The sequence below is a fragment of the Oncorhynchus masou genome, chromosome 5 (genome assembly GCF_036934945.1).
Source record: "Oncorhynchus masou masou isolate Uvic2021 chromosome 5, UVic_Omas_1.1, whole genome shotgun sequence".
Classification (NCBI taxonomy): Eukaryota; Metazoa; Chordata; class Actinopteri; order Salmoniformes; family Salmonidae; genus Oncorhynchus; species Oncorhynchus masou.
The window spans coordinates 80,234,698-80,378,876 of record NC_088216.1 but is presented as its reverse complement, the minus strand read 5'-3'; the positions used below and the strand labels follow the sequence as shown (position 1 = coordinate 80,378,876).

General features: G+C 44.0%; 5 protein-coding genes across 9 annotated transcripts; 2 read left to right on the top strand and 3 right to left on the bottom strand.

Annotated features, from left to right (window-relative positions):
* Window positions 1-3,809: 3,809 nt before the first annotated feature.
* LOC135540345 (diphosphoinositol polyphosphate phosphohydrolase 1-like) lies at window positions 3,810-18,346 on the top strand. Its single transcript, XM_064966941.1, has 5 exons — window positions 3,810-4,100; window positions 5,483-5,593; window positions 13,903-13,947; window positions 14,052-14,136; window positions 14,257-18,346. Exons 1-5 carry the CDS (start codon window positions 4,002-4,004, stop codon window positions 14,451-14,453), a joined length of 537 nt encoding a protein of 178 aa, XP_064823013.1. The 5' UTR covers window positions 3,810-4,001; the 3' UTR covers window positions 14,454-18,346.
* Window positions 18,347-18,591: 245 nt separating this feature from the next.
* Window positions 18,592-21,879, bottom strand: LOC135540346 (small ribosomal subunit protein eS10-like). The gene is made up of 6 exons (XM_064966942.1): window positions 21,806-21,879; window positions 20,947-21,096; window positions 20,396-20,570; window positions 19,847-19,933; window positions 19,230-19,285; window positions 18,592-18,678 (listed from the first exon to the last, which is right to left on the bottom strand). Exons 2-6 carry the CDS (start codon window positions 21,094-21,096, stop codon window positions 18,631-18,633), a joined length of 516 nt encoding a protein of 171 aa, XP_064823014.1. The 5' UTR covers window positions 21,806-21,879; the 3' UTR covers window positions 18,592-18,630.
* Window positions 21,880-24,977: 3,098 nt separating this feature from the next.
* LOC135540344 (protein kinase C and casein kinase substrate in neurons protein 1-like) lies at window positions 24,978-84,452 on the top strand. 5 transcript variants are annotated; one of them, XM_064966936.1, is made up of 11 exons: window positions 24,978-25,085; window positions 28,152-28,239; window positions 64,058-64,187; window positions 67,015-67,171; window positions 67,913-68,148; window positions 68,318-68,473; window positions 73,439-73,614; window positions 73,716-73,836; window positions 74,033-74,379; window positions 79,672-79,874; window positions 83,873-84,452. In XM_064966936.1, the coding sequence occupies exons 3-11, from the start codon at window positions 64,128-64,130 to the stop codon at window positions 84,010-84,012; spliced, it is 1,596 nt and encodes a 531-aa protein (XP_064823008.1). In that variant the 5' UTR covers window positions 24,978-25,085; window positions 28,152-28,239; window positions 64,058-64,127; the 3' UTR covers window positions 84,013-84,452. The 5 variants fall into 5 exon arrangements, with proteins under 5 accessions (XP_064823008.1, XP_064823012.1, XP_064823011.1 ...); XM_064966940.1 differs by lacking the exons at window positions 24,978-25,085; window positions 28,152-28,239; window positions 83,873-84,452 and adding exons at window positions 55,287-55,547; window positions 80,225-80,284; window positions 80,688-80,776; XM_064966939.1 differs by lacking the exons at window positions 24,978-25,085; window positions 28,152-28,239; window positions 83,873-84,452 and adding exons at window positions 55,287-55,547; window positions 80,688-83,525.
* A 7,557-nt stretch (window positions 84,453-92,009) lies between these two features.
* On the bottom strand, window positions 92,010-117,627 carry LOC135540343 (SAM pointed domain-containing Ets transcription factor-like). The gene is made up of 6 exons (XM_064966934.1): window positions 117,207-117,627; window positions 102,708-103,167; window positions 98,956-99,153; window positions 97,284-97,331; window positions 96,947-97,081; window positions 92,010-96,749 (listed from the first exon to the last, which is right to left on the bottom strand). Exons 2-6 carry the CDS (start codon window positions 103,153-103,155, stop codon window positions 96,571-96,573), a joined length of 1,008 nt encoding a protein of 335 aa, XP_064823006.1. The 5' UTR covers window positions 103,156-103,167; window positions 117,207-117,627; the 3' UTR covers window positions 92,010-96,570.
* A 16,950-nt stretch (window positions 117,628-134,577) lies between these two features.
* Window positions 134,578-142,844, bottom strand: LOC135540342 (protein ILRUN-like). The gene is made up of 5 exons (XM_064966933.1): window positions 142,549-142,844; window positions 141,712-141,866; window positions 141,361-141,558; window positions 139,332-139,639; window positions 134,578-136,368 (listed from the first exon to the last, which is right to left on the bottom strand). The coding sequence occupies exons 1-5, from the start codon at window positions 142,704-142,706 to the stop codon at window positions 136,333-136,335; spliced, it is 855 nt and encodes a 284-aa protein (XP_064823005.1). The 5' UTR covers window positions 142,707-142,844; the 3' UTR covers window positions 134,578-136,332.
* Between the last annotated feature and the right edge of the window lie 1,335 nt (window positions 142,845-144,179).

Below are 144,179 nucleotides of genomic sequence, written 5' to 3'. Positions count from 1 at the left end.
CACTTCAATTTGCATACTGCCCCAACAGATCCACAGATGATGCAATCTCTATTGCACTCAACACTGCCCTTTCCCACCTGGACAACAGGAACACCTATGTGAGAATGCTATTCATTGACTACAGCTCAGCATTCAACACCATAGTGGCCTCAAAGCTCATCACTAAGCTAAGGACCCTGGGACTAAACACCTCCCTCTGAAACTGGATCCTAGACTTCCTGACGAGCCGCCCCCAGGTGGTAAGGGTAGGTAACAACACATCCTCCACACTGAATCTTAACATGGGGGCCCCTCAGGGGTGCGTGCTCTGTCCCCACCTGTACTCCCGGTTCACTCATGACTGCATGGCCAGGCATGACTCTAACACCATCACCAAGTTTTCCGATGATACAACAGCCTGATCACCGACAATGATGAGAGAGCCTGCAGGGAGGAGGTCAGAGACCTGGCCATGTGGTGCCAGGACAACAACCTACCCTTCAACATGATCAAGACAAAGGAGATGATTGTGGACTGCAGGAAAAGGAGGACCGAGCATGCCACCATTCTCATCAACAGGGCTGTAGTGGAACAGGTTGAGAGTTCAAGTTCCTTGGTGTCCACATCACAAACAAACTAACATGGTCCAAACACACTAAGACAGTTGTGAAGATTGCACAACAAAGCCTATTCCCCCTCAGGAGACTGAAAAGATTTGGCATGGGTCCTCAGATCCTCAAAAGGTTCTACAGCTGCACCACCGAGAGCATCCTGACTGGTTGCGTCATTGCCTGGTATGGCAACTGCTCAGCCTCCGACTACAAGGCACTATAGAGTGTAATGTGAACGGCCCAGTACATCACTGGGGCATCCAGGACCTATATACCAGGTGGTGTCAGAGGAAGGCCCTAAAAATTGTCAATGACTTCAGCCACCCTAGTCAAAGATTGTTCTCTCATAGATTGTTCTCTCTGCTACCGCACAGCAAGCAGTACCAGAGCACCAAGTCTAGGTCCAAAAGGCTTCATAACAGCTTCTACCACCAAGCCATAAGACTCCTGAATAGCTAATCTAAGGGCTACCCAGACCCCTCTTTTACGCTGCTGCTACTCTCTGTTTAAAATCTATGCATATTCACTTTAACTCTACCTACATGTACATATTACCTCAATTACCTCGACTAACCGGTCCCCCCGCACATTGTAACGGTACCCCTTGTATATAGCCTCACTTGTTATTTTTCTGCTGCTATTTAATTATTTGTTACTTTTATTTTATTTACTTATCGATTTTTTACCTAACACTTCTTTTTATTTGTTTTCTATAAAACTTCTTCAAGCATTGTTGGTTAATGGCTTGTAAGTAAGCATTTCACTGTAACGTCTACACCTGTTGCATTCGGCGCATGTGACAAATAACATTTGATTTAATTTGATTTGGAATAACAACTTGATTACCCTAAAAAGTTTTTTTTTCTCAGTGAAATGCTTTAAGTTATTTGTTTCATTTGCATTTTCATTATCCATTTCATAGTAATTTTATTGACAGCCAGAGCAGTATGTGACCAAGAACACAATGAAATGTATTAACTAGATGTAATAAAAAGGGATTTAAATGTTTAGCATTGTCTTGCTTTCTGAGAGAGACACGGTGAAATATCAAACCGTTCAAACACACACCTGATGTATTTTCTGTTCCTTGAATGCGGAGAGGCTCAGAACAGGAGATTAAGAAACGTTTTGCAAGGGGAGCAAATCCACCAAATAGCACACTTTAAAATGAAATTCAAGAAATTATGAAAGCCTAATTTTCCATTGCAGATTAGCCTAATTTTCCATTGTAGATTAGAACAATTCAATGTTCAAGCTGGCTAAACGTGGGTAAACGTGGTTATAGGAACAAAAGTTGAGTCCCAGTTCAACGGCTCAGACATGTGGCAGGGTCGACAGACAATCACGGATTATAAAAGGAATACCAGCCACGTCGTAGACACCGACGTCTTGCTTCCAGACAGGCTGAACACCTTCTTCGTTTGCTTTGAGGATAATGCAGTGCCACCGATACGGCTTGCTATCAAGGACTGTGGGTTCTCCTTCTCCATTGCTGACGGAAGTAGACATTTTAGTGTGTTAAAGGTCTTACTCACATTTGCTATGGAGAGGGTGATCACACAGTCGTCCAGAACTGCTGGTGCTCTCATGCATGTTGCAGCATTAATTTCCTTGAAGCGAGCATAGAAGTAATAGTGCAAAAAAGGTATTAGGTGAACAATAAGTAAGCAAAGAAATAAAAAAACAAACAGTAAAAGACAGTGAAAAACAGTAGCAAGGCTATACACAGTAGCGAGCCTATAAAAGTAGTGAGGCTACATACAGACACTGGTTAGTCAGGCTGATTGAGGGAGTATGTACATGTAGATATGGTTAAAGTGACTATGCATATATGAACAGAGTATCAGTAGCGTAAACAGGGGTTGCACGCGTCTCTTTGTGTGGAGTAAGTAAAACGGATTGAATGGTTGCACATTTAACATGCTGGTGGAGATGAAGTAAAACGGATTGAGTTTCACTGCATTAAAGTCCCCGCCCACTAGGAGCTCCACCTCTTAATTAGTGTTTTCATGTTTGCTTATGGCCATATACTATGCCGTATAGAGCTCATTGAGTGTGGTCTTAGTGCCAGCATCGTTCTGCGTTGGTATATAGACAGCTATAAAAAAAATAGAGATGTTAAGTCTCTTATTAAATAGTGTGCTTATCATGAGATACTCTACCTCAGGCGAGCAAAACCTTAAGACTTCCTTAGATTTCGTGAACCAGCTGTTATTTACAAATATACATAGGCCGTCACCCCTTGTCTTAGCAGAGGCCGCTGTTCTATCCTGCTGAAAAAGCTTAAAACCCGCCAGCTGTATGTTAATCATGTCATTGTTCAGCCACGACTCGGTGAAACACAAGATATTACAGTTTTTTATGTCCTGTTGGTATGTTATACATGCTCGTAGTTGGTCTATTTTATAACCGATTGATTGTACATTGTCTAATAGGACCAATGGTAAAGGTAGATTACCCTCTCGGTGACAGATCCATACAAGGCACTAGGACCGTCGTCCACGATATCTCCGTCTTTTCCTCCTGCAAATGACGGGGATGAGGGCCCTGTAGGGCATCTGAAGTAAATATGTCCCGTCCGACTCGTTGAAGATAATAATAATAATTCCTCCAGTACGGGGTGAATAATCGCTGCCCTGATATCAAGAAGCTCTTTTTGGTCATAAGGTTCTCTCTGCTACTTGATCCTGGACTTCCTGACAGTCTGCACCCTGGTGGTGATGGTAGGCAACAACACATCCGCCTCGATGACCCTCAACAGGAGGGCCACTCAGTGGTGCATGCTTAGTCCGCTCCTGTACGCCTTGTTCACCCATGACCAATGGTGTATAGCACTTAAGTAAAAAAATACTTGGAGGTATCTGTACTTTACTTACTTTTACTTCACTACATTCTTAAAGAAAATCATGTACTTTTTACTCCATACATTTTCTCTGACACCCAAAAGTACTAATTACATTTTGAATGCTTAGCAGGACAGCAAGATGGCCCAATTCACACACTTATCAAGAGAACATCCCTGACGTGTCGACTACCTCTGATCTGACGGACTCACTAAACACAAATGCTTTGTTTGTAAATTATGTCTGCAATTGCGTCCTCCGCGAAACCAGCGTCATTTTCGTAAATTCTCTACTTAGTTTCGTTTTTTCGTAATTCGATGCCGTATTCCTCAAAATAAGATACGTAATATCCTGAAGCCAATTTCGTTCAAAAGTGCCATGTTACGTTGATTACGCAGTTATCCTCATAATGGCGACCGTGCTGGAGAAGCGCCTATGCTTGTGAAAATGAAGCGAATAAGTTATTTATTTTAATATAACGCCGGGGTTACCCATAGGAGGACGTTGCATCGAAGACAGCGGCTTTCCCAGTGTTTGAATTACAGTTTTGGTCCATTGGTAGCCCGAAATGATGAAGTTAAAGTCAAATCAAACCCGGACATACGATGGGGATGGCTACAAAAAGCGGGCCGCCTGTCTGTGCTTTAGGAGTGAAAGTGAAGAGGAGGTGAGGACGAGGATGCAGGGCTATGGGTGGGCCGCAGTTAAGGAAAACCAAAATAGCTATAAGCTAGCTAGTGTTTGTCATTTGCTAATTAGGAAGGCAACTTAGCTAATTGTTAGCTGCTGGTTTTGGTGTGTTGGTTTGTTTTGTTGAATCAGCGTACAGGTCGACCACCCAGGGATATCTAGCTAGATAACGTTTTGATAGCTAGCCAAATGTTGAGCTAACTAACTAGCCAGCTAACTTGGTTGCTGGTAACTACAACGAAAGGGCTGTTTATTATATCTAGCTAGTTAACTCGTTGCGGCTAACCAAACAGTACAAATATTACTAGCTAGTTGCTTGCCACATTGTTGGTTACCTAGCCAGCTAGGCTAACTAACGCGTAGCCAATTAACATTAGCTGCTAGAGTAACATGATAACCAGTGCGCTAGTCAGCACTGTATCTTCTTGATATCTAGCTAACATATTGTTAATGCTAGCTAACGTTAGCTAGTATATTTCTGGTTATAATGATCACATTAAACACGATGACAAATCAATGTTTAGTAACATTTAATGGCTCAACACTAATGTCGATTCGTCATTAAAATGAATTTAGCTAGCGCCAACTACTAGTTATTTAGCAACATTTGCTAGATGGATAGCTACCGTTAAAATAAATAGCTAGCTATGGGCCTTCCTTTGCATGGATGGGACGAGCAACAGGTAACTTGACTGGAACTACCACGACCTAACCGTGCTTGTGATCAAACTAGCTACCTACCCAGTTATTCCTTCAATCTAGCTAACAAATCACTTGAATAAGTCTACAAGTTGTTTTACCTGGAGGTCAGCTAATAACACATTGCATCACTCATATGGCCCATATTCTGGGTGCCAACCTGGCTAAAGACAAGTCAGTGTCACCAAACCATCTGTCATTACTGTCTGTGGTAATCAATGATTTATATAGCTCTACACACGCCATTGGTAGTAATGTGTTTTGCTTGTTTATGCGAGGGAGCTATGCCTAAATTATGCATGCATAATAACCAAATGCATTAGGCCAGGGGTGTCGCGCTCATTCCATGGAGGGCCTAGTGTCTGCAGTTTTTTTTTCCTAATTCAATTAAGACTTAAACAACCAGGTGAGGGGAGTTCCTTAGTAATTTGTGCCCTTAATGCATCAATCAAGTACAAGGGAGGAGCAAAAACTTGCATACACTTGGCCCTCTGTGGAATTACTTTTGACACGTGCATGTCAGGTGTAATTTGAATATGACTGACGTCTTCATCAACACAGTAGAGAAGTTATCTCAACAACACGCTCTACTGTGTTTACATTGAAACTTGAAGCTCTGGATTTGATCGATGGTGCTCAATGCTTATCCTCTTGCTGCAGGTACTGTTGGTGAGTAGTAGTCGGCATCCAGACAAGTGGATCGTCCCTGGTGGAGGGATGGAGCCAGAAGAGGAGCCCAATGTAGCTGCAGCACGAGAAGTCTGTGAAGAGGTTAGCTTTTTTTCCCTCTCATTTCATTGACTGTAATCCTTCAAACTATATTCCCACCCTGTATCCCCACATTTGAGGGAACCTGTAGGTGTCTTCCATAATTGTTATGGATATTAGAGATGTTGCTCTCTTTGTTTTAGGTGCGGCTTTTGGGGTAGACAAAATCAATGTTTTTTTTTTCTGCAAACCACACCCCTTGATTATAAATGGCAACAAGTTGTTGAGATTTGATATAGCTTGTTGAAAGATCGCTCTACGTTTTGAGTTTCAACACATGTTAATCCATGTTGGTCAAAACACATCCACTTTGGGCGGTGCAGTTGGTCTTGATCATACTCTGTTTATGTGTGCTGAGAAAATAAAGGCTACATCTGCAGTAGCTAAGCAGACAGGAATGTTGGTGCCAAAGGGAGTTTGGCGACTAGTATTTTTTAAATATTTTTTACCTCCCGCTTCGGGCTAAATGTGTCAATGTGTAGTTCATACATGCATAATCACGAAATTCCTAGTTCTGAAAGCACCTGTTTACTGGAAGCTGTTCAGTGCCATTTTCCCCCCCATGGACCTACCCCCTAGCAATTCAAGTTCTTGCCAATAAGCTTCAGCTCCTCGCCATTTGAATGACAGCTAGCAAGATGCTCACACAGCAGAGAGAGAGAGCAATAACATGGTGCACTTATCTGCACATATGTGACGTAGTGGGCAACCTTTGGGGACCACTTTTGGCTCCTAGCGCTACTTTCAGAACTACTGGCTAAAATGTATAGAAAGGTACCAAAGAATCTCTTTAAAGGGATACTTCTGGGAGTCCCTTAATCTACCCCCCCCCCCCCCCAGAGTCAATGACATGTTTTATGTCTGTCCAGTATGAAGGAAGTTAGGAGGTAGTTGTGAGCCAATGCTAACTAGTGTTAGCACAATGGCTGGAAGTCTATGGGTATGTGCTAACATTTGCGTGTGTTGACATGTAATGCAGAATGTAGCCTATTCTGTATTTCAATGTTGATGCCTAGTCACTGTAATTGAACCATGACGATTGAATATTTACATTTGAGCCCAAGGGACTTTTCTTCACCGGGGGGATAAAGAGGGTTTCTCTGTTGCCAACTAAGAATTAGGTTTTAGAAAATAATCAGCAGATTCATTCTATAGGGAGGTATTCCATGTCATGATGTTTTAGTGGCGATATGAAGAAAAATCCATATTGCGATAAAACATTTTTAGATAATGATAAATAAGTGAGAAATTATGCAAAATTATTTTGGGGGAGGTGCTAGAGCTGGGCAATATGGACAAAGTCATATTGCTATAAATGTAACTATTTTGCTCAATTACAATAAATAAAACATTTTAATGGACATTTACTTTACATTAGCAGCAGGGCTCTAGACACAAATACCAGTGCCAAGTAAGATTACTGAGATGGTAGCCTATGATTTAAAAAAGTAATTAGTAATATTTCATCTAAAATATGCATTCCCTGTATTATTGTTATTTTCATGTGCAACCTGGCAAAATAGTATCCAGAATGATCCAATTTTATTTTTGACTCTTCAAATAATTTTCCGACATCTTTGTGCAGGCTGGCTATATTATTCACCACCTGATGAAGTGGGAAAACTATGAATTTGTTGTTCTATAGCCATGTAGGTTAATTAATTAATCTCAGTAAATGTAGGCTAATGTGCTGCAAAAACTTTCCAGCGCTAGGCCTAGGCTACTTGATGTAGCATCTCAGAAAGTTGTCCAACAGCCAGACTGGGACAGGGTGTTTGATTTCACCACCTGATAGACAGTCTTTAGTGGGTCATTTGATAGAGAATATAGAGCAGACTGAGCGCTGTACTCCAATCTAATTTTATTTGTCACATGCGCCGAATACATGCAGTGAAATGCTTACTTACAAGACCTTAACGAACAATGCAGTTCAAGAAATCGAGTTAATAAAATATTTACTAATTAAACTAAAGTTTACTTTTTTTAAGTAAAAAAGTAACACAATAAAATATATACAGGGGTACCGGTACCAAGTCAATGTGCGGTGGTACTGGTTAGTAGGAATAAAGTGACTATACATAGATAATAAACAGCGAGTATCAGCAAGGGGGGGGGGGTGCAATGTAAATTGTCCGGGTGGCCATTTGATTAACAGTCTTATGGTTCACAGCAGTCATCCCTCGCAGGATGCTGATATCTTCTCCTACCCTGGCTGCTCACTGTTCAGTAAGTTAGGCATAAGTCTAGCAGCTGAGCTGACATCTCTGGCTTGGCTTGCCCATAGATTTTTCCATCGGGCACAGTTTTGTGTGTAGACATCACATCAGTAGCACAGTCTCTTAAGGTGTTGACTAGGGCTGGGATTTGCCAGGGACCTCAAAATACAATATCACAATACCTGCAGTGCCTTCAGCAAGTATTCACACACCTTGTCTTTTTCCAAATGTTGTTGTTACCCTTGAATGGATTAAATTGCATAATACCCTATAATGTCAAAGTGGAATAATGTATTTAAAAACATTTTTTGACTGATTTAATTAAATGAAAAGCTGAAATGTCTTCAAACCCTTTGTTATGGCAAGCCTAAATAAGGTAAGGAATATAAATGTGCTTAATAAATCACATACTTGCCCTCTGTGTGCGATAATAGTGTTTAATGTGTTTTTTTAAACGACTACCTCATCTCTGTACCCAAGAAATACAATTATCTGTAAGGACCCTCAGCCAAGCAGTGAATTTTAAACACAGATTCAACCACAAAGACTGGTGAGGTTTTCCAATGCCTCGCTAAGAAAGGCACCTATTGGTAGATGGGTTAAAACAAAAGCAGACATGGAATATCTCTGAGTATGATGAAGTTATTAATTAATTACACTTTGGATGGTATATCAATACACCCAGTCACTACAAAGATGCAGTCGTCCTTTCTAATTCAGTTGCCGTAGAGCAGGTATTTCCAAACTGGGGTACGTAAAAAATTAAATATCTTTCCAGACTCACATTAAACATCTCCAATCCAAAATTAATTCTGGAATTGGCTTCCTATTTTGCAAAAAAGCATCCTTCACTCATGCTGCCAAACATACCCTCATAAAACTGACTATCCTACCGATCCTTGACTTTGGCGATGTCATTTACAAAATAGCCTGCATCCAATTTGCTATCATAGTACCATCTGTTTTGTCACCAAAGCCCCATATACTACCCACCACTGCGACCTGTATGCTCTTGTTGGCTGGCCCTCGTTTGATATTCAAATCAAATTTTATTTGTCACGTACGCTGAATACAACAGTGAAATGCTTTACTTTCAGGCTCTAATCAATATTGGAATGGAGCCAAATCTACTGGCTCCAGGTCATTGATAAGTCTTTGCTAGCTAAAGCCCCGCCTTATCTCAGCTCACTGGTCACCATAGCAGCACCCACCCCACCTGTAGCACGCGCTCCAGCAGGTATATTTTCCTGGTCACCCCCAAAGCCAATTCCTCCTTCAGCTGCCATTCCTTCCAGTTCTCTGCTGCCAATGACTGGAACAAACTGCAAAAATCACTGAAGCTGGAGACTCATATCTCCCTCACTAGCTTTAAGCACCAGCTGTCAGAGCAGCTCACATATCATTGAACCTGTGCAGAACCCATCCAACTACCTCATCCCCATACTGTTATTCATTATAATTATTTTGCTCCTTTGCACCCCAGTATCTCTACTTGTACACTCATCTTCTGCAAATCTTTCACTCCAGTGTTTAATTTCTATATTGGAATTATTTTGCCACTATTGCCTATTTATGGCCTTACCTCCCTTTATCCTACCTCATTTGCACACACTGTATATAGACTTTTTCTATTGTATTATTGACTATGTTTTCCATGTGTAACTCTGTTGTCGTTTGTGTCGCACTGCTTTGCTTTATCTTGGCCAGGTTGCACTTGTAAATGAGAACTTGTTCTCAACTAGCCCAACTGTGAAATAAAAAATTAAATAAAGTTTAAAAATTCAAACAGTCCGTTTATATTTTCCAACGGAGCTATACATTTGGGTGAGGTTTTTTTCTCACCTGAGTAGCCTTCTTTCACTTCTCAAATACAATTAAACCATCTGGTGTAGAGCGAAATAACAACACAATGTCAAATACAAGTAGTCTTGTCAAATAATTAACATCCAATCACATTAACCGTTACTCTCTAGCGAGAATTCCACTAATGGTCTGTATGTAGCTGCTGCTCATTCCATTTGCTCGAAAATTGATAAATGGTTAAAAAAAAGTGAGGCCCACGTCCATAGACACATACCAGCTCTACTGGTAGTACTGCTACTACCAGCAGTACTGTACCTGTCGATGACACAAGAACTACATTGATTTGGGGTTCACTTGTATTGGGATTGTAGTGCCTTTCCTCAGCCACAGTGTGTCATATGTGCAAAAGTACTGTCTCACAACTTGATGAAACCTTGACTCTTGCGTAGACATTTACAAACAGAATATGCCAATTTGGAAAATAAGCCACAGGAGTTTTTTGAGCGAGAATTAAGACGACTTTAGAGTAGTAAGACATGTATAAAAGCAATAGGTGCCATTAATAAGAAGGGGCTAGAAGCGTCTTATAATGGTGAGCTACCGAGTGGCTAGGACAGGGACGTCCCATACTACCGTGGGGGTTGTAATTCTTCCTGCTGCCACAGATATGGCTGGGGGAAATGGCCAAAAGAACAATAGACAATGCCATCATCAAACAGCACTGTTTCACGACGCATCAGTGTGAAATTAACTATGTGAGAGTGGATTCTCGGTCCTCACTAGCATGAAAACTAAATACAGGCACAGACCGTGTGGAAAGGGATTAAAGACTGAGACTCTCTCCAATAGAGTTGTGTATCCTTTCAAGCACACTATTCTCATTAACCTGTGGTGAGTTATTCACAATTTTTGATGAACAAGTAAGGTTTTATATGTAATATGGCTAAGAGAAATGATTGATCATTGTATTATTTGTGCCCTTTTCCTATAAGAGCTCTGTGTCACTTCCCAAGAGCCAGATTATGACAAGCTCGCACTCATTCTTATGTTTAAATGTATAGTGTGTGGCAGGCTGACAATGATTGCAAAAAACAACATTTGAGAGTGCGCTGACCCTGGTGCTAGAGGGGGTACGCAGCTGGTGTTTGAAGGGGTACGGGACTATAAAAAGTTTGTGAACCACTGCTGTAGATCAATCCATCTCTTATTCTTACATTTACATTTACATTTAAGTCATTTAGCAGACGCTCTTATCCAGAGCGACTTACAAATTGGTGAATTCACCTTCTGACATCCAGTGGAACAGCCACTTTACAATAGTTCTTATCCATATTTATTTTCAACTGCATTGTTGGTTAGAGGCTCGTAAGTAAGCATTTCACTGTTGTATTCGGTGCACGTGACCTAATAAAATTTGATAACACAATAATTACTATGGCTAGGCTAATTATACAATTAACAGATTAAAACGGGCTCAAGTCAAATAGGCTACGCTTTTATAGTTGTCATAGCATGTGGGGACCATGCTAGAATCAAATCCACAGCCCTACTGTCGCCAACAGCACCTTGCTCAGTCAATCCCACAGTCATAGCAACCACTGCCCATAAACACAAGTGAATAAAAAAAAAATACAGATTTCCATATCAAGATATTGTTTTTGTGCTAATTTGCTGTGCCTGCACCAGAACTCCAGTATATGTCATAGCTTGTTCTCGATCTTCTTTTTAAATACGGAGCCAATTTGTTTTCCGAACTTTTATTCCCATGGCTGATCAAAACTAATTTTCTCATGGCTCTCTCTTGTGCCTCTGCAGCAGACATATGGTGACAAGTACATGTAAAATGCGAACAATTATATTATAAATATTTTTTCTAGAGTTTGACCTAAACAAGTAACTAAAAAATGCTATTCACAGTTTCCTGCACGTACAAATATAATATTAGCCAGCAAGGCTCTTGATCCAGGACGGGATGCTCTGTTGTTACCAAACGAATGCTTGATTTTTGAAAGAAGCTAGATAGCGAACTAACGTTAGCTACTAAATTGGCAAACCAAAGGCACAACTGCAGAGCATTTAGCACATTTTAGACAGTTCATTTAATAGTTATAAGATATCTAGCTGGCAAACATTTTAGTTGTGAATTCCATACTATAATTAGATTGCTTGGCGCATGCTGCCCAACAGTGAGTGACTCAAGGCTCCGGGCTCTTGTCGTAGTGTGCCTGTAAACAAACACCATGTGACACGTGACTATTAAAAGCTTCATGATAATGTGACCGCTGAAATTAAGAACGCAATGTTCTTCATCACCTAACGTATTGAGCTAGTTGACTGCGGGTATTTACTTTAAGTAGCTATGAACATTGACATGTATTACAAATTTTAAAGAAAGAGTTAACGGTATTGATAAAAGCATCCCGTGACTTTTTACAAATACCCCCTGTATAGGTTATACCTCCCAATCTATAGGCAAGTGCCTTCCAAAAGTACTCAGTTTGTATGATCAAACTGAGTCAACCCATCGCCAGTGCTGCTGCTGGTTTAAACCTCTTAGTGCACTCCGTTGTAATAGGTCATAACCCTCATTCTAATTCTGATGGCTATTGGACAAACCACCCAGCTTCTTATGCTGGTTGGTGTGGAGTCCGGCCAGGACTGAAAGACATAAGAGCAGGTCAAGGGTTATGGATCGTAGTAGTGATTTTGGGAGGGGGCGGGTCGATGCAGTTACATATCGGATATAATTTGAAGATAATGTCGAACAAATTGCCTCCCTCTTCTTTCTTTTTTTTAAAGATGGAAAAACAATATAATATATTGGGCTCCCGAGTGGCGCAGCAGTCTAAGGCACTGCATCTCAGTGCTAGAGGCGTCATTACAGACACCCTGGTTCGAATCCAGGCTGTATCACAATCGGCCGTGATTGGGCGGCGCACAATTGGCCCAGTGTCGCCCGGGTTTGGCCGGTGTAAATAAGAATTTGTTCTTAACTGACTAGTTAAATAAAGGTTACATTTATAGATTTTTTTTTTTTAAGTCTTTGTTATCCCGCACTTATTTCCATGACTGATCAAAACTGTTTTCTCATGGCTCTTTTGTCTCTCTGCAGCAGACAAATGGTGAGCAATACGTTTAGAGCGTCGAATCGCAATAAAATCACTATCGAATCATAATACTTTTAGAATCGCAATACATATCGTATGATCTCCAAAGTATCGTAATAATATCGTGTCGGGAGGTCCCTGGCAATTCCCAGCCCTACATAGTCAAACTACAGTGTCCACATCCACTCGTCCTCAACTGACCTGACCCAGCAGAGTCCAAATAGACTGGAATGCAGCTCTAATGCTCATGTTCTTCACTGACGTTCTCATTATGATGCGGAGGGTGGCCATTTTTGATTAGAGGAGGTGGTTGAGAGGAACTGAAGTCTAATCTTAATAATTAGGCCTAGGCTATCCAAACCCTGCCTATCCTCCAGTCAGCCCCAGTGGTGTTCTTCCCCATTTTATCTGGTTGAAGGCAAGAAGAGTGTGTGATTGATACTGGGGTATACTGCCTATGGGGTCCAGGTTTTATTAATAGGCTGAAACTGGAACCCGAAGAAGATGCATACTGCTGGCATCCTCTAGTATAGAAACCTGGCCCAGTACCCCTCAGTCTCCGGGAGTCGTACAAAACGCCTTCAAAACACTGTGTCATATCTCCCTCGCTAACTTTAAGCATCAGCCGTCAGAGCAGCTTGCACCTGTACATAGCCCATCTGTAAATAGCCCACCCAAGTACCTCATCCCCATATTGTTGTTTATTTATTTTGCTCCTTTGCACCCCAGGATTTCTACTTGCACGTTCATTTTCTGCTCATCTATCACTCCAGTGTTTAATTGTTGAATTGTAATTATTTCGCCACTACCTTCCTAATCTTACTTCATTTGCACACTGTGTATATACGCTTTTCTATTGTTATTGACTGTACGTTTGTTTATTCCATGTGTTACTGTGTTCTTTGTTGCACTGCTTTGCTTTATCTTGGCCAGGTCGCAGTTGTAAATTAGAATTTGTTCTCAACTGGCCTACCTGGTTAAAAATAAAAATGTAAAGGTGGGAATTTTGGTGCGTTGAGGTACTGGTGTTGCCATTTTTGATGTATGTATTAGGATAATTGTGTGTAGCCTGTGCCACAATATGTCCTGAAGATGCAGTGACACAGGCCCTTAAGATTGAAAGAATTATGTATTAGTTCCTTAGATGTGTGTTGATTCACTTCCTTGTTTTTGTTTTGTTCAACAGGCAGGTGTGAAGGGGACTTTAGGTCGCCTAGTTGGAATTTTTGAGGTGAGTTTATGACCTTCCTCGGCATGCTTAAGGTGATTTGGGAGTGGAGAGAAATATTGACTTTGTTCTGAATTTTTAAAAGATCTACATTAACTATCTTACAGAACCGAGAGAGGAAGCACAGAACCTACGTCTATATTCTTATCGTAACGGAGGTCCTGCAAGATTGGGAGGACTCTGTCAACATTGGTGAGTGGCTTTGATTTAAATCTGATTATACTAGATTGTTTGAATTCTGGTTATAGTTGTCTCATGTTTGTCTTACCATTTAAGTTAAGCACAAGGTGTCTGTTCATGTTCCTTTAACAGGGAGAAAAAGGGATTGGTTTAAAATAGACGATGCCATACAAGTGTTGCAGTGTCACAAGCCTGTGCAGGCCACCTACTTCGAGCCTCTCAAGGAAGGTTGCATGACCAGCAACGGGACGCCCCTGGTGGCCACGATAGGCGGAGAACTCTCGCCCACCTACAACATCAACCAGAGCTCTGTGTCGGGTATCAGATAACTAAAACACAACGCTGACACAATCCCCAGGAGCTCTCGTCACCACTCTCTCTCTTCTATTATTTTTTTTATCTCAAATACCAACATGGGTTGCCTTGCCAACTCTTTTGTGCCAGAGTTGTGGCGCAGACTTGACAGGTGTTGGCTGAAGATTCTGAAACACTTTGTAAATGTAATTTTTGACCCTTTTTTGTTGTTATTATTGTATTGAAAATTGCATGAAGCATCCCTCACTCCCACATTCTACTACCTTAACGCGCCCTTAGCGTGGTGTTTATTGAATGCAAGAACTACTTTTTACTGTTGTGGTGTAAAAGTGTATACTTAGTGCTTAAGCTCAAGGCTTTCAATGGTATTTTATGTATTTTGGTTATTTTCTGTGAATGAATGTGGCGAAGAGTGTTTTCCCTCTTAAGTATAGGAAATTCGAGCCCGACCGTTTTGTTTTTTTGGGGTCCGATTCAAATCACTTTTGGGGGGGGGGCAAAATGTGCTGATATACAGTTTTACAGCCGGGAAGTGAGTCTCGTTTTTTCACACTGAATTCTCATAAATTACCATCCCAAGAGAGCAGTTGTCCAATAACTATGCTTCAAATGTTTTCATACATTGTGATAATGACCCAACATGACATTGGCGGCAAGTGTTCAGATCAGAATGACATTCCCATTTTTCATCTTATTTATTGAATATCGGTGGAACTTCTTATTGTGGTAAAAGGCCAATATCTGCCGACAATATCGGTGAACCGATATATCGGTCGGGCTCAATAGAAAAATGTTCTCTGTCATCTGAATGGACAGATTGTGGGATGTTACTTGTTTTGCATGAGCACTGGTATGTTTTGTCTTACACATTGGGGTGACCTGACACTGATTGTGCAGCAGGGTAGTCTTCTGTGGTAACCGAGGTCTTTGAATTATCTTCATTTAGCTAGATTGTGGTTATTGGTGTTAATATTTTGCAGGTTTCATCAGACTAGGCCCTTTTCCACATGGATTTATGACCCGATTGTCAAGTGTACATTTTCCCTTAGTCTGGAAGCTAGCCAGCCATTTCAATATTACATTTTGGGCAAAAAATATATACTATAGAAAGGTCTACTCAACTAAAGATGTAGAACAAAGTATCCTATAGAGAATGTATTTCTTCAGTGTCTATATCTATTTTAATGTTCCCCTAGTCTGTTGATAGTGGTTCACTAGACACTGAAACAGTTGGCAGATCCCCTACCGACCGAAATGTATCCGTTTTTATCATTTGGAATTGCATGTGAACGACTGTAGTCTTCATTTATTTTCCAGAGGGTGAAAGGACTACTGACTGCAGTGCCATCCATGGACTGACTTACCTTCACCCAACACAACTCTTAATCACATTTTCAGATTCTCCCGACTCACCTCAGTTTATAGCAGATGTTTACATTGTTCATAGCATTTATTTATCACACCAGACAGCTAGATGGGTATTTTAGATTACTTTTCAGTAAGGTATTTTTTAGTATAGAATCTGCATCCCCGAACAAACACATACCTACCTACTTGACATTCAAAGTCATGGAATCTAAAATGCTGTCTTGGCAAGATGCAGAACAAACGAGCCTTGTACAGTTGGATACCTTGTTTTTAACATGTAAAAATGCTTTTGGAAAAGTTTTTTGCTCTCTTTAAAATGTCTGGCAAAAGTCTCTCAAGCCAACCTGCAATACTTGCCTTGGATGTGGCATGGAGCAGCTGGCTTAATACTGTGAAACTGGAGGCGCTGTAGATAGCATGTAAGCTGTTGTATTGTTTATTTCTGTATAGAACAAAGGTGAGTGTACAAATGACAAAAAACAGTTTCTCTGATGCATTTGTGAGTGCTATATGTTGCTCAAAACATGGCTGTAGAGTTGACTTGATCCCCAAACAGGCGGTGATGTTGGTTTTGGAGGTTTTGTTGACGAGTTGCTTTGATACACAAGGGCTGGGGTTGAAAATAACACAAATGATATAAGCAGCTGAGATGCCGCCTCAGATGTTCTATGAAGACCATGTGCAACTGAGACCGAGGTAATAAAGTGAAGTTAATCACAGTTGAACGGTTAACATACAAAGGACTCAATCACATCCGCTTTAGCCGACATCTTCATAGCGGTTCTTTTGGTGGTGTGGAACTGCATTAGAGCTGTCAAATCCACTGGCAGCTCCTGGCATTTTACCTAAAGCGGACACTGCCATTGGCTGCAGAGTCACATTAAGAGAAACCCCATGTAGCCTTGTTTACAAGTTGGAACACTGGAATGTGAGAATTTACACCTCCATTAGGCTGATAGAAATCCTTATTTTGTTTTCTGATTTTCAATTTGAGCATTATTTCTAAATAGTGTAGGTTCTTGTTCTAAGCTTCTAACGGAAGTTGGACGGGTGTGGCATTGTGACTGATTTGACGGCTCCAACGCAGTTGCACCTATGCAGGTGTCGGCTATTGCCGGGTAACTCTTAATCTAATTGAATTTAGGCCAAAATGTAGATTCTCCGCTGAGCACTGTTCCAAACCACTAGTCTACCATACAGCACTGCGCGGTTACGACATTATCCTAGTCTCTGACAACCAACGCTTACATGCCACTACATCTCCCCCGTCATCTCTTTTGCCCCATAATTGTTTCAGTAGCTCATCATTCGCACTCCAAACGGAGCGTTATCTATATTCTCCCCAATTGCCAATGGATGTAAAATGTCTTTAGGGGTGTAACTAAATTGAGTGGATGACATATCAATAGGAATGCTACAGGAATCCCTCTCACAAAGGCCTGGGACTTTGAACCCATATGTATTGCTTTTTAAACGAGCTGCATCGAACTATGTGGGGGGGAGAAAATCTTAGAACTGTCTAGTGAAGACCGGATCCTTTCCAATATCACCTGTCAAACACACAGAGCAGAATACATTTAGGCCTGTATTTCAATTATGTGGTCAGCCTCAAAGTCCATTTTCTTTCAATGATCTAACAATTAGCTTAGAGCTGGAAAATGTGACTGAAAGGGGTTCTACTAAAAATCGGTACGAGGGCAGGCAAGCGCTGTAAAAAATAATGGATATTCGTGTAACAGCCAATGAATGACTACTTGTTCTTTAACCGTTGTCAATTTTAATGTGTTCCGGACAAGATGTGTTGTAGATGCATACTAGTTAAAGCAGGACGTCTTATAGCTAGAGGCTCTCCGACACACTTTAGTCAAGTGTGTTTTTCCCTTTCCATATCACAATTAACTTATTTTAATGCAATGAATGGTCAATGAAAGTCGAAGTGGACAGGGATTTATACATGCATTTCTCTTCCTAAGGGATGACATTACACGGCACTGCTGTCAAAGCATGAAAAGCACAGTGGAAGCCTGGAGGATGAATGAAAGGCTCAAAAGCAACCTCTGCCCCAATAGGCCATGGTCCTTCACACGATATTGGAAATCACATGACCACTGGGAAACGATTAACACCAGCTAGTGGCCAGGCAGTATTCTGCAACAACCCACGTGAAAATGTTTTGCCTCAATGTTCAGTTGAGAATTATGCAGTGTTCATGACATAGCATTTCATTGGGATAGTGGTTAACAGCTTGATCCTTTTTCAATTGGACCGTCCAGCAATTTGGGTGATACTCCCGCTATGTACAAATTGATTAGGCAAAAATTGTAATCCAATGTGATTCAGTGTAAAAAGCTATTTGGACTGCCTAATATGTTTCCATTTCCCTCAACATGACCTCAGCCGTTTAGTTTCCCTACATATTTGTAGTAATGGTGTACTTCTCTGCAATTTGATTTCTCGTCATTTGGGACTGTGGAATAAATCAGTGGACTGAAGATTGTAATATAAAAATGTGCCAACAAATAAAAACACCAGTATTTCAGATCTGGATTCAATTTGCCTTTATGAACCTTCATGTCTAGCTGCTTATTCTGCTTTTAATACTTGTTGATTAACAGCTGACTGAAAGACTGCACTTTGAATAACCTTAGCTAGTATAATTACTGTAGTGTGTGTGAATTAAGGGTCCTCCTTCCACACAAACCGTGTAAATGTATATCGTGGAAAAATACTACATGAATCCAGAATGCCAGCATCTAAAGCACCGACAAAGAAAAAGGACAGAGCTGCGTTTTGTGTGTTTATTGTAAAGAAATGGATAGAAATCTACTCCTGAGGAGGCTGCTGTCCTCTGCCACGTCCAAATCCACCCCTCTGAAAGCAAGAGAGAAGGGTAAGCTTCCACATCACAGGACAACAGTTGGTAAGGAAAACAAATCATACTGTCATGTTTCTAATTCATGTCCCGAATTTGTCTACCCGAAGAACTTTACTCAATGTGTTAGACCAGTGCTTCTGGCTACACAAGGTATGCAGTTTTTCAAACCAGCCGATCAATTACAATTGCTCATGGTAATGTCATAGTTGAGTCTCAATTTAAATGCCAACAAAACAAGAACATTTCCTATTCTAGTAACAGATGTATAAAACCTTTCAACGGTCGGCTATCCAATAAACTTAATCGTTTTTTGATAATTTGATATTTAGACTTGTCAGTGTAACCAGCATACTGAGTGGCTCCATAGGAACAGATGAGAACACCTGGGGTGTAATCATTAGTCCAAACAGTTAAGAGTTTCTACTAGACAAAATCAGGTAGGCCCTGTTTTGTTTGCTTCCATTTAGGAAACGTTTTGGAACAGAATCGGCGTAATGAATACGCCCTTGCTTGGGACTACAATACCATAAGGCAATACAGTACTTACGAATTGGAACTCTGTAGCTGAACCAGCACCTGCCTCTGCTTTCTTGTCTCCACCAGCTGAAAAGAAAGAAACAGCTTGTAGGCCAAACATTCTTTCTCCAATAATGTTTTAAGTTATGGGTCATTTTCAATAAAACGTCACAAGTTCGATTTGGCTGCTGGGGGGCAAGGAGACTTCATATCCACTAAAACTATAGACAACTACATGCGGTTTAAGGGATTGTTAAATAAATGTTAACTTTTTGATTTGAATATCACCTATTGAAGATAGTCAGGACTAAACATTTCTGATTATTCCATGCAAAACACTTGTGCACAGTTCGCTCTATCAGAGTTACGCATCAAGTAAATGCATGCTTTTCATGATCAGTAAATGTGAATGACCATGTCATTTCTGATAGGTTGTACGCCAAACATTTTCATCCATTCAACATCAACCTTCACACTAGTTACACAAACGCTGAGACAAGTCATTACTGGTCACAAATGTGATCACCTACTGGAAACCAAGGCAGGGTTACCATCAGTGTATTTTAAGCTACAGAGCACACTAGTCAGCAGATGAGTTGGCTGAAAGCTAACTTTTGGATGAGCAGGATCCTGTAACACTATACATACGTGGTGCAGCAGATCTCCTGTAATTGTCTCGGTCACCCCCATCACGGTTGAAGCGGGCAGGTCTCTCTCCCCGCTCTCCCTCCATACCTGGAAAAGAAACGACAACGCTCAGCTGAGTGGAAGGTTAAAGACGCTCAAAAACACAGGAAGGATCATCACGCCGAGGTCCAATCAGCACCTTGGGCTTTAAAGCACTAAATTCAATAGTCCCCACTGTCCGGTCCTTGAGGACCAGTGTATGCAGACCTGTTCAAGCCCACCTCTAACCCACATGATTTAACTAAATCGGCCAAAAATTTAAAAATACCACGATTAGTTAATCAGTTGTTAGTACTGAGCTGGTACTAAAGCCAGCACACTGCAAACCCCAGGATTGGAACGCTCCAGCCCAGGTTATTGAAGTAGGGGCCTTACTAGGAACAGTAACACCAGATTCACATTACTGTGCTGGCCTGGAAACTTTCTTTTCAGCACAGTTCCAGCAACTACAATGGAGGTGTAGTACACAGCTTAGCAGTGTGAAAATGGTAGGCATACAAGTGGACGTACCCTTGGGCCTGGGCCTTGCGGTCTCAGGACGCATCTGGCGGCGCAGAGTGGCAGGAACAATCTCAGGTGGAAGGTGCAGGAAGTCTCTCAGGTATTGGATACCTTCATTGGTGAGGTACCAGTAAAAATGGCGCCAGGCAAATTGCTCCTTAACATACCCAAGTGACTTCAAGGACTGAAAGACAAACATGCAAAACATGCATTTTCTAGCCAGAGATACAATAAAGTCACAAATCTCAGACAAGGCATGCTAGGAAACGTCTTTATGTAGACCAACTGAGTACAAGTCTGCAAATCCACATCACCCCTTCACTGTCACCCTTTTAGTCCACTCACAAAATTCTCATTCAGGTCTACACATCAACAAATCTGACTTCAGATACAACACAGTCCTTAACTGGTTTCCAAACACACTTGGGATGTTGCCTAATAGTGCAACCAGACACACAGCTTATACCTGTGGACATCATGCTACTTGACACAAGAACCGCACCCCAGTCTCAAAGGATAAAGCAATGATAACTCAAAGTAGAAGCAATAGTTTCTCTCACCAGCATTGCTTTCATCACATGAAGATTGGGCACGTTCTTGTCAGCAAGCTCGGGGTGCTTAGGCAGATGCACATCTTTCTTTGCCACCATGACACCCTCTTTGAAGAGGAGCTCATAGATCGCAATACGGTTCTTCTTGGGCATCAGCATCTGTTCACACAAACGACAATGAGACAAGCGTTCGCGTGCAAGCAATATAACAGGGATGTCCATTCGCTTACAAGGTGGTCACGGTTTGACCAAGATTGGGAGCCCTATGTCGTTTCCTCCAGTCGGTAGCTAACCAGCTTCGTCGGGCAACTATGGTATGGGCTCATTTCCCAGATGCGGTGGGTAACAGAGACCTTTAATTAATTAATTAATATATATTTTTCAACCAGGCTTATACAGAGTCGAATGATAACGCCACACTTAAACGTGTATCTGTTGCATCCGGCAAAGTGGTAACTAGCTTGGGGGCGTCAGAAAAGTTAGCCTAATGGTCGAGCGGTGGGCGAGTAACCGAAAGGTTGGTGGATCGAATCCCCGAGCCGAAAATGTAAACATCTGTCGTCCTGAACGAGGCAGTTAACCCGATAAGCAGTCATTGTTGATAAGGATTTGTTCTTAACCGACTTGCCTAGTTTAAAAAAAATAAAAGAAGCTATCTAGCGTTGACCAAAATGCAGTCATGCCCGGGTAGTTTCCTCGACTAGCTTGTGTATATCAGCCTACCTCTTGAGTAATACAATTATTTTTGGGGAAATGTGTGGATGTTTATAACAACGAGATACACATCTATGTAAACTGAGCGTAACAGCTTCATGCAATGTAAGATGTTGGAGATTTATTACGATATTTTTTTCCAGAATTTACTTACCTTACAACTTGCTAGGGGACCGGAGCCGGAAAGAAAGACAGAACTTGTTCAGGAGCGTTTATGCGCAGGCGTTGGATCTAGCAGCTTTAACGCCATCTACTGAGCTGGCGGGAAAACTGTAGTAAAATAAATTGAATTACCAGTATTGTTAAATTATTATCATTCTCATTTTTGCTATTTACTATTATTACCATATAGGTAAAATAGCCATGCACCTTTGTTAATAACATAGTCTAATTAATGAACACATCTCTGCAGCATTTACATTTACATTTAAGTCATTTAGCAGACGCTCTTATCCAGAGCGACTTACAAATTGGTGAATTCACCTTCTGACATCCAGTGGAACAGCCACTTTACAATAGTGCATCTAAATCATTTAAGGGGGGGGTGAGAAGGATTACTTTATCCTATCCTAGGTATTCCTTGAAGAGGTGGGGTTTCAGGTGTCTCCGGAAGGTGGTGATTGACTCCGCTGTCCTGGCATCGTGAGGGAGTTTGTTCCACCATTGGGGGGCCAGAGCAGCGAACAGTTTTGACTGGGCTGAGCGGGAACTGTACTTCCTCAGTGGTAGGGAGGCGAGCAGGCCAGAGGTGGATGAACGCAGTGCCCTTGTTTGGGTGTAGGGCCTGATCAGAGCCTGGAGGTACTGCGGTGCCGTTCCCCTCACAGCTCCGTAGGCAAGCACCATGGTCTTGTAGCGGATGCGAGCTTCAACTGGAAGCCAGTGGAGAGAGCGGAGGAGCGGGGTGACGTGAGAGAACTTGGGAAGGTTGAACACCAGACGGGCTGCGGCGCTCTGGATGAGTTGTAGGGGTTTAATGGCACAGGCAGGGAGCCCAGCCAACAGCGAGTTGCAGTAATCCAGACGGGAGATGACAAGTGCCTGGATTAGGACCTGCGCCGCTTCCTGTGTGAGGCAGGGTCGTACTCTGCGGATGTTGTAGAGCATGAACCTACAGGAACGGGCCACCGCCTTGATGTTAGTTGAGAACGACAGGGTGTTGTCCAGGATCACGCCAAGGTTCTTAGCGCTCTGGGAGGAGGACACAATGGAGTTGTCAACCGTGATGGCGAGATCATGGAACGGGCATTCCTTCCCCGGGAGGAAGAGCAGCTCCGTCTTGCCGAGGTTCAGCTTGAGGTGGTGATCCGTCATCCACACTGATATGTCTGCCAGACATGCAGAGATGCGATTCGCCACCTGGTCATCAGAAGGGGAAAGGAGAAGATTAATTGTGTGTCGTCTGCATAGCAATGATAGGAGAGACCATGTGAGGTTATGACAGAGCCAAGTGACTTGGTGTATTGCGAGAATAGGAGAGGGCCTAGAACAGAGCCCTGGGGGACACCAGTGGTGAGAGCGCGTGGCGAGGAGACAGATTCTCGCCACGCCACCTGGTAGGAGCGACCTGTCAGGTAGGACGCAATCCAAGCGTGGGCCGCGCCGGAGATGCCCAACTCGGAGAGGGTGGAGAGGAGGATCTGATGGTTCACAGTATCGAAGGCAGCCGATAGGTCTAGAAGGATGAGAGCAGAGGAGAGAGAGTTAGCTTTAGCAGTGCGGAGCACCTCCGTGATACAGAGAAGAGCAGTCTCAGTTGAATGACTAGTCTTGAAACCTGACTGATTTGGATCAAGAAGGTCATTCTGAGTGAGATAGCGGGAGAGCTGGCCAAGGACGGCACGTTCAAGACTTTTGGAGAGAAAAGAAAGAAGGGATACTGGTCTGTAGTTGTTGACATCGGAGGGATCGAGTGTAGGTTTTTTCAGAAGGGGTGCAACTCTCGCTCTCTTGAAGACGGAAGGGACGTAGCCAGCGGTCAGGGATGAGTTGATGAGCGAGGTGAGGTAAGGGAGAAGGTCTCCGGAAATGGTCTGGAGAAGAGAGGAGCGGATAGGGTCAAGCGGGCAGGTTGTTGGGCGGCCGGCCGTCACAAGAAGCGAGATTTCATCTGGAGAGAGAGGGGAGAAAGAGGTCAGAGCACAGGGTAGGGCAGTGTGAGCAGAACCAGCGGTGTCGTTTGACTATTGGCACACTGACTTGCAGCACACTGTCTGAGTTTACACCACTTCAATCTGAACCTGTTCCAATCATCCTCGCAAGGTTTTTTCATTTTTTTCTTCATTTAACCTTTATTTAACTAGGCAAGTTACGAACCAATTCTTATTTACAATGACGGCCTACCCAAAGGCAAAGGGCCTCCTGTGGGGACATTGGTGGGATTAAAAATGTAAAATAAATGAAATACAAATATAGGACAAAACACACATCATGACGAGACACCACAACACTTCAAAAAGAAAGACATAAGACAACAACATAGCACGGGAGCAACACATGACAACACAGCATGGTAGCAACACAACATGGCAGCAGTTCAACATGGTAGCAGCACAAAACAGAGTAAAAACATTATTGGGCACAGACAACAGCACAAAGGGCATGAAGGTAGAGACAACAATACATCACGCAAAGCAGACACAACTGTCAGTAAGAGTGTACATAGTTGAGTCTTTGAATGAAGAGATTGAGATAAAACTGTCCAGTTTGAGTGTTTGTTGCCGCAGCTCATTCCAGTTGCTAGCTGCAGCGAACTGAAAAGAGGAGAGACCAAGGGATGTGTGCACTTTGGGGACCTTTAACAGAATGTGACTGGCAGAACGGGTGCTGTACGTGGAGGATGAGGGATGCAGTAGATATCTCAGATAGGGGGGAACACATCCAGAGCCGGCTCCAGGCATAAGCAGTCGCTTAGGGCCCCAGTCCGCTAGGGTATTTATAAAAAAGTTGGGGTGTCAAGAAGGTATACGTTCGAAACTTCATTGTGTATCAGCTATTTTTCTGTTATGTCAGTCAATGACGGTCACTCAATTAGCCATGTCAGCGAACAATTTTTCAGATTGGTAAATTAGGCTAGCCAGCTTTCTAAACTTGTAGTAATCATGTCCGAAAACCAACCTTGGCCCCCATTGATTTTGTTAGTCAATCTCACTCAGATATAATTAACATGGCATAAGTCATGGAGAAATGTGTAAAATTCAGGGGAGGGGGGCGCAAACCAAATCTTGCTTAGGGCCCCAAAAGGCTAGAGCCGGCCCTGGGACCATCCCCCATCTGTCGCCTCTTTGCCCCCCGCACTTTAAGTGCAACACACAAGGCAAGCCTTTGCTGTCAGTTGACTGAGCAAGGTCTATCGACAATTCTAGCTATTATAACGGAAGCATTTGTATATTTAGGCCAACAGGGGAGTCGGACACATCGCATTACGTTCTCTGGTATGTCATGCATTTATATGCGCATTCGCAATTTGTAGTTTGATTGAGTAGAAACTAGAAAGAGCAAGAAGAATAGGCTAAAAACAGTATCGTTTGACTGGTAGGCTACGCAACCCATTTCATACTGCTGCTACCCGCGGCAGCGATACTTTTCCAACCTGCAGTTTTTATTTATTTTTTATTCTTTAGTAACCAAAATTGTACAACATATAGCTGTTATAGCCTTTTGACTGTCAAATAGCGCCATTATACCGCACCTATAGCATGCTTCGCATAATAACTATGTATATGATTAATTTGTTTTCATTCATTTTGAATGAGGATAATAGGATGGTTTGGGGTTGAACGTCCCCTGCCTGTAATTCTCACAGAAACCACTTTATTTCGCGCAACAACAAAAACAATCGACACTTTCCCTGGCTACCACTTCTCTTGCGCAACTAAACATGTAAGCTGTCGCATCTCAACTGTTTAAGTCACTCCAACAAAACAATGTTCAGGTACGTTGCTCGAATATTTTGTAATTTAGAAAAATATTTAAGCCTATATTTAATCAAATATAGTTAGATCTATAACTTTTTTATATATATACCAGTAAGGGAGCCTAAAGAAAAATAATCCATTTGGCTAGAGTGATTGCCATCAGTTTTTATAAAATAATAATATTTAAAGTTAGTATGTTTGGGGCAAAATGCCCCCAGGACAATCCAATACAAGTCAATAGTACCCATATTAGCATTTTCAAATCATGTCCAAGTCATCTACAGTATCTATAACTAACTTCAGTGAACAAGTCATCTGTAAGTAACTTCATTGACCTTTATTGAAATCAATTTTGAGATACTTTAGGATGATTTCGATAGGAAGCGTGAAAATTAATAGGGACCTTACATCATTGGGCTTTGATATTTAATTTATTTAATTACAGTAAGATACCCATACTTGAGCTTTTAAGAGTCAATTACCAAAAAAAGGGAAAAAATGAAACATATAGATTTTAACACACTAAACTTCAGGGATAATTTTGTCCCGATGGTGAGGCAAAACACCCCCTTTCTAAATTTTCGATTTTTATTAAATAACAAAAAAACTATTAATTCTGCCCACTTATTTCTCTTCAAAATGTGTTTGCCTAAGGATAGCCAGTTTGCAGATATTTAATATTTTTACTAAACTATTTTGTTCTCAGAAAATAGAAATGTTCCTTAAGCGGGCATTTTCCCCCAACATACCCGAAACAACCTCTCAGATAAATGATCTATACATCTAGTACAATATTAATATCAATTCCATCCACCATCCAGGCTTTTAAACATAATCTATTAGAGGAGCATGTCTTTCCTTGAGTAAGCTTGAGAGATATGGGATAATCACCAATAGGAGCAGAATTGGTTGAACCAACTAAGCTAGTGGGCCCTAGCAGTGGTTCAGATAAAGACCTCTCTTCAGGTCCTGACTCCTGATGGTTCTAGACTGTATTTAAACAGGCAGCCCAGTTCTGATCTTTTTCCACCAAATGGTCTTTTTACCAATCAGATCAGCTATTTTACCAATAATTGTGCAAAATATCATAATTGGGCTGCATGTGTGAACGCAGAATGTCCTAATGTGAGTCAGGTCTGCTCAGGTTCTGTGATGGAGGGTCAGCTGAGAGGATGCTGTAACCAGTACAGTGGGACATGGTATCTGGTTACAAAAGCTAAAGGATTGCTTCTACTGCATAATAACATCAAATATATTGTATATGTTTGATGCAGCCTCTCAGACAGCTGAGTGTTTGTGGTCACGGACAAATTTAATTTGGGGGACTTGCCCCAAATAAACAATTTTGTGGAGTTTCTCAGTGAAGTTGTCTGACCTCCATCTGCAGAGAGAGAGAGAGAGAGAGAGAGCTGTTCAACAGGTCACTGTCCAGGGTCCTGAACTCTCAGCTCACCACCACTATCACCATGCTGAATGACACTGGCCTGACTGAACCTCAGAGCACGTTGTCTGTCCTGGCGAAGCCCCATTTCAAGCCAAAATCGTTCATTGAAGAAAAGCACTAGGGAGTATAGGCCTAGCAATGTGCAGGTCCATTTTGTTTCAGCCGAACTCACACCTGGAACATTTATTTGGATCTCCACAAAGGTTGGCCTTGGCGATACTCCATGCCAACGTTTACCTCCAGATCAAGAAATGTGTCTTCAGCACTGAGGGTTGTTGTTTGGCCAGCAGAAAAACTCATTCTCATTCTCTCGCCATGCTCTGTGTTTGCGTTCGGAGCATAAATGAGCTGCATGAAAGCCATCTGCTGTTTGAGATGAATAAACCAACACATTTATCTATGTTTTTATCAAAGTCTGTAATGCCTGCCGCAATGGGTCCACATAAGGCTTTTACTCTGAAGTGAAGGGCACGATGAAACTAGAAGAGCAGAGGGTCATACAGAGTAGTGTGTGTGTGTGTGTGTGTGTGTGTGTGTGTGTATTTGCCTACATGCATGCATGCTTCAGTGTGTTTGCATGTGTGTCTGTGCGTGTGCATGCGTCTATGTGTTCGCGTCACGTATGTGTCTGTGCCCCTGTCTGTGTGCCCCTGTCTGTGTTAGTGTGTAATTGGATTAATTCATGTGATGAATATGAATGGGGCCCAGGACACACGTCTGATTTATACACCCCAATTCAGCTGACTCCGCTGAAGGAGGAATGACAGATGTGGCACCATTTCTAATGTAATTAATTAGCCCAGATCATAAGTTGTTTTTCTTCTGCAAATGAATGTGAATCTGCCACTGTAGGACTGTAGGCTATTCCCCATGGATACATCCATTCACTGTTTGCCTCAGTAATTTGTACATACAAGCCTCCTTGTCACATCTGCTCTCCACAACCTTAACCCTACACTAAATGACACTGCATTTCATTTAGCCAAATCACTGGTTTTACCCATTCCCAGCTTGTGTAGCCTGAAGATGCGTTATTTGGAATAGTAAGGTAGTAGTAGTAGCAGTCTGTCATTTTATCTTATTATGAAATCCATAATCCTACTCCTGATGTAATAACTGTCTCTCTCTTGTCTCCTTAGGTGTGCTTCTTTAGGGGTGGGGATTTTAAGGAACACAATCCAAACCTGCATGGGGATATATGGAAACCTGATTGGCCCAGTTGAGAAGGTAAGGGTTTTCACTGATTTCTGATTAGGCTCACATTTCAACATACAAGCAGAAACTCCCTGTTTTCTACTGGTTGAGTGTGCTCCCTATATATACAATGAGGCAAAAAAGTATTTAGTCAGCCACCAATTGTGCAAGTTCTCCCACTTAAAAATATGAGAGAGGCCTGTAATTTTGGCCCCCCAATGGTGGAACAAACTCCCTCACGACGCCAGGACAGCGGAGTCAATCACCACCTTCCGGAGACACCTGAAACCCCACCTCTTCAAGGAATACCTAGGATAGGATAAGTAATCCTTCTCACCACCCCCCCCCCTTAATGATTTAGATGCACTATTGTAAAGTGGCTGTTCCACTGGATGTCAGAAGGTGAATTCACCAATTTGTAAGTCGCTCTGGATAAGAGCGTCTGCTAAATGACTTAAATGTTAAATGTTCATCATAGGTCCACTTCAACTATGACAGACAAAATGAGAAAAAAAATCCAGAAAATCACATTGTAGGATTTTTAATGAATTTATTTGCAAATTATGGTGGAAAATAAGTATTTGGTCAATAACAAAAGTTTATCTCATTACTTTGTTATATACCCTTTGTTGGCAATGACAGAGGTCAAACGTTTTCTGTAAGTCTTCACAAGGTTTTTACACACTGTTGCTGGTATTTTGGCCCATTCCTCCATGCAGATCTCCTCTAGAGCAGTGATGTTTTGGGGCTGTTGCTGGGCAACACAGACCTTCAACTCCCTCCAAATATTTTCTATGGGGTTGAGATCTGGAGACTGGCTAGGCCACTCCAGGACCTTGAAATGCTTCTTACGAAGCCACTCCTTCGTTGCCCGGGCGGTGTGTTTGGGATCATTGTCATGCTGAAAGACCCAGCCATGTTTCATCTTCAATGCCCTTGCTGATGGTAGGCTTTGTGGTTCTGGGATTTTTGCTCACTGTGATCATTTTGACCCCACGGGTTAAGATCTTGCGTGGAGCCCCAGATCAAGGGAGATTATCAGTGGTCTTGTATGTCTTACATTTCCTAATAATTGCTCCCACAGTTGATTTCTTTAAACCAAGATGCTTACCTATTGCAGATTCAGTCTTCCCGGCCTGGTGCAGGTCTACAATTTTGTTTCTGGTGTCCTTTGACAGCTCTTTGGTCTTGTCCATAGTGGAGTTTGGAGTGTGACTGTTTGAGGTTGTGGACAGGTGTCTTTTATACTGATAACAAGTTCAAACAGGTGCCATTAATACAGGTAACGAGTGGAGGCCAGAGGAGCTTCTTAAAGAAGAAGTTACAGGTCTGTGAGAGCCAGAAATCTTGCTTGTTTGTAGGTTACCAAAGACTTATTTTCCACCATAATTTGCAAATAAATTAATTAAAAATCCTACAATGTGATTTTCTGGATTTTTTTTCTCATTTTGTCTGTCATAGTTGAAGTGTACCTATGATGAAAATGACAGGCCTCTCTCATATTTTTTAAGTGGGAGAACTTGCACAATTGGTGGCTGACTAAATACTTTTTTGCCCCACTGTAGATGCAGACTTTGTACCTTTAAAATATCATTCACTGATCTAACACAATTGGATAGGAGCAAAGGAAGGGAATGAGCGTATCATATCATTAGTATCTGGTTGAGAGTTGGCGAGGGTGGCAGGGAAGGGGCTCTCCACAGGCCCAGACCAGGCAGGCCCAGGCATCCAGCCCAACCACCATGCTGGGCAGTAATTGAGCAGTTTGCCTGGAGAGCCTATGAGAGACGAGCAGATGGTGAATTCCTCTACAGCGTATGACTTGGCAGAAATGGATACTGTATGTGTCCCAACTTCAGCTTTAAATGGCTTGATTGGTTGGAAACAAATTTGGAAATCCTCTGTTTTGTTCTTAATTTTGCTTGATGGATTAAGGCAATCAATTCTTCCATTATGAGTCTCAGTCATGAGTCATCACCTTTCCGACAGTGAACACACATGCATCTCATACATGTAGCCACTGCTTCCATACAGAATAGCTTGCTAGGAGAAGGACTTGGCTCTGTCTATCCATCCACCAGTACTGTCTGTGACCTAGTCTGTGTCCCAAATGGAATGCTATTCCCTATATAGTGCACTACTTTTGACATGAGCCCTAGATATAGGGTGAATTTTGGGATTCAGACGTAATGGAAACCCGTGTGGGTGTTGACTGCAGGTTTTAACTGTTCATTTATAGTCCAGATTTACAGTGTCCACTCAATGGGGAGCTGTAGAGCTATGGGAGAGGGCAGCAAGGGCCGGTGGAGGGAGGAAATGGCTTTATGTTGTCAAAGCGTTGGGTGCAGAACTTGTTTGATTGTTCTAAGGCACCATTTAATCCTCTGACCCCATGTTAGCACGTCTAGCTGGCAAACATACCCTATAGTCCAGGGGTTGGCAACAGGTGGCCCGCGGTCCAAAACCGGCCCACCAGTGATATTCTTTGGCCCCCAAAGTTTTTAGTATAACTTTTTAATTTTTTTTTATAAATAAAAAACAAAAATCACCAGGAAATCAGCTAAAAATGAGTTTAATTTAGGAAATCTGTTCTCAATTATTCCCATGAATACAAACACGGACATGTGTAATCGTCTCAATGTAATCATTTGTATGACACAATGTTTAATGCTTTTTGGGCTTATTTGTGGTCAATTTGTAATGTACAAATTATCATTAATATGTTTGGGCCACCGACCATCCGCTCAGACAATAATCGGCCGTGACTGAATCTAGTTGATGATCCCTGCTCCAGTGTCACTGTGAGGGTTTGACAATTTTACAAGGTCCATTCTCAGTGTTAATGTGCTCTAATCTCTGTCTTAATTATGCTTTGACTCTAGCATCTCGGATATTGTAGATGGTCTTTGCTTACCTGCATCCTTGAATAGTTTTTCCTCTCACTACGAGGACACGAGAGCTCATTCATGAAAACACCATCAGAGAACCTCTCTGTTGTGTAGCTAATCACAGCAGTGAGCAGCTGCAGTGTGTATTTGAGTGTCTCATTTCGCCTACTTGGCATTGTAAGTTCAGAAACGATTGGTACCTCTCTGCAGAGCTCTCTTTAGCGTTCCTGAGTGTTATTGTGGCCCTCCGGTGGCTGAGCCCTGGGCTTGAGTGAATGTCCTGCCCCGGTTATAAACTACCGGGCTAGGGAAGCATTATTGATCAAAAGCTAACTGGAATGGAGACTTTTAGGAGGACGGGAATCCTCTGTGGTCTCTCTAGGCTATTGATTGGATGTGTAGCCTAACCTTGCAGAGTCTGTATAATTGGTTTCACCAAGGTGTATATAGCTAAACGCTTGGCATTTAGATGTTAGCTATTTTGGAGAACAATGCTATTAGTGCAGTCATATGTTGTCAGTAGCCTATGCCTCATTTTATATAAATACATTAAGTGTTCTTGTGGTCAATTAAGACTGTTAGGACTGTTTAGAACAAAAAATATCCATTGTGGCGTTACTATGTCCACCATGGTGTTATTATATCCACTATGGAGTTATTATATCCACCATGGTGTTATTATATCCACCATGGTGTTATTATATCCACCATGGTGTTATTATATCCACCATGATGATATTATGTCCACCATGACGTTATTATATCCACCATGGAGTTATTATATCCACCATGGTGTTATTATATCCACCATGGAGTTATTATATCCACCATGATTATATTATATCCACCATGGAGTTATTATATCCACCATGATGATATTATATCCACTATGATGATATTATGTCCACCATGATGATATTATATCCACCATGGCGTTATTATATCCACCATGGAGTTATTATATCTACCATGGTGTTATTATATCCACCATGGCGTTATTATATCCACCATGACGTTATTATCGGGGTGGCAGGGTAGCCTTGTGGTTAGAGCGTTGGACTAGTAACCGGAAGGTTGCAAGTTCTAATCCCCGAGCTGACAGTGTACAAATCTGTCATTCTGCCCCTGAACAGGCAGTTAACCCACTGTTCCTAGGCCGTCATTGAAAATAAAAATTTGTTCTTAACTGACTTGCCTAGTTAAATAAAGGTAAAATAAAAAATTATATCCACCATGGCGTTATTATGTCCACCATGGCGTTATTATATCCACTATGGCGTTATTATATCCACTATGGTGTTATCATATCCACCAAGGCGTTATTATATCCACCAAGGAGTTATTATGTCCACTATGGCGTTATTATATCCACCAAGGAGTTATTATATCCACCAAGGAGTTATTATATCCACTATGGTGTTATTATATCCACCAAGGCGTTATTATATCTACCATGGCGTTATTATATCTACCATGGCGTTATTATATCCACCATGACGTTATTATATCCACCAAGGCATTATTATATCTACCATGGCGTTATTATATCCACCATGACGTTATTATATCCACCAAGGCGTTATTATATCCACCATGACGTTATTATATCCACCAAGGCGTTATTATATCCACCATGACGTTATTATATCTACCGTGGAGTTATTATATCTACCATGGAGTTATTATGTCCACCAAGGCGTTATTATATCCACCATGACGTTATTATATCTACCATGGAGTTATTATATCCACCATGACGTTATTATATCTACCATGGCTTATTATATCCACCATGGCGTTATTATATCTACCATGGCTTATTATATCCACCATGGCGTTATTATATCCACTATGGGTACAGTTCCTGCAGGGGGTCATCAGAGGGAAACAGAAGCCATTAACAGAGAATTATTTTACTCCAGGCACCTCACCATGGTCAGGAATTTGGCCACGGATACATGCGAGCTGATGGGGAGGCATGTATAGAGAATAAAGACAAAAGAAAGACACTAAAAGCCTCAGGCTCCTCAATCTCTACACACACACACACCAGGATTCTGACCTAAATAATGTTTTTTACCTATTTCCTTCCTTCCTGCCCCTTATCTCCCTCCTCTCTCTCCTGCCCCCTCTCTCTCCTGGCCCCCTCTCTCTCCTGCCCACTCTCTCTACTGCCCCCTCTCTCTCCTGGCCCCCTCTCTTGTCTTAATCTCTCTCTTGCCTCCCTCTCCCCTGCCTCCCTGTCTCTCCTGGCCATCTCTCTCTCCTGGCTCCCTCTCTCTCCTGCCTCCCTGTCTCTCCTGGCCCCCTCTCTCCCCTGCTTCCCTCTCAATCCTGGCCCCTCTCTCCCCTGCCTCCCTCTCTCTCCTGGCCCCCTCTCTCCCCTGCCTCCCCCTCTCTCCCCTGCCTCTCCCTCTCTCCTGGCCCCCTCGCTCCCCTGCCTCCCCCTCTCTCCTGGCCCCTTCTCTCCCATGCCTCCCCCTCTCTCCTGGCCCCCTCTCTCCCCTGTCCCCCCTCTCCTGGCCCCCTCTCTCTACTAGCCCCCTCTCTCCCCTGCTCCTTCTCTCTCCTGGCCCCCTCTCTCTACTGGCCCCCTCTCTCCCCTGCCTCCCTCTCTCTCCTGGCCCCCTCTCTCTCCTGGCCCCTCTCTCTCCCCTGCCTCCCTCTCTCTCCTGGCCCCCTCTCTCCCCTGGCCCCCTCTCTCCCCGCCTCCCTCTCTCTCCTGGCCCCCTCTCTCCCCTGCCCCCTCTCACCCCGACTCCCTGTCTCTCCTGGCCCCCTCTCTCCCCTGCCTCCCTCTCTCTCCTGGCCCCCTCTCTCTCCTGGCCCCCTCTCTCTCCTGGCCCCCTCTCTCCCCTGCCTCCCTCTCTCTCCTTCCCCCCTCTCTCCCCTGCCTCCCTCTCTCTCCTGGCCCCTCTCTCTTGTCTTCATCTCTCTCCTGGCCCCCTTTCTCTCCTGGCCCCCTCTCTCTCCCGGCCCCCTCCTTCCCCTGCCTCTCTCTCTCCTGGCCCCCTCTCTCTCCCGGCCCCCTCTCTCCCCTGCCTCCCTCTCTCTCCTGGTCCCCTCTCTCCCCTGCCTCCCTCTCTCCCCTGTCTCCCTCTCTCTGCTGGCCCCCTCTCTCTTGTCTTCATCTCTCTCCTGGCCCCCTCTCTCTCCTGGCCCACCCTCTCCCCTGCCTCCCTCTCTCTTCTGGCCCCTTCTCTCTTGCCTCCCTCTGCCCTACTTCTTTTTATCTCGTAGCACCATATCTCCTTCCCTCCTCTCTCTCTGACCTTCCTTACTTTCCTGCCTCACTCTTTCTCTCTTTCCCCTCTCTCCCCTTGCCTCTGTCTTTTTCTCCTAACCATCTTCTCTCCTGTCCTTTTTCTCTCCATGACAACTGTTCTCCTTGAGACTTCCTACAAATGAGACAGGAAGGGAGTGCCCTCACTAGCAGCTGGCTAATTATTGATGGCCTTACCAGTATTTAGGAGCATGTGGCAAAGTTCAGTCTGCGTGTGTGCGTGTGTGCATGTGTGCGTGTGCGCGTGTGCGCGTGTGTGTGCGTGTGTGTGTGGCGGTAGCGGTGGTGGTGGTGGTTAGTAAACAGTGTGTGCTATCTCCTTCAGGTGCATAGCTATTCTAGTTGCCTGTAGCCTCGAGCACTGTCCGTCTCGAGTCTGTCTCAAGGGTGGACACAGATTGCTCCCGAGTGACCAGGCGCATTACTGTTGTTATGTTATTCTAAAAGTAACACAGCTAAAGCTATTTAGTCATTGTTAGCCACTGCTAGCAGCCTTTACCTTCTGCACAGATACCAGCCATTTTTTTAGCCTGGATAATACTCTCCAACCTACCAGTACCAGATCAGAAATATTCACAGACTTGTACAACATAGGCGACATGACACCATTAGGCTGTTAGCAAAATCAAGGTTCTTTAGAGGACTTCTATACTTAAGCAATAAGGCCCGAGGGGGTGTGGTAAATGGCCAATAATACCATGGCTAAGGGCTGTTCTTTGGCACGACGCAAAGCCCTTAGGATACAGCTCTTAACCGTGGTATATTGGCCATATACAGCAAACCCCCGAGGTGCTTATTGCTATTATAAACTGGTTACCAACGTAATTAAGAGCAGTAAAAATACATATTTTGTCATACCCATGGTATATGGGCTGATATACCACGGCTGTCAGCCAATCAGCATTCTGGGATGGAACCACCCACTTTATGATTTGCTGATAATGTGAACAATGTTGTTTAGTTTTTCTCTAACCTGATTAGCTAGCTGCTCCTCCACTGCAGTGGAGCGGCAGGTAGCCTAGTGCTACGCTATATCCAAGATGCAGTGCAGATGTGTTTTGTTCGTCCTCTCGTGTACTTTTGTATTTTTCGTCTTTTTTGTATATATATATATATATATATATATATATATATATCGGGATATATATATATATATATATCAATTTTATTTTCAATCTCTTTTCCATTTTAATTCAATTATACCTTCCAGTAACCTGCCATAACCAATGTGATACGGAACTGCTATTATTCTTTTTTTTTAGACCTTATAGCAAGAACCACCTAGCCATCAGAAGCGAACCAGCTAATTAAACAGCTAAAGGTATTTAGTCATTGTTAGCCACTGCTAGCAGCCTTTACCTTCTGCACAGATACCAGCCCTTTCTTTAGCCTGGATAATACTCTCCAGCCTACCAGTATCGGACTGTCTCTCCACTACAACGCCGGATTACTGCCATAATCAGGAGTGGCTATAGTGGCTGCCCCGAAGCTAGCACCAGTTAGCCGTGAGCCAGGCACATCTCTCGGCTAGCAAACTAAATTACTACAGCTACAATAACTCTTTCGCCATTTGGCTTGGATCCTTTGTCAACACGGCGCCCCGCCGCACCATCATGACTGGTCTGCCGACGAATACTCCATCTGCTGTGCCTTCAACCGGCCTCCGTCTGACGTCGGAGCAGACGCCTCTACTAGCACCGGGCTACTAACTTTAAACGCTGTGTCGCCTGCGTGCTAGCGTAGTAGCGACTACTCCGCGGCTTCCCTGTTCCATCGATTGCTGCCCCCTGGACTCTATGATCACTTGGCTACATAGCTGATGCCTGCTGGACTGTCCATTAATCACGGTAGTCCATTCTGTTTATTTTTTGTCTATCTGTCGGCCCCAGCCATGAACTCAGGCTCTGTGTGTATTTAACCAACGCTCTCTGCCCAGTCATAGCCATTTTAAAAGGTTGTTGTTGTTTTAGCTGATTAGCTGTTGTTGTCTCACCCGTTGTTGTCTTAGCAAGCTCTCCCAATCAAATCAAAATCAAATCAAATTTATTTATATAGCCCTTCTTACATCAGCTTATATATCAAAGTGCTGTACAGAAACCCAGCCTAAAACTCCAAACAGCAAGCAATGCAGGTATAGAAGCAGGCTAGGAAAAACTCCCTAGAAAGGCCAAAACCTAGGAAGAAACCTAGAGAAACACCAGGCTATGAGGGATGTCCAGTCCTCTTCTGGCTGTGCCGGGTGGGGATTATAACAGAACATGGCCAAGATGTTCAAATGTTCATAAATAACCAGCAGGGTCAAATAATAATAATCACAGTGGTTGTCGAGGGTGCAACAAGCACCTCAGGAATAAATGTCAGTTGGCTTTTCATAGCCGATCACGGAGAGTATCTCTACCGCTCCTGCTGTCTCTAGAGAGTTGAAAACAGCAGGTCTGGGACAGGTAGCACATCCGGTGAACAGGACAGGTTTCCATAGCCGCAGGCAGAACAGTTGAAACTGGAGCAGCAGCACGGCCAGGTGGACTGAGGCATGGTCCTAGGGCTCAGGTCCTCCTCCGAGAGAAACAAAGAAAAAAAGAGAGAAAGAGAGAATTAGAGAGAGCATACTTAAATTCACACAGGACACTGGATAAGACAGGAGAAATACTCCAGATATAACAGACTGACCCTAGCCCCCCGACACATAAACTACTGCAGCATAAATACTGGAGGCTGAGACAGGAGGGGTCAGGAGACACTGTGGCCCACGTCAGCGACTCAACCCACTCAAGTGACGCACCCCCCCTAGGGACAGCATGGAAGAGTACCAGTAAGCCAGTGACTCAGCCCCTGTAGTAGGGTTTGAAGCAGAGAATCCCAGTGGAGAGAGGGGAAGCGGCCAGGCAGAGACAGCAAGGGTGGTTCATTTCTCCAGAGCCTTTCCGTTCACTTTCACACTCCTGGGCCAGACTACACTCAATCATATGACCCACTGAAGACTTGAGTCTTCAAGACATGAGTCTTCAGTAAAGACTTAAATATTGAGACCGAGTCTGCGTGGGTAGGCAGACCATTCCATAAAAATTGAGCTCTATAGGAGAAAGCCCTGCCTCCAGCTGTTTGCTTAGAAATTGTAGGGACATTTAGGAGGCCTGCGTCTTGTTACCGTAGTGTACGTGTAGGTATGTACGCCAGGACCAAATCGGAAAGATAGGTAGGAGCAACCCCATGTAATGCTTTGTAGGTTTGCAGTAAAACCTTGAAATTAGCCCTTGCCTTAACAGAAAGTCAGTGTAGGGAGGCTAGCACTGGAGTAATATGATCACATTTTGGGGTTCTAGCAGCCGTATATAGCACAAACGGAAGTTTACAGTGCCTTGCGAAAGTATTCATTTACATTACATTTAAGTCATTTAGCAGACGCTCTTATCCAGAGCGACTTACAAATTGGTGAATTCACCTTCTGACATCCAGTGGAACAGCCACTTTACAATAGTGCATCTAAATCATTTAAGGGGGGGTGAGAAGGATTACTTTATCCCTATCCAAGGTATTCCTTGAAGAGGTGGGGTTTCAGGTGTCTCCGGAAGGTGGTGATTGACTCCGCTGTCCTGGCGTCGTGAGGGAGTTTGTTCCACCATTGGGGGGCCAGAGCAGCGAACAGTTTTGACTGGGCTGAGCGGGAACTGACTTCCTCAGTGGTAGGGAGGCGAGCAGGCCAGAGGTGGATGAACGCAGTGCCCTTGTTTGGGTGTAGGGCCTGATCAGAGCCTGGAGGTACTGCGGTCCGTTCCCCTCACAGCTCCGTAGGCAAGCACCATGGTCTTGTAGCGGATGCGAGCTTCAACTGGAAGCCAGTGGAGAGAGCGGAGGAGCGGGGTGACGTGAGAGAACTTGGGAAGGTTGAACACCAGACGGGCTGCGGCGTTCTGGATGAGTTGTAGGGGTTTAATTGCACAGGCAGGGAGGCCAGCCAACAGCGAGTTGCAGTAATCCAGACGGGAGATGACAAGTGCCTGGATTAGGACCTGCGCCGCTTCCTGTGTGAGGCAGGGTCGTACTCTGTGGATGTTGTAGAGCATGAACCTACAGGAACGGGCCACCGCCTTGATGTTGGTTGAGAACGACAGGGTGTTGTCCAGGATCACGCCAAGGTTCTTAGCGCTCTGGGAGGAGGACACAATGGAGTTGTCAACCGTGATGGCGAGATCATGGAACGGGCAGTCCTTCCCCAGGAGGAAGAGCAGCTCCGTCTTGCCGAGGTTCAGCTTGAGGTGGTGATCCGTCATCCACACTGATATGTCTGCCAGACATGCAGAGATGCGTGTCGCCACCTGGTCATCAGAAGGGGGAAAGGAGAAGATTAATTGTGTGTCGTCTGTGGGCAATGATAGGAGAGACCATGTGAGGTTATGACAGAGCCAAGTGACTTGGTGAGCGAGAATAGGAGAGGGCCTAGAACAGAGCCCTGGGGGACACCAGTGGTGAGAGCGCGTGGTGAGGAGACAGATTCTCGCCACGCCACCTGTAGGAGCGACCTGTCAGGTAGGATGCAATCCAAGCGTGGGCCGCGCCGGAGATGCCCAACTCGGAGAGGGTGGAGAGGAGGATCTGATGGTTCACAGTATCGAAGGCAGCCGATAGGTCTAGAAGGATGAGAGCAGAGGAGAGAGTTAGCTTTAGCAGTGCGGAGCGTCTCTCCGTGGATACAGAGAAGAGCAGTCTCAGTTGAATGACTAGTCTTGAAACCTGACTGATTTGGATCAAGAAGGTCATTCTGAGAGAGATAGCGGGAGAGCTGGCCAAGGACGGCACGTTCAAGAGTTTTGGAGAGAAAAGAAAGAAGGGATACTGGTCTGTAGTTGTTGACATTGGAGGGATCGAGTGTAGGTTTTTCAGAAGGGGTGCAACTCCGCTCTCTTGAAGACGGAAGGGACGTAGCCAGCGGTCAGGGATGAGTTGATGAGCGAGGTGAGGTAAGGGAGAAGGTCTCCGGAAATGGTCTGGAGAAGAGAGGAGGGGATAGGGTCAAGCGGGCAGGTTGTTGGGCGGCCGGCCGTCACAAGAAGCGAGATTTCATCTGGAGAGAGGGGAGAAAGAGGTCAGAGCACAGGGTAGGGCAGTGTGAGCAGAACCAGCGGTGTCGTTTGACTTAGCAAACGAGGATCGGATGTCGTCGACCTTCTTTTCAAAATGGTTGACGAAGTCATCTGCAGAGAGGGAGGAGGGGGGGAGGGGGAGGAGGATTCAGGAGGGAGGAGAAGGTGGCAAAGAGCTTCCTAGGGTTAGAGGCAGATGCTTGGAATTTAGAACGGTAGAAAGTGGCTTTAGCAGCAGAGACAGAGGAGGAAAATGTAGAGAGGAGGGAGTGAAAGGATGCCAGGTCCGCAGGGGGGCGAGTTTTCCTCCATTTCCGCTCGGCTGCCCGGAGCACTGTTCTGTGAGCTCGCAATGAGTCGTCGAGCCACGGAGCGGGGAGGGGAGGACCGAGCCGGCCTGGAGGATAGGGGACATAGAGAGTCAAAGGATGCAGAAAGGGAAGAGAGGAGGGTTGAGGAGGCAGAATCAGGAGATAGGTTGGAGAAGGTATGAGCAGAGGGAAGAGATGATAGGATGGAAGAGGAGAGAGTAGCGAGGGGAGAGAGAGCGAAGGTTGGGACGGCGCGATACCATCCAAGTAGGGGCAGTGTGGGAAGTGTTGGATGAGAGCGAGAGGGAAAAGGATACAAGGTAGTGGTCGGAGACTTGGAGGGAGTTGCAATGAGGTTAGTGGAAGAACAGCATCTTGTAAAGATGAGGTCGAGCGTATTGCTGCCTTGTGAGTAGGGGGAAGGTGAGAGGGTGAGGTCAAAAGAGGAGAGGGTGGAAAGAAGGAGGCAGAGAGGAATGAGTCAAAGGTAGACGTGGGGAGGTTAAAGTCGCCCAGGACTGTGAGAGGTGAGCCGTCCTCAGGAAAGGGCTTATCAAGGCATCAAGCTCATTGATGAACTCTCCGAGGGAACCTGGAGGGCGATAAATGATAAGGATGTTAAGCTTGAAAGGGCTGGTAACTGTGACAGCATGGAATTCAAAGGAGGCGATAGACAGATGGGTAAGGGGAGAAAGAGAGAATGACCACTTGGGAGAGATGAGGATCCCGGTGCCACCACCCCGCTGACCAGAAGCTCTCGGGGTGTGCGAGAACACGTGGGCGGACGAAGAGAGAGCAGTAGGAGTAGCAGTGTTATCTGTGGTGATCCATGTTTCCGTCAGTGCCAAGAAGTCGAGGACTGGAGGGAGGCATAGGCTGAGATGAACTCTGCCTTGTTGAGATCGGCAGTTCCAGAGGCTACCGGAGACCTGGAACTCCACGTGGGTCGTGCTCGCTGGGACTACCAGATTAGGGTGGCCGCGGCCACGCGTGTGGAAGCGTTTGAATGGTCTGTGCAGAGAGGAGAGAACAGGGATAGATAGACACATAGTTGACAGGATACAGAAGAGGCTACGCTAATGCAAAGGAGATTGGAATGACAAGTGGACTACACGTCTCGAATGTTCAGAAAGTCAAGCTTACGTAGCAAGAATCTTATTGACTAAAATGATTGAAATGATACAGTACTGCTGGAGTAGGCTAGCTGGCAGTGGCTGCGTTGTTGACACTACACTAATCAAGTCGTTCCGTCGAGTGTAATAGTTTCTACAGTGCTGCTATTCGGGGGCTAGCTGGCTAGCTAGCAGTGTTGATTACGTTACGTTACGTTAAAAGAACGACAATAGCTGGCTAGCTAACCTAGAAAATCGCTCTAGACTACACAATTGTCTTAGATACAAAGACGGCTATGTAGTTAGCTAGCTACGATCAAACAAATCAAACCGTTGTACTGTAATGAAGTGAAATGAAAAATGTGATACTACCTGTGGAGCGAAGCGGAATGTTGACCGGGTTGTTGAAGTTTAATTCGGTAGACGTTGGCTAGCTGTTGGCTAGCTAGCTAGCAGTATCTCCTACGTTAAGGACGACAAATAGCTGGCTAGCTAACCTCGGTAAATTAAGATAATCACTCTAAGTCTACACACTCTAAACTACACAATTATCTTGGATACGAAGACAGCAAAGACAACTATGTAGCTAGCTAACACTACACTAATCGAGTCGTTCAGTTGAGTGTAATAGTTTCTACAGTGCTAGTAGGCGGTAGACGTTAGCTAGCTGCTGGGCAGATAGCAGTGTAGACTACGTTAGGACGACGAAATACGATAATTACGCAATTATCTTTGATACAAAGACGGCTATGTAGCTAGCTAAGAAGAAATTGCTAAGATTAGACTAATCAAACCGTTGTACTATAATGAAATGTAATGGAAATGTAATGAAAAGTTATACTACCTGCGGACCGAAGTGTAGATGCGACCGCTCGCTCCAACCCGGAACCGGCCCCCTTGAACTTTGCGACCATTTGCCACATTTCAGGCTTCAAACATAAAGATATAAAACTGTATTTTTTTTGTGAAGAATCAACAACAAGTGGGACACAATCATGAAGTGGAACGACATTTATTGGATATTTCAAACTTTTTTAACAAATCAAAAACTGAAAAATTGGGCGTTAAAAATTATTCAGCCCCCTTAAGTTAATACTTTGTAGCGCCACCTTTTGCTGTGATTACAGCTGTAAGTTGCTTGGGGTATGTCTCTATCAGTTTTGCACATCGAGAGACTGAATTTTTTTCCCATTCCTCCTTGCAAAACAGCTCGAGCTCAGTGAGGTTGGATGGAGAGCATTTGAACAGCAGTTTTCAGTTCTTTCCACAGATTCTCGATTGGACCGAAATTTACAGTTGATTTGTCAGAGGACAAACCATTCACGGAGACAAACGGATATCTTTCCGGCAGATAAGATCTAAACCAGGCCAGAACTTGTCCGTGTAGACCAATTTGAGATTCCAATCTCTCCAAAGGAATGTGGTGATCAATGGTATCAAAAGCAGCACTAAGGTCTAGGAGCACGAGGACAGATGCAGAGCCTCGGTCTGACGCCATTAAAAGGTCATTTACCACCTTCACAAGTGCAGTCTCAGTGCTATGATGGGGTCTAAAACCAGACTGACGCATTTCGTATACATTGTTTGTCTTCAGAAAGGCAGTGAGTTGCTGAGCAACAGCTTTTTCTAAAGAAATTTAGAGAGGAAGATTCGATATAGGTCGATAGTTTTTTATATTTCCTGGGTCAAGGTTTGGCTTTTTCAAGAGAGGCTTTATTACTGCCACTTTTAGTGAGTTTGCTACACACCCAGTGGATACACAGCCGTTTATTATGTTCAACATAGGAGGGCCAAGCACAGGAAGCAGCTCTTTCAGTAGTTTAGTTGGAATAGGGTCCAGTATGCATCTTGAAGGTTTAGATGCCATGATTATTTTCATCATTGTGTCAAGAGATATAGTACTAAAACACTTGACTGTCTCCCTTCATCCTAGGTCCTGGCAGAGTTGTGCAGACTCAGGACAACTGAGCTTTGGAGGAATACGCAGATTTAAAGAGGAGTCCGTAATTTGCTTACTAATGATCATGATCTTTTCCTCAAGACGTTCATTAATTTATCACTGCTGAAGTGAAAGCTCTCTTGGGGAATGCTGCTTTTTAGTTAGCTTTGCGGCATTATCAAAAATAAATTTTGGATTGTTCTTTTTTTCCTCAATTAAGTTTGAAAAATAGGATGATCGAGCAGCAGTGAGGGCTCTTCGATACTGCACTGTACTGTCTTTCCAAGCAAGTCGGAAGACTTCCAGTTTGGTGTGGCACCATTTCCGTTCCAATTTTCTGGAAACTTGCTTCAGAGGTCGGGTATTTTCTGTATACCGGGGAGCTAGTTTCTTATGACAAATGTTTGGATTTTTAAGTCGGACCAAAATGCGGCGTGTAGATTACGATCCATGTTTAATAAACAAACGTGAACACGAATCAATACAAAAACAACAAACAAACAAACAAACAAACAAACAAACAAACAAACAAACAAACAAACAAACAAAACGAAAACCGAACCAGCCTATACTGGTGTAAATAAACACAGAACAGGGACATAAGGACATCAGGACAATCACCCACGAAACACTCAAAGAATATGGCTGCCTAAATATGGTTCCCAATCAGAGACAACGATAAACACCTGCCTCTGATTGAGAACCACTTCAGACAGCCATAGACTTAACTAGAACACCCCACTAAGCTCCAATCCCAATACAAACACACCACATACAAAAACCCATGCCACACCCTGGCCTGACCAAATAAATGAAGACAAACACAAAATACTTCGACCAGGGCGTGACAGCATCTAGGGTATTGCGCAAGGTGAAATTGAGTTCCTCAGTTAGGTGGTTAACTGATTTTTGTCCTCTGATGTCCTTGGGTAGGCAGAGGGAGTCTGGAAGGGCATCAAGGAATCTTTATGATTGTCTGAGAATTTATAGCACGGCTTTTGATGCTCCTTGTTTGGGGTCTGAGCAGATTATTTGTTACGTTTGCAAACGTAATAAAATGGTGGTCCGATAGTCCAGGGTTATGAGGAAAAACATTAATATCCACAACATTTATTCCACAGGACAAAACTAGATCCAGAGTATGACTGTGGCAGTGAGTAAGTCCAGAGACATGTTGGACAAAACCCACTGAGTCAATGATGGCTCCGAAAGCCCTTTGGAGTGGGTCTGTGGACTTTTCCACGTGAATATTAAAGTCACCAAAAATCTGAATATTATCTGCTATGACTACAAGGTCTGATAGGAATTCAGGGAACTCAGTGAGGAACGCTGTTTATGGCCCAGGAGGCCTGTAAACAGTAGCTATAAAAAAGTGATTGGGTAGGCTGCATAGATATCATGACTAGAAGCTCAAAAGACGACAATGTCGTTGTTTGTTTGTTGTAAATTGACATTTGCTATTGTAAATGTTAGCAACACTTCCGCCTTTGCGGGATACACGGGGGATATGGTCACTAGTATAACCAGGAGGTGAGGCCTCATTTAACACAGTAAATTCATCAGGCTTAAGCCATGTTTCAGTCAGGCCAATCACATCAAGATTATGATCAGTGATTAGTTCATTGACTATAACTGCCTTTGATGTGAGGGATCTAACATTAAGTAGGCCTATTTTGAAATGTGAGGATCTCACTATCTCTTTCAATAATGTCAGGAATGGAGGTCTTTATTCTAGTGAGATTGCTAAAGCGAACACCGCCATGTTTAGTTTTGCCCAACCTAGGTCGAGGCACAGACTCAATGGGGATAGCTGAGCTGATTACACTTGACTGTGCTAGTGGAAGACTCCACTAAGCTGGCAGGCTGGCTAACAGCCTTCTGCCTGGCCTGCACCCTATTTCATTGTGGAGCTATGGGTGATAGAGCCCTGTCTATGTTCGTAGATAAGATGAGAGCACGCCTCCAGCTAGGATGGAGTCCATCACTCCTCAACAGGCCAGGCTTGGTCCTGTTTGTGGGTGAGTCCCAGAAGCCAGAGACAATTACTCGATGCCGACACATCTTCCTAGCTGATTTACACCCTGAAGCTATGTTGCGCTTGGTGACCTCTGACTGTTTCATCCTAACATCGTTGGTGCCGACGTGGACAACAATATCTCTATACTCTCTACACTCGCCAGTTTTTGCTTTAGCCAGCACCATCTTCAGATTAGCCTTAACGTCGGTAGCCCTGCCCTCTGGTAAACAGTGTATGATCGCTGGATGATTCGTTTTAAGTCCAATACTGCGAGTAATGGAGTCGCCAATGACTAGGGTCTTCAATTTGTCAGAGCTAATGGTGGGAGCCTTCGGCAAAGTAAGGTAGCAAAGTAAGGTTGGCAATGAAGTAAGGTTGGCAACAAAACGCACAGCAGCACGTGAACAAGTCTGCAAGTTGTGACCGGAAATGACAAGGATGCACCTGAACTCTATAGTCTTCTCAACACCTGTGATTACTTTATGCCTTGCTGTATGTCTTTCTCAAATGCCAATATGCCTTGTATACTGCTGTTTAGGTTAGTTATCATTGCTTTAGTTTACAATGGAGCCCCTAGTTCCACTCATCATACCTCTGATACCTCCTTTGTCCCACCTCCCACACATGCGGTGACCTCACCCATTATAACCAGCATGTCCAGAGATACAACCTCTCTTATCATCACTCAGTGCCTGGGCTTACCCCCACTGTACCCGCACCCCACCATACCCCTGTCTGCACATTATGCCCTGAATCTATTCTACCATGCCCAGAAATCTTCTCCTTTTATTTTTTGTCCCCAACACTCTAGGCGACCAGTTTTGATAGCCTTTAGCCGTACCCTCATCCTACTCATCCTCTGTTCCTCGGGTGATGTGGAGGTAAACCGAGGCCCTGCATGTCCCCAGGCACCCTCATTTGTTGACTTCTATGATCAAAAAAGCCTTCGTTTCATGTATGTCAACATCAGAAGCCTCCTCCCTAAGTTTGTTTTACTCACTCACTCCACCAACCCTGATGAGCTTGCTGTGTCTAAATCCTGGATTAGAAAGGCCACCAAAAATTCTGAGATTTCCATACCCAACTACAACATTTTCCGTCAAGATAGAACTGCCAAAGGGGGAGTTGCAATCTACTGCAGAGATAGCCTGTAAAGTTCTGTCATACTTTCCAGGTCTATACCCAAACAGTTCGAAATTCTAATTTTAAAAATTAATCTCTCCAGAAATAAGTCTCTCACTGTTGCCGCCTGCTATCGACCCCCCTCCACTCAAAGTTGTGCCCTGGACACCATTTGTGAATTGATCGCCCCCCATCTAGCATCAGAGTTCATTCTGTTAGGTGACCTAAACTGGGATATGCTTAACACCCCGGCAGTCCTACAATCTAAGCTAGATGCCCTCAATCTTACACAAATCATCAAGGAGCCCACCAAACCCTAAAACCGTAAACATGGGCACCCTCATAGACATTATCCTGACCAACTTGCCTTCCAAATACACCTCCGCTGTTTTCAATCAGGATCTCAGCGATCACTGCCTCATTGCCTGTATCCGCTATGGGTCCGCGATTAAACGACCACCCCTCATCACTGTCAAACGCTCCCTAAAACACTTCTGCGAGCAGGCCTTTCTAATCGCCCTGGCCCGGGTATCTGATGTAGAAGTTTGTAATCAATGTTCATAAATTTCACTTATCCTTATAGGTCTGCAAACCAGAGTTTGTAATGTTCTGGTTTTAAATGAAACAGACAGAATTCCCAGCTCACAATTGGTCAAATCCAAGTTTATTTGCGAGAGCTCTCCTGTGCATATACAAAGACGTTCCTTTTATAACATTATCTTAACATACGCACATACATACACACTAACATTAGGAGAGCTATCTACTACTCTAAAATTCTCACCACAGATGATCACTACCCAGCTGACAGTTCCAGTCCCCCCCAGATAAGGGAAACCTGGAGGGGCTCTCGCTGTCCTATCTTATCTCCCCAGAGTTATAGCTGGGTCGGTTCAAACATAGGTTAAGGCTCCTCTTTGTTTTCTTTCGGCACACACATACATTCCTCTCTTCCCCCCTCCAACCTAGTTGGACCTGTGTTTATTATTTTTAATTACTCCTTGTCCATGCTACATAACCTCTAATCCCTAATGGTTACATTTCTGGGTAGAATTATTTAAGCATATATCTTAAACCTTTATAAAATCTTTAAACAGTATCCTGGAAGGATATTGACCTCATCCCGTCAGTCGAGGATGACTGGTCATTCTTTAAAAGTAATTTCCTCACCATCTTTGATAAGCATGCCCCATTCAAAAAAAATGCAGAATGAAGAACAGATATAGCCCTTGGTTCACTCAAAACCTGACTGCCCTTGAACAGCACAAAAACATAATGTGGTGGACTGCAATAGCATCGAACAGTCCACGCGATATGCAACTGTTCAGGGAACTCAGGAACCAATACATGCAGTCAGTCAGGAAAGCAAAGGCTAGCTTTTTCAAGCAGAAATTTGCATCCTGTAGCTCTAATTCCAAAAGGTTTTGGGACACTGTAAAGTCCATGGAGGACAAAAGCACCTCCTCCCAGCTTCCCACTGCACTGAGGCTAGGTAAAACGGGCACCACTGATAAATCCATGATAATCGAAAATTTCAATATACATTTCTCAACGGCTGGCCATGCCTTCCTCCTGGCTACTCCAACCTCGGGCCAACAGCTGTGCAATCTGTGCAATCTGGTTTCCGAGCCGGTCACGGGTGCACCTCAGCCACGCTCAAGGTACTAAACGATATCATATCCGCCATCGATACAAGATAGTACTGTGCAGCCGTCTTCATCGACCTGGCCAAGGCTTTCGACTCTGTCAATGACCATATTCTTATCGGCAGACTCAATAGCCTTGGTTCTTCTTATGACTGCCTCGCCTGGTTCACCAACTACTTTGCAGACAGAGTTCAGAGTGTCAAATCGGAGGGTATGTTGTCCGGACCTCTGGCAGTCTCTATGGGGGTAGCACAGGGTTCAATTCTCGAGCCGACTCTTTTCTCTGTATGTATCAATGATGACACTCTTGCTGCAGGCGATTCCCCGATCCACCTCTACGCAGACGACACCATTCTGTATACTTCTGGCACTTCCTTGGACAATGTGCTAACTAACCTCCAAACGAGCTTCAATGCCATACAACACTCCTTCCGTGGTCTCCAACTGCTCTTAAACGCTAGTAAAAACCAAATGCATGCTTTTCAACCGTTCGCTGCCCGCACCCGCCCGCCCGACTAGCATCACCACCTTGGACGGTTCCGACCTAGAATATGTGGACAACTATAAATACCTAGGTGTCTGGGTAGACTGTAAACTCTATTTCCAGACTCATATTAAACATCTCCAATCCAAAGTTAAATCTAGAATTGGCTTTCTATTTCGCAACAAAGCCTCCTTCACTCACGCCGCCAAACTTGCCCTAGTAAAACTGACTATCCTACTGATCCTCGACTTTGGCGATGTCATCTACAAAATAGCTTCCAATACTCTACTCAGCAAACTGGATTCAGTCTATCACAGTGACATCCGTTTTGTTACCAAATCACCTTATACCACCCACCACTGCGACCTGTATGCTCTAGTCGGCTGGCCCTTGCTACACATTCGTCGCCAGACCCACTGGCTCCAGAACATCTATAAGTCTATGCTAAGTAAAGCTCCGCCTTATCTCAGTTCACTGGTCACGATAACAACACCCACCCGTAGCACATGTTCCAGCACGTATATCTCACTGATCATCCCCAAAGCCAACACCTCATTTGGCCGCCTTTCCTTCCAGTTCTCTGCTGCCAGTAACTGGAACGAATTGCAAATATCACTGAAGTTGGAGACTTTTATTTCCCTAACCAACTTTAAACATCAGCTTTCTGAGCAACTAACCGATCGCAGCAGCTGTCCATCTGTAAATAGCCCACCCAATCTATCTATCTCATCCCCATACTGTTTTTATTTTATTTACTTTTCTGCTCTTTTGCACACCAGTATCTCTAATCGCACATCATCATCTGCTCATTTATCACTCCAGTGTTAATCTGCTAAATTGTAACTATTCGCTCCTATGGCCTATTTATTGCCTACCTCCTCATGCCTTTTGCACACACTGTATATAGACTTTATTTTTTTCCTACTGTGTCATTGACTTGTTTATTGTTGTATTGGCTTGTTTATTGTTTACCCCATGTGTACCTCTCTGTTGTTGGCTGTGTGATACTGCTTTGCTTTATCTTGGCCAGGTCGCAGTTGTAAATGAGAACTTGTTCTCAACTAGCCGACCTGGTTAAATAAAGATTAAATAAAAAATGTAATAACAAAAAGAGCGTTGGGCCAGTAACCAAAAGGTTTCTAGATCGAATCCCTGAGCTGACGAGGTAAAAATATGTCGTTCTGCCCCTGAACAAGGCAGTTAACTTGCTGTTCCTAGGCCATCATTGTAAAAAAACAGGTCATTAAGGCCCTTGGATAACAAGTTGAGTGACCAATCCACCTGACTAAAAATGTTGTTGTTTTTTTCTCCAGAAAAGGTTACATTTATTTAACTTCAGCTGTTAAATTTAACTTCAGCTGTACAAAACGTCCTGAATGTGTGGGTGGTAGAGGGTATTGTTCTCAGATACCCTGGATACACACGTTTTGTTAAGCAAATAGATGTCATAATTTATGTAAATTTGATGTCACCACAATAGGGAAGTGTGTTTGGGTTTACTGCACTTTGTCATGCTCTAGGCTTTTCTCTCATGTTATTATTGTCTCATTGAGCCCCTCTGATCTTTTATGACACCGGGGGCTGGTCTCTGTCTCTGTCTCTGTCTCTGTCTCTGTCTCTGTCTCTTTCTCTGTCTCTGTCTCTGTCTCTGTCTCTCTCTCTCTCTCTCTCTCTCTCTCTCTCTCTCTCTCTTTCTCTCTCTCTCAATTCAATTCAAGGGCTTTATTGGCATGGGAAACATGTGTTAACATTGCCAAAGCAAGTAAGGTAGATAATATATAAAGTGAAATAAACAATAAAAATTAACAGTAGACATCACACATACAGAAGTTTCAAAACAATAAAGACATTACAAATGTCATATTATATATATATATATATATATATACAGTGTTTTAACAATGTACAAATGGTAAAGGACACAAGATAAAATAAATAAGCATAGATATGGGTTGTATGTACAATGGTGTGTGTTCTTCACTGGTTGCCCTTTTCTCGTGGCAATAGGTCACAAATCTTGCTGCTCTGATGGCACACTTTGGAATTTCACCCAGTAGATATGAGAGTTTTTCAAAATTGGATTTGTTTTCAAATTCTTTGTGGATCTGTGTAATCTGAGGGAAGTATGTCTCTCTAATATGGTCATACATTGGGCAGGAGGTTAGGAAGTGCAGCTCAGTTTCCACCTCATTTTGTGGGCAGTGAGCACATAGCCTGTCTTCTCTTGAGAGCCATGTCTGCCTACGGCGGCCTTTCTCAATAGCAAGGCTATGCTCGCTGAGTCTGTACATAGTCAAAGCTTTCCTTAATTTTGGGTCAGTCACAGTGGTCAGGTATTCTGCCGCTGTGTACTCTCTGCGTAGGGCCAAATAGCATTCTAGTTTGCTCTGTTTTTTTGTTAATTCTTTCCATTGTGTCAAGTAATTATCTTTTTGTTTTCTCATGATTTGGTTGGGTCTAATTGTGCTGCTGTCCTGGGGCTCTGTAGGGTGTGTTTGTATTTGTGAACAGAGCCCCAGGACCAGCTTGCTTAGGGGACTCTTCTCCAGGTTCATCTCTCTGTAGGTGATGGCTTTGTTGTGGAAGGTTTGGGAATCGCTTCCTTTTAGGTGGTTATAGAATTTAACAGCTCTTTTCTGGATTTTGATAATTAGTGGGTATCGGCCTAATTCTGCTCTGCATGCATTATTTGGTGTTCTACGTTGTACACAGAGGATATTTTTGCAGAATTCTGCGTGCAGAGTCTCAATTTGGTGTTTGTCCCATTTTGTGAAGTCTTGGTTGGTGAGCGGACCCCAGACCTCACAACCATAAAGGGCAATGGGCTCTATGACTGATTCAAGTATTTTTAGCCAAATCCTAATTGGTATGTTGAAATTTATGTTCCTTTTGATGGCATAGAATGCCCTTCTTGCCTTGTCTCTCAGATCGTTCACAGTTTTGTGGAAGTTACCTGTGGCGCTGATGTTTAGGCCAAGGTATGTATAGTTTTTTGTGTGCTCTAGGGATACAGTGTCTAGATGGAATTTGTATTTGTGGTCCTGGTGACTGGACCTTTTTTGGAACACCATTATTTTGGTTTTACTGAGATTTACTGTCAGGGCCCAGGTCTGACAGAATCTGTGCATAAGATCTAGGTGCTGCTGTAGGCCCTCCTTGGTTGGTGACAGAAGTACCAGATCATCAGCAAACAGCAGACATTTGACTTCGGATTCTAGTAGGGTGAGGCCGAGTGCTGCAGACTTTTCTAGTGCCCGCGTCAATTCGTTGATATATATGTTGAAGAGGGTGGGGTTTAAGCTGCATCCCTGTCTAAACCCACAACCCTGTGTGAAGAAATGTGTGTGTTTTTTGCCAATTTTAACCGCACACTTGTTGTTTGTGTACATGGATTTTATGATGTCGTATGTTTTACCCCCAACACCACTTTCCATCAGTTTGTATAGCAGACCCTCATGCCAAATTGAGTCGAAGGCTTTTTTGAAATCAACAAAGCATGAGAAGACTTTGCCTTTGTTTTGGTTTGTTTGGTTGTCAATTAGGGTGTGCATGGTGAATATGTGGTCTGTTGTACGGTAATTTGGTAAAAAGCCAATTTGACATTTGCTCAGTACATTGTTTTCATTGAGGAAGTGTACAAGTCTGCTGTTAATGATAATGCAGAGGATTTTCCCAAGGTTACAGTTGACGCATATTCCACGGTAGTTATTGGGGTCAAATTTGTCTCCATTTTTGTGGATTGGGGTGATCAGTCTTTGGTTCCAAATATTGGGGAAGATGCCAGAGCTAAGGATGATGTTAAAGAGTTTTAGTATAGCCAATTGGAATTTGTTGTCTGTATATTTGATAATTTCATTGAGGATACCATCAACACCACAGGCCTTTTTGGGTTGGAGGGTTTTTATTTTGTCCTGTAACTCATTCAATGTCATTGGAGAATCCAGTGGGTTCTGGTAGTCTTTAATAGTTGATTCTAAGATCTGTATTTGATCATGTATATGTTTTTGCTCTTTATTCTTTGTTATAGATCCAAAAAGATTGGAGAAGTGGTTTACCCATACATCTCCATTTTGGATAGATAATTCTTCATGTTGTTGTTTGTTTAGTGTTTTCCAATTTTCCCAGAAGTGTTTAGAGTCTATGGATTCTTCAATTACATTGAGCTGATTTCTGACATGCTGTTCCTTCTTTTTCCGTAGTGTATTTCTGTATTGTTTTAGTGATTCACCATAGTGAAGGTGTAGACTCAGGTTTTCCGGGTCTCTATGTTTTTGGTTGGACAGGTTTCTCAATTTCTTTCTTAGATTTTTGCATTCTTCATCAAACCATTTGTCATTGTTGTTAATTTTCTTCGGTTTTCTATTTGAGATTTTTAGATTTGATAGGGAAGCTGAGAGGTCAAATATACTGTTAAGATTTTCTACTGCCAAGTTTACACCTTCACTATTACAATGGAACGTTTTACCCAGGAAATTGTCTAAAAGGGATTGAATTTGTTGTTGCCTAATTGTTTTTTGGTAGGTTTCCAAACTGCATTCCTTCCATCTATAGCATTTCTTAATGTTACTCAGTTCCTTTGGCTTTGATGCCTCATGATTGAGTATTGCTCTGTTTAAGTAGACTGTGATTTTGCTGTGGTCTGATAGGGGTGTCAGTGGGCTGACTGTGAACGCTCTGAGAGACTCTGGGTTGAGGTCAGTGATAAAGTAGTCTACAGTACTACTGCCAAGAGATGAGCTATAGGTGTACCTACCATAGGAGTCCCCTCTAAGCCTACCATTGACTATGTACATACCCAGCGTGCTGCAGAAGTTGTGACCCGTTTTTGTTGGTTATGTTGTCATAGTTGTGCCTAGGGGGGCATATGTGGGAGGGAATGCTGTCACCTCCAGGCAGGTGTTTGTCCCCCTGTGTGCTGAGGGTGTCAGGTTCTTGTCCGGTTCTGGCATTTAGGTCGCCACAGACTAGTACATGTCCCTGGGCCTGGAAATGATTGATTTCCCCCTCCAGGATGGAGAAGCTGTCTTCATTAAAATATGGGGATTCTAGTGGGAGGATATAGGTAGCACACAGGAGGACATTTTTCTCTGTTAGGATCATTTCCTTTTGAATTTCTAGTCAAATGTAGAATGTTCCTGTTTTGATTAATTTAATGGAGTGAGTTAGGTCTGCTCTATACCAAATTAGCATACCCCCTGAGTCCCTTCCCTGTTTCACACCTGGTAGTTTGGTGGATGGGACTACCAGCTCTCTGTAACCTAGAGGGCAACCAGTGGGTCTGTCTCCTCTATACCAGGTTTCTTGCAGGATGACAATGTCTGTATTACCAATTTCTTTGGTGAAGTCCGGGTTTCTGCTCTTCAGGCCAAAGGCAGATGACCTCAGGCCTTGGATATTCCAGGATGATATAGTGAAGGCTTTTTGTTCCAGAGTGTCCAATGTTGTTTGTCATGGTTTGGCCTCAGGCCAGTAAGTGTGAGCAGAGCCTGCTGAGCATCTGGTACATGCCATTGGCTTGGGCGAGTGTGAGAGTGGGGGTTGGGACTGTTTGCCCGCTCACTACCTGGGCGTATGTGTGGCTTCCATGTTGAGGCCCTCTTTGCGGGGGTGGGGTGCATGGGGTGGGCAGGAGTGGCATAGGTCTGAACTGAGGGGGCCTAAATGGGGTGTGGGCATGGTTGACGTGGGGGGGGTGTTGATTGGTTGGGGTGGGGGTGTGGATGTGTCTGGGTGTGCGGTGGTCTGGATGTAATTCCTCTTGGCGTGGGTCCTCTATGTGTAGGTCCAGGGGGGAGGGTCCTGCAGGTCTGGGAGGGTGTCTCGCTGGTCTGGGTGGGGTGTCTATTGATCTGTTGCTCCTGTGTGAAGTGTTGGGGATATGTCCTTTAGAGTTCGGGCAAAGGTGGGCACTGCTGCCTTGTAGAGGTGGACCTGGTCATAGAGGCTGTTCAAGTCCAGGGTGGAGTGGTGGGCCAGGAAAACGTTTGGTTTTGAGGCACAGTCACGGGAAATACTTGTGTTTACCCGCTGTATTGTGGCAGGGTGGAAGTCTTTTCGTGGTAGCAGGGTGGAGATAACCACTTGTGCATTGGGGAAAGTAGAAGAAGCCTTTTCAATCACTCCCTTCAGTGCTGTGGCCACCCTTTCCTGCTGTGCTCTCAGGTCGTTTGTGCCTGTGTGTATTATTATGTGGCTAGGTGAGCCTAGTTTGGCCTCAGACAGAAGGTCTAGGGCGCGCTGGGTGTTTAGACACCAGAGTTTAGACACAGTGTTTGGGAAAAAAAATATTCTTCTATATATTTCCCATTTGAGTCCATAAGTAGTACAATCTGTGTCTTGTGTTTGTCCTCAGTGGGTGTGGGGGGGTTGTCAGAAGGGCTATCAGGGTGGCTGACAGGGGGGGTGCTCAGAGGGGGTGAGAGCCGCTGGGCTTGGGGTTCTTCATTTGTCTGTTCTGCTGTGATGTCGACTCTATGGTCAGGGTCTGGTGTGGACTGTTCTGCTGTGGTGTCGAGACTTTTGTTGGGTGCTGAGGTGGGCTGTTCTGCTGGCTTCTCTGTGGGGGTGTCCACCTCTCTCTCTCTCTCTCTTTCTCTCTCTCTCTCTCTCTCTGTCTCTCTCTCTCTCTCTGTCTCTCTCCCTCTCTCTCTCACTCTCACTGTCCCTCCTCTCTCTCTCTCTCTCTCTCTCTCTCTCTCTCTCTCTCTCTCTCTCTCTCTTCTTTCTCTCTCCCCTCTCTCTCACTCTCACTCTCTCTCGCTCTCTGTCTCTGTCTCCCTCTCCTTCCTCCTCACTCTCTCTCACTCTCTGTCTATCTCCCCCCTCTCTCTGTCTCATTATTAATTGTTCCCTGTGTTGCTTCCAGTGCCAATCTTTTGTTTTGGGGAGTTGGCCAAGCACTCCCTTCCCAAGGAGGAATCTGTAGGGAGCAGCTCTGTTTGCTGTCTCCTTCGCTGTTAGTCAACTGTGAGGTCACCTTTAGAGTGACTCATGCTTTGCTCTTATCAATTTTACTTTTTTATCAATTGGACATTGCTGGTGTGGAAGGCCACTGCAGCTCCCTTCAGCTGTGTTCATCTGGGGAGTGAAGTGGGCTGGGCAGAGCATCAGCATAGTTTTCATGGGAGTTTCCTAGGGAGGGACAGGTTAGGGTATCCTGTTATTGTTGGGAGAGACCCGAGTGAGCCAGGGCATTTTAATGGCTGTGTTTTGTTGTAGGAAGGTGTTGTCTGGTTAGTTAGTGTCTGATCTGTTTCTGCTTGGTGTTAAAGTACAGAGAGAGGGAGAGGCTGTGTGTGTCAGAAGGAGGAGTCCGATGTAAGATGAGGCTATAGATGAAGTGGTTGGACATTGATCAGGGTTTATAGAGTGGGTGGAAAATGCAACAGGAGTTTTGTTGTCTTCTTGGATGTCTCTACAGTCCTACAGCCTTCTGACTGGAAGACGTTGCATAGAAAGGTGAGTGGAACAATGGAACTAAAGACTACAGTCAGAAAACAAAACTTGGTATCTGGAGCCTAAAAGGGTTATTTGTGTGAAAGGTTATACCTGGATTGAAACCAAAAAGTCTTCACCTATCGGGGACAGCCGAAGAACAGAAACCTTTTACATTTGATTGTTGACAAACTCATATACTCAGCTGGCTCACGGTGACAGACTATGCCATTCTATTGGTTGACTCACAGTGACAGACTATGCCATTCTATTGGTTGACTCACAGTGACGGAATATACCATTCTATTGGTCTGTGCGTATAACCTATTATTTTGTGTAGGGCGATCTGCCAGCATATTTGCTGGCTTAGAATATCAGAACCCCAGAAATTATTTGAAAAGGCCTGTAAAATCAATTCTAATCAAACCAAATACTGCCATTAATTGTGTATCTTAAGTTTTATAAATTAGATTTGCATACAATGCTAAGGTAGTGATAGTTGATAAGATGACAGCACTCCTGATTGAGACTGGCAGTGTGTCTGTACTGTATGGTAAATGATATGGGATGAGTTGGAGCTGTGGGACCCTGGCGGAGGCCTCGAGGTGTGTAGAGTTGGTCATTGCTCCTATCTGTTTACACAGTACGACTGAATAATTGATGATGTCTACTGTCTCTGTATGTAGAGCAGGAATATGATGAGATCATCACGATGCAGTGTCTCTCCTGAATAAAACGAGTGCTGCATATGACCAACGTCAGATCCTAGATCCTAGATCCTAGATCCTAGTGAAGTGGGATTTTTGGCGTATCAGGGGCAGCAACAGTTGGGTACTGGAGGAACACAGAGACAGTGAGGAAAGTGTGTGTGGGTGCGTGCGTGTTCATGCGTGTATGTGTGTGTCTGTTATCTTTGGGCGAGGGCATTTTCGGAGATCTACTAGGTCTCCACTCCCATTGGGTGCGTTATAGGTAGGCCTATTTGAAATAGCTTCCTTACCTCTTCTGTCAGACTGAAAACCTCTTGTTGCTGTCGGTGTAACGATATTTCATGTCTTCCCTGGCAGTGCCGCTTCGCTGAACACTGTTTTAGAAGCCTTTCACAAGAAGGTTAAAACAAGACTGGTGGAGATGAAGACATCAGGCACAGTGGTGCTTTCTGTCTGTTGTCTTTCTGTTTGGTTTACAGAGTGACATGAATGAATAAGTGAATGAATGAGGGTACTTCTCTCTCTCTCTCATTTCTTAGCCGGGGGAGAAACATTCGATAGTATGATGCCTTTCCGTTTCTTCATGACCTTGGAGTGTATCACTATTAAATGTTACTTTATACGTTGTTATAAAGCTACAGTATATGAACCAGTCCAATGTGTCAAGAATGGACGACAGCCATTTCAACAGATGACATCTTACGGCCATTCACAGTAGTGCTTCAGAAGGACGGTTGGACAGTCTACACCTGTTTTAAAGTGGAATACAATGCAGCCTAATGAATATGAATCAGTGTTGAGCCTGCCTGCTCTGACATACTCTTGTAGCTTACGCCGCCATTCAGACACAAGGCAGTCTCAGGGTAACAATGACAAATGATTCATATCTAATCAAACCAGGACATGTTAGATTTACTGTACAACCACAGACTTCATGTCATCATTTGTCAGGGTACCTTAGTAGCCTGACCACAGAAAGCATGTTTGCATTCATGTTTCGTACTCTGTAGGTTAACAGTTGGCTTAAGTTACCTGGAGGATTTCAAATTTCAAATAGGCCTATATTTTCGTAGGTTTCCATTTCCAATAAATGCTGTGTAGTTGGTATGGCCCAGTGGAATTGGGACTTAGTTGGTATGGCCCAGTGGAATTGAGACTTAGTTGGTATGGCCCAGTGGAATTGGGACTTAGTTGGTATGGACTGACACAGTTACCTTCAAGGGAAATGACCAAAGCACATAGATTGAGGGAGTGTTTTATGTAAATGTCAGCAGTACAGTGAAATACTCCTTTGAACTGGACATAACAGCAATTCATTCAGTTGTTTTGAAAATAGCTTTTTTTAAGAGAATAGGACTACACTTTGACTTTAAAAGCCCTAAGATAAAGTTGTTGTTATCAGTTTGCAGTTCGGTTGTTTCCTGAATATTTCCTCGACCTGTACTCGAGTGCCTGCAGTCAGAGAGATGTGTAGGCAGCACACTGAGTGTTTATGATGAATAGCTGTGGTGCTGCCATGGGTTCTGAGATATAGAGGCCCTGTCCTTTACTGCAGTGGAATTTGACTGTGGCTGGGAGCTGTAGCTGTGGCCCCCTTATTTCACCACTGCCCCCCTCCCCCACTCCCTCCCCTGTCCTGCCCTGCTCAGCATCACGCTGTCTAGCGCCCTACCCAGTGACGTTTAATCACCTCTCATCTCATCCCCTCCTCTCTAGCAACGCGGTCTACACAGGAAAGCACTACTGGTTACATTCACAGGAATGGCATGATATTACACAGGTCTATCAGCTGTTGTAAAAGCCTCGTCATGTTACCCTTTGTTCTGGAATGTGCTGCCAGATTTTCCTGGCTGCTGATCACCCTCACGTATGACTGTCTCATCATAGCACCGACTTGCTCTCTTGGCTTCATGAATATTCAAATCAGGGTTTTATTATTGGCTTTCTGTCTGCATGGCAACTCGCAAATCCGCCTTTGAATATTAGATGAGATTGATAATACACTCTATTTTTCTCTTGAAGTGGAGTCAACCTCTTGTGTAATAATAATAATAATTGTAATAATAATACATGCCATGACCCCAAATCAAATCAAATGTTATTAGTCACATACACATAGTTAGCAGATGTTAATGCGAGTGTAGCTAAATGCTTGTGCTTCTAGTTCCAACAGTGCAGTAATGTTTAACAAGTAATCTAACAATTCCCCAACAACTACCTAATACACACAAATCTAAAGGGGTGAATGAGAATATGTACATATAAATATATGGATGAGCGATGGCCGAGCAGCATAGGACAGGTGCAATAGATGGTATAAAATACAGTATATACATATGATGTGAGTAATGTAAAATATGTAATAAGAGGCATTGTTTAAAGTGACTAGTGATCCATTTATTAAAGTGGCCAGTGACTGAGTCTCAATTTAGGTGGGCATCTGTCGTAAAGGTCACACCTGTACAATTTACTCTCTCCCTCCATCTTCAATCACCTCTACCTTCTGCTCCTGTATTCTCCATTTCTGTCTGCTTCTCTGTTTCCTCCTCACTGTGTCTCACTCTCTTCCCTAGCTACACATCAGAGGCTCTTCACACTATATTTCCCCACCTCCATGTTCCCTGTCTCTCCTTTAACCCTCACCGTCTCTAGTGCTATCAATCAATGCAATCCTGTGCCCTCATGATGCCATGGTTAGTACACCCCCTCATCACCCCCACACCCTTCTCCTCATCCCCCCCCCACCCTTCCACTCATCCCTCGTTTCTCCTCCCCCCACCCTTCTCCTCATCCCTCGTTTCTCCTCCCCCCACCCTTCTCCTCATCCCTCGTTCCTCCTCCCCCCATCCTTCTCCTCATCCCTCGTTTCTCCTCCCCCACCCTTCTCCTCATCCCTCGTTCCTCCTCCCCCCACCCTTCTCATCATCCCTCGTTCCTCCTCCCCCCACCCTTCTCCTCATCCCTCGTTTCTCCTCCCCCCACCCTTCTCCTCATCCCTCGTTCCTCCTCCCCCCACCCTTCTCATCATCCCTCGTTCCTCCTCCCCCCACCCTTCTCATCATCCCTCGTTCCTCCTCCCCCACCCTTCTCCTCATCCCTCGTTCCTCCTCCCCCCATCCTTCTCCTCATCCCTCGTTTCTCCTCCCCCACCCTTCTCCTCATCCCTCGTTCCTCCTCCCCCCACCCTTCTCATCATCCCTCGTTCCTCCTCCCCCACCCTTCTCATCATCCCTCGTTCCTCCTCCCCCCACCCTTCTCCTCATCCCTCGTTCCTCCTCCCCCCACCCTTCTCCTCATCCCTCGTTCCTCCTCCCCCCACCCTTCTCATCATCCCTCGTTCCTCCTCCCCCCACCCTTCTCCTCATCCCTCGTTCCTCCTCCCCCCATCCTTCTCCTCATCCCTCGTTTCTCCTCCCCCACCCTTCTCCTCATCCCTCGTTCCTCCTCCCCCACCCTTCTCATCATCCCTCGTTCCTCCTCCCCCCACCCTTCTCCTCATCCCTCGTTTCTCCTCCCCCACCCTTCTCCTCATCCCTCGTTCCTCCTCCCCCCACCCTTCTCATCATCCCTCGTTCCTCCTCTCCCGTCTCCCTCTGAGAGTCTCTTTTCTCTTCCTCCTTGACTGAACCATTCAAGCAAAACACCAGAGGATTATCACTCAGCCATTGAGAAACACACACACACACACACACACACACACACACACACGCTTTCACTCAACACGTTGCCTGGCCAGAAGTGTCTGTGCTCTTGGATAAGACCGTGTCTGTTTGTTGATGGTGTATGATGTGATGATGCGAGAGCTCAGCTGTCTGAGGAAACGGGGCTCTGAGCTGAACAAAAACAAAGGGCGGGAGGAGAGAGAGGAGTGGAGCCCATGTGCCTCAGAGCTGGAGCTGTATCTGTAGCTAGCCGTCGTGTCTCACTCTGCTAATGGAGGACTGGGGGTAAGGCTTTTGTTGTTAGGACGGAACGGACGGAGGTAGTCTGCCTGCGTCCCTCCTCTTTTTGGGTGCATTCATTTGCGGTCCTTTGTCTTGGCTATAGCCTAGAGTGGTTTCTCACTGTCTGGTTATTGCAGTTGGTTGATGTGCTGGTGTGTTTGAGGTTGAGGTGCGCGAGCGTGTGTGTGTGTGTATTTGGTTATCTGTGTGGAGATGGAGAGCCCTAATGAAATATGTGTGTTGTGATCTTCTTCATAGTGTTGCTGGGGTATGTAGAGGAGAAAAAGGTACTTCATGTTCGTTTCCATGGTGATTTTGATGAGACAGCAAGAATGGTTTGTTACTGGACTGACTAGATGTTTAACTGGACTGACTAGATGTTTAACTGGACTGACTAGATGTGTTCTTTTGTGTAAAAGACTAGTAGGCCTTAATACATTAGAATTGTGATCAATTTCAAGTATTGATTTCTGTACATATTACAATGGTTTAGGACAGGAAGAATTTCTAAATATGCTGTCTGCCAGAAAGATAGTAACGGGTGAGGAAGCGTGAGGTGGTGTTTGTGTGTATACACTACCTTCTAGCCTTGTTCCCAGACAGGACTGTCCTACACTAGAACAAAAGCCTCCTCTTGATGGATTAACCAACTGTGGTGCACACCCAGCTCTCACACATTCCCAATGCAGCCGAAGCCTTTTTTGTGTTTCAACCAAAGCCGTTCTGCTCACGTTTTGTCTGGGGAGAAACTGCATTTTGAAGTCTGTATCGCTCTCTTTCTCTCTCTCGTTTTCCCTCTCTCCTTCTCCCAATTGTCAAAAGTATTTTCCCAGCCATTAGTTTAGGACGGCTGAGGTGACCCAAATACCCATGCAGTGCCCCCACCCCCCCACCCCCACTCTAAAGCAGAGCCCTCTATTGTCTCTCCGCGGCAGCGTCACAGGGCCTTCGTCCTCGGGAGTGGCTTAAAATATTTGTATTTTAATTTTGCCCTTATTTTACCATGTAAGTTGACTGAGAACACGTTCTCATTTACAGCAACGACCTGGGGAATAGTTACAGGTCGTTGCTGTAAATGCGACATACAGGTCTTGGTTTGGTGAAGATGTGTTATTGTTATTGGGCTCGCAAGGGGCGCAGCGGTCTAAGGCACTGCATCTCAGTACAAGAGTTGTCACTGCAGTCCCTGGTTCAAATCCAGGCTGTATCACATCTGGCTGTGATTGGGAGTCCCATAGGGCAGAGCACAATTGGCCCAGCATTGTTCGGATTTGGCCGGGGTAGGCCATCATTGTAAATAAGTATTTGTTCTTAACGGACTTGCCTAGTTAAATAAAAGGTTACATTTTAACAAATTAAAATACATTGTTATTGTTGGTAGCAGACTGCCATCAAGAGACATCCGGTCGCTCTCTTGGAGTCCAATCTGGAAGTTGTAGGCTCTACTGCCATAGGCATTACAGAATATGATATTTGCCTTGATTAAGGACTCAACCAACAAGCCGGTGGTCTCTCTAGCCACAACACCGTTAGTGGAAACCATTCTCCATACTAGCATGTTACCCTTTCTACTCAGCGCTGGGTTAATATGACAAATACTAAAGTTTGAGCATGGATAGACTGTTATTTTGTTCTGAGACAAATCATTCCTCGTGGAGTCTGAGGTGTTTTTTAATGACATATTGGTCACATGCTGTGTAAACAACAGTGAAATCCTTGCTTACGATGAAGAGAGAAAAACTGAACAAATATAGAAAGATAATAAAACAAGAAATGGGCTACCAGTACCAGAACAGAGGGAGGGTTGCTGTACCAGTACCAGAACAGAGGGAGGGTTGCTGTACCAGAACAGAGGGAGGGTTGCTGTACCAGTACCAGAACAGAGGGAGGGTTGTTGTACCAGTACCAGAACAGAGGGAGGGTTGCTGTACCAGTACCAGAATAGAGGGAGGGTTGCTGTACCAGTACCAGAACAGAGGGAGGGTTGCTGTACCAGTACCAGAACAGAGTGAGGGTTGCTGTACCAGAACAGAGGGAGGGTTGCTGTACCAGTACCAGAACAGAGGGATGGTTGTTGTACCAGTACCAGAACAGAGGGAGGGTTGCTGTACCAGTACCAGAACAGAGGGAGGGTTGCTGTACCAGTACCAGAACCGAGGGAGGGTTGCTGTACCAGTACCAGAACAGAGGGAGGGTTGTTGTACCAGTACCAGAACAGAGGGAGGGTTGCTGTACCAGTACCAGAACAGAGGGAGGGTTGCTGTACCAGTACCAGAACAGAGTGAGGGTTGCTGTACCAGTACCAGAACAGAGGGAGGGTTTTTGTACCAGTACCAGAACAGAGGGAGGGTTGCTGTACCAGTACCAGAACAGAGGGAGGGTTGCTGTACCAGTACCAGAACAGAGTGAGGGTTGCTGTACCAGTACCAGAACAGAGGGAGGGTTTTTGTACCAGTACCAGAACAGAGGGAGGGTTGCTGTACCAGTACCAGAATAGAGGGAGGGTTGCTGTACCAGTACCAGAACAGAGGGTATGGTTGCTGTACCAGTACCAGAACAGAGGGTGGGTTGCTGTACCAGCACCAGAATAGAGGGAGGGTTGCTGTACCAGTACCAGGTCAGAGGGTATGGTTGCTGTACCAGTACCAGAACAGAGTGAGGGTTGCTGTACCAGTACCAGAACAGAGGGAGGGTTGCTGTACCAGAACAGAGGGAGGGTTGCTGTACCAGTACCAGAACAGAGGGAGGGTTGCTGTACCAGAACAGAGGGAGGGTTGCTGTACCAGTACCAGAACAGAGGGAGGGTTGCTGTACCAGTACCAGAACAGAGTGAGGGTTGCTGTACCAGTACCAGAACAGAGGGAGGGTTGCTGTACCAGTACCAGAACAGAGGGAGGGCTGTTGTACCAGTACCAGAACAGAGGAAGGGTTGCTGTACCAGTACCAGAATAGAGGGAGGGTTGCTGTACCAGTACCAGAACAGAGGGTATGGTTGCTGTACCAGTACCAGAACAGAGGGTGGGTTGCTGTACCAATACCAAAACAGAGGGAGGGCTGCTGTACCAGTACCAGAACAGAGGGAGGGCTGTTGTACCAGAACAGAGGGAGGACTGTTGTACCAGAACAGAGGGAGGACTGTTGTACCAGGACCAGAACAGAGGGAGGACTGTTGTACCAGAAACAGAACAGAGGGAGGACTGTTGTACCAGGACCAGAACAGAGGGAGGACTGTTGTACCAGAAACAGAGGGAGGACTGTTGTACCAGAACAGAGGGAGGACTGTTGTACCAGAAAAGAGGGAGGGCTGTTGTACCAGAACAGAGGGAGGACTGTTGTACCAGAACAGAGGGAGGACTGTTGTACCAGGACCAGAACAGAGGGAGGACTGTTGTACCAGGACCAGAACAGAGGGAGGACTGTTGTACCAGGACCAGAACAGAGGGAGGACTGTTGTACCAGAAACAGAACAGAGGGAGGACTGTTGTACCAGGACCAGAACAGAGGGAGGACTGTTGTACCAGGACCAGAACAGAGGGAGGACTGTTGTACCAGAAACAGAACAGAGGGAGGACTGTTGTACCAGGACCAGAACAGAGGGAGGACTGTTGTACCAGGACCAGAACAGAGGGAGGACTGTTGTACCAGGACCAGAACAGAGGGAGGACTGTAGCTTCTGTTGCTCTTCAATCATCAGTTGTCTCACATCTGTTTGGGCTGAATGCTATTTCATGGCATTATAAAGGACAACTTTAATAGTTTGTTTTCAATTCCCACAGCAAATCTCTGAAATGGCCTTTCACTGTATTTTTTGTAGTTTGGATGAATGCAGCTGACCACATTGTATTGCTATTATTAATTATCCTCTTTCTCCTTCCCTCAGTGCCTGAAGACCAAGACTCTGCTGCAGACTCCCAAAACCTCCTCACGTCCTCTCTGCCAAATCTAGGATCATGTCGGGCACCTATGACGAGTCGGCCAGCCAGGAGGATGGCACAGACAGCTTCTGGGAGGTGAGAACAGACCACACCTGTTTGGAGATATATTAATATGTAGTCAAACATGCATCCCTTTCAGTGGAACTGGGATTTGAACCAGCAACTCCAGGTGTCCACACTTTGCTGGCACTGCGTCACCCTCTTTTGGCTTTGCAGCAGAGCTGGCAGCGTGACAGGCCGCTGACTAGGGCTACTGATGAAGGAACCTCAGACTATGGGCTCCTTTCAAAATGGTCTCATTTTCTGTTGGATATAGAGTAGCTGTGTTCCTTGTTGTCCTTTCCCCTTGTCAGCTGTGTACTTTGTGTCAGTGTCCATGTCTCCTTTTCTGTCTATGTCTCATGTTTTCAATTATTTTATTGCTTCTCACTGTATCACTCAGGGAGACACTGACAATACCGTTCTTAAGGTGGCACGACAATGATCACTCAGTACGGAGACACTGACAATACCGTTCTTAAGGTGGCACGACAATGATCACTCAGTAGGGAGACACTGACAATACCGTTCTTAACTTCTTGAAACTCCCCATCCCGGATCCGGGATTGTGACTAAGCCTCAGGCTCATTAGCATAACGCAACGTTAACGATTTCTGAAAATCGCAAATAAAATTAAAATAATGCGTTTGCTCTCAAGCTTAGCCTTTTCTTAACAACACTGTCATCTCAGATTTTCAAAATATGCTTTTGAACCATAGAAATTGACTAATTTGTGTAAGAGTATGCAAAGCTAGCATAGCATTTTGTGTAGCATGTAGCACGCAACATTTTCACAAAAGCCAGATAACCAAATAAATAAAATCATTTACCTTTGAAGAGCTTCTGATGTTTTCAATGAGGAGACTCCCAGCCACATACCAGATGCGCAGTGTTTCCTGAAAGCGTCTGTGTGTAGGAGAAATCGTTCCGTTTTCTACATTGCGCCTGGCTACCGAAACGAACCGAAAATGAAGTCACCTACAACGTGAAACTTTTTCCGGATTAACTACATAATATCGACCGAAACATGGCAAACGTTGTTTGGAATCAATCCTCAAGGTGTTTTTTCACATATCTCTTCATTGACATGCAGTTCGTGGAAGCTTGCTTCTCTCTCTGTGCCCCATGGAAAAATACTGGCAGGTGACTTTTGCGCACCAATTTCGGCGCAGGACACCGGGCGGACACGTGGTAAATGTGGTCTCTTATGGTCAATCTTCCAACGATCTGCCTACAAATACGTCACAATGCTGCAGACACCTTGGGGAAACGACAGAAAGGGCAGACTCATTCCTCTTGCGTTCACAGCCATATAAGGAGATCATGAAAGACAGAGCCTCAAAAATCCTTGTCATTTCCTGGATGCCAAGTCATCTTGGTTTTGCCTGAAGCTCACGTTAAAGGGCACGCACAGAGAAGATATTTGTATTTCTGGACACGTCAGAGTGTTTTCTTTCGAACAGTAGCAATTATATGCATAGTCGAGCATCTTTTTGTGACAAAATATCTTGTTTAAAACGGGAACGTTTTTCTTCCAAAAATGAAATAGCGCCACCATAAGTGTAAGAGGTTAAGGTGGCACGACAATGATCACTCAGTAGGGAGACACTGACAATACCGTTCTTAAGGTGGCACGACAATGATCACTCAGTAGGGAGACACTGACAATACCGTTCTTAAGGTGGTACGACAATGATCACTCAGTACGGAGACACTGATAATACCGTTCTTAAGGTGGCACGACAATGATCACTCAGTAGGGAGACACTGACAATACCGTTCTTAAGGTGGCACGACAATGATCACTCAGTAGGGAGACACTGACAATACCGTTCTTAAGGTGGCACGACAATGATCACTCAGTAGGGAGACACTGACAATACCGTTCTTAAGGTGGTACGACAATGATCACTCAGTACGGAGACACTGATAATACCGTTCTTAAGGTGGCACGACAATGATCACTCAGTAGGGAGACACTGACAATACCGTTCTTAAGGTGGCACGACAATGATCACTCAGTACGGAGACACTGACAATACCGTTCTTAAGGTGGCACGACAATGATCACTCAGTAGGGAGACACTGACAATACCGTTCTTAAGGTGGCACGACAATGATCACTCAGTAGGGAGACACTGACAATACCGTTCTTAAGGTGGCACGACAATGATCACTCAGTAGGGAGACACTGACAATACCGTTCTTAAGGTGGCACGACAATGATCACTCAGTACGGAGACACTGACAATACCGTTCTTAAGGTGGCACGACAATGATCACTCAGTAGGGAGACACTGATAATACCGTTCTTAAGGTGGCACGACAATGATCACTCAGTAGGGAGACACTGATAATACCGTTCTTAAGGTGGCACGACAATGATCACTCAGTAGGGAGACACTGACAATACCGTTCTTAAGGTGGCACGACAATGATCACTCAGTAGGGAGACACTGATAATACCGTTCTTAAGGTGGCACGACAATGATCACTCCGTAGGGAGACACTGACAATACCGTTCTTAAGGTGGCACGACAATGATCACTCAGTACGGAGACACTGATAATACCGTTCTTAAGGTGGCACGACAATGATCACTCAGTAGGGAGACACTGATAATACCGTTCTTAAGGTGGCACGACAATGATCACTCAGTAGGGAGACACTGACAAAACCGTTCTTAAGGTGGCACGACAATGATCACTCAGTATGGAGACACTGACAATACCGTTCTTAAGGTGGCACGACAATGATCACTCAGTAGGGAGACACTGACACCACTGTTCGTGGAACGTCACATTCTTAAGGTGGAATGTTTTGAATGTAATTGAAATGCCTCTCATTCTGGTACCTATGAAAGGTGGGAAACTATAAGCGTGCTGTGAAGCGGATTGATGATGGCCACCGGCTCTGCAATGACCTGATGAACTGTATACAAGAGCGAGCCAAAATCGAGAAGGCCTACAGCCAGCAGCTGACCGACTGGTCTAAGAGATGGAGACAACTGGTGGATAAAGGTACGAGGGGAGAAGGGGAGACACACTCAGCAGCTCACAGTGGATTGCCATCTGTAGGAGCATGCTTTAAAAAAATAATAAACTCCTTCTAGTTTTGTCATGGGAGTGCAGCGAATGCAATGTGCAGGATATTCATTGAGTCTGAGTAATACCATCTGTTTCTCAAAATACTAATGGACCTCCCTCTTCTCCCTCTCCCTCTAACCCTGACCCTCTTCTCCTTCTCCCTCTCACCCTACCTCTTCTCCCTCTCCCTCTAACTCTGACCCTCTTCTCCTTCTCCCTCTAACCCTGACCCTCTTCTCCTTCTCCCTCTAACCGTGACCCTCTTCTCCCTCTCCCTCTAACCCTGACCCTCTTCTCCTTCTCCCTCTAACCCTGACCCTCTTCTCCTTCTCCCTCTAACCCTGACCCTCTTCTCCTTCTCCCTCTAACCCTACCTCTTCTCCCTCTAACCCTGACCCTCTTCTCACTCTAACCCTGACCCTCTTCTCCCTCTCCCTCTAACCCTGACCCTCTTCTCCTTCTCCCTCTAACCCTACCTCTTCTCCCTCTCCCTCTAACCCTGACACTCTTCTCCCTCTAACCCTACCTCTTCTCCCTCTAACAATGACCCTCTTCTCCTTCTCCCTCTAACCCTACCTCTTCTCACTCTAACCCTGACCCTCTTCTCCTTCTCCCTCTAACCCTGGCCCTCTTCTCCTTCTCCCTCTAACCCTACCTCTTCTCCCTCTCCCTCAGGGCCCCAGTACGGCAGTGTGGAGAGGGCCTGGGTGGCAATGATGACCGAGGCTGAGAAGGTGAGTGAGCTGCACCAGGATGTGAAGAACGGACTGCTCAACAATGACTTTGAGAAGGTGAAGAACTGGCAGAAGGACTCCTACCACAAACAGATGATGGGAGGCTTCAAGGAAACCAAGGAGGCAGAGGAGGGCTTCAAGAAAGCCCAGAAACCATGGGCCAAGAAGCTCAAGGAGGTGAGGGGCAACCACCTGAACTACTGTACACTTGAGAATTGCCGTAGAGATCTGGACCAAATCAGAACATGCACCACGCTCTGCTGTAACCTTGAAGTAGTTTGCATTGAAATGATACCTCCAAAAGTGTAAATATCCTTCAAAAATATACCATATCTTCTCTCCTCAGCTTGAGACTGCCAAGAAGACGTACCACCTGGCGTGTAAGGAGGAGAAGGTGGCGTCCAGCAGAGAGGCCAACAGCAAGGCAGACACCTCAGTCACAGCCGACCAGCAGAAGAAGCTCCTAGACAAGGTGGACAAGTGCAAGCAGGACTCTCAGAAGGTGAGCTCCCCAGGCCCCCACTCCCCAGGCCCCCACTCCCCAGACCCCTACTCCCCTGAGTCCTACTGCCCAGAACCCTACTGCCCAGACCCCTACTCCCCAGGCCCCTACTCCCCAGGCCCCTAATCCCCAGGCCCCTACTCCCCAGACCCCTACTCCCCTGAGTCCTACTGCCCAGAACCCTACTGCCCAGACCCCTACTCCCCAGGCCCCTACTCCCCAGGCCCCTACTCCCCAGGCCCCTACTCCCCAGACCCCTACTCCCCTGAGTCCTACTCCCCAGACCCCTACTCCCCTGAGTCCTACTGCCCAGAACCCTACTGCCCAGAACCCTACTGCCCAGACCCCTACTCCCCAGGCCCCTACTCCCCAGGCCCCTAATCCCCAGGCCCCTACTCCCCAGACCCCTACTCCCCTGAGTCCTACTGCCCAGAACCCTACTGCCCAGACCCCTACTCCCCAGGCCCCTACTCCCCAGAACCCTACTGCCCAGGCCCCTACTCCCCAGGCCCCTACTCCCCAGGCCCCCACTCCCCAGGCCCCCACTCCCCAGGCCCCTACTACCCCAGACCCCTACTCCCCAGACCCCTACTCCCCTGACCCCTACTCCCCCTGACTCCTACTGCCCAGGCCCCCACTCCCCAGGCCCCTACTCCCCAGGCCCCTACTCCCCAGACCCCTACTCCCCAGACCCCTACCCCTGACCCCTACTCCCCTGACTCCTACTCCCCAGGCCCCTACTCCCCAGGCCCCCACTCCCCAGGCCCCTACTCCCCAGGCCCCTACTCCCCTGACTCCTACTGCCCAGAACCCTACTGCCCAGACCCCTACTCCCCTGACTCCTACTGCCCAGAACCCTACTGCCCAGGCCCCCACTCCCCAGGCCCCTACTCCCCTGACTCCTACTCCCCAGGCCCCCACTCCCCAGGCCCCCACTCCCCAGACCCCTACTCCCCTGAGTCCTACTGCCCAGAACCCTACTGCCCAGACCCCTACTCCCCAGGCCCCTACTCCCCAGGCCCCCACTCCCCAGGCCCCTACTCCCCAGGCCCCTACTCCCCTGAGTCCTACTGCCCAGAACCCTACTGCCCAGACCCCTACTCCCCAGACCCCTACTCCCCAGGCCCCTACTCCCCAGGCCCCTACTCCCCAGGCCCCCACTCCCCAGGCCCCTACTCCCCAGGCCCCCACTCCCCAGGCCCCTACTCCCCAGGCCCCTACTCCCCAGGCCCCTACCGCCCAGACCCTCCACTGCTCACCCTCCTCTTCCTCCGTCTCTTCATGATAGGGAGGCCTCTCATCCTATTACCATTACTAGCTCTGAAACATTAAAACCCATTCTGAAAGGGCTCTGAAACACCAAAACCCATTCTGAAAGGGCTCTGAAACACCAAAACACATTCTGAAAGGGCTCTGAAACACCAAAACACATTCTGAAAGGGCTCTGAAACACCAAAACACATTCTGAAAGGGCTCTGAAACATTAAAACACATTCTGAAAGGGCTCTGAAACACCAAAACATATTCTGAAAGGGCTCTGAAACATTAAAACACATTCTGAAAGGGCTCTGAAACACTAAAACACATTCTGAAAGGGCTCTGAAACACCAAAACACATTCTGAAAGGGCTCTGAAACACTAAAACACATTCTGAAAGGGCTCTGAAACACCAAAACATATTCTGAAAGGGCTCTGAAACATTAAAACACATTCTGAAAGGGCTCTGAAACACTAAAACACATTCTGAAAGGGCTCTGAAACATTAAAACACATTCTAAAAGGGCTCTGAAACATTAAAACCCATTCTGAAAGGGCTCTGAAACACCAAAACACATTCTGAAAGGGCTCTGAAACACCAAAACACATTCTGAAAGGGCTCTGAAACATTAAAACACATTCTGAAAGGGCTCTGAAACATTAAAACACATTCTGAAAGGGCTCTGAAACACCAAAACATATTCTGAAAGGGCTCTGAAACATTAAAACACATTCTGAAAGGGCTCTGAAACACTAAAACACATTCTGAAAGGGCTCTGAAACACTAAAACACATTCTGAAAGGGCTCTGAAACACCAAAACACATTCTGAAAGGGCTCTGAAACACCAAAACACATTCTGAAAGGGCTCTGAAACACTAAAACACATTCTGAAAGGGCTCTGAAACACCAAAACACATTCTGAAAGGGCTCTGAAACATTAAAATAAACATTCTGAAAGGGCTCTGAAACACCAAAAAACATTCTGAAAGGGCTCTGAAACACTAAAACACATTCTGAAAGGGCTCTGAAACACTAAAACACATTCTGAAAGGGCTCTGAAACACTAAAACACATTCTGAAAGGGCTCTGAAACACTAAAACACATTCTGAAAGGGCTCTGAAACACCAAAACACATTCTGAAAGGGCTCTGAAACACTAAAACACATTCTGAAAGGGCTCTGAAACATTAAAACACATTCTGAAAGGGCTCTGAAACACTAAAACACATTCTGAAAGGGCTCTGAAACATTAAAACACATTCTAAAAGGGCTCTGAAACATTAAAACCCATTCTGAAAGGGCTCTGAAACACCAAAACACATTCTGAAAGGGCTCTGAAACACCAAAACACATTCTGAAAGGGCTCTGAAACACCAAAACACATTCTGAAAGTGCTCTGAAACATTAAAACACATTCTGAAAGGGCTCTGAAACATTAAAACACATTCTGAAAGGGCTCTGAAACACCAAAACATATTCTGAAAGGGCTCTGAAACATTAAAACACATTCTGAAAGGGCTCTGAAACACTAAAACACATTCTAAAAGGGCTCTGAAACATTAAAACACATTCTGAAAGGGCTCTGAAACATTAAAATAAACATTCTGAAAGGGCTCTGAAACACCAAAACACATTCTGAAAGGGCTCTGAAACACTAAAACACATTCTGAAAGGGCTCTGAAACACTAAAACACATTCTGAAAGGGCTCTGAAACACCAAAACACATTCTGAAAGGGCTCTGAAACACCAAAACACATTCTGAAAGGGCTCTGAAACACTAAAACACATTCTGAAAGGGCTCTGAAACACCAAAACACATTCTGAAAGGGCTCTGAAACATTAAAATAAACATTCTGAAAGGGCTCTGAAACACTAAAACACATTCTGAAAGGGCTCTGAAACATTAAAACACATTCTAAAAGGGCTCTGAAACATTAAAACACATTCTGAAAGGGCTCTGAAACATTAAAACACATTCTGAAAGGGCTCTGAAACACTAAAACACATTCTGAAAGGGCTCTGAAACACCAAAACATATTCTGAAAGGGCTCTGAAACATTAAAACACATTCTGAAAGGGCTCTGAAACACTAAAACACATTCTAAAAGGGCTCTGAAACACTAAAACACATTCTAAAAGGGCTCTGAAACATTAAAACACATTCTGAAAGGGCTCTGAAACACTAAAACACATTCTAAAAGGGCTCTGAAACACTAAAACACATTCTAAAAGGGCTCTGAAACATTAAAACACATTCTGAAAGGGCTCTGAAACATTAAAATAAACATTCTGAAAGGGCTCTGAAACACCAAAACACATTCTGAAAGGGCTCTGAAACACTAAAACACATTCTGAAAGGGCTCTGAAACACTAAAACACATTCTGAAAGGGCTCTGAAACATTAAAACACATTCTGAAAGGGCTCTGAAACATTAAAACACATTCTGAAAGGGCTCTGAAACACTAAAACACATTCTGAAAGGGCTCTGAAACATTAAAACACATTCTAAAAGGGCTCTGAAACATTAAAACCCATTCTGAAAGGGCTCTGAAACACCAAAACACATTCTGAAAGGGTTCTGAAACACCAAAACACATTCTGAAAGGGCTCTGAAACACCAAAACACATTCTGAAAGGGCTCTGAAACATTAAAACACATTCTGAAAGGGCTCTGAAACATTAAAACACATTCTGAAAGGGCTCTGAAACACCAAAACATATTCTGAAAGGGCTCTGAAACATTAAAACACATTCTGAAAGGGCTCTGAAACACTAAAACACATTCTGAAAGGGTTCTGAAACATTAAAACACATTCTGAAAGGGCTCTGAAACACTAAAACACATTCTGAAAGGGCTCTGAAACACCAAAACATATTCTGAAAGGGCTCTGAAACATTAAAACACATTCTGAAAGGGCTCTGAAACACTAAAACACATTCTAAAAGGGCTCTGAAACACTAAAACACATTCTAAAAGGGCTCTGAAACATTAAAACACATTCTGAAAGGGCTCTGAAACATTAAAATAAACATTCTGAAAGGGCTCTGAAACACCAAAACACATTCTGAAAGGGCTCTGAAACACTAAAACACATTCTGAAAGGGCTCTGAAACACTAAAACACATTCTGAAAGGGCTCTGAAACACCAAAACACATTTTGAAAGGGCTCTGAAACACCAAAACACATTCTGAAAGGGCTCTGAAACACTAAAACACATTCTGAAAGGGCTCTGAAACACCAAAACACATTCTGAAAGGGCTCTGAAACATTAAAATAAACATTCTGAAAGGGCTCTGAAACACCAAAAAACATTCTGAAAGGGCTCTGAAACACTAAAACACATTCTGAAAGGGCTCTGAAACACTAAAACACATTCTGAAAGGGCTCTGAAACATTAAAACACATTCTGAAAGGGCTCTGAAACACTAAAACACATTCTGAAAGGGCTCTGAAACACTAAAACACATTCTGAAAGGGCTCTGAAACACTAAAACACATTCTGAAAGGGCTCTGAAACATTAAAACACATTCTGAAAGGGCTCTGAAACATTAAAACACATTCTGAAAGGGCTCTGAAACATTAAAACACATAACCCGCTTTGCGGGGGTCAACGGACCCTCAGCTCCCAACTGTACAGCCTGTGTGGTTGTTTATCCCTAACATGTTATTAACATACTCTCTGTCTGATCTTCACCATGCAGGCTAAGGAGAAGTATGAGAAGACTCTGGATGAGCTGAGGAAGTGTACACCCCAGTACATGGAGAACATGGAGACAGTGTTTGACACGTGTCAGCAGTTTGAGGAGAAGAGACTGAGCTTCCTCAGGGAGGTGCTGCTGGACATCAAACGACACCTCAACCTCACCGAGAACCAAAGGTAGGTCCATATTCACACCACCTGGGCACCACCATTATGATACACTGAGTCAAGATGAATGTGTCAGAATAGAGATGTAACTTCTCTCTATCGGTCTTCAGTTACGCCACAGTGTACAGAGACCTGGACCACACCATCACCTCTGCCAGTGCACAAGATGACCTGAAGTGGTTCAGCAACAACCACGGCCCTGGTATGCATATGAACTGGCCCCAGTTTGAGGTACACAACCACTTCTTCCCAGTTAGCCTAACAATGCGTGTGCTTTAATTGATCGTTTTCAACTCATGAAATTAATTTCAATTCATTTCCTCCATTGACTGAATGGGAAAAACTAGGAATTGACTTGTAACTGGCTTGCTCCCCACCTTCCTTCCTTCCTTCCTTCCTTCCTTCCTTCCTTCCTTCCTCCTTCCAGGAGTACAATCCAGAGCTCACTCACATGATCAGCAAACGAGAGAAGTCGAAGAAAGGGGCAGACGGTATAATGCTGACGAGCGTGACAGCAGCACCCAACCATGTAGCAGCACCCAACCATGTGGCAGCACCCAACCATGTAGCAGCACCCAACCATGTAGCAGCACCCAACCATGTAGCAGCACCCAACCATGTGGCAGCACCCAACCATGTGGCAGCACCCAACCATGTGGCAGCACCCAACCATGTGGCAGCACCCAACCATGTGGCAGCACCCAACCATGTGGCAGCACCCAACCATGTGGCAGCACCCAACCATGTGGCAGCACCGGCTGGAGACAGGGGCAGGTTGGTCTCACAGACAGGGGCAGGTTGGTCTCACAGACAGGGGCAGGTTGGTCTCACAGACAGGGGCAGGTTGGTCTCACAGACAGGGGCGGGTTGGTCTCACAGACAGGGGCAGGTTGGTCTTACAGACAGGGGCAGGTTGGTCTCTCCACCGCCACGGTTACCTTCTGTAGAAGAACAAACATGCCTTTCTAACATGTAGAGTCACTGTGAGTGTCATCACAGAGACCATTTTCATGTTTTATCAATACTAACAGCAGAATGACTCTATTTTTACGATGTCAGGGGTGTAATAGACATTTACATTACATTTAAGTCATTTAGCAGACGCTCTTATCCAGAGCGACTTACAAATTGGTGAATTCACCTTCTGACATCCAGTGGAACAGCCACTTTACAATAGTGCATCTAAATCATTAAGGGGGGGTGAGAAGGATTACTTATCCTATCCTAGGTATTCCTTGAAGAGGTGGGGTTTCAGGTGTCTCCGGAAGGTGGTGATTGACTCCGCTGTCCTGGCGTCGTGAGGGAGTTTGTTCCACCATTGGGGGGCCAGAGCAGCGAACAGTTTTGACTGGGCTGAGCGGGAACTGTACTTCCTCAATGGTAGGGAGGCGAGCAGGCCAGAGGTGGATGAACGCAGTGCCCTTGCTTGGGTGTAGGGCCTGATCAGAGCCTGGAGGTACTGCGGTGCCGTTCCCCTCACACCTCCGTAGGCAAGCACCATGGTCTTGTAGCGGATGCGAGCTTCAACTGGAAGCCAGTGGAGGGAGCGGAGGAGCGGGGTGACGTGAGAGAACTTGGGAAGGTTGAACACCAGACGGGCTGCGGCGTTCTGGATGAGTTGTAGGGGTTTAATGGCACAGGCAGGGAGCCCAGCCAACAGCGAGTTGCAGTAATCCAGACGGGAGATGACAAGTGCCTGGATTAGGACCTGCGCCGCTTCCTGTGTGAGGCAGGGTCGTACTCTGCGGATGTTGTAGAGCATGAACCTACAGGAACGGGCCACCGCCATGATGTTGGTTGAGAGCGACAGGGTGTTGTCCAGGATCACGCCAAGGTTCTTAGCGCTCTGGGAGGAGGACACAATGGAGTTGTCAACCGTGATGGCGAGATCATGGAACGGGCAGTCCTTCCCCGGGAGGAAGAGCAGCTCCGTCTTGCCGAGGTTCAGCTTGAGGTGGTGATCCGTCATCCACACTGATATGTCTGCCAGACATGCAGAGATGCGATTCGCCACCTGGTCATCAGAAGGGGGAAAGGAGAAGATTAATTGTGTGTCGTCTGCATAGCAATGATAGGAGAGACCATGTGAGGTTATGACAGAGCCAAGTGACTTGGTGTATAGCGAGAATAGGAGAGGGCCTAGAACAGAGCCCTGGGGGACACCAGTGGTGAGAGCGCGTGGCGAGGAGACAGATTCTCGCCACGCCACCTGGTAGGAGCGACCTGTCAGGTAGGACGCAATCCAAGCGTGGGCCGCGCCGGAGATGCCCAACTCGGAGAGGGTGGAGAGGAGGATCTGATGGTTCACAGTATCGAAGGCAGCCGATAGGTCTAGAAGGATGAGAGCAGAGGAGAGAGAGTTAGCTTTAGCAGTGCGGAGCGCCTCCGTGATACAGAGAAGAGCAGTCTCAGTTGAATGACTAGTCTTGAAACCTGACTGATTTGGATCAAGAAGGTCATTCTGAGAGAGATAGCGGGAGAGCTGGCCAAGGACGGCACGTTCAAGAGTTTTGGAGAGAAAAGAAAGAAGGGATACTGGTCTGTAGTTGTTGACATCGGAGGGATCGAGTGTAGGTTTTTTCAGAAGGGGTGCAACTCTCGCTCTCTTGAAGACGGAAGGGACGTAGCCAGCGGTCAGGGATGAGTTGATGAGCGAGGTGAGGTAAGGGAGAAGGTCTCCGGAAATGGTCTGGAGAAGAGAGGAGGGGATAGGGTCAAGCGGGCAGGTTGTTGGGCGGCTGGCCGTCACAAGAAGCGAGATTTCATCTGGAGAGAGAGGGGAGAAAGAGGTCAGAGCACAGGGTAGGGCAGTGTGAGCAGAACCAGCGGTGTCGTTTGACTTAGCAAACGAGGATCGGATGTCGTCGACCTTCTTTTCAAAATGGTTGACGAAGTCATCTGCAGAGAGGGAGGAGGGGGGGAGGGGGAGGAGGATTCAGGAGGGAGGAGAAGGTGGCAAAGAGCTTCCTAGGGTTAGAGGCAGATGCTTGGAATTTAGAGTGGTAGAAAGTGGCTTTAGCAGCAGAGACAGAGGAGGAAAATGTAGAGAGGAGGGAGTGAAAGGATGCCAGGTCCGCAGGGAGGCGAGTTTTCCTCCATTTCCGCTCGGCTGCCCGGAGCTCTGTTCTGTGAGCTCGCAATGAGTCATCGAGCCACGGAGCGGGAGGGGAGGACCGAGCCGGCCTGGAGGATAGGGGACATAGAGAGTCAAAGGATGCAGAAAGGGAAGAGAGGAGGGTTGAGGAGGCAGAATCAGGAGATAGGTTGGAGAAGGTATGAGCAGAGGGAAGAGATGATAGGATGGAAGAGGAGAGAGTAGCGGGGGAGAGAGAGCGAAGGTTGGGACGGCGCGATACCATCCGAGTAGTGGCAGTGTGGGAAGTGTTGGATGAGAGCGAGAGGGAAAAGGATACAAGGTAGTGGTCGGAGACTTGGAGGGGAGTTGCAATGAGGTTAGTGGAAGAACAGCATCTACTAAAGATGAGGTCGAGCATATTGCCTGCCTTGTGAGTAGGGGGGGAAGGTGAGAGGGTGAGGTCAAAAGAGGAGAGGAGTGGAAAGAAGGAGGCAGAGAGGAATGAGTCAAAGGTAGACGTGGGGAGGTTAAAGTCGCCCAGGACTGTGAGAGGTGAGCCGTCCTCAGGAAAGGAGCTTATCAAGGCATCAAGCTCATTGATGAACTCTCCGAGGGAACCTGGAGGGCGATAAATGATAAGGATGTTAAGCTTGAAAGGGCTGGTAACTGTGACAGCATGGAATTCAAAGGAGGCGATAGACAGATGGGTAAGGGGAGAGAGAGAGAATGACCACTTGGGAGAGATGAGGATCCCGGTGCCACCACCCCGCTGACCAGAAGCTCGGGGTGTGCGAGAACACGTGGGCGGACGAAGAGAGAGCAGTAGGAGTAGCAGTGTTATCTGTGGTGATCCATGTTTCCGTCAGTGCCAAGAAGTCGAGGGACTGGAGGGAGGCATAGGCTGAGATGAACTCTGCCTTGTTGGCCGCAGATCGGCAGTTCCAGAGGCTACCGGAGACCTGGAACTCCACGTGGGTCGTGCGCGCTGGGACCACCAGATTAGGTGGCCGCGGCCACGCGGTGTGGTGCGTTTGTATGGTCTGTGCAGAGAGGAGAGAACAGGGATAGATAGACACATAGTTGACAGGCTACAGAAGAGGCTACGCTAATGCAAAGGAGATTGGAATGACAAGTGGACTACACGTCTCGAATGTTCAGAAAGTTAAGCTTACGTAGCAAGAATCTTATTGACTAAAATGATTGAAATGATACAGTACTGCTGGAGTAGGCTAGCTGGTAGTGGCTGCGATGTTGACACTACACTAATCAAGTCGTTCCGTCGAGTGTAATAGTTTCTACAGTGCTGCTATTCGGGGGCTAGCTGGCTAGCTAGCAGGTTGATTGCGTTACGTTACCTTAAAAGAACGACAATAGCTGGCTAGCTAACCTAGAAAATCGCTCTAGGCTACACAATTGTCTTAGATACAAAGACGGCTATGTAGCTAGCTAGCTACGATCAAACAAATCAAACCGTTGTACTGTAATAGTTTCTACAGTGCTGCTATTCGGGGCTAGCTGGCTAGCTACGTTAAAAGAACGACAATAGTTGGCCAGCTAACCTAGAAAATCGCTCTAGACTACACAATTGCCTTAGATACAAAGACGGCTATGTAGCTGGCTAGCTACGATCAAACAAATCAAACCGTTGTACTGTAATGAAGTGAAATGAAAAAGTGATACTACCTGTGGAGCGACGCGGAATGTTGACCGGGTAGTTGAAGTTCAATTCGGTAGAGGTTGGCTAGCTGTTGGCTAGCTAGCTAGCAGCATCTCCTACGTTAAGGACGACAAATAGCTGGCTAGCTAACCTCGGTAAATTAAGATAATCACTCTAAGTCTACACACTCTAAACTACACAATTATCTTGGATACGAAGACAGCGAAGACAACTATGTAGCTAGCTGACACTACGCTAATCGAGTCGTTCAGTTGAGTGTAATAGTTTCTACAGTGCTGGTGGACAGTGGATGTTAGCTAGCTGCTTAGCTAGCTGCTGGGCAGATACGTTAGGACGACGAAATACGATAATTATGCAATTATCTTTGATACAAAGACGGCTATGTAGCTAGCTAAGAAGAAATTGCTAAGATTAGACAAATCAAACCGTTGTACTATAATGAAATGTAATGAAAAGTTATACTACCTGCGGACCGAAGTGTAGATGCGACCGCTCGCTGCAACCCGGAACCGGAACACTGTGCAATAGTAATAAGTAAGTAAGTAAGTAAGCCTTGTCCGATGTGTAGTGTGTAAGGGGTTAAATTGTAAATATGCCTTGTCCGAGCCAGAACAGCCCATAGGTGCAATAGGCAATATATGAATTATGTGGATGAGATGTTATATCTGTTTTCATACAGATGATATCAGTTGTTTGCTCAAGACTATTTCCTCTTGTTTTGGGGGCCAGAACATTTATCTAATCTAATGCCCAGGAGGTGGCAGCAATGATTAATGTTGATATGAAGTTAACCGTTCATAAATACAAAGCATGTTATTGCAAACTACAGTATCAATACGATGTCGATTAGGGCAGCCCCCCGCACCTCTCTGATGGGGTTAAATGCCAAATATTTCGGTTGAGTGCATTCAGTTGTTCAACTAACCAGCTATCCCCTTTCCCTTTCCAACAACCTGTTGTGAAATGTCACAGTTGTGTTTGGTAATATCTCCACACGGGCTGTTGAGTGGCCAGAAGATGATGTCACCCAGTTGTTTTAGTATTATTATGTGATTATAGCAGAACAGAGAAGTGGGGGCGGGGCATGTTTTCTCGTGCTGGGTTGACATGAGTAAAGAGATCAGCTCATAAAAGTGAAACATCCAGTTTGGGTCTCCAATTCACTCAGCCCTTTCTCCTCTGTGCTGGTCACATGATGACCATGTTGATGAATAGTGATCCTAGTTCCTGGAGGAAGCTTGTGGTGAAACTTTTCTGCAAACGAACAATGATGATGATGGTGTAGGATGTTGAAACGTCTCCTCCTCCACAGTGTGAGCAGCTCTGATAAGAACCAGGCCTCCCAGGACCAGTCGGCAGAGTGGTCAGACGATGAGCAGGCCGCGCCAAACTCAGGCTCAGACACCAATGGGGGTGGAGCCAACCCCTTTGAGGACGAGTCAGCGAAGGGCGTACGGGTGAGGGCGCTGTACGACTACGACGGGCAGGAACAGGATGAACTCACCTTTAAAGCAGGTGAGCATCCCAACAAGAACTAGCAACTCTATTTGGTTGTGATTCTGTTTGTCATGTATCTTTTGAAAATGTTATGTCATTTGGGACAATAACGTTACTAATACTGCTGCTACTACTGCTGCTACTACTACGACTACAACTACTACTACTACTTGTGAACCTTTTATAAACGAAATCTGTTGATTGGGTTCCACAAGAAAGACACTAAATTGTGCACTGGACTTTTCAATTATATTTGTTTTGATATATATGATTTAAAACCAATCATCTAACTAACCCGCAGTATGATAAAAGGTTTCCAAACATGAAAATCAGTTTTTTTGTCTCATTACCTTTTTCATCCCAAAAAGAAAACAAACAATAGCAACATCCACGGCCCTGGCATGCATATGAACTGGCATCAGTTTGAGGTACAGTTTGCAAAAAGTTAACACACACACCTCAAATATAACCCAGATTTCAACCAAAAATCTACAACAGAGTTTCAAGGTTTGGTTGATTTCAAATTGAATTCAAATTGAATTCATGTTTGTTGATAATCAAAAATCAATCAAAATTGTATGTCAATCTGATGTCTCCCTCTCTCCTTCCCTTCCTCTCTCTCGCTCTCTCTCCATCTCCATCTCTCACTCTCTCTCCCTCTCCCTCTCTCCATCTCTCTCTCTTGCTCTCTCTCCCTCTCTCTCTCTATCTCCCTCGCTCTCTCCCTCTCTCCCTTGCTCTCCAACTCTCCCTCTCTCTCTCTCTCCACCTCGCTCTCCCTCTCTCCATCTTGCTCTCCCTCTCCATCTCTCGCTCCGTCCTTTCTCACAGGAGACGAGCTAACTAAACTAGAAGACGAGGATGAGCAGGGCTGGTGTAAAGGCCTGTTGGACAGTGGCAAGTTGGGTTTATATCCTGCTAATTACGTAGAGCCCATCTAGTTGGGTTTATATCCTGCTAATTACGTAGAGCCCATTTTGTTGGGCTTATATCCTGTTAATTACGTAGAGCCCATCTAGTTGCTTGGGTCACCCAGACTGAACTATCCAATCATACTGCACATTGCCAGAGACTTCAATGCAACGCTTCCCTGTTCCCCCTCTCTGCCTGACCAACCAACACACTGACTGAGCAGTCTTTTTTAAACACTCCCCTAGGACCCACATCAGAGAAACACAGCACCAACATAACCAACACATATCAGCTACAACACTGGGATTGTTATCACAGTCAAACCATGGCAGTATGTGTGTACCAACAACACCACAACTCCTACGAGCGCAGGAAAAATATTCTGCCGTGTTCTATTCAAATGTGCTGTGGTTGTGATGAAATTTACCTGGCAGTATGGAAGTATGTTCCCTCGTAACACTAGTGATATGGTATAGTCAATGGTGCCTGCATAGCCAGAATAAGCTATGCACTGTGCATTGTAAATATTAGCAGATTTTTTTTGCAACCTGGATGCTATGCGAAACTGTACAGTCCTGTTTTTTTTGTTTTTTTTGCATCTGTCATTCCATGTAAGGCTTTAAATATGCTGTACAGTACAACAGATTCTCACTGTTTTTCTATCTTTTCTATGTGAGTTGCTCCTGTGTTGAGTGTTATGCAGTGTTTGGTGTTTTCCCCCTGAAGTCCCCCTGAGCAGCAGCAGCAGCATGTCCTACTGGATCACAATAATGACATTTAGCTGATCCTTGACAAATCACTGTCGAGCGGAGCAGAGCAGTACTACACTGTCGAGCGGAGCAGAGCAGTACTACACTGTTGAGCGGAGCAGAGCAGTACTACACTGTTGAGCGGAGCAGAGCAGTACTACACTGTTGAGTGGAGCAGAGCAGTACTACACTGTCGAGCGGAGCAGAGCAGTACTACACTGTTGAGCGGAGCAGAGCAGTACTACACTGTTGAGTGGAGCAGAGCAGTACTACACTGTCGAGCGGAGCAGAGCAGTACTACACTGTTGAGCGGAGCAGAGCAGTACTACACTGTTGAGTGGAGCAGAGCAGTACTACACTGTTGAGCGGAGCAGAGCAGTACTACACTGTTGAGCGGAGCAGAGCAGTACTACACTGTCGAGCGGAGCAGAGCAGTACTACACTGTTGAGTGGAGCAGAGCAGTACTACACTGTTGAGTGGAGCAGAGCAGTACTACACTGTTGAGCGGAGCAGAGCAGTACTACACTGTTGAGTGGAGCAGAGCAGTACTACACTGTTGAGCGGAGCAGAGCAGTACTACACTGTCGAGCGGAGCAGAGCAGTACTACACTGTTGAGTGGAGCAGAGCAGTACTACACTGTTGAGCGGAGCAGAGCAGTACTACACTGTTGAGCGGAGCAGAGCAGTACTACACTGTTGAGTGGAGCAGAGCAGTACTACACTGTTGAGCGGAGCAGAGCAGTACTACACTGTTGAGTGGAGCAGAGCAGTACTACACTGTTGAGTGGAGCAGAGCAGTACTACACTGTTGAGCCTTGTTCAGTGTAACGGTATACAACAGTGTTTCTCTACACTGGTAAGCTTGGATGCCTGTTTATGTTGAGAACCTGCTCTCAAGATCAGATGAAATCAGTGTCTGTGACGCACTCAGGCGTAGTGGGTGCGGAGTCAGGCGCAGAAGGCAGAAGGTACAGAATAGTGCTTTTATTTAGGCACAGTGAAAATCGTATGCGCCAAATACCGGGCGCACATCCACGATTGGCCCAAAAACAGGACCTAACTAGTCCAGAGAAAAACCCAAAACGAAACGCACTACCACACATAAACACAGTGGAAAAATAAGCCCGCACAAAGAGCAGGCGGTCCTTACCGGCTTAAATAGCCCAACTACAAACCTAAACAAGAAACAGGTGAAACCAATAAGACAAAACCAACAGAAAAGGGAAAAGGGAACGGCGGCAGCTAGTAGACCGGTGACGACAACCGCCGAGCGCCGCCCGAACAGGAAGAGGAGCCACCTTCGGTAGGAGTCGTGACAGTCAGATAACCACCTGATGGACCACTCAGCAATGTCCCAGGGACCGGTTCCCGTCGGACCATGGATCCTGGGAATGACTGGTATAGAATACATACCTTCCCCAAGGCAGCATTGAGTGTACTTCTAGTACCTCTGACCATGTCCCTCATGTGCCTGTAATTTCCTGTGTAATTTCTTGACCCCACTGATTTCTGGACTCATCACTTCTAGTACCTCTGACCATGTGTTGGGTTTAGGTGTGAGAGCATGTGAACAACACCCCCTTCCTTTTTTCTGGTTACATGTTTACAGCAGTGGCTTTTTAGAAGGGTCAGGGTTCAAACATTAATTAGCCTACGTGTGCCTCCACAAAGGTTTAGCACAAATACAAAAATGATCCAACACCACCCTACTCCATCAATGGTGAAACGGGAATAGGCTTGTCATCAGAAAGGGACTGTCCCTGACCAAATTAAAGGAGCCAAAGAAATGTGGGAATATGAGCTAATTCTGGGAATTTGCTGTATGGATGATCACATTTACAGTAACAATCCAACGAGAGCCCCACTTCCCCATGGGAGATACTAGATCCTGTCTCCTCTGGCTCAACACTGTAACCATAACTGCTTTTGTTGCCATGGCTTCAGTTTATTATACGACTTCTATGTCCTGTCTTTTTTCTGAATGAAAATGATGTCACGTTTACTGTGTCCCGGCTCAGTCTCCAACTTGCTATCTCTGATCTAACAGTCATTGGATGCTCGATTACCATAAATAAGCATTGAATTCTACTGTGAGCTTACTGTACAAATTGTGAAAACTGATGCCAATGATTTTGGTCTCTTAACTGGTCAAATTGAGACAAATCAGTATATTCTGTTGTTGTTTTTTAACATCTCCAAATAATTGGGAGAATTTGAATCTATGCAGCACAAAATCCTGTTAAATCTCAACCCTTGTAATTTGAGCTTGTGAATCCAACAGAATCTTCAGCAGAGATTATACTTGTAATATGTGTGACTGTTATATGACACAGCTGTTGTGTTCGTTTCCTTAGCAACCCTGGGAGGTAGTGAAGGCTATAATACCCCGATTGCTCTCTCAACACAAGAGGTGTGTACTCTTACTGACATGGGGACAAAAAGCTACAGTACAAAGTGCATTGAAGAAAAAGGCAGAAAGCGGAGCCTCTACTGAAATATTGATGAGGAAACTGAATTTTCTGCTGCAAGAAGTTTATTCTGGAGATCTGGGATATATGGCTGTGGGGGGACATTTTGGGACCGTACACATCCGATTGTGGGATAAAACACTTTAACCATCAGCTCTCAGTGAGTGTTGTGGCAGCGCAAGCTCTGAAACACAAGCCAAGCTAACTTCGTAAATGCTTTACCTGAGCCACCACTCATACTCACAACACACACTCTAACAGGGAGAGAAAGAGAGCATGCATATTTAACGATGCATTTACCTTGCATTTTACCTCGTTTTGCGTACTGTATGTAGGGGAACCAGTGGTCGGACATGTGGGAAAGCCCTAGTGGTCTAGAAGTCTGTCTGTTTAGCTATTTACTCTACAAACTGTAGTGCCTGTTCATCTGCATACAACAAAATAAAATTCTTCATCAAAACATTGATATGACTATTGTGATGATGATAGGTACATGCATTCTGTGGATAGAGGGGTGGTATACATCCATAAAAAAAATGTTTCCCCGGTGCTGGATCCAAGAGGATAACGTAAAACAAAAAAGTAAATCTGCACCCTGGTATGATGCTCCAAAGAAATGCACTCTGTGGGCATGTCGACGCACACTCTTAGAAAAAAGGGTTATGTTTGTCCCCATAGGTGAACCCTTTTTGGTTCCATGTAGAACCATTTTGGGTTCCAGTTAGAACTGTTTTGGAAAGGCTTCTACATAGAAACCCAAAATATTCTACCTGAAACCAAAAGTTTCTTCAAAGGGTTATCCTATGGGGACAGTCGAATAACCGTTTTTTGTTCTAGATAGCAATTTCTTTTCTAAGAGTGTAGTGTCCATTTATGTATATTCTAGACCCTGGGTATTCAACGCCTACCCCACTAGGTCCGGAGCCTGCTGGTTTTCTGTTCTACCTGATAATTAAATGCACACACCTGGTATCCCAGGTCTAAATCAGTCCCTAGGGGGGCAATGAAAAAATGCAGTGCAACTGGCTTCAAGGTCCAGAGTTGAGTTTGAGAGCTCTAGACTATGTGGAGGACCCCATTTAATACGGAACCGACGTTAAATCACTTTACATAAATCCTGGAGATATAGCACTCTACAGCTTATCATTGGCATATATGAGCCTTTATAACGTCTTATGACAAGTCTAATCATTGCTATACCTGCAGGCTGTAAGTAAAGTTTTCCCCAACTCGCCACTAGAGGTCATCAGTAAACTTCAGCTCCTACCAGGGTATGTGAGTCGTGCGGACCTGGAACCGGAGCTTGTCCAATTTGATTGGAACTTGGAGCAAGATTCCCAAAGGCTGGAGCGTCGGCTTTCTCACCAGCTCCAATTTGTCTCCAGTAGCACTCACTCCACGAGCTCAGGGCATGCCGCTCCAGCATGCATTTGTAGTCTACTAGTGTGCTGCTAATAGTCCCTTGCTTTAGCTACTGTCATGGAATTCGCTAAATGTTTCTTTCTTTTTTATGGATAAAACGCACAGGTGCCAAATCAAGGTGACTTACAAAGATGAGAGCATGAGAGGGAGTGTTGACATACTGTTATGTTTTCTATTTTGTTTTATAAAAATAATAATAATTCATAATACAAAAATAAAATCAACTTACATTGCTACATCAAACATGTCTTACAAACCAAACAGCTATTAATAATAAGGAAGGTGACCCTGATTCACCTAGGGGTCGCTCCTCTCTCGGTCATGCCCCCAAGACATTTGATATTGTTGGAAACTTGAGGGGGGGGGGGGGGACAAGTTGGGAGGGTTGTCAGTGAAATGGGACACACCCGAGCCTAGGTGTGTCCCATTTCGCTGACGACCCTCACAGCTCCACCCACCGACATCCTATTAAGGAAAACAAGAGCAGAGAGAAAGACAGAGTGGGAGGGTCATCACAAGTTCAATCTTGGTTTCACCAGACCAGATAATCTTGTTTCTTATGGTCAGAGTCTTTTATGTGCCTTTTGGCAAACTCCAAGCGGGCTATCATGTGCCTTTTACTGAGGAGCGGTTTCTGTCTGGCCACTACCATAAAGGCCTGATTGTTGGAGCACTGCAGAGATGGTTGTCCTTCTGGAAGGTTCTCCCATCTCCACAGAGGAACTCTGGAACTCTATCAGAGTGACCATCGGAATCTTGGTCCCCTGATTGCCAAGTTTGCCCGGGCGGCCAGCTCTAGGAAGAGTCTTGGTGGTTCCATACTTCTTCCATTTAAGAATGATGGAGGCTGCTGTGTTCTTGGGGACCTTCAATGCTTCCGATTTCTTTTGCACCTGAGCTCAATTTTGAGTCTCATAGCAAAGGGTCTGAATAGTTATGTAAATAAGGTATTTCTGTTTGTATTTTTTATTAATGAGCTAATTTCTAAAAACATTTTTTTGCCTTGTCATTATGGGGTATTGTGTGTAGATTGATGTGGATTTTTATTTATTTAATACATTTCAAATATGGGGTGGGAATAAGCCAGGCCTATTGGGCCAAAACAATTATGGCCTGTTGTATATATAATAGATCGAAAATGAACGAAACGTTTAAGGTAAAATACTTTTTTGTTTATAAATACTTTGCTACAAAGAAACACTTAGTTACAGTATCTACCCCCCTCGTTCCTTTCTTTTAGCATGTGCACGGGGTACGTACACCATCACCATCTGTTCAGATTCCACAATGATTCTTTTGTTGTGGATGTTTCATGTAGCCAGCGTGTAACAACTGCCATATCCCGCGGGTACAACAATGGCATCCGGTCTATAACCTAACAGTTTAGTACCATACCAGCAGGTGGTATCCAAGCTTGACACATAACAGTGACACATTCAGAATTATGTCCCTGTAATTGAGGATGATTTCCACTCAGTTTGTGATTCACCTGTGTCAATTGAAGAAATTAGAGAGGCTCTGAATTCAATGAAAAAAGGGAAATCACCCTGATGGCCTGTCAGTTGAATTCTAAAGACAGTTTTGGGAATTACTAGAAGACATGATTTTCAATATGTTTCAAGATTGCATTAAAAATGGGGAAATGGTCTCCACTATGAAACAGGGCCTTATTTCATTGATTCCGAAGCCTGATTGACAATTGGAGACCAATTACTTTATTAAATGTTGATTACAAGTTGATTGCTCTGGTTTATGCCAAAAGATTAAAGAAAGGAATAGATACCATTAGAAATTAAACTCAAACAGGATTTATGAAGGGCCGTCACATTTTCTGCATTTTCATTGCATCAGGATTAATGCTGAATGTTTCAAAATGTGAAATATTATGTTTATTTGACTCTGATGATAAAGAAATAGAACATATTCCTGTAAAGGACTGTGTTAAATATTTAGGAATACATCTGTCAAAAAACCACTTAGTCAGACAACATATGAATTTCTCTCCTAAAATTAAGAGAACTAAAAATATATTTAATAATTGGCTACAAAGAGATCTTTCTATACTTGGGAGAGTACTTCTGTCCAAGGCAGAGGGACTGTCTCGTTTTGTGTACCCCTCATTATCGTTATGTGTAAATCCAGCTACTTGTAAAGAGATCAATAAGACCTTTCTTGACTTCATCTGGAAAAATAAGTCTCACAAACTAAAAAAAAAACAGTCCTTTCTAACAAAAGAGCTTAAGGCGGTCTAGAAGTGTTGGATTTTGGTGACATAAATAACACTTTCAAGATAAACTGGTTGAAATAAATGTTTGATCAATACTGATTCAATATGGTATTTCATTCCAAATAATGTGTTTAATCAATTGGGAGGTCTCCAATTCTTTCTGAAATTTAATTATATTCCTGAAAGATTACCTGCTAAATTGGCTCGGTTTCACCAACAAGCTTTAATGGCCTGGAAAATAAAGCTCTTTTGTGGAATAATTCAGACATAACTGTAAGGAATAAGTCATTGTTCTACCCCAGCTGGCATGAGAGGAATAATGACTTTGTTCTTGATATTTTCGACAACAAGGGTAATATTCTCACATATGAACAATTTATAACATTGAAAGAGTTTCCAATACCTTTCAGAGAGTTTATTTCTGTGATCAAAGCCGTTCCCAGTGATCTAACTACACTTATGAAAACTCATCTTAATTTTGGGAATGATCACAGAGTTTATCCAGAACTCAGAAAGAAGGCGTGGGCTTACTTGAGAGATCTTGTTGTAATAAATATATAAGACAAATTCTTCATTCACAAAACCAACTTACACCGAGGGGGAAGTTTTTCTGGAACATGCTTATTCCTGACATTGTCTGGAAAAATGCTTTGTTAAGGCCTTACAAATACTGTATACCAAACAAAGTTAAGGATGTGCACTACAACATTTTACATAAGACATATCCATGTAATTCTATGATTTCCAAATGTATGGCTATTGATGATATCTGCGTTTTCTGTGAAAAAGAAGGTGAATGTTACTATTGCAATGATAACAAAACCACTGAAATGATTGTTAATTTTTTATATTCTTGTTGTCAAATACTTTATACACAAACACATTTTTTTAAATTATCTTATTAAAACATTAACCCTAGTGAATAACTACAATAATAACATCTTCATGAATCAATCAAATTGTTTAGTTTTTGTATTATTTTATTGATATTTGTTGTATGTTTGAGTATTGTTAAAACCTCTTATGGCTGCATCCCTTGTTCTCAATTTCCACCTGAAGACATACCCTAATCTAACAGCCTGTAGCTCAGCCCCAGAGGCAAGGATGTGCATATTCTTGGTATCATTTGAATGGGAACATTCTGAAGTTTGTGGAAATGTTAATTGAATGTAGGAGAATATAACACAGTAGATCTGGTGGAAGAAAAGAGAAAGAAAGAGCATACATGTTCTGTTTTTTTATTGTTGAAGCATCGTCTTTCACATGTACTAGAATAGCCACACAGTCAGATAGGATACTGGAGATAATTTCGCTGGATAACACAAGAGGGCAACTGTAGGTGTGCAAAGTTTCAGACTGATAACTTCAGGAATGGGTGAGCTACATGACATTTAGCATGCAGTCACCCAGGTGTCCCACACAAGTTGCCCAAATGTACCCAAGTGGCCGAATTGGTGAAATGACCTATAACTATATACAACAGTGCAAATAACTATATACAACATATCAAAAAGCAATTCTAACACACGAAAAAATACATAAACATGTAAAAAATATATTAGAAAAAAATAATGTAGTAGTAGACCCTTTGGAAGTCCTCAACACAATATTTTGCTGCCTGTGCCATGTCCCATAGCAGTCTCTTTCTGATGTAAGGCAGAGGCAAACTGAACAAGTGGTGCAGGTCATGCAACACAGAACACAATGATGCCTCCATGCTGTGTCCTTTTGGCCCTGAGGCACAGTCATGCCTGCAGTAATGAACTGTGGCATATGAACACCACTGGAGGCAGGAGTAGAGTGGGCAGAGGTAGAGCGGGCAGCTTGGCACCGGGGGCTCCCAGTCGGAGTCACTATCACTGTGAAAGAAAACAATAAAAAAATATATTTGTATTGTATGAGCCTTTTATCATAACATAAATTAAACAGATATGTATTGTATAGAGCAGAGGGAACAGTCACTAAGGTGAAGTGCTGTTCCATTCAACTCCGGCCATTGTTGTGGGCCTGCCCTCCCCTCCCCCGAACAGCACCCAATGGCTATTTCATATGGAAATGAAGAGGAGTAGCAGGCGCAGCGACCATGTGTGTGTTTGCTGTTCTACTCCATTCCATTTGAATAAAAAATGGAAAATATATACATCTGACATGGAATATATACACACACACACAGGTTATGGGTCGTACACATACATACACACACACACACACACACTATAACCAATGTGTATTTTACACATTTTATCACACATTTCATTGCAAATTGCAAAAAAGAAATATATATATATATACAGTGCCTTGCGAAAGTATTTTGCCCCCTTGAACTTTGCGACCTTTTGCCACATTTCAGGCTTCAAACATAAATATATAAAACTGTATTTTTTTGTGAAGAATCAACAACAAGTGGGACACAATCATGAAGTGGAAGACATTTATTGGATATTTCAAACTTTTTTAACAGATCAAAACCTGAAAAATTGGGCATGCAAAATTATTCAGCCCCTTTACTTTCAGTGCAGCAAACTCTCTCCAGAAGTTCAGTGAGGATCTCTGAATGATCCAATGTTGACCTAAATGACTAATGATGATAAATACAATCCACCTGTGTGTAATCAAGTCTCCGTATAAATGCACCTGCACTGTGATAGTCTCAGAGGTCCGTTAAAAGCGCAGAGAGCATCATGAAGAACAAGGAACACACCAGGCAGGTCCGAGATACTGTTGTGAAGAAGTTTAAAGCCGGATTTGGATACAAAAAGATTTCCCAAGCTTTAAACATCCCAAGGAGCACTGTGCAAGCGATAATATTGAAATGGAAGGAGTATCAGACCACTGCAAATCTACCAAGACCTGGCCGTCCCTCTAAACTTTCAGCTCATACAAGGAGAAGACTGATCAGAGATGCAGCCAAGAGGCCCATGATCACTCTGGATGAACTGCAGAGATCTACAGCTGAGGTGGGAGACTCTGTCCATAGGACAACAATCAGTCGTATATTGCACAAATCTGGCCTTTATGGAAGAGTGGCAAGAAGAAAGCCATTTCTTAAAGATATCCATAAAAAGTGTTGTTTAAAGTTTGCCACAAGCCACCTGGGAGACACACCAAACATGTGGAAGAAGGTGCTCTGGTCAGATGAAACCAAAATGGAACTTTTTGGCAACAATAGTACATCAACAACAGTCCTTCCTGTCCTGTCCTTGAAGAAACAGCTCCTCAGCTTGCGTAACAAGCGTCACTGCAACTACGCTGATGTTCAAGGTGAGAATGGAGTTCGTAATTACATCGAAAGCTCTGTAAAAAATTGATAGAGATGGAATTCACGGCACAAACGGTTTACAAAATGTTTCGATTTAGGCTATAAAAATGGATTTTATCAAAGAAAACAGCACTTCATTTGATCACTGGGACCCTCAGGAAGATAAATAAGAGCAAGATATCAGAATGTAAGTCATAATTTTACCTTCAGATGTGAATGTGTAAAAACTGTCATGGCGGAAAATGTTTTTTGTTGTTGATCGCTCTTTTCTCAAACAAAAGCATGGAATTTGTTCTCTGTAATAGCTATTTTAAATCGTAAAACGTAGTTTGAATACCAAGATTCTAATCTTTTGAAGGATGTAAGACACTTGCATTTTCAAGAATGTTTAATGTTACGTCGTTGTATTTTTAGTTGTCACTGAAATTTCCCCTGATGTTGATACCTGTACGGGGATCGCAGCCATAAGAGGTTTTAATATGGCTGCGATCCCCGTACAGGGATCAACATGATGTCAGCTGGTCCTTTTGTGGCAGGGCTGAAATGCAGTGGACATGTTTTTGGGGGATTCAGTTCATTTGCATGGCAAAGACGGACTTTGCAATTAATTGCAATTCATCTGATCACTCTTCATAACATTCTGTAATATTGGCAATATTTATGAAATGTATATTGTTATATTTGGTAGCACTTATTTGTTTTTCCGTCGCCTCAACCCCTTTCGATGAGTGGAACGGATGTGGGTGTGGCTAGGGTGCACATTTTTTTAAATCCCAAAAGCTCTGACGAAGGCTGTGAGGCAGATACGTAGGCTTATTGAAGATCAGTGACACTATCCAGAGCAGTGTGCGTTTTCCTTTTTCCTTCATCTTGTTCAACTGTTAAAATGCACCTTCAAAAAGATTGTTTAGATGTACAAGTACCTTTTGAATTTTGGTGCTGCATTAATAAAGACCATAAATGGTTAAAGAAAATTGTGATTAATAAAAACATATACCAATTTCATTTAAATTGACAGCTGTGCCATATAAATTGCAAAATAGTTGTGAAGAGATTTTCAATGTACCTATTCCATGGCACATGGTTTATGAACTGTCAAGCAAAACAACGCCGGATTCAAAACTTCACATTTTTTTATTTTAAATTCTTGCAACCAATATAATGTTATATATAAGGGGGACACAATCTTCCCATCTCTGCAGATTTTTCTGTGAGGAGGCAGAGTCATTAGATAACTTATTTTGGTATTGTCCATATGTAGCTCGTTTTGGGTCACAGGTACAGGAATGGCTGAAGAATTGCAACGTTTACCTAGAACAAACGCAGCAGATAGCAACACTGGGCGATTTGAAAAGTCATAGTCAATCAATCAATAATATAATAATTATTTGAGCAACATTTTTTTACCTTTAATTGACAAGCTATGACAATAGAAATGTTCAGTACTTTTGTGAAGTATCACAGCACAGTTAAAAAATATATGGCAAAGAGAAATCCAAAATGGATGGTGTTAAGAAATAGATGGGAGGGGTTGAATGGAGCTGAAGGGTGGGACTAATAACAAGATAACCAATGTAAAATATACGGGGCCTGTAAAATGTATATACTGTATGTTCAGAAATTTTGTGAAATAGTACAGTTACAAATAGAAATCAGACGAGGAAGGACTAAAAACAAGCAAAATATAACTATTGTAAAATAGATTGTGCCTGTAAAATGTGTATAATATGTATAAACTGAAGGTAGAAGCCTAAATATTATTGCTTGTTAGTTTACTCCAATTGGGGGAGGGGTGGTATGCTGGGGAATAATAAAGGTATATTCTAAAAAAAAAGTATGTGTGTATGTATATAAACTCAGCAAAAAAAGAAACGTCCCTTTTTCAGGACCTTGTCTTTCAAAGATAATTTGTAAAACTCCAAATAACTTCACAGATTTTCATTGTAAAGGGTTAAAACACTGCTTCCCAATGCTTGTTCAATGACCATCAACAATTAATGAATGCACCTGTGGAGCGGTTTTTAAGACACTAACAGCTTACAGACGGTAGGCAATTAAGGTCACCGTTATGAAAACTTAGGACACTAAAGAGGCCTTTCTACGGACTCTGAAAAACACCAAAAGAAAGATGCCCAGGGTCCCTATTCATCTATGTGAACGTACATTAGGCATGCAGCAAGGAGGCATGAGGACTGCAGATGTGGCCAGGGCAATACATTTAAATGTCCGTACTGTGAGCTGCATAAGACAGGATGGACAGCTGATCATCCTCGCAGTGGCAGACCATGTGTAACAACACCTGCACAGGATAGGTACATCTGAACATCATACCTGAGCGACAGGTACAGGATGGCAACAACAACTGCCTGAGTTACACCAGGAACGCACAATCCCTCTATCAGTGCTCAGAAAGTCTGCAATAGGCTGAGAGACGCTGGACTGATGGCTTGTAGGCCTGTTGTAAGGCAGGTCCTCACCAGACATCACCGGCAACAACGTTGCCTACGGGCACAAACCCATACAGGACTGGACCAGACAGGACTGGACCAGACAGGACTGGACCAGACAGGACTGGCAAAAAGTGCTCTTCACTGACAAGTCCCAGTTTTGTCTCACCAGGGGTGATGGTCAGATTCACGTTTATCGTCAAAGGAATGAGCGTTACACCGAGGCCTGAACTCTGGAGCGGGATCGATTTGGAGGTGGAGGGTTCATCATGGTCTGGGGCGGTGTGTCACAGCATCATCGGACTGAGCTTGTTGTCATTGCAGGCAATCTCAATGCTGTGTGTTACAGGGAAGACATCATCCTCCCTAATGTGGTACCATTCTTGCAGGCTCATCCTGACATGACCCTCCAGCATGACAATGCCACCAGCCATACTGCTCGTTCTGTGCGTGATTTCCTGCAAGACAGGAACGTCAGTGTTCTGCCATGGCCAGCGAAGAGCCCGGATCTCAATCCTATTGAACACATCTGGTTGGATCGGAGGGTGTGGACTCGGGACATTCCCTCCAGAAATGTCCAGGAACTTGCAGGTGCCTTGGTGGAAGAGTGGGGTAACATCTCAGAGCAAGAACGGGCAAATCTGGTGCAGTCCATGAGGAGGAGATGCACTGCAGTACTTATTGCAGCTGGTGGCCACACCAGATACTGACTGTTACTTTTGATTTTGACCCCCCTTTGTTCAGGGACACATTAATCCATTTCTGTTAGTCACACGTCTGTGGAACTTGTTCAGTTTATGTCTCAGTTGTTGAATCTTATGTTCATACAAATATTTACACGTTAAGTTTGCTGAAAATAAACACAGTTGACAGTGAGAGGATGTTTCTATTTTTGCTGAGTTTATATATGTGAATGTGTGTATATACAGTGGGGCAAAAAAATATTTAGTCAGCCACCAATTGTGCAAGTTCTCCCACTTAAAAAGATGAGGGAGGCCTGTAATTTTCATCATAGGTACACTTCAACTATGACAGACAAAAGGAGAAAAAAAATCCAGAAAATCACATTGTAGGATTTTTTGATCTGATCTTCATCTTAGTCACAACAACAATAGACAAACACAGTGTGCTTAAACTAATAACACACATTATTGTATTTTTCTTGTCTATATTGAATACATCATTAAAACATTCCCAGTGTAGGTTGGAATAAGTATGTGAACCCCTAGGCTAATGACTTCTCCAAAAGCTAATTGGAGTCAAGAGTCAGCTAACCTTGAGTCCAATCAATGAGACAAGATTGGAGATGTTGGTTAGAGCTGCCTTGCCCTATAAAAAACACTCACAAGCATTGCCTGATGTGAACCATTCCTCAAACAAAAGAGATCTCAGAAGACCTAAGATTAAGAATTGTTGATTTGCATTAAGCTGGAACGGGTTACACAAGTATCTCTAAAAGCCTTGATGTTCATCCGTCCACAGTAAGACAAATTGTCTATAAATGTAGAAAGTTCAGCACTGTTGCTACTCTCCCTAGCAGTGGCCCTCCTGCAAAGATGACTGCAGGAGCACAGTTCAGAATGCTCAATGAGGTTAAAAAGAATCCTAGAGTGTCAGCTAAAGACTTACTGAAATCTCTGGAACATGCTAACATCTCTGTTGACGAGTTTACCATACGTTAAACACGAAGCAATAATGGTGGAATGGAATAAGCCACTTCTGTCCAAAAAAAACAGTGCTGCACATCTGAAAAAAAAAAAAAGTTCGCAAAAGAGCACCTGGATGTTCCACAGCGCTACTGGCAAAATATTCTGTGGACAGATTAAACTAAAGTTGAGTTGTTTGGAAGGAAGGAACACACAGCACTATGTGTGGAGAAAAAAAAGGCACAGCGCACCAACATCAAAGTCTCATCCCAACTGTAAAGTATGGTGGAGGGAGCATCATGGTTTGGGGCTCAGGGCCTGGACAGCTTGCTATCATCGATGGAAAAATGAATTCCCAAGTTTATCAAGACATTTTGCAGGGGAATGTAAGGCTATCTGTCCGACAATTGAAGCTCAACAGAAGTTGGATGATGCAACAGGACAACGACCCAAAACACAGAAGTAAATCAACAACAGAATGGCTTCAACAGAAGAAAATACGTCTTCTGGAGTGGCCCAGTCAGAGTCCTGACCTCATCCCGATTTAAAATGCTGTGGCATTACCTCGAGAACGGTTCACACCAGACATCTTAAGAATATTGTTGAACTGAAACAGTTTTGTAAAGAGGAATGGTCCAACATTTCTCCTGACCGTTGCACAGGTCTGATCTGCAACTACAGAAAATGTTTGGTTGAGTTTATTGCTGCCAAAGGAGGGTCAACCAGTTATTAAATGCAAGGGTTCACATACTTATTACACCCTACAATGTGAATGTGTACAGGTTGTGTTCAATAAAGACATGAAAACGTATAATTGTTTGTGTGTTATTAGTTTAAGCAGACTTTGCTTGTCTAATTTTATGACCAATTTATTCAGAAATCCAGGTAATTCCAAAGGGTTCACATACTTTTTCTTGCCACTGTAAGTTAATGGAGCACGCATATAGGAGACGGTCGGATGACTGTGGTGGCTGTATGAGTTTGCTGTCAAGGAGTTGTTGATGCACTCCCATTCAGGTTCAGTGAACTGCTCTAATTCTCTATTGTAAATGCCTTTCGGGAGAATTCCGAAGTGTGCCATGTGATGAGTAAAAAAAGAGGGAGCTGTTTGTTCCTCTGGATAACAGCCAGAACTGAATGCTACTGAAGCAAAACTTCTAAATACATTCCCAGATGGAAGACGGGGAACAGATCTGATAAATTAACAAACAACAAACTGTTCTTCATTCTACAGTGTAGTTTTAAGATACTGATTATTGGTTAAATTACACAATAGGAAAACAAGGACAGGCAGATCATGCAGATTAAAAAGGCAGTTCAAATGGCGGGGTGGGGGTGTGTGGGGGGGCAGTCCAGAAAGATCACTTAACATTTTTGTCTCAAATTTCTTCTCTGCGTTAAAAAAAATAAAATCTTCATTTGCCAGCTTTGGCAGCTGACACTTCCGTACTGGCAAAGGGTATGTGTACTGACAGGGATTGGCCAGGTGTTTTACCCCTTTTCAGCTTGGTTGTGTAATGTTCAAGACCAAGGTGTGATTGTGTGGTCTTTTCTTTAATAGGCCTTTGTGCTCCTCCTTCCCCTTATACTGGGTGGACAAACTGGTAGACCAGTCTCTGGGAGACGTCAGGCTTGCGGATGATGCCCTTCTTGTAATACTGCCGTATGGAGCGGCTCAGCTTGTCATAGTTCATCGCTGGTCGGTTCTTCCTCCGTCCCCAGAGTCTTGCCACATGAGCAGAGTCCTCGATTTTGAAAATACCTGGCAGACAGCAGAGTGGGATTAGATATGGAATACATTGTCACTCCATTCAATTGTCATTTTCTGTCTTTTTGATGAAATTAGACAATTATAATAAACATTAGAAGAGAGAAGAGGATGGATTATTGCAGAGTTGAAAATACTTCTGAACTTATACCATCCCAGTTCTTGGCGGTCACACAGCCTGCCTGGCTCACCTTTCTCCTTGTTGAGCCAGCGGATGCAGCGTCCGTAGTTGTGGGGCTTGAGGAGCAGCTCTCTGAGGAACTGCCACAGGTGAATGGGCTGGCCTGAGCACGACGAGTCTGCCTCCAACCACAGCTCTTCTCCGCCTGCACAGAGGGGGGAGGGATGAGCACATACACACACATATTTGCCAACAAGACTGCACTATACATGACCCTCTGCTCTTTTACCTAGGAGCTATGAACACAACTGTCACTACTCCTTCCCAAGGGCCAACAACACTCTGGTCCTGGAGAAACGAGATTCATGTCACTTTCTGTCCTAACAAAGCTAATAGGCTAAACCTACCTGTGATTTTGCTGTCTCCAACTGAACACCTCTCTTTCATCCAGGCAGCTGTGGGGAGAGAAGGAAGGGGATACAAAAAGAGAGAGATTAATTGTTGTATTGTTTGAACAGAATAATACAAGCTTCACTATAGAAAACAGTAGCACAGTATGTGCAGACTGCCTAAGCCAGGCATACAGCTACAGTATTATAACACAGCTGAATGTCTAAGCCAGGCACACAGCTACAGTATTATAACACAGCTGAATGTCTAAGCCAGGCACACAGCTACAGTATTATAACACAGCTGAATGTCTAAGCCAGGCACACAGCTACAGTATTATAACACAGCTGACTGTCTGCGCTAGTCATACAGCTACAGTATTATAACACAGCTGAATGTCTAAGCCAGGCACACAGCTACAATATTATAACACAGCTGACTGTCTGCGCTAGTCATACAGCTACAATATTATAACACAGCTGACTGTCTGCGCTAGTCATACAGCTACAATATTATAACACAGCTGACTGTCTGCGCTCGTCATACAGCCACAGTATTATAACACAGCTGACTGTCTGCGCTAGTCATACAGCCACAGTATTGTAACACAGCTGACTGGCTGCGCTAGTCATACAGCCACAGTATTATAACACAGCTGACTGTCTGCGCTAGTCATACAGCCACAGTATTGTAACACAGCTGACTGTCTGCGCTAGTCATACAGCCACAGTATTGTAACACAGCTGACTGGCTGCGCTAGTCATACAGCTACAGTATTATAACACAGCTGAATGTCTAAGCCAGGCACACAGCTACACTGAGAAAAAATATAAACGCAACATGGAACAATGTCAAAGATTTTACTGAGTTCCAGTTCATGTAAGGAAATAGGTAAATCAAACTGAATTCATTAGGCCCTATTCTATGGACTGGGAATACAGATATGCATCTGTTGGTCACAGATACCCTTTAAAAAATAGGGGTGTGGATCAGAAAACCACACCATTTGCATTATACAGTATTACACATTTCCTTCGCATAGAGTTGATAAGGCTGTTGATTGTGGCCTGTGGAATGTTGTCCCAGTCCTCTTCAATGGCTGTGCGAAGTGGCTGGATATTGGCGTAAATTAGAACACGCTGTCGTACACGTCGATTCAGAGCATCCAAACGTGCTAAATGTGTGACATGTCTGGTGAGTTTGCAGGCCATGGAAGAACTGGAACATTTTTAGCTTCCAGGAATTGCGTACAGATCCTTGCGACATGGGGTTGAAACATGAGGTGATGGGGGTGGATGAAAATGGCCTCAGGATCTCGTAACAGTATCTCTGTGCATTCAAATTAGCATTAATATAATGGGCAGCCATATGCCATACCATAACCCCACCACCACCATGGGGCACTCTATTCGCAATGTTGACAGCAAACTGCTCGCCCACACAACGCCATGCACAATGTCTGCAATCTGCCTGGTACACACTTCTCCAGCGTGCATGCGGCCATCGAAGGTGAGCGTTTTCCCATTCAAGTCGGTTGCTCCATGAACTGCAGTCAGGTCAAGACCCTGGTGAGGACGACGAGTACGCAGGTAAGCTTCCCTCATGAAATATGGGACCAACACTTTACATGTTGCATGTATTATAGCATGCCTGACTGTCCACACCAGTCATACAGTTATTATAACACACCTGACTTCCAGATGTCCAGGTGGGCGTGCAGAGTGTCTCCACACTGAGGGACCCTCTGCCTGAAGTCCGCTTCACTCATGGCACACAGGTCTTTCCCAGTCTGCTCCTGGAAGGTCTTTCCAGCCTGAGGCAGTCTGTACAGATGCTCTGTCCACAGCAACCACTTCTGAACGTTCCCCGAGCTCCACTCCATGGGGTCTGGGGATAACAGAAAAAAACAATAAAAATATAACTTTGGGGGGGGTTTGTCCCCTTTACATCTATAGAAACTATTAGCTAGCAGTACTATTAACTAGCAGTAACATTTACGATAACTGTCAACTGCATGTCTGTTGACCTTCAATAAGGAAGGATCTTTTCAGGGTTAAAAAAAACGTATGTGTGTGTGTGTGTGTGTGTGTGTGTGTGTGTGTGTGTGTGTGTGTGTGTGTGTGTGTGTGTGTGTGTGTGTGTGTGTGTGTGTGTGTGTGTGTGTGTGTGTGTGTGTGTGTGTGTGTGTGTGTGAGATCAAAGATCAAGTGACACTGTGGTATTGGGACCACACACACATCTAGAATCTCTACTGTGTTCATCGTTGTTTTGGTAACCCTCTTGAACTACCCTGAATAGATCCCTCCCTATATGTATCTATGTATATGTATGTATGCAGACATATACAAACACAAATGCTGTCAGTCAGAGGCCTATCCCTGTCTTCATCTCAAGCTGTTTATTTGACTAGTATTTTCTCTGAGGTTCACTCTGGGTAAACTCTAATCACAGGCATGAGCTGGGGAGAATGGTGGTTTGCATAAGGTACGGTACTGTTCTGTTGTGTATTCTACAATCGTTTTCATCAGTTGAAAGGCACCACGACACCACATTTTCGATACAACAGCAGCAGCAGCAGGACGAGGGGCTCTGAAATGTCAGGGTGTGACTGACTGAAGACATCTTACAGTACACATACAGTACTGTATTCCTTCAACCTGCTGTTTGCTTTGCCAGTTGAACAGACCTCACCCAAGTACTGTGTACACGGCTGGCAGGCAAGCAACAACGTCATTCCCATAAAGTCCTGTTGGGTATGTGTTAAATGCATGCAAAGGTTGGGATTATACAGATCCTGGAGCAGACAAACATGACTTGCGTCAGAGAGATATCATTATTTATCGAGCTGTCATCCAGCTATTATCATCTAGCAGCAGGAGTATCTTTTGTCTCGGGGAGACTTGTCTGCTCTGAATCAATACATCAATACCTCTGTCAATACCTGGACAGTAATGCATGAATACGCTAGAATGATTGGCCATGGCGTTCTTAATGCTATTAGATAATAAGAAGAATCTACCACACACCCACAGCTGATTAGTGAAGGTGCTGGAGGCAAAAGGCAAAACTGGAGAAACCGGAAAAAGTCTCTGCACACTTCAAGTCAGATGCACATTATATGCTATTTTGTTAGTTTTGACGCATTGTTTGTAACTTATTTTGTACATAATGTTGCTGCTAAGGTCTCTTATGCATCGTTATTGTTATTTTCTTGTGTTACTTTTCATTTAATTTTTTTTTTACTTAAGTCTATTTAGTAAATATTTTCTTAACTCTATTTCTTGAACTGCATTGTTCGTTAAGGGCTTGTAGTGAGTAAGCATTTCACCTGTTGTATTTGGAGCATGTGACAAATAAAATTTGATTTGATTTGTCATTTGATTTCATTAATTATGGCTGAGCTTTCAGTCAGTCAACCTTCTTTTAATGCTCTTGAAAAGGAGACAGGATCATGTAGCGATGGCAGCCATAGAATAACAATTCGGAGAAAGTGCATGGACTATGGTTTGTAGCCCACATCAAATATGAAATGCACAGAATGCTGATGTAACAACTAGAGGTCGACCGATTATGATTTTTCAAAGCCGATACCGATACCGATTATTGGTGAACCAAAAAAAAGAAGCTGATACCGATTAATCGGACGATTTAAAAAAAATGTATTTGTAATAATGACAATTACAACAATACTGAATGAACACTTATTTTAACTTAATATAATACATCAATAAAATCAATTTAGCCTCAAATAAATACATTTTGTTTAAATAATGCAAAAACAAAGTGTTAGAGAAGAAAGTAAAAGTGCAATATGTGCCATGTAAGAAAACTAACATTTAAGTTCCTTGCTCAGAACATATGAAAGCTGGTGGTTCCTTTTAACATGAGTCTGCAATATTCCCAGATAAGAAGTTTTAGGTTGTAGTTATTAAGGGATTATAGGACTATGTCTCTCTATACCCTTTGCATTTCATTACCCTTTGACGATTGGATGTTCTTATAGGCACTTTAGTATTGCCAGTGTAACAGTATAGCTTCCATACCTCTCCTCGTTCCTACCTGGGTTCGAACCAGGAACACAAAGACAACAGCCACCCTCGAAGCAGCATTACCCATGCAGAGCAAGGGGAACAACTACTCCAAGTCTCAGAGCGAGTGACATTTGAAACGCTATTAGCGCGCACCCCGCTAACTAGCTAGCCATTTCACATCACATTGTTACACCAGCCTAATCTCGGGAGTTGATAGGCTTGAAGTCATAAACAGCAGAGCTGCTAGCAAAATGCACAAAAGTGCTGTTTGAATGAATGCTTACAAGTCTGCTGGTGCCTACCATCGCTCAGTCAGACTGCTCTATCAAATCATAGACTTAATTATAATATAATAACACACAGAAATACGAGCCATAGGTCATTAATATGGTCAAACCCGGAAACTATCATCTCGAAAACAAGACGTTTATTCTTTCAGTGAAATACGGAACCGTTCCATATTTTATCTAATGGGTGGCATCCATCAGTCTAAATATTCCTGTTACATTGCACAACCTTCAATGTTATGTCATAATTACGTACAATTCTGGCAAATTAGTTCGCAATGAGCCAGGCGGCCCAAACTGTTGCATATACCCTGACTCTGCGTGCAATGAACGCAAGAGAAGTGACACAATTTCACCTGGTTATATTGCCTGCTAACCTGGATTTCTTTTAGCTAAATATGCAGGTTTAAAAATATATACTTCTGTGTATTGATTTTAAGAAAGGCATTGGTGTTTATGGTTAGGTACACGTTAGAGCAACGACAGTCCTTTTTCACGAATGCACACTGTATCGATTATATGCAACGCAGGACACTCTAGATAAACTAGTAATATCATCACCCATGTGTAGTTATAAGTAGTGATTATGATTGATTATGTTTAATGTTAGCTAGCAACTTACCGTGGCTTCTTACTGCATTTCAGTAACAGACGGGCTCCTCGTGAGGCAGGTGGTTAGAGCGTTGGACTAGTTAAACATAAGATTGAATCCCTGAGCTGACAAGGTAAAAATCTGTCGTTCTGCCCCTGAACAAGGCAGGTAACCCACCGTTCCTAGGCCGTCATTGAAAATAAGAATGTGTTCTTAACTGACTTGCCGAGTTAAATAAAGATTAAATAAAGGTGTAAATAAATAAATAATAATAATACATAAATAAAAAATTGGTGAAATCGGCGTCCAAAATTACCGATTTCCGATTGTTATGAAAACTTGAAATTGGCCCTAATTAATCAGCCATTCCGATTAATCGGTCGACCTCTAGTAACAACCATCAATTAATTGGACATTGGACATGGAATGAGTATCCACCACAGAACATAGCTTCAAACAGAAATATCCATAAACTCTAATAATAATATTTCTAGAATGAGAGTGGCAGCTTATTACAGTACCAGTACCTACCTGGGGTGATGTTGAGCAGCTTGCAGGCTGTCTCGATGTCCTTCAGAACCTCTCCGACCACCATGCTCTGGACCTGCTCCAGGGATCGCTCCTCCTCCTGGCCCTCTAGCCCCGGGGAGAGCCCCAGGGCCTGGCTGTCGATGACGGGGCACTGCTCTGGCTCCTCTCCGTGCACCGTCCTGGGTACAGGGACAGGCACGGCGCAGGCCAGACCCGGGGAGGCCTCGGACACCTTCACCAGCCAGGTGGAGTCCTCGGTAAAGAGCATGTCGAAGCAGGACAGGTAGAGGCCTGGAAACCCACAATGCTCCAGAGCCTCCATGCAGGGCTTGGTGTCCTCCATCTCCCAGCCGGCCCTGTGTCCCATGTTTCTCTCGGGCAGACCTAGGCAGGGCGTTAACAATGAGCTGCTGCACTCTGATGATAGACTCTCCCCTGGACTCGACATGGCTGCTGCCTCCTGGAATGGAAATATAGTTTACAATAGTCATGAATATTTACAGGTCAAAGGTCAAAGTAGTACATCAGTATTTTATATTTGATATGTTTATATACTGTAGGTGTGAAGATACAGTGCATTGGCCACATTCATAAAGTTAAGATGATGAAATAATGAATAACAACGGTTTGTCATCAAATGGTGTTTGATCCTGCAACACCATTTCATCTGAGTGCTATGCGGATAATTCTCTGACACTTTCACATAGCCTACTTGTTGACCCAAAGTATTTATTTAAGTGGGGATGAGCAATAGCACGCACTAGCTCTCTTATTTCATATTCAAATCAGTTCAATGTCGGACAGGAAAACGTAAAAGACTCTTTCACTGAGAACTATGTAAAGAAGATGTTGCCAGTGACCTAAACGAGCTTCCTGATAGCCAAATTGTAATAACGTTTTGGAATTATTGAAATTATTGAAATTCCAAAACAAGGTATTATGAACATGTCATTTTATGCAGTAGGTGTTACTCCAGCAGTAAATCAAAATCACAGTACCTTCGAGAAACTATCCGTGCCCAAAGCTCCGGCTGCTAAACATGCAACAGTTACAAAACTGTAAGAAAGTCCATCAGAGGGACTATGGGTGTGAGCCCTCCAGGGGATTGTGGGTGTGAGTCCTCCAGGGGATTGTGGGTGTGAGTCCTTCAGGGGATTGTGGGTGTGAGTCCTCAAGGGGATTGTGGGTGTGAGTCCTCCAGGGGATTGTGGGTGTGAGTCCTCCAGGGGATTGTAGGTGTGAGTCCTCCAGGGAATTGTGGGTTTGAGTCCTCCAGGGGATTGTGGGTGTGAGTCCTCCAGGGGATTGTGGGTGTGTGTCCTCCAGGGGATTGTAGGTGTGAGTCCTCCAGGGGATTGTGGGTGTTAGGCCTCAGGGGATTGCGGGTGTCAGTCCTCCAGGGGATTGTGGGTGTGAGTCCTCCAGGGGATTGTGGGTTTGAGTCCTCCAGGGGATTGTGGGTGTGAGTCCTCCAGGGGATTGTGGGTGTGAGTCCTCCAGGGGATTGTGGGTGTGTGTTCTCCAGGGGATTGTGGGTTTGAGTCCTCCAGGGGATTGTGGGTGTGAGTCCTCCAGGGGATTGTAGGTGTGAGTCCTCCAGGGGATTGTGGGTGTGAGTCCTCCAGGGGATTGTAGGTGTGAGTCCTCCAGGGGATTGTAGGTGTGAGTCCTCCAGGGGATTGTGGGTGTGAGTCCTCCAGCGGATTGTGGGTGTGAAATCCTCCAGGGGATTGTGGGTGTGAGTCCTCCAGGGGATTGTGGGTGTGAGTCCTCCAGGGGATTGTGGGTGTGAGTCCTCCAGGGGATTGTAGGTGTGAAATCCTCCAAGGGATTGTGGGTGTCCAGGGGATTGTAGGGTGTCCAGGGGATTGTGTGGTGTGAATCCTCCAGGGGAAGGTGTGAGTCCTCCAGGGGATTGTGGGTGTGAGTCCTCCAGGGGATTGTGGGTGTGAGTCCTCCAGGGGATTGTAGGTGTGAGTCCTCCAGGGGATTGTGGGTGCGTGTCCTCCAGGGGATTGTAGGTGTGAGTCTTCCAGGGGATTGTAGGTGTGAGTCCTCCAGGGGATTGTAGGTGTGAGTCCTCCAGGGGATTGTGGGTGTGAGTCCTTCAGGGGATTGTGGGTGTGAGTCCTCCAGGGGATTGTAGGTGTGAGTCCTCCAGGGGATTGTAGGTGTGAGTCCTCCAGGGGATTGTAGGTGTGAGTCCTCCAGGGGATTGTGGGTGTGAGTCCTCCAGGGGATTGTGGGTGTGAGTCCTCCAGATGGACTGCGGTGCCGGGTGTGACTCCAGAGCACCCTTGTGTAAATTCACTCTGTTTACCTACATGTTGGTTTCAGTAGTTTTCCCTGCCTCATGTAAAATGTCCCAGAGGTATTTCTCAACACGTGACCTGAACAGGAAAAACCTTTAGAACATTTTCTTCACAGGTGCATTTCTACTGGCTTTAAATTTCCATCCTAAGTCAACATCAAGAGGAAGCCAGTGTAATCACAGGATGACCTCACTATGGTTAAGTGTACCTGGCTACCTGCTGCCACAGGTTGTAGAAGGGAAGGAGCATAGATGTCATACAGACAGGGTTATCAGTAGTTGTGCTATGTTAAAAGATGCTTGCTCTCACATAGCACATGCTCAAAGAGTGACATGCTTTGTTTGTCCAAAGAGACTGTGAGCCAAAGTATTAATAAAACAGTTATATCACTACCGTGCCACACCCAGCAACAGCCACCGAAGCCATCAATAAGGACAAAAGATTTAAGTTGATCCATTTTTCCACTTGTTATATTGTTGTTTTATCAAAGAAACGAAGAACCTTGTCATACAATATTCCCTGGGGTGGGAAAAAGGCTTGTTTAGCATTACCCAAATAATCCTTGCAGGAACACACTTGCCAGACCTACAACAACTCTGTATCAGTCCCAGAGCTGTAACCACCCTAAAGGAAATGAAGTAATCCTCCCCAAAACAGTTCTACTCTCCTCTTTCTCTCTCTATTTCTCTATGCTCTGTGTCTCCAACCCCCAGTCTACCCCCTCCCCCATTCCTCCTTTTATCTCCCAATGTCCCGCTAAGGGTCTAGGGATAACCCATTGAGTTTTCCCTTCACCAGGGGTCAGATTAAAAAAAGCACCAGGCAGTGTCCCTGCTAGCCTGCTGTGTGTCCACTCTCCTCTGTAACAGCTGGCACTAAGCCCATTAGCCTGGCAAATGTAGCCTTAGCTTTTTCCATTAGCAAACATGGCAAGGATTAAGGGTGCCTGATCCATGTTTGGTCTTTTTCCAGGAGAATTAATTTGCTGGACAGGTCAGACACACAGTCAGAGGGACTATAGATGTGAAATCAGCCATCATCCCTGGTAAATCCAGGGCAGCAAACATGCAGCCATCATCCCTAACCCCAGGGAAGCCATCATCCCTGGTAACCATTAAGGACACACAGTCAGAGGGACTATAGATGTGATCATCCCTGGTAACCATTCAGGACAGGCCTTGTCAGAAGGACTATAGAGTTTGGTAACCATTCAGGACAAGACACACAGTCAGAGGGACTATAGATGTGAAGGCAGCCATCATCCCTGGTAACCATTCAGGACAGGCCTTAGACACACAGTCAGAGGGACTATAGATGTCAAGGCAGCCATCATCCCTGGTAACCATTCAGGACAGGCCTTAGACACACAGTCAGAGGGACTATAGATGTGAAGGCAGCCATCATCCCTGGCCTTAGACACAAGTCAGAGGGACACAGGTAACCATTCAGACCTTAGACACACAGTCAGAGGGACTATAGATGTGAAGGCAGCCATCATCCCTGGTAACCATTCAGCAGGCCTTGTCAGAGGGACTATATATGTGAAATCAGCCATCATCCCTGGTAACCATTCAGGGCAGGCCTTAGACACACAGTCCGTGAAGGCAGTCATCACCATTCATGGCTGTAACCAGTCAGAGGACTATATATGAAGGCAGCCATCATCCCTGGGGACAGCCTTAGACACACAGTCAGAGGGATAGTGACACACAGTCAGAGGGCAGCCAGCCATCATCCCTGGTAACCATTCAGGGCAGGCCTTAGACACACAGTCAGAGGGACTATATGTGAAGGCAGCCATCATCCCTGGTAACCATTCAGGGCAGGCCTTAGACACACAGTCAGGCAGCCATCATCCCTGGTAACCATTCAGGACAGGGACTATAGATGTGAAGGCAGCCATCATCCCTGGTAACCATTCAGGGCAGGCCTTAGACACACAGTCAGAGGGACTATAGATGTGAAGGGTCAGCCATCATCCCTGGTAACCTTCAGGCAGGCCAGAGGGGGCCATCATCCCTGGTAACCATCAGGCCTTAGACACACAGTCAGAGGGACTATAGATGTGAAGGCAGCCATCATCTGGTAACCATTGCAGGCCTAAGACACCAGTCAGAGGGACTATATATGTGAAGGCAGCCATCCCTGGTAACCATCCAGGGCAGGCCTTAGACACACAGTCAGAGGGACTATAGATGTGAAGGCAGCCATCATCCCTGGTAACCATCCAGGGCAGGCCTTAGACACACAGTCAGAGGGACTATATATGTGAAGGCAGCCATCATCCCTGGTAACCATCCAGGGCAGGCCTTAGACACACAGTCAGAGGGACTATATGTGAAGGCAGCCATCATCCCTGGTAACCATTCAGGGCAGGCCTTAGACACACAGTCAGAGGGACTATATGTGAAGGCAGCCATCATCCCTGGTAACCATTCAGGGCAGGCCTTAGACACACAGTCAGAGGGACTATAACCAGATGTGACTATAGATGTGAAGGCAGCCATCATCCCTGGTAACCATTCAGGGCAGGCCTTAGACACACAGTCAGAGGGACTATAGATGTGAAGCCATCAGTAACCATTCAGGGCAGGCCTTCAGTCAGAGGGACTGAAGGGCCATCATCCCTGGTAACCTCATCAGGGCAGGCCTTAGACACACAGTCAGAGGGACTATAGATGTGAAGGCAGCCATCATCCCTGGTAACCATTCAGGGCAGGCCTTAGACACACAGTCAGAGGGACTATAGATGTGAAGGCAGCCATCATCCCATTCCTCTTTCTTTTCTTTCTTGGCTTATCTGCATCTCAGCTTGATGTTCAGCTGGAATCTGTGTGGTTCCTAACCAGCTTTACTAGGACAGGTCCTCTATGGAGGCATGTAGTATGTAGGATGGGTGGTCAGGTTAAGTAACACTTATTGTTTTGGGTCCTATCCCTATGAGAAGCTCATTAAGGCAAAACTTTCTTTAATATAAATAATGTGTTTAACATTAAGTGCTGTATATCCAAAGGTTTTTCCATTTCAATATTAGGATGCTAGTGACTAGAGACTTTCTCAGGAACAGGGGTCAAATACCCTGACTGCTTGGTCTTTTACAAGACTTGTATCTGGTTTAAAATGACTCTTTGAGACAAAAGTTGGCATAAGTACTAGATATAGGGAAATGCAACAGTCACCACATCTCCCTTGTTAAGTCCTCTCCCTGTGCTCCTCCAAAGGGCTCCCCTGTTTGATTTTGGGGTTAAAGAAGTATATATAGTCAGGCATGTTTGCTGTGTGTGTAAATGTGTACGGTTTAGAGAGAAATCTGGAGCCACAGGGATTTGTTGTCATTGTTTCTCACGGGAAACTTGGAACCGACGAATGAAAGAACAGTTCCGAGACGAAAGAAAAGAAAATATAATGATTGCGCTCTACGGCATGCTGCTACCGCAACAAGAGAATGCTGGGAAGCTACATATACCCAGCAAAGTCTGCTGTTCCCAGGAAATAGTCTTTGCTGAGAGAAATATAACCTAATACAGCCTTTTGACTCTCCTTACACCATGTCATAATGTCTTATTTAACCTTTATTTAACCAGGAACTCCAATTGAGGTCAGAGGAAATCTTTAACACACTGATAACCAGGTGTTTTATATGAGGTCTGTTCAAAAAGTAAAGACCCAAGAAGCTTGTGTCAATAATGAAGAGATATTGAAAACACATTAAAAAAAATACAATTTGTGTGCAGAGAAAAGTACAATGAATGGGACTCATTTTAAATATTTGTGGTGAGAGTTCATAATATATCAATGTGTCATTATTAAGATCAGTCATTCAGTAACAATTGAAATCTTTATAACAATGACACCAACATGTTCTGTCCCCTAGCTCTCTTCCCATCTGAGGGCATATACCTCACACTATTAAACTTCAAATGGGGAAGTCTTGGAATTAGTAAAATATCTGTATACCTCTGGCCCTTCTTTGAACATTGTGTTAACTAACCTCCAGACGGGCTTCAATGCCATACAACTCTCCTTCCATGGCCTCCAACTGCTCTTACATGCAAGTAAAACAAAATGCATACTATTCAACCGATCGCTGCCCGCACCTGCCCGCCAGTCCAGCATCACTACTCTGAATGGTTCTGACTTAGAATATGTGGACAACTACAAATACCTAGGGGTCTGGTTAGACTGTAAACTATCCTTCCAGACACACATTAAGCATCTCCAATCCAAAATTAAATCTCGAATTGGCTTCCTATTTCGCAAACAAAGCATCCTTCACTCATGCTGCCAAACATACCCTTGTAAAACTGACAATCCTACCGATCCTTGACTTTGGCGATATAATTTACAAAATAGCCTCCAACACTGTACTCAACAAATTGGATGCAGTCTATCACAGTGCCATCCGTTTTGTCACCAAAGCCCCATATACTACCCACCACTGCGACCTGTACCCTCTCGTTGGCTGGCCCTCGCTTCATACTTGCCGCCAAACCCACTGGCTCCAGGTCATCTACAAGTCTCTGCTAGGTAAAGCCCCGCCTTATCTCACTGGTCACCATAGCAGCACCCACCCGTAGCACATGCTCCAGCAGGTCACGCCCAAAGCCAAATCTTCCTTTGGCCGCCTTTCCTTCCAGTTCTCTGCTGCCAATGACTGGAACGAACTGCAAAAATCACTGAAGCTGGAGACGCATATCTCCCTCACTAGCCTTAAGCACCAGCTGTCAGAGCAGCTCACAGATCAGCTCACACTGCACCTGTACATAGCTCATCTGTAAATTGCCCATCCAACTACCTCATCCCCATACTGTATTTATTTATTTTGCTCCTTTGCACCACAGTATCTCTACTTGCACATTCATCTTCTGCACATCAACCATTCCAGTGTTTAATTGCTATATTGTATTTACTTCGCCACCATGGCCTATTTATTGCCTTAACCTACCTTATCCTACCTCATATGCAAATCAAATCAAATCAAAGTTTACTTGCCACGTCCCCCGAATATAGCAGGTGTAGACCTTACAGTGAAATGCTTACTTACAGGCTCTAACCAATAGTTCAAAAAAATGTATTAGGTGAACAATAGGTAGGTAAAGAAATAAAACAACAGTAAAAAGACAGGCTGTATACATTAGCAAGGCTATAGAAGTAGTGAGGCTATATACAGACACCGGTTAGTCAGGCTGACTGAGGTAGTATGTACATGTAGATATGGTTAATGTGACTATGAATATTTGATGAACAGAGAGTAGTGGTCGCGTAAAAGAGGGGTTGGCTGGTGGTGGGTGGTACACAATGCAGATAGACCGGTTAGCCAATGTGTGGGAGCACTGGTTGGTCAGCCCAATTGCAGTAGTATGTACATGAATGTATAGTTAAAGTGACTAAGCATATATGATAAACAGAGAGTAGCAGTAGCGTTAAAGAGGGGTTGGCTGGTGGTGGGTGGTACACAATGCAGATAGCCCGGTTAGCCAATGTGCGGGAGCACTGGTTGGTCGGCACAATTGCAGCAGTATGTACATGAATGTATAGTTAAAGTGACTAAACATATATGATAAACAGAGAGTAGCAGCCTGAAAGAGGGGTTGGGGGGCACACGATGCAAATAGTCCGGGTAGCCATTTGATTACCTGCACACACTGTATATAGACTTTATATAGACTTTATATTGACTGTATGTTTGTTTATTCCAGGTGTAACTCTGTGTTGATGTATGTATCGAACTGCTTTTCTTTATCTTGGCCAGGTCGCAGTTGTAAATAAGAACTTGTTCTCAACTAGCCTACCTGGTTAAATAAGGGTGAAAAATAAGTCTAGACATTTTTTTGTGGACATAAATATTTGGGGGATGACCAATAACACAGAAACATACTGTAATTACAGAAAACAGTAAAAGCTGCTTCATAACTTCTTGACTCACTGTCAAATTAATATTAATCAACCATGATGACTGTATCACCCAGGAGCATTCACATATACTGTATATTTGCATGTGAAGCATGAGAAAGCATGTCCCTGGGACACACTTCTGGACATATTTCCTCTTGACTACTTTCCAATGAAGTCTCTTGAGTTATTCCCCTCTGTCTTTATGGACACCTGGAAAGACCCCAGAAAGGTAAGCAAGAATCAAGAAGCATTTCATCACCATGTAAAGTATCTCTAATATATTAATTGTGACATATCCCTACATATCCCAACATGTTATGGAAGCCCAGTATCCCCTTACTCTTTCCAGGGTAACAATGCCCTCTGGTATAAATCAATCAATGAACAATAGTGGTTGAATCTACATGACTGGATTTGAATGAGGGATGTTGGTTTTTATTTCCTTGCTTAGAAGGCATTGGTATGAACTAGAGTGAATGGTTTCTTTCTGTGTCACGCTATTTTGCTATTCTTGTGACAGGACCATTTCCACCTGCAATGGCATCAGGCCAGGATCTTCAGAGAGGGGTGGCTTCAGTTACCTTTTTATATTTTCTAATTATTTCATTGCTGATGTATTACCCTGCATTGGATGTTTTGAGTGTGGAGAGCTCTTGAGCACCTGCACCCTTTATCTTTTCTATCTCTGAAAATGATGTGGGCGAAATGCACTTTGTTATTTATTTTGAGACATATTCATGTGCTATGGTGTCATGGGTTGGGTAGCAGCCAAACCAAAACAGCTACTTTTCTGTACAACCTAAAACCATCAGGTGCCTGTACTTTTCTGGCCTAATTTTTATTACTGTTGTGATCCTCCAGTATCTCTTATTGGAAAGATACTTTGTATATTATGACAGAAAAATCGGTTTGTGGCCACATTTGTGATTGAATGGTGATTACTGTATTGATTGACAAACATCCAAAATACACAGATGGATGCAATAGCACAGATTCTGTAGTATTCTTGCAATTCAGATTGACATATAATAAGTATTTATTAAGTATTTTGGATGTACTGACCTACACTGCAACATGAAATAATTTCAATAATTTCAAAGATTTTACTGAGTTACAGTTCATATAAAGAAATCAGTCGACTGAAATAAATTCATTAGGCCCCAGATAAGCATCTGTTAAGTAGGGACATGGAATTGAAAACCAGTCAGTATCTGGTGTGACCACCATTTGCCTCATGCAGTGCGACACATCTCCTTCTCATAGAGCTGATCAGGCTGTTGATTGTGGCCTGTGGAATGTTGTCCCACTCCTCTTCAATGGCTGTGCAAAGATGCTGGATATTGGCGGAAACTGAAACAAACTGTCGTACATGTCAATCCAAAGGATCCCAAACGTGCTCAGTGGGTGACATGTCTAATGAGTATGCAGGCCATGGAAGAACTGGGCCATTTTCAGCTTCCAGGAATTGTGTACAGATCCTTGCGACATGGCGCTGTGCATTATCATGCTGAAACATGAGGTGATGGCGGCGGATGAATGGCACGACAATGGGCCTCAGGATCTCGTCACGGCATCTCTGTTCATTCAAATGGTCATCGATAAAATGCAATTGTGTTCGTTGTCCCTAGCTTATGCCTGCCCATACCATAACTCCCCGCCACCATGGTGCACTCTGTTCACAACGTTGACATCAGCGATGTGAACACATTTGTTCACAACATTTTTCAGTCTCTCGGTTTTTCAGTCTCTCGGTCCCAGCTTTGATGCACCTGTACTGACCTCGCCTTCTGGATGATAGCGGGGTGAACAGGCAGTGGCTCGGGTGGTTGATGTCCTTGATGATCTTTATGGCCTTCCTGTAACATCGAGTGGTGTAGGTGTCCTGGAGGGCAGGTAGTTTGCCCCCGGTGATGCGTTGTGCAGACCTCACTACCCTCTGGAGAGCCTTACGTTTGAGGGCGGAGCAGTTGCCGTACCAGGCGGTGATACAGCCCACCAGGATGCTCTCGATTGTGCATCTGTAGAAGTTTGTGAGTGCTTTTGGTGACAAGCCGAATTTCTTCAGCCTCCTGAGGTTGAAGAGGCGCTGCTGCGCCTTCTTCACGATGCTGTCTGTGTGAGTGGACCAATTCAGTTTGTCTGTGATGTGTATGCCGAGGAACTTAAAACTTGCTACTCTCTCCACTACTGTTCCATCGATGTGGATAGGGGGTGTTCCCTCTGCTGTTTCCTGAAGTCCACAATCATCTCCTTAGTTTTGTTGACGTTGAGTGTGAGGTTATTTTCCTGACACCACACTCCGAGGGCCCTCACCTCCTCCCTGTAGGCCGTCTCGTCGTTGTTGGTAATCAAGCCTACCACTGTTGTGTCGTCCGCAAACTTGATGATTGAGTTGGAGGCGTGCGTGGCCACGCAGTCGTGGGTGAACAGGGAGTACAGGAGAGGGCTCAGAACGCACCCTTGTGGGGCCCCAGTGTTGAGGATCAGCGGGGAGGAGATGTTGTTACCTACCCTCACCACCTGGGGGCGGCCCGTCAGGAAGTCCAGTACCCAGCTTCTATCTCAAGGCCATCAGACTGTTAAACAGCCACCACTAACATTGAGTGGCTGCTGCCAACACACTGACACTGACTCAACTCCAGCCACTTTAATAATGGGAATTGATGGGAAATGATGTAAATATATCACTAGCCACTTTAAACAATGCTACCTTATATAATGTTACTTACCCTACATTATTCATCTCATATGCATACGCATATACTGTACTCTATATCATCGACTGCATCCTTATGTAATACATGTATCACTAGCCACTTTAACTATGCCACTTTGTTTACATACTCATCTCATATGTATATACTGTACTCGATACCATCTACTGTATCTTGCCTATGCTGCTCTGTACCATCACTCATTCATATATCCTTATGTACATATTCTTTATCCCCTTACACTGTGTATAAGACAGTAGTTTAGGAATTGTTAGTTAGATTACTTGTTGGTTATTACTGCATTGTCGAAACTAGAAGCACAAGCATTTCGCTACACTCGCATTAACATCTGCTAACCATGTGTATGTGACAAATAAAATTTGATTTGATTTGATTTTTTTTTGAGAAACATGCTTTCTGTGTATACAGTATGGAACATTTCTGGGATCTTCTATTTCAGCTCATGAAACATGGGACCGACACTTTACATGTTGAGTTTATATTTTTGGTCAGTTTTCTTTTTCAAAGTCACTTTAGTCAACTATATTTTTGTTAAGGGTAGTTTTAGTGTAGCTTAACGTCTTCCAGTGTGAAGTAATTGGTAGCATGGCAAACTATATTTTTGGAGTAGCTTCCCTGATACTTGATCTCTCTTCATAAAACATAACCCCATAGACGTTTACCCCATAAGACACAGCGCCTTCATAAAGTGTTCATCCCCCTTGACTTATTCCACATTTTCTTGTGCTACAACCTGACTTCAAAAGAACTGCTACACACAATACCCCCTAACAACAAAGTGAAAACATGATTTAAGAGGATTAAACATTTTTTTAGAAGCATCTTTGGCAGTGATTACAGCTGTGAGTTTTTCTGGGTAAGTGTATAAGAGCTTTCAAAGGGTGAAATTTGCCCATTATTCTTCTCAAAATTCTTAAAGCTCTGTCAAATTGGTTGTTGATCATTGCTAGACAACCATTTTCAGGTCTTGCCATAGATTTTAAAGTAGATTTAAGTCAAACCTGGCCACTCAGGGATATTCAATGTCGTCTTGGTAAGCAACGCCAGTGTTTTTGGCCTTGTGTTTTAGGTTATTGTCCTGCTGAAAGGGGAATTCATCTCCCAGTGTCTGTTGAAAAGCAGACAGAACCAAGAATTCCTCGAAAATGCTTGAAAATGCTTGAAAATATGGAGAGTGGTACTCAGTAATGTGTTGCATTGGATTTGGCCCAAACATAACACTTTGTATTCAGGACAAAATGTTAATTGCTTCACAACATTTTTTGCAGTATTACAGAATAGTTTTCTTTCTGTACAGGCTTCCTTCTTTTCACTCTGTCAGTTAGGTTAGCATTGTGGAGTAACTAAAATGTTGTTAATCGATCCTCAGTTTTGTCCTATCACAGCCATTAAACTCTGTAACTGTTTTGGCCTCATGGTGAAATCCCTGAGCAATTTCACTCCTTAAGTTTTGAAAGGCTGGTCATGGCTCACAACAACACCATCATCCCAGAAACCCTAGACCCACTCCAATTTGCATACCGCCCCAACAGATCCACAGATCACGCAATCTCTATTGCACGCAACACTGCACTTTCCCACCTGGGCAAAATAAACACCTATTTGAGAATGCTGTTCATTGACTACAGCTCAGCATTCAACACCATAGTGCCTTCAAAGCTCATCACTAAGCTAAGGACCCTGGGACTATACACCTCCCTCTACAACTGGATCCTGGACTTCCTGACGGGCCGTCCCCAAGTGGTAAGGGTAGACATCAACACATCTGCTACACTAATCCTCAACTCGGGGGCCCCTTTGGGGTGCGTGCTTAGTCCCCTCCTGTACTCCCCGTTCACCCAAGACTGCGTGGTCAAGCACAACTCCAACACCATCATTAAGTTTGCCTACGACACAATGGTTGTAGGCCTGTTCACCAACAACAGCGGGACAGCCTATAGGACAGTCACCTTGAAGTGTGGTGCCAGGACAACAACCTCTCCCTCAACGTGATCAAGATAAAGGAGATGATCGTGTACTACAGGAAAAGGAGGGCCGAGCATGGCCCCATTCTCATCGACGGGGCTATAGTGGAGCAGGTTGAGAGTTTGCAAAAACACACCAAGAAAGTTGTGAAGAGTGCACAACAACGCCTATTCCCCCTCAGGAGACTGAAAAGATTCGGCATGGGTCCTCAGATCCTCAAAATGTTTTACAGCTGCACCATTGAGAGCATGGTTGCATCACAGCCTGGTATGGCAACTGTTCAGCCCCCGACCCCAAGGCACTACAGAGTGTAATGCGTACGGCCCAGTACATCAATAGGGCAAAGCTTCCTGCCATCCAGGACCTCTTTACCAGGCGGTGTCAGAGGAAGGCCCTAAAAATTGCCAAAGACTCCAGCCACCCTAGTCATAGACTGTTCTCCCTGTACCACATGGCAAGCAGTACCGGAGCTCCAACTCTAGGTCCAAAAGGCTTCTTAACAGCTTTTACCCCCAAGCCATAAGGCTGCTGAACAGCTAATCAAATGGCTACCCGGACTATTTGCATTTTTTTACGCTGCTACTGATTGTTTATTATCTGTTATCTATGCATAGTAATTTTATCTTTACCTACATGTACATATTACCTTGACTAACCTGTACCCCCGCACATTGACTCGGTACCGGTACTCCCTGTACATAGCCTCGTTATTATTTTATTGTTGCTCTTTTATTTATTACTTTCGTTTATTTAGTGAATATTTTTTTTTACATTTAGTTTTCTTAAAACTCCATTTTTGGTTAAGGGCTGATAAGTATTTCACGGTAAGGTATACCTGTTGTATTCGGCACATGTGACAAAGAAAATGTGAAGTATGCCTGTATCTTTGTAGTGACTGGGTGTATTGATACACCATCAAAAGTGCAATTAATAACTTCACCATGCTCAAAGGGATATTTAATGTCTGCTTTATTTTAGTTGACCCAATAACCAATAGGTGCAGGAAATTCGAAAACCTCCCTGGTTTTTGTGGTTGAATCTGTGTTTGATTTCACTTACAGACAATCGTATGTGTGGGGTACAGAGATGAGGTAGTCATTGAAAATCATGTTAAACACTACTATTTCACACAGAGTGAGTCCATGTATCTTATTATGTGACTTGTTCAGAAAACGTTTACTACTGAACTTATTTAGGCCATAACAAATGGGTTGAAGTCTTATTGACTCAAGACATTTCAGCTTTTCATTTTTTTAAATGTATTTTTACATAAATCCACTTTGACATTATGGGGGTATTGTATTTAGACCAGTGACCAGTGACAAAATAAAAATATATTTTTTAATCCATTTTAAATTCAGGCTGTAACACAACAAATGTGGAAAAAAGTAAAGGAGTGTGAATACTTTCTGAAGGCACGGTAACTGCAAAGTCATTTTCTTTCTGAAAACATACAATAAGACCAACACAGAGTGAACAGCACCTGATAAATCAGCCATAAGAACACACCCTGCAGCCAGTTCTGTTTCTTTCTTTTTCTTACACACAGACCCCACAGAAAGTGAGTGCCGTCTTCCTGTCCAACTCCTTACCTGGGCCAAGGTGTGCTGGTCTCTGGGTGGTCTCTGGCAAGGATGAGACTATTGCTGAGTGTAGACAGGACAGGACAGCAACAGATGTAATGTAGACTAGTGGTGATGATGACGTCTGGTCCAGTTAGCCTAGACTCCTCTTCTGTTAGCCTGCAGGTGTCTGGTGTTTTCTGATGAGCCAGGAGAGGCACCAGGCAGGAAGGCAAGCAGGTAGCAGGTAGGGCAGGCAGGCAGGCAGGCCTCTATGTCACCCAGAAGACTGATGAAGAATCGTCTGCATTGGGACCTGAGGGCTGAGGCTGTCTCCTAGACTCTACTAGATCACTCAAAAGACTTGAAAGGTGCAGCCTAAAAGCACACCAAGGCTAACTTACGCTATTGGTGACACTATACCTACTGTGGGTGTGACAGAGGGAGAGCAAGAGCGTGTGAAGGAATTTCAGTTCCATTGGCTGCAGGTCATATTTATACTAGGGCAGCCTTGTTACCTATGCACACAGTGTGTGTGTGTGTGTGTGTGTGTGTGTGTGTGTGTGTGTGTGTGTGTGTGTGTGTGTGTGTGTGTGTGTGTGTGTGTGTGTGTGTGTGTGTGTGTGTGTGTGTGTGTGTGTGTGTGTGTGCGTGTGTGTGAGCTGACCCCTGTCAGAGGGCCTTGTTGCCACCCCAGCCCACTCAGCCCACCCAAAATAATGCCTAAGCCCCTTCAGAACTCTGTTAGTACAACAGCGTCTGATCTTAGTTGAAAGTAAATGGGGGTCTGAGTGTCCATGACAACTTCTCATTTAATCTGGTAGATTCTGCAAAGGTAAACTGAAAAATCATTGGGAAATAGACAGTAGGTTGCTTTGTAAATTGTACTTGAAAAGACAGTTATTTTGACATTTAAAAAATCTAGTTGTCTTCTTGACTTGAATGTAGTTAGGCAGCACCTTAACAACTGTTAAATCAAATAACATTTTCTTTGTCACATGTGCTGAACACTACAGCTGTAGACCTTACCATGAAATGCTTACTAACAAGTAATTAAACCAACAATGCAGAATTATTTTTAAAGTAAGAACATATTAGCTAAAAAAAAGTACCACAGTAAAATAACAATAACAAGGCTATATACAGGGGATAGTGGTTTTATAACTTAGGGGTAAAAGCTGTTAAGGAGCCTTTGGTCCTAGACATGGTGCTCCGGTACCGCTTGCCATGTGGTAGCAGAGAGAGCAGTCTATGATGGCTGGAGTCCTTGACAATTTTTAGGTCCTTCCTCTGACAGACACCGCCTGGTATAGAGGTGTGGCAGGAAGCTTGGCCCCAGGGATGTACTGGACCATACGCATTACCCTCTGTAGCGCCTTGCCGAGCAGTTGCTATACCATGGGGTGATGCAACCAGTCAGGATGCTCTGAATGGTAAAGGTGTAGAACCTTTTGAGGATCTGAGAACCGATGCCAAATCTTTTAAGTCTCCTGAGAGGGGTAATGGACATTGTCATGCCCTCTTTTTTTAAATATTTATTTAACTTGGCAAGTCGGTTAAGAACAAATTCTAATTTACAATGACAGCCTAGGAATAGTGGGTTAACTGCCTTGTTCAGGGGCAGAAGGACATATTTTTACCATGTCAGCTAAGATATTCGATCTAGCAACCTTTCGGTTACTGGCCCAACACTCTAACCACTAGGTACCCTCATCACGACTGTCTTGTTGTGTTTGCACCATGATGGTTTGTTAGTGATGTGGACACCAAGGAACTTGAAGCTCTCGACACGCTCCACTACAGCCTCATCAATGTGAATCGGGGAGTGCTTGCCCCTCCTTTTCCTGTAGTCCACGATCAGCTCTTTTGTCTTGCTCACATTGAGGGAGAGGTTGTGTCCTGACCCCACACTGCCAGGTCTCTGACTTCATCTCTAAATCAAATCAAATCAAATGTATTTATAAAGCGCTACTTACATCAGCTGATATCTCAAAGTGCTGTATAGAAACCCAGCCTAAAACCGCAAACAGCAAGCAATGCAGATGTAGAAGCACGGTGGCTAGGAAAAACTCCTGAGAAAGGCCAGAACCTAGGAAGAAACCTAGAGAGGAACCAGGCTATGAGGGGTGGCCAGTCCTCTTCTGGCTGTGCCGGGTGGAGATTATAACAGAACATGGCCAAGATGTTCAAATGTTCATAGATGACCAGCATGGTCAAATAATAATAATCACAGTGGTTGTCGAGGGTGCAACAGGTCAGCACCTCAGGAGAAAATGTCAGTTGACCTTTATTAGCCGATCATTCAGATTATCTCTACCGCTCCTTCTGTCTCTAGAGAGTTGAAAACAGCAGGTCTGGGACAGGTAGCATGTCCGTTGATCAGGTCAGGGTTCCATAGCCGCAGGCAGAACAGTTGAAACTGGAGCAGCAGCACAGCCAGGTGGACTGGGGACAGCAAGGAGTCATCAGGCCAGGTAGTCCTGAGGCATGGTCTTAGGGCTCAGGTCCTCCGAGTGAGAGAAAGAAAGAATTAGAGAGAGCATACTTAAATTCACACAGGACACCGGATAAGACAGGAGAAATACTCCAGATATAACAAACTGACAGTAGCCCCCTGACACATAAACTACTGCAGCATAAATACTGGATGCTGAGACAGGAGGGGTCTGGAGACACTGTGGCCCCATCCGGCAATACCCACGGACAGGGGCAAACAGGCAGGATATAACCCCACCCACTTTGCCAAAGCACAGCCCCCACACCACTAGAGGGATATCTTCAACCACCAACTCACCACCCTGAGACAAGGCCGAGTATAGCCCACAAAGATCGCCACCATGGCACCACCATGGTGGGGGGGGGCGCAAACCCAGACAGGAAGATCATATCAGTGATTCAACCCACTCAACTGACGCACCCCTCCTATGGATGGCATGGAAGAGAACCAGTAAGCCAGTGACTCAGCCTCTGTAATAGGGTTAGAGGCAGAGAATCTCAGTGGAGAGAGACGGGAACCGGCCAGGCAGAGACAGCAAGGGAAGTTCATTGCTCCAGTGCCTTTCCGTTCACCTTCACACTCCTGGGCCAGACTACACTTAATCATAGGACCTACTGAAGAGATGAGTCTTGAATAAAGACTTAAAAGTTGACCCGAGTTTGCATCTCTCACATGGGTAGGCAGACCATAAAAATGGAGCACTATAGGAGAAAGCCCTGCCTCCAGCTGTTTGCTTAGAAATTCTAGGGACAGTTAGGAGGCCTGCATCTTGTGACTGTAGCGTACGTGTAGGTATGTACAGCAGGACCAAATCAGAAAAATAGGTAGGAGCAAGCCCATGTAATTATTTGTAGGTTTGCAGTAAAACCTTGAAATCAGCCCTTGCCTTAACAGGAAGCCAGTGTAGAGAGGCAAGCACTGGAGGAATATGATAATTTTTTTTTAGTTCTATTCAAGATTTTAGCACTAACTGAAGTTTATTTTGTGTTTTATCCGGGTAGCCGGAGAGTAGAGCATTGCAGTAGTCTAACCTAGAAGTAACAAAAGCATGCATTTATTTTTCTGCATCATTTTTGGACAGAGAGTTTCTGATTTTTGCAATGTTACGTAGATGGAAGAAAGCTGTCCTTGAATCAGTCTTGATACGTTTGTCAAAAGAGAGATCAGGGTCCAGAGTAACGCCGAGGTCCTTCACAGTTTTATTTGAGACGACTGTACAACCATCAAGATTAGTTGTCAGATTCAACAAAATATCTCTTTGTTTCTTGGGACAAGCATCTCTGTTTTGTTTGAGTTTAAAGGTAGAACATTTGCAGCCATCCACTTCCTTATGTCTGAAACACAGGCTTCCAGCTAGGGCAATTTTGGGGCTTCAGCATGTTTCATCGACATGTACAGCTGCTCATTAATTACTTAAAAATCATACAATGTGATTTTCTGGATTTTTGTTTTAGATTCCGTCTCTCACAGTTGAAGTGTACCTATGATAAAAAATACAGACCTCTCCATGCTTTGTAAGTAGGAAAACCTGCAAAATCGCCAGTGTATCAAATACTTGTTCTCCCCACTGTATATAGTGAAACCAATAGTGGTCCTAAAACGGAACCTTGAGGAACACCAACATTTACAGTTGATTTGTCAGGACAAACCATCCACAGAGACAAACTGATATCTTTCCGACAAATAAGATCTAAACCAGGCCAGAACTTGTCCGTGTAGTTTCAATTTGGGTTTCCAATCTCTCCAAAATAATGTGGTGATTGATGGTATCAAAATAAGCACTAAGGTCTAGGAGCATGAGGACAGATGCAGAGCCTCTGTCTGACGCCATTAAAAGGTCCTTACCACCTTCACAAGTGCAGTCTCAGTGCTATGATGGGGTCTAAAACCAGACTGAAGTGTTTCGTATACATTGTTTGTCTTCAGGAAGGCAGTGAGTTGCTGTGCAACAGCTTTTTTTTTTTTAAATTGAGAGGAATGGGAGAGACGATATAGGCTGATATTTTTAAAATATTTTCTGGGTCAAGGTTTGGCTTTTTCAAGAGAGGCTTTACTACTGCCACTTTTAGTGAGTTTGGTACACATCCAGTGGATAGAGAGACGTTTATTATGTTCAACATAGGAGGGCCAAGCACAGGAAGCAGCTCTTTCAATAGTTTAGTTGGAATAGAGTCCAGTATGCAGCTTGAAGGTTTAGAGGCCATGATTATTTTCATCATTGTGTCAAGAGCTGTAGTACTAAAACACTTGAGTGTCTCCCTTGATCCTAGGTCCTGGCAGAGTTGTGCAGACTCAGGACACCTGAGCTTTGGAGCAATACGCAGATTTAAAGAGGAGTCCGTAATTTGCTTTCTAATCCTTTCTAATGGCTGTCTCATCGCTGTTGGTGATGTCTCATCGTTGTCGGTAATGTCTCATCGTTGTCGGTGATAAGACCTACCACTGTTGCTTTGTTGGCAAACTGAATGATGGTGTTGGGAATCGTGCTTGGCCATGCAGTTGTGGGTGAACAGAGACTACAGAGGGGACTAAGCACGCACATTATACACTAGTGTGTAACAGTACCAAATATGATTTTCTTCCTTTCATGGGACCTGGAGCCGTATTCATAAAGTTTCCCAGAGTAGGAGTGCCGATGAGGGCTGTTGCTGATCTAGGATCAGTTTCGTCTTTTAGATCATAAGGATCAAGATTACAAGGACACACACATTGCTCCTCGATCCGCACTCCTACTCCTACTCCAAGAGCCTTTACGACCTGATAAGAAAAAAGCATGTGGCCCTAATGTCCCGTCAATTAGAATCTAAAGAACGTAATGTAGAAGTGCTCGCTTTTTAGCAGTAAAAGATGCATGCTCCCTCTATATGACAGTAGTTTATTTCTTTCCCCCATTAAGTACTTGCACTGTAAAACATTATTTAATTGCTATCAAGATGACTGGACCTCGATGCTGCTCTCTTAGCGATGGAGGAGTTGAGTTTAAATGACAATAGGATGAAATAACATTATTAGGTTTCATGTGTGAAAGTACTTGTGAGAAAGGAGTTTGAAGCTTGTATCCATTCTCTTTCTGTACACCAACACAGGTGATCAGTGGCTCAATAGAACACATCTAATGAATTACCTCTAATCAACTGTGTCTTTTAATCCCTAAGAGTGCCATTCTTCTATTTTATTTTTCCATTACCAAGAGTGTAAGTTAGATATCATTACGCATGCAATGTGTGAATAGAGTAATTGTGAGATAGGGAGAGGGAGTGCTGCTAGCATGGGGCCTTTAGAGAGACAGTCTGGTGTGTGTTTGTACTGTTAAACAGACACACCCACACTAGCCCTGCTCTTTTACACCTGCAATAATCACATGAACCATGACATACAGACTGTTATAATGGATCCAAGGCAGGTGAGAGGGAGTGTGTGTGTGTGTGTGTGTGTGTGTGTGTGTGTGTGTGTGTGTGTGTGTGTGTGTGTGTGTGTGTGTGTGTGTGTGTGTGTGTGTGTGTGTGTGTGTGTGTGTGTGTGTGTGTGTGTGTGTGTGTGTGTGTGTGTGTGTGTGTGTGTGTGTTGGGAACGTATTTTGTAGCCTACTGCATTATGAAGCATTTCATATTGTGTGAAAGGCTGGTATTGTAATACTATATATCCAGACTGAACTTGTCTGCAAAATTGAAGACATATCTTGCAATGGAGCGACACTTTTAATTGGAAAATAATTCTATCCGCATTCATTCAGCATTACCACAATGAGTCAAATGGCGTGAAAATTAATAATCTCAGTTGAGCTCAACGGCACAGAGCTCCTTCTTCTCACTCTCTTCTGTTTGTTTTTTGCCTTTGCCAACATCCCATCTGTCTGAAGAAATTTGCATGGCAGTTACTTGAGATGTGGGAAGAAATGCTTCGCTCTTTTAACCTTTAGAAAACATTGCTTTAGAATAACATTCACATGGTTGAGTTAGGATTTGAGAGGGTTAAATAATCATATCACAGTTCAAATTTACAACTGTGTCTAAACAATTGCAGCTATTGTAATAGATGTGATCTTTAGCAGGCGTTTGAGCCAGGCAACTGTCAATTGTGTACCTTGGTGTTATTAACCCCACTGCAACCTTCCTCAGTGACTTTCAGGGTTGGAGCAGGTGTTTCTGGCATGAATAATATATTCAGTTATGGGTTGATTGACTGTTCTGGGTTCTTGACTTATTTTATGTTCGTAGGCAGTGACAATCTTTAACTGCCTGATCAAATGAATATACAGATCAGTAGATAGAGTAGCAATGAATGGGGATTATGTCCTCAAATTACTTTGACTAAATGTGATGCGACACATTTGCAAATTAAACTGTGTTGACAATAATGAAAACGTAATTTGGGGAATCTTCATGGTAAATACATTGTTGGGGTTTTCTCCCTTTGAGCTGGTATATGGGAGGCATCCCCGGGGAATCTTAGACATCGCCCGGGAAACCTGGGAGCACCAATCCACCCCGTATATTAGTGTCATAGAGCACGTCACGGCAATGCAAGACAGGATAGCCACAGTCATGCCCATCGTCAGAGAGCACATGAGACAAGCACAGGAGCACCAACGGCACACTTATAACCTGAGGGAATTTCAACCGGGAGATAAGGTGTTAGTGCTGATCCCCACGGTAGAGTGTAAACTACTGGCCACATGAAAAGGACCATATGAAGTACTGGAGAGAATAGGAGAAGTCAATTATCGGATCCGACAGCCAGGTCGATGGCCCCAGGAACAGATTTATTACATAAATCTGTTAAAATCATGGAGAGAGTGAGAAACACTAATGGTCACATACCCCACACACACTCAGGAGACAGCCGAAGTAAATATCTCACCCACTCTGTCCCCAGCACAAGTACAGGAAGTAAAGACCCTGATCCAGAAGAACAGAGATGTGTTTTCAGAGGTACCTGGCCGAACTGAGGTTACGGCTCATGATATCGTTTCCCTACCAGGGAGAAAAGTGAGTATGAGGCCATATCGGGTACCCGAGGCTCGACGGGCCACGATTAGAGCAGAGGCGGAGAAAATGTTGACAGCTGGAGTGATCGAAGAGTCACATAGTGAGTGGTCTAGCCCAATTGTGATGGTCTCCAAGCCCGATGGGTCTTTGCGGTTCTGTAACGACTTTCGGAAGGTAAATGAAATCTCCAAGTTTGATGCCTACCCCATGCCCCGAGTAGATGAACTACTGGAGAAAATTGGTAATGCTCGGTACATTACGACTCTTGAACTGACAAAAGGGTACTGGCAAATTCCTCTGACCCCCAGGGCCAAAGAAAACACAGCCTTTGCAACACCTGACGGTTTGTTTCAATACACCGTCATGCCATTCGGCTTACACGAGGCCCCAGCCACCTTTCAACGGCTCATGGACAAAGTCCTAAAACCGCACAAAGCATATGCCGCAGCTTATTTAGATGACGTGGGGATCTACAGCCCAGATTGGGAATCCCACTTACCCCGGGTACAGGCAGTGTTAGACGCCCTTAGAAAGGCAGGGCTCACGGCAAACCCTGCCAAGTGTTATGTGGGGTTAGAGGAAACAGAGTATCTGGGATACACTGTGGGAAGAGGGTTAATCAAACCCCAACATAAGAAGGTGAAGGCAATTAGAGAATGGCCGAAACCAGTAAATAAGAAGCAGGTTCGAGCCTTCCTAGGGCTGACGGGTTACTACCGGAAGTTCATCCCAAGTTATGCCACAGTGGCCGCCCCACTTACCGACATGACTAGAGCCAGAGGGCCAAACATGGTCAAATGGGATGAAAGGGCCACCAAAGCATTTAGGACATTACAGGAGGCTCTCTGCTGTAATCCAGTGCTGGTGGTACCAGACTTTGAGAGAGAGTTTATGGTTCAGACGGATGCCTCAGAGGTCGGCTTGGGAGCAGTGCTATCCCAAGAGGTAGAAGGGGTGGAACACCCCATCCTGTTTTTAAGCAGGAAGCTGGAACCACGGGAAACCAACTACTCAGTCGTTGAGAAAGAGGCGCTGGCAGTAAAGTGGGCTCTAGAAAGCCTGAAATACTACCTGCTGGGGCGCCACTTCACCCTCATCAGTGACCATGCCCCACTCACCTGGATGCATAGGGCTAAAGAGAAGAACGCTCGGGTGATGCGGTGGTTTTTGAGTCTCCAACCGTTTCATTTTGACTTGAAACACAGAGCAGGGAAGGAAATGGGAAACGTGGATGGGTTATCCCGCATGCACGCATATTTTGCTGCGGTAGCCCAACCTAGGGGGTCGGATCTAGGGGGAGAGATGTGTGGCAAAGAAGGGGGTCGAGTGGTAAATGGCAGATATGTGAGAGCAGAACTAATAAACGGGCTCTGCCCGATCACTAAAATGGCCACCCCTGTCAGAACTACAGATCACAAAATGGCCGACCTCCAAAACTACAAGTCCCAGAAGCAAGGGGAACCCTCAGAAGGTGGAGCCAACCCACAGATAAAGGGTCAAGAAAGACCAGGAAGAGAAGAAGAGAGTGCTGGAAGGATCTATGAACAATAGAGAAAGAGACAATAGAGATTGGCTGGATTTACCGTGTATGAGCTGGACTGTTTTGGACTTACCTGTTGGCGTTTGGACCTGGACCTACCGAGAACCCGATTCGTGTACCGAACCCTGCTATCCTTGACCTCGCCTACGGCCTGGGTGGACCAGGATGGAGAAACAAACACACAGGTACTGTCCTGTTCGAAAGAACTCTCATTCTTGGGTGATTTGGTGACAGTTTACCACTTAGTTTGTGACAAACGCTCCTAACCTTGAAGAGGTTTGCCACACTACATTCACGTAGACAGGATAAACTTCATCGCTCATGCTGGCCCTGACCAAACCGGTAAATTGCCCCTCACTATAGCTGCACTTCTCTACATGGCCAAACTTCTAGTGGTCTTCTCCCCTTTTAGTGCTCATACTTGAAAAATGCCATAAGATCTAAAATGGACACAAGTCAACATACAGTACAAACAATTATAAATGTCACTATTTTTGATCTACTGCTCTGCTAACTAGCTAGGTAAAGTGTGGTAAGTAGCTAGCTAAGACCGAGAAAGGGGACATAAGAAGTTCCTGGATTGGGCACAGAAGGTCTCTGATCAAGCTGGTGAAAGGTAGCTGAAAGTGTCGGCCAGAAATTACGTGCAGGAGCTTCCTGAAGGAATTTGTAGTCTTGCCGAGGTCTTCTCTGTTGCTAATTAGCATTTACATTTTGGGGGAGTAAATTGATAAAACTCACCTTGTCCAAGAGAGAATTATCAAAACGCGGTTATCAAAACGTAATGCCAGGGTAAGCCTACACAAAATACAGACCTGACATGAAGTAGTTCTAAAATCCCAGACACAATAGTTAATGATGAAAAAACTATTGGAACCATTACTGGGATTTAGAGCATTGGTCCAGTAACCGAAAGGTCGCTAGTTTGAATCCCCAGGCCAACTATGTGAAGAATCTGATGTGCACTTGACTAAGGCACTTAACCCCAATGGCTTGTGTAAGTCACTCTGAATAAGAGCATCTGCTAATTGACTAAAATGTACATTTGAAATGTACCGCTAGGTTTTATGGGTATTATGATGCAACCACTGTGCCGGACTACAGCTCAGATACACATAAAACATGAAATGACCCCTGGGAATTGATAGAACATTGCTCAGAGATGCATGAAAACAATATAACATTCAAAATGGGTGAATTGGTCCTTTAAGTCAAGAAAGTCAACCAAGATAGGTGAAAATAATGTTAACTTTTTCATAAAATAATAAAACATTTATACAGTTTGGGGCAATGAACATTTTCAGAGATGGATCCAAACTTTCACCTAATTAAAAAAAAATATTGTCATGAAATAAAGAGATGGAGCCATCGCAAAAACACATTCTGGCAGCCGTGGTGGCCATTTGTCCATTCCGTCATAACCAGGCAATGTGTTTTCCTTCATATATAATAATTGGGTTGATTTAAATGCACTTGCAGATCCCAGATATGATAGACAGCGGTTTGCCATGTCTTCCTTATTCAAGTTGCCAATGTACTGCAGAGAGACAAAGTCAATATTTGTCCTCGTTTGTTCTGTTGACACCATGTCTGCACAGTCCCACTCAAATTATCACCATACACACATATTATTTTATTCAAAAACCATCATGGTACCTGTCCACCATATAGTCAGAGACCATTCCAATGTTTTTGTATACAGTAAGGTTTGTGTTATTGTAAAGTATCCTCAGAAAGTGTTCATTGACTTAATCCAAATTTTGTTGTTAGTGTCTGAATTCAAAATTGATTAAAACATTTTTTATTTCACACCCACCTACACACAATACCCCATAATGACAAACTGAAACTCAATATTAGGAAGGTGATGCTAATGTTTAATAACTTAGTGTATATACAGTACCAGTCAAAAGTTTGGACAACTACTCATTCAAGGGTTTTTCTTTATTTTTACAATCATTTGTGTTTTGACAAGGTAGGGGTTGTATACAGAAGATAGCCCTATTTGGTAAAAGACCAAGTCCATATTGTGGCAAGAAGAGGCCAAATAAGCAAAAAGAAACTACAGTCCATCATTACTTTAAGACATGAAGGTCAGTCAATACAGAACATTTCAAGAACTTGTAAAGTTTCTTCAAGTGCAGTCGCAAAAACCATCAAGCTGTATGATGAAACTGGCTCTCATGAGGACCGCCACAGGAAAATTAGACCCAGAGTTATCTCTGCTGCATCATATCTGGTTTGGGCTTAGTGGGACTATAATTTGTTTTTCAACAGGACAATGACCCAACACACCTCCAGGCTGTGTAAGGGCTATTTTACCAAGATGGAGAGTGATGGAGTAATGCATCAGATGACCTGGCCTCCACAATCCCCCGGCCTCAAACAAATTGAGATGGTTTGGGATGAGTCAGACCACAGAGTGAAGGAAAAGCAGCCAATAAGTGCTCAGCATATGTGGGAACTCCTTCAAGACTGTTGGAAAAGCATTCCAGGTGAAGCTGGTTTAGAGAATGCCAAGAGTGTGCAAAGCTGTCATCAAGGCAAAGGCTGGCTATTTGAAGAATCTCAAATATGAAATATATTTTCATTTGTTTAACACTTTTTTGGTTACTACAAGATTCCATATGTGTTATCTATGTACAAGGTAGAAAATAGTAAAAATAAAGAAAAACCCTTGAATGAGTAGGTGTTCTAAAACTTTTGATCTTTTAAACATTCACAGTTTAGGTTGGAAAAAGTATGTGAACCCTAGGCTAATTGGAGTCAGGAGTCAGCTACAAAAGCTACAAAAGTATCTCTGAAAGCTTTGACGTTCATCAGTCCATGGTAAGACAAATTGTCTATAAACAGTTCAGCACTGTTGCTACTCTCCCTAGGAGAGGGGTGGCAGGTAGCCTAGCAGTTAAAGCATTGGACCAGTAACCAAAAGGTTGCTAGATTGAATCGCTGAGCTCACAAGGTAAACATCTGTTGTTCTGCCCCTGAACAAGGCAGTTAACCCATTGTTCCTAGGCTGTCATTGTAAATAAGAATGTATTATGTACTGACTTGCCTAGTTAAATAAAGAAGGAGTGGCTGTCCTGCAAAGATGACTGCAAGAGCACCGTGCAGAATGCTCAATGCGGTTAAGAAGAATGCTAGAGTGTCAGCTAAAGAGTTACATAAATCTCAGGAACATTCTAACATCTTTATTGACAAGTCTACGATATGTAAAACACTAAACAAGAATAATGTTCATGGGAGGACAACACGGAAGAAGCCACTTCTGTCCAAAAAAAGTTTACTAAAGTGCACCTGGATGTTCCACAGTGCTACTGGCAAAATATTCTGTGGACAGATGAAACTACAGTTGATTTGTTTGGAAGGAACATACAACACTATGTGTGGAGAAAAAAAGGCACAGCACACCATCAGAAAATACGCCTTCTGGAGTGGCCCAGTCAGAGTCCTGACATCAACCCGATTGAGATGCTGTGGCATTACCTCAAGAGAGCAGTTCACACCAAGCATCCCAAGAATATTCCTGAACCGAAACAGTTTTGTAAAGAGGAGTGATCCAAAATTCCTCCTGACCGCTGTGCAGGTCTGATCGCCAACTAAAGAAAATGTTTGGTCGAGGTTATTACTGCCAAAGGAGGGTCAACCAGTTATTAAATCCAAGGGTTCACATACTTTTTCCACCCCTGCACTGTGAATGTTTACACGGTGTGTTCAATAAAGACATGAAAACGTATAATTGTTTGTGTTATTGGTTTAAGCAGACTGTGTTTGTCTATTGTTGTGACCTAGATGAAGATCAGATCAAATGTTATGACCAATTTATGCAGAAATCCAGGCATTTCCAAAGGGTTCACATACTTTTTCTTGCCACTGTAGTTGTACAGTTTAGTTTATTAAACTAGCTGTTACACGTGCAGTTTAGTAATATAGTTTCTTCTTCTTTAAGTTTTTTCGACCTCAATCTGTCTTGGTCGAAACTAGCCTTTTAGGTGGGTGAATTCATGTGCATCAGAATTCCAAAGAAGACGTTACCTATCACCATAACATCATCAACTGTCTCAATAACTTTTGTAAGAACTATTATGGGAACTGATAGGCTAATTGACATCATTTGAGTCAATTGGAGGTGTACCTGTGGATGTATTTCAAGGCCTACCTTCAAACTCAGTGCCTATTTGCATGACAACATTTTTTGTAGACCTCCACAAGTCTGGTTCATCCTCGGGAGCAATTTCCAAACGCCTGAAGGTACCATGTTCATCTGTACAAACAATAGTACGCAAGTATAAACACCATGGGACCACACAGCCGTCATACCACTCAGGAAGGAGACGTGTTCTGTCTCCTAGAGATGAACGTACTTTGGTGCGAAAAGTGCAAATCAATCCCAGAACAACAGCAAAGGACCTTGTGAAGATGCTGGAGGATACAGGTACAAAAGTATCTATATCCACAGTAAAATGAGTCCTATATTGACATAACCTGAAAGGCTGCACAGCAAGGAAGAAGACACTGCTTCAAAACCGCCATAAAAAAGCCAGACTACGGTTTGCAACTGCACATGGGGACAAAGATCGCACTTTTTGGAGAAATGTCCTCTGGTCTGTTGAAACAAAAACAGAACTGTTTGGCCATAATGACCATCCATTATGTTTGGAGGAAAAAGGGGGAGGCTTGCAAGCCGAAGAACACCATCCCAACCGTGAAGCACGGGGATGGCAGCAGCATGCAGTGGGGGTGCTTTGCTACAGGAGGGACTGGTGCACTTCACAAAATAGATGGCAGCATGAGGGAGGAAAATTACGTGGATATATTGAAGCAACATCTCAAGACATCATTCAGGAAGTTAAAGCTTGGTCGCAAATGGGTTTTCCAAATGGACAATGACCCCAAGCATACTTCCAAAGGTGTGGCAAAATGGCTTAAGGACAACAAAGTCAAGGTACTGGAGTGGCCATCACAAAGCCCTGACCTCAATCCCATAGAATATTTGTGGGCAGAACTGAAAAAGTGTGTGTGAGCAAGGAGGCCTACAAACCTGACTCAGTTACACCAACTCTGTCAGGAGGAATGAGCCAAAATTCACCCAACTTATTGTGGGTAGCTTGTGGAAGGCTACCCAAAATGTTTGACCCAAGTTAAACAATTTAAAGGCAATGCTACCAAAAATGAATTGAGTGTATGTAAACTTCTGAACCACTGGGAATGTGATGAAATAAATAAAAGCTGAAATAAAACATTCTCTCTATTATTATTCTGACATTTCACATTCTTAAAATAAAGTGGTGATCCTAACTGACCTAAGACAGGGAATTCTTACTAGGACTAAATGTCAGGATTTGTGAAATCCTGAGTTAAATGTATTTGGCTAACACGGAACCCAAACTGGCTGCACGCGTGCGCCATTGTGCATAAATGTATTTTGTCCTCTTACACCAAACGCGATCACGACATGCAGGTTAACTTATCAAAGCAAGCTCTGAAACAACTACATTAATTTGGGAACAGGTCAATAAGTATTACACATTTATGGCAATTTAGCTAGTTAGCTACCACTTGCTAGCTAATTTGTCCTATTTAGTTAACTTGCTGTTGCTAGCCAATTTATCCAGGGATATAAACATTGAGTTGTTACTTTACCTGAAATCCACAAAGTCCTCTACTCCACCAATTAATCCACACAGAAAACCGTCAACCAAATTGTTTCTAATCATCTTTCCTCATTCCAGGCTTTTTCACCTTTAAACATATGGTGATTGGCATTTAAACTTTCATTTTATTACTACACCGACCGACAACACAGTTCATCTTTCAATCACCCACGTGGGTAAAACCAATGAGGAAATGGCACGTGGGTACCTGCTTCTATAAACCAATGAGGAGATAGGAGAGGCAGGACTTGCAGCGCGATCTAGAAAGGAGTTCTATTTTAGCCCTTGGCAACCGAGATGCTCGTTGATGCGCGCGAGTAGTGTGGATGCAATAATTGAATTACATAGATTTCTAAATTTATTTTGCAATGCTCGCGCACGCGAGGTGAGCGGTGTGGTCAGCCTATAAGGTGTATGTTCCAACTTCCGACTTCAACTGTACCTTAATAGAAAATGACTCAAGTAAAAGTCACCCAGTAAATTACACCCAGTCGGAAAGTATTTGGTTATAAATATATCAATATATCAAAAGTAAATGTAATCATTTTAAATTCCTTATATTAAGTAAAACAGGTGGCACCATTTCATTTTATTTTTACAGAGAGCCAGGGGCACACCTCTAACATTCATACATTGTTTAGAAACTAAGCATGTGTGTTTAGTAAGTCCACCAGATCAGAGGCAGTAGGCATGATCAGGGATGTTATTTTGATAAGTGTGTGAATTGCACCATTTTCCTGTCCTGGTGAGCATTAAAAATGCAATGAGTACTTATGGGTGTCAGGAATAATGTGTGGAGTAAAAAGTACATACTTTTCTTTTGGAATGTAGTGTGGTAAACATTGTCCAACATTTAAATAGTAAATTACAGATACTCCCAAAAAACTACTTAAGTTGTACTTTAAAGTATTTTTACTTAAGTACTTTACAGCACTGACATACTGAATCCATACGCTCAAACGCACCACCTATCTCAATGAGGACATCGATTTCTCCCCTTTCCAGTAGCCCCTCCCCCCTACACACTCAAGTCTGGTCCTTTCAGGCTACAGACTTTAGTCCCTAAAAAATCCAATGTATTCTATTCTCCAACATTAAGTAGGGTTGTTTCAGAATAAATAAGTTGTTTCTCCTTTTCAGGCACTATACATTTACATTTAACATTATTATGTTCATATTGTCAGTCTGCAACAAAAGTTATGGGTTGTTTAATGAATGTCAATTTTTCTACCAGTGTCCACCTGTAATTTATTTATATTTTTTTACATGTGTATTTACTGTATATAGTTTATTTTACATGTGTATGCACTGTATATAGTTTATTTTACATTTGTATGCACTGTATATAGTTTATTTTACATGTGTATGCACTGTATATAGTTTATTTTACATGTGTATGCACTGTATATAGTTTATTTTACATGTGTATGCACTGTATATAGTTTATTTTACATGTGTATGCACTGTATATAGTTTATTTTACATGTGTATGCACTGTATATAGTTTATTTTACATGTGTATGCACTGTATATAGATTATTTTACATGTGTATGCACTGTATATAGTTTATTTTACATGTGTATGCACTGTAGTTTATAGTTTATTTTACATGTGTATGCACTGTATATAGTTTATTTTACATGTGTATGCACTGTATATAGTTTATTTTACATGTGTATGCACTGCATATAGTTTATTTTACATGTGTATGCACTGTATATAGTTTATTTTACATGTGTATGCACTGTATATAGTTTATTTTACATGTGTATGCACTGTATATAGTTTATTTTACATGTGTATGCACTGTGTATAGTTTATTTTACATGTGTATGCACTGTGTATCGTTTATTTTACGTGTATGCACTGTATATAGTTTATTTTACATGTGTATGCACTGTATATAGTTTATTTTACATGTGTATGCACTGTATATCGTTTATTTTCCGCTCTTCATGACATACGATGTGATTTAAGGTGCAGCTATCAGCAAAGTCCGTGCGAGTAGTACAAAAGTGCAAGTGAAGGTTCACGGAAGGTAAACGTGTTCATTTGGGGGATGCTGTGGGACTTTTTCCATTCAATTTTTTTATTGCTTTTGAGCATGTCTGAACTTTAGTCATTGTGATAACACCACTTAAGTCAGTGTACAGTAAGATGAAGAAGTGAGATGGCCTACACTGAACCCTGGATAGAAGAGCCCACTGTGAGGAAACAGCATACCTGTCCCATAAACCAACGACCACACCATAAATGTGGGAAGCAACCCCTCTGTCACCACTACTGCTTACTTCTCACCAATAGACTTGCAGTTGTTTGTATTGCAACAGTAATGTTTTTCTCAGGGACCCAATACCTCATTGTTCTGTCATTTGGGAACTGCAGCCTCATCCTAGTGGTTAGAGTGTTGGACTCGTAACCGAAAGGTTGCAAGATCAATATCCCTGAGCTGACAAAGTAAAAAAAAAATCTGTCGTTCTGCCCCTGAACAAGGCAGTTAACCCACTGTTCCTAGGCCATCATTGAAAATAAGAATTTGTTCTTAACTAGTTAAAAAATATATTTAAAAAATCCTAGCGAAAGAGAACATATAACTGTGCTGTTGTCTCCTTGCCAAACGGGGCCGATTCCAAGGACTCATGACCGTCACCTGCTAACCAATGTTTCAAACAGTGTGTTACATAAGTCAAAACTGAGTCAAAAAATAAACCTGGTGCCACGTTTTCTGTTTCAGTGTTAATTTAATCGTACAAATGTTCATTTATACATATAGGAAAAAGGCTTTAATTTGACATTTTCTCTTCTCACGAATGTTCTATCATAAGACTATGCAAACGCGCCACTCTCCATGCCATCTTGCTTAAAACTGCACCCTCCCACCAAAATAAAAAAACAGAATAAAGCTAAGAATTAAACACTCTCTGGTTTCAGAGTAAAATGCAGAACAGTGAACACAGAGGACTAACATAATGCCCTTGACAAATATATAAATATGAAAGGCTGGTGTGAAAGCACAACAACCACAAGAAAACAGGGACTTTTCATCAGAAGAAACCATAAGATAAGACTCTTGTATGAGCATCTACAAGATCTTTACTCTATGAATAACAATTGTCATCAATTTCCTTGTTTTTCATTTACTCATAACCTTGTGGAAATTGTGAAACATTGAAGGAGAGAAATCTTGATTGCTTGAAGAACGTGAAGGTAAATAAAATAAATTAAAATAACATTCCAAATGGGAAACAAATTGCATAACATGTTGTTAACTTGGTTGATACCATGTAATTGTAAACATTAATTAACATGACTACATCTCGTAATAGAGCATTCCACTTTGACGCAGAGGAATGAATGAATTCCAGGGTTGAACCTGTCCTTTTGAGCGTATGTACCCACTCTACTTAATTTGACAATCAAAACGGGACACAACGTTGTTAAGTGTGGAAGAAAACTAAAACACTGAGAATATATACTACTACAACAGACAATAATATCTAGATCCAGACAGCATACAGAAACTAAATCAAATCACCACTTGTAAACATCTGAAGTGACATCGTGCAAACTGCAGAAACAAAACAAACGGTGCTGATATTGTCAATGGCTTGAGCAGTCACAAACCCAGAATTTAAATACCTCTCCCTATGATGGGAAAGGGAAGTCTACTTTTCAATGTCTGTAGTGATGTGTCAGAGACCATTTGGTTTGATTGTTTAGTTAATAGCACCATCTGCTGGCTCTAAAGAACAAGCGTTACCACTGAATGATCCATATGTGTCGTAAGTACAGTACAGCAAAGGCTTGTTTACGGGGCAACTCATTCACAGGCCTGTATCCTAATTTCTGAAACACCTGTGGAGAATTATATTTTTTTAATTAGTATTATTTTACATAACCTACCTGGCCTACATACATAGGTCACCACAACTTCTTTACCAAAGTTGTATCCACCACTGTGTTCAGTAAAATCCAAAAGGAAACTATACACGTGCACACATGCACAATTCAGAAAACACAGACAAGGATTCAAATCCTACAATAATAGCTCAACAGGCAAAATAGTTTTAGATGGCTTTTTCTCACACATTTCATTTGCTCAAGCTCACACACATCCATCCTTTTGCTAAGCTCAACCAGCAGTGCCTACCCTACACTAATGAGGTGTGTTGACAGCTACAAATAATAACAAAACATGTATGTAGTAGAATTTAGGATTTATAGCACTCTTTATGTAGCATTCACTCATGCTGATCTTGGGAGGGTGCTGATGATGCTGGTAGGGTGTTCACTGGGATAGGTGCCTCCTTGTTCTCACTGTAGCTTGTGTTTTGGTTGAATGGGGTAGGGCTCAAGGGAGAGAGTTGTCTAGAGTCTGTATGAAATGTGTCCCTCCCCTCTCCAGTGCCCCTGCCGCAGGTCAGCATCAGCATGCCCAGGTCTGTTCAGCACCACCTGGCCTGGGTCTCCATCTGTCTAACTCTGGCCTAACGGATAGGGTCCATGAACACCCTGAGGGGAGAGACAGAACACAGTCAACACTATGTATTCTACGAGTTATAATCTTTCTGTTATTTTTCTATTTTTCACTCTGCATTGTTGGGAAGTATTTCACTGTTAGTCTACACTTGTTGTTTACGAAGCATGTGGCAAATACATATATTTTTATTATTATTTTGATTTGCATGATAGAAGTTCAGTGATCGCCCTGTAGCATTCACATCTGTAATTATGAAGTACTTTGAAAGGCTGGTCATGACAGACATCAACACCATCATCTCAGACACCATAGATCCACTCCAATTCGCATACTGCTTCAACAGATCCACAGATGACGTTATCTCAATTGTACTTCACATTGCCCTCTCGCACCTGTATAAGAGGGGAAATAACTCAGACTTCAGGTCAGCATTTAACACCATAGTCCCCTCCAGGCTCATCACCAAGCTAGGGACCCTGGGACTGATGGATATGAGTCAGCCTACAGGAAGGAGATCAGCGACTTAGCAGTGTGGTGTCAGGACAACAACTTCTCCCTCAACGCCAGTAAGACCAAGGAGCTTTGTGGACTATAGTTAAAAGACGGGAGAGCACATCCACATCCACAGGGCTGTTGTGGAGCAGGTCAGGAGCTTCAAGTTCCTTGGTGTCCACATCACTAAGGACCTAACATGGTCCACACACACCTGCACAGTTGTAAAGAGGGCATGGTAGCGCCTATTCCCCCTCAGGATGCAGAAAATATTTGGTATGGGCCCTCGGATCCTCCAAAAGTTTGACAGCTGCACCATCGAGAGCACCTTGACTGGCTGCATCACAGCTTGATATGGTAAATGCACCACCCTTGACCGCAAAGCGCTTGAGGGTGGTGCGGACAGCGCAGTACTTCACTGGGGGCCGAGCTCCCTGCCATCCAGGACCTCTATATCAGGCAGTGTCAGAGGAAGGCCCGAAAAAATGCCAAAAGACTCCGCCCACCCAAGCAAGGCTGTTCACTCTGCTACCGTCCGGCAAGCTCCGAGCCCGCTTCTACCCCCAAGCCATAAGACAGCTAAATAGTCCATTAAGGGTGCCCAAAATATCTTCACTGACCCTACGCACACTCACTAGACTATATACAGTGAATTCGCAAAGTATTCAGAGTCCTTCACTTTCCCCCCATTTTGTTACGTTACAGCCCTATTCTAAAATGGATTCTAAAAAATTTCCTCAATCTACACACAATAATGACGAAGCGAAAACGGGTTAAGATATTTTTGCAACTTTATAAAAAATACTTATATACATAAGTATTCAGACCCTTTGCTATGAGACTTGAAATTGAGCTCAGGTACATCCTGTTTCCATTGATCATCCCTTTTCTCCACAATTTCGTGATATCCAACTTGTAGTTACAGTCTTGTCCCATCGCTGCAACACCTGTACGGACTCGGCAGAGGCGAAGGTCGAGAGCCATGCTCCCCCCGAAACACGACCCCGCCAAGCCACACTTCTTCTTGACACACTGCCCGCTTAACCCTGAAGCCAGCCGCACCAATTTGTCGGAGGAAACACTGTACAGCTGGCGACCGAGGCAGCTTGCATGCACCCGGCCCGCCACAAGGAGTCGCTAGAGCGAGATGGGACAAGGACAATCTAGCCCGGCCAAACCCTCCCCTAACCCGGACGATGCTGGGCCCCTACATTCAGCACAGCTGTATTTTTCAGAAAGATAAGCTCAGCCGTATGTAAGGAAGTACCTCAGTCCATTACTGGCTCAATAAAATCTGTGAATGAGCAACAGAAGCAAGTGTTTCTGAACAGACTAGTTTACCCAGCCAAGAGTGGCAGTAAGTTAACAATGCTGGAATAAAATGGATTGCTCTGACAGAAGTAGGAGGTGATTTAGAGCAGGCACACACAGCTCTGAGGGCTATTGCACCAGTATATGGTTGTGAACTGACAAAGGGTTATTATCGCATAAACAGGTATATTAATAAAAGGGGAATAAACTGGGTAGATGGTGGATGTTATTGCTCAGTGAAAACCACCAACTGACACGTAGGACCAGTTTCCCAGAAACAGATTAGGACTAAAAGGTGCTTTCAATGGCGAATATCAGTTGAGAATGCTTTTTAGTCCAGGATTAGGCTTAATATGGGTCTGGGAAACCCGTAGAGTTGACCTTTAGAGCAGGGGTGTCAAACATACGGCCCATGAACCCATTCAATCCGGTGGTTTGAGCAAACAAAATAGCACATTTTGTTTTGGGGGACACACACACACAATCTCAATCAACACTGAAATTACTAAAACTAGGCCTCCCGAGTGGCGCAGCGGTCTATGGCACTGAGGCACTTGAGGTTTCACTACAGACCCAGGTTTAAACCCAGGCTGTATCAGCAGCCCGTGACCGGGCAGCGTAAAATTGGCCCAGCGTCGTCTGGGTTAGGGAAGGGTTTGGTCGGGCCGGGATTTCCTTGTCCCACCATGCTCTAGCCTGCAAACTGAGTTCAGTCACCAGCTGGACGATATTTCCTCTGACAAATTGGTGAGGCTGGCTTCCGGGTTAAGCAAGTAGAGTGTGAAGAAGCAGTGTGGCTTGGCAGGGTCCTGTTTCGGAGGACTCTTGACCTTTGCCTCTCCCAAGTCCGTAGGGGAGATGCAGTGATGGGACAAGACGAACTACCAATTGGGAAGAAAAATGGGTAAAAGTACAAAAAAATATATAGATGAAACTGAGTAGAAATGATAACGGCTCTACAATTACAGTCTCTTCACTCTGTCCAGCTTGTTAACAGTCAGGGAGCACAAAAAAATTCCAAAAGCGCTGGCGAGTCATTTTTATGGTGGGGGAAATATAACCAATTTTAAGAGCAGCCCTCCAGACCTCACAGGGATATTCCCCAATGCTGGAAGGGTGGGGCCTGAGTGAAAAAGTTTGGGAACGCCTGCCTTAGAGGCAAGCTAACCTTGGTTCATTCATTCATACATACCTGACTGTAAGTCACTACTGACAGATTGTTTTGTAGCCCATTCGATGTTCTATTTACAGCATTGTGAGACAGTCCGTTTTCATCTTGCTGGATGGCGTCCTGCCTGCCCTCCCAGGCTCCTCCAGGCTCTTTGAAGTTGTTGTCGTCTCCGGCATCGTGTTTGCTCTTCTGTGGCGAGGCAAAAGGGTTGAAGTCTCCCTCTACGTTGCGGTGCGGCTGGGTGTTGAACTCCGTCTCGAAGCAGGAAAGCTGCTGTGTCACGCCCAAAAGGCCACCCACCTCCACGCTGAGGATCACCCAGATGACGTCTGTGTGGACAGAGAAGGTGACACACACCAGGCATTAAAGGTGACTTGTTCTGTCCAGGAGACAGCACTGGTGGTAGTGATAGGAGTTAAACACCCAAAATGCTCAGTAGTCAATTAGAAAAAAGTTTACTTAACATTTTGGTCAAGTTGACCAATTTCATGACATTGATTGACTCAATGTCTTGAAAAAGTACTTCACACTAAAAACGTTTCATGGGTCCGAAATGGATCCGTGGCTTTCCCACCCGACCCAATATATATATATTTTTTTTCCTCACTGAGACACGTTCAGAATAGACCAGAGGACAGTCAGACCCGTTCCGAAAAGGACAGTGGAAAACAGACCCGTGCTGGTTCAGATCCGAGAGTAGAAAGAGAGAGAAAGAAACCTCCAACTGGGCGCTGCCAGCGCCATCAATAAACAAGCCATATTGGCCAAATGATCCACAAGCACATCCTTAAAAAAATGTTTTGTTGTGTTTCGATGTGCAGCATATTCAAAACATTAGAATCTATTCATTGCTTTATTAGTTTTTACTTTCATAAAAAAATATTTGTCTATGTCACAGTTCAGCTGTCGGAGATTTGAGCGATAAATGCATCAGGGCATTGCATGCATATAGGCCTAAATGATATTGTATGATATTAATTACATTTTTATATTAAAAACTTAAAAAACTTCTTAAAACTTTTAAGAATTATATTGTTAGATTAAAGGAGTAAGTCTGGTTGGCCTAAAACCTTCTTCCTCACCTCAAATTCAACTGTCGAAGTCAGTTGGAGTGCCGGAGTGCACTGCCTTCATATGCCTGCATTAAGCCTAATAATAGCCATACGCCACCAAACCTTCACAAAAGTTGCTTAACTTTATTAGGGTAATATATATATATATATATTTCTCTCTGTCTGTCTGTCTGTCTCTCTCTCTCCGTCTGTCTGTCTCTCCGTCTGTCTGTCTCTCCGTCTGTCTGTCTCTCCGTCTGTCTGTCTCTCCGTCTGTCTGTCTCTCCGTCTGTCTGTCTCTCTCTCAGCAGGTGCATGTGAGGGAAGCAGCCGGAACCAGTTTCAGCTGGACAAAAGCTGTACGTATTATTGAGTTGCAATTAGCTGACACAGATAACAAGCTCGCAGTTATCACACAAACACAAAATTAGGACAGGTCCAATTGGGTCCAGTCAGTAAATGCATTTTAATTCCAAGACACGTGGCAATTATATCAGACCTGACCAATATCTGAGACAAAAGTCCGAATTTAGGACCCAGACCAGCTACGGTCCCGTGTCGGATCTCAGAATTTCAGGTCTGTTGAAACCGTGAAGACCTGTAGTCAGCACACAAACATGCAGGTTGACATTTAATGTCATGAGTCTTGCCCTTTAGGCAGAACTGAGCAGTTTCTGCTAGATGGGCCAGCAGCAAAGTCAAAATTGGCTATATTGTAAAAATTAATGGAAACAAACAATAGCTTTTTGGTCTTAATTAAAAGGTTAGGCATTATGGTTAGCAGTGTGGTTAGGGATAAAATCAGATTTTATGACTTTGTGGCAGTGCCAGCTACTGACCACTCAGCAGAGATGCCTCCAGAACAAGATCCATGTCGATAAACGCTAACCTGCCACAAACATGCAAAGGTTAACATGTGTGGATAATTTCTAGACTTGGTTACACACTTATAAAACATGTTGTCCACAAAACAGTGTGTCTGCACCGTTTGGACCTACCTCCGTAAAACAGCCCTGTGGGTGTGCACATCCTCCATTGGCCCTGGTACATGCCGGGCGCTGCGGGGCTACGCATCTGCACACTGACGTCTGAGATCTCCTGGGGTTCCAGACAGCGCACCATCACTATGTTGACGTGGCCAAACTGGTCCCCTCCAATGTACTTCAGACATACCCCAGGTGGCCAGGAATCTGCACCTGTGAAAGAGACAGACAAAGAGATTACACACGTTTACAGGCCAGTGGTTTCCGGGTATTGCATTGCTGTGAAGGTTTTTCTTCTTGTGTGCCATTACATTAATGAATCATATGTATGGCGATATGATGTAGAAGTCTGAAAGGTAACCCCACCTGTGTTCTGTATCCTCCAGGTCTTTGTGAATGGTGTGTCGGGGGGAACAGACTCTCCCTCACCAATCGTCACATCCTCCACAAAGGACATGGATGGTGTGTTGATGCTGGGACTCTCAACATCATAATAGGCACCGATGGCTGCCTGTAGATTCCTATTTTAATGGCAAAAGACATTTAGAAGAGTGGGTGAGTCAATGCCATGTTTAATTAGCAAGTATTCAAACATGATCCAGTTCCTGAAACTACTTCACAACAAGAACATTTAAAAGAAGGAAAAAAAATGTAAAAGTATATCTTGCTGATAATGATTTTCCCTTGCAAGAATGAGTCGAGGCCATTTATCAGGATAGTTTTATTTTGTTCAGTGATAAAGTCTTGATCACAAACCTAGATTAGCTCACTACCGATTAAATTACGTCATATCTCAAACACTTGTTAGGTGATATAAAATGTACGCCGAGAGCCTCTTGGCGCAAGCTTTATCATTAGCGGTATATCTAGACCACAACTATTTCAAACGCTTACAACTAATGCTAGCTAACGTTACACAATTAACAAATCTGGTCAGGTTAGTTATGGTGAATATTTATGTTGCAATACGTCCTTTTGTTTTTAGCAAAGGTTAGCTAGACTTAATTTGTAACAGATGACCAGTGACTAACTATCTGGCGTTCGCTACAGTTTCACATAGCTATGTCCTAACAGCAATGACAGTCCGTGCAAAATATCGACACAAGAAGCTATACATGCAAGAGAAAAAGAGAGCCTCGGGGACTACTCAAAATGTACCGAGCTAGCTACTATACAAGCTAGGCCCCACATCCCCGAACTCACCAGTTGCTCATGTCAAGGAAGAAAGCGCATCCTGCCGGGTTGACCTGGAACCCCAGCAGTCTTTGGAACTCTGAGATGAGGACGTCCTTGTCAGTGGTGCCCATGCAGTTGAATTTCTGAACGAACTCCGGGTCCAGGTCTATGTCCATGCCCTCCATTGGCAGGTCTCCCGTGGCAGCGACGAGGGGTTCTCTCCTAATTTAGTCCGAGGCCTTGTCCAGTCATAACAACCAGTTCAACAACAACAAGCGTAATACGCATGGCTGCGGGAGGGACAACGTTGGACGTCGGTGCAATCGAACGTCACCTTTCGTCACGGTGTATGGACTAGAATTAGAAATTAAAATAATTAATTTAATAGGATGTCTATGTGTGGACTTTTGTTTTACGTCATCTGTTGCTATTCGAATTATTATTTTCATTGGATTTTCTTTCGTTAATGATAACAGATTCGGTCATTCAATTAATGCTATTCATCCGTCTTTTTGTAGTTACTATACTAAACAAAATATAAACGCAACAATTTCAAAGATTTGACTGAGTTACAGTTCATAGAATGAAATCAGTCAATTTAAATACATTCATTCGGCCGTTATTTATGGATTTCACATGACTGGGCAGTGGCACAGCCATGGGAGGGCTTAGCCCCAGCCACTTGGGAGCCAAACCCAGTCAGTTTTTCACCACAAAATGGATTTATTTCAGACAGAAATACCCCTCCTCTGGGATCTTTTATTCCAGCTCATGAAACACTTTACATGTTGCGTTTATATATATATTGTTCAGTATTGTTAGCTCTGGTCCATGGCACAGCTATATATTTGGATTTCAGTAACTTGGTTAACCTGCTTTTTTTGTATCCCACAGATACAAAAAAGCTATGCAAGCTACTTACCTTACGGGTGATACGTACCTTACACATGACTCGCCAGCCTTTCATTTTCAGGGTTTGACACACACACACATAAACTTTACATGTCCATCAACCTATTTAAGTACCTCACACCCTACAGAAACCTGTAGGTCATGAGAGAACCTTCATAAATCCGCAGAACGTTAATAACCTATTTATTCACACTTTATGTAGTATCCTGAAATACTTAGTCCATATCGCATGACTCTGTATTTCATTTAAAGTTATACCCCTTTGGTAATTTATAACGCATACATAAATGCCTTGTATCATATGACGCTGTATTAACTATGAAGTCAGACACCTTGGGTCATTCATAACACAGACATAAATGCCTTGTATGTGTCTGACCGGATCGATTCGATCTTAAGTAGCAACATTTGAAATTGTGTTTTTTACATTGGATAAAAGTAGAGACTTAAAGCTAAAAAATAGTATATCATACACTACAGTTGAGGAACAATGAGAAAGTAATTCTGCTTTGAAAGTTGATAAACTGGTAACCTCACTTTTGAGAAAATGGCCTTTGAATGTTTTGGTAGACCTACTGGAGAGCTCTTCTTTGTCTCCACACATTCAGCATCGTTCACACACTCTTAAGCTTTAGCCCCACCCATCTCTTTAAGAGTTGATCCAAGCGTTATGTCCTAACAACAGCAGCCAAGCACTCAAGCTAACATGCTAGCTACTTCCAGACACATGAGAGAACAGCTCACTC

Bases quoted from the DNA above. Each gene is read 5' to 3' on its own strand.
- LOC135540345 (XM_064966941.1), top strand. From the start codon at position 4,002: ATGATGAAGTTAAAGTCAAATCAAACCCGGACATACGATGGGGATGGC. The intron at 4,101-5,482 runs GTGAGGACGAGG...CTCTTGCTGCAG, and splicing joins GGAGTGAAAGTGAAGAGGAG to GTACTGTTGGTGAGTAGTAG. The intron at 13,948-14,051 runs GTGAGTTTATGA...ACTATCTTACAG, and splicing joins GCCTAGTTGGAATTTTTGAG to AACCGAGAGAGGAAGCACAG.
- LOC135540343 (XM_064966934.1), bottom strand. From the start codon at position 103,155: ATGTCGAGTCCAGGGGAGAGTCTATCATCAGAGTGCAGCAGCTCATTG. The intron at 99,154-102,707 runs GTAGGTACTGGT...TGTTATCCCCAG, and splicing joins GCTGCTCAACATCACCCCAG to ACCCCATGGAGTGGAGCTCG. The intron at 97,332-98,955 runs GTGTGTTATAAT...CTCTCCCCACAG, and splicing joins CCTGGACATCTGGAAGTCAG to CTGCCTGGATGAAAGAGAGG.
- LOC135540342 (XM_064966933.1), bottom strand. From the start codon at position 142,706: ATGGAGGGCATGGACATAGACCTGGACCCGGAGTTCGTTCAGAAATTC. The intron at 139,640-141,360 runs GTAGGTCCAAAC...CTGTCCACACAG, and splicing joins CACAGGGCTGTTTTACGGAG to ACGTCATCTGGGTGATCCTC. The intron at 136,369-139,331 runs GTATGTATGAAT...CTCTCCCCTCAG, and splicing joins CAGTAGTGACTTACAGTCAG to GGTGTTCATGGACCCTATCC.
- LOC135540346 (XM_064966942.1), bottom strand. From the start codon at position 21,096: ATGCTGATGCCCAAGAAGAACCGTATTGCGATCTATGAGCTCCTCTTC. The intron at 20,571-20,946 runs GTGAGAGAAACT...TTTGTCTTTCAG, and splicing joins ATGTGATGAAAGCAATGCTG to TCCTTGAAGTCACTTGGGTA. The intron at 19,934-20,395 runs GTACGTCCACTT...TTTCTTTTCCAG, and splicing joins CGCAAGGCCCAGGCCCAAGG to GTATGGAGGGAGAGCGGGGA.
- LOC135540344 (XM_064966936.1), top strand. From the start codon at position 64,128: ATGTCGGGCACCTATGACGAGTCGGCCAGCCAGGAGGATGGCACAGAC. The intron at 67,172-67,912 runs GTACGAGGGGAG...CCTCTCCCTCAG, and splicing joins GAGACAACTGGTGGATAAAG to GGCCCCAGTACGGCAGTGTG. The intron at 73,837-74,032 runs GTACACAACCAC...TCCTCCTTCCAG, and splicing joins TGAACTGGCCCCAGTTTGAG to GAGTACAATCCAGAGCTCAC.